This window comes from Cyprinodon tularosa, unplaced genomic scaffold (genome assembly GCF_016077235.1).
Source record: "Cyprinodon tularosa strain WSP-4 unplaced genomic scaffold, ASM1607723v1 ctg33, whole genome shotgun sequence".
Taxonomy (NCBI): Eukaryota; Metazoa; Chordata; class Actinopteri; order Cyprinodontiformes; family Cyprinodontidae; genus Cyprinodon; species Cyprinodon tularosa.
The window spans coordinates 3,587,952-3,719,080 of NW_024039041.1; the positions used below are offsets into that span (position 1 = coordinate 3,587,952).

The following is a 131,129-nucleotide window of genomic DNA, read 5'->3' on the forward strand; positions in this document are numbered from 1 at the left end:
GAGATTTATTGACATTTTTTTTATTTGTAATGAGAATATTGATCCATGTAAGCTTAGGGAACAAGGTTTTTAACTTGTATGAGCAATCATTTTTAGATATGTCACTGACGGGCCGTTCATGGTGATTGGTGTTCATACAATCTAGCTTAAATTATCCTAATCGATGGGAGGATCCTTTTCATTTCTTCTATTTTGCTCAAATTTGTGACTTTATCTCAGACATTCACACTAACTCACAGAAAGCTTTCAAGTTTTCTGCTCTGCACATTTTACTCATGCTAATGATCTACTGATCCTCAGGTCCACAAGGGGGCACCCTGATGCTGTTTTTGAGCTATAGCAGTTGGGTGCATCATGGGGGGGGATTTTTTTTTTTCAATATACCAAAGATTTATTGTTTATTCTTTGTATATCAAGCTAATAACAGATATTTGACAGAACGGGTTGGCTGTTTGAGAAGAGTTTATATTTATGTGTTAAGAGGATATGAAATGTATAAGAATGTTGAGTTTTCTTTAAGGTTTATGGTTCCCCTTAATTTAAAATTGTACATTTTTTTATGAGATTCTAAAAAGAAGAATTGATGAAAAAAAATCTTTTTTTCAATGGTAGAATTTATATGATTTGTTGAATGTAATCTGCAACATTTAAATCCTTATTAATTCAGGTTGCCATATACTTTTGATAATCAGCCAAATGTAAGTATTGTTTCCCATTAATAATATTGTTATTATTGTTGTTTGATTAATGTGGTGTCACATGAAGGAAACTGAGTCAAATGACAATTTATACAATCAACATTTGCCAGTCTAAGAAGTGTTTAAATATATGTAACATGATGTAAGCATTTATGATCTTATGTCTGGAATTTTATTGGTGAGGTGGCTGAGAATATTTGTTGATTTTAAAGAAATCTTAAAACTAAATATTGTGGGGGGTTTTTCTCCTTTTGTGTGTTTTTTTTTTTTTTTCAAGAGAAGTTAGCTTTTCGTATAAATTTAAAATATTTGTTGATACCATTAGTGTCTACAACAGAGAATACCGTGTGCCAAAAATTGGCATCATGAAGGTTTCAGCTCTCTAATAATATTAATTCAATAATATTCAAAAGTGGCGAATCTCCCGAGAGAAAAGTTTCACTTTCAAGATATTTTAAAAATTAAATCATAAGAAATATGCTTCTTTTTTTGCATGGATGGGGGGAATCTGAGCACCTGGAGAAAACCCACTGCAGCAGCACATGGAGATCTCTCGAATACACGTGACTTTCTGTCAGGTTATAATAATATAAGCGCCTCTCAACCATGCTGCTCTTTTTTAAAAATTGGAATATTTTGAGTTCAAAGAAAGCCATTTTTCTGCCTCAATCCATGACAAGTAAAATCCACTCATATTCATACGCAGTGACTCATCCTGGCCTTTTTTTCTGGAAAAGTGGAAAAAAATATCCAGAACATTATATCTGAAGCCCAAGTTTAACAGGGAGTCGTATGATTTTTAAATTTGGTTTTGTGTACTTGGGTGCTTGAGGCTGATATGATCAGATTAAATATACTATCAGTAACAGAACCACGTTACTATTATCTAATCAAATTCAGAATACACCAAACAGTTTGCCTTTAATAGTCTATTTTGAGGGGCTTCGATTGAGAAGGTGGCATTCTTATAAGAACAATGTGTTGGTGACAATGGCGTTGGATGTTTGAGTTTGCCCTGAAATCGAAGGATTGACAGTTCAAGCCCAGACTCCGACTCGTTGTGTCCTTGGGCAAGACACTTCACCTGCATTGTCTACTGATGGTGGTCAGAGGGCCCTATTTTTATTTTTATAGTGCTATTTTTATAGCACCTCTTCACAACACGTCATCTCAAGGAACTTTATAATTCACCAGATCATACAATCAAATTGATTCAAAGTTGTCTATGTAAGGAAAACCAGCTGATTACATCCACTCATTGACTCAAAGGCAATCCCTAACACTAAGCAAGCTTGTAGCGACAGTGGAAAAGAAAAACTCCCTTTTAAAACGAAGAAACCTCCAGCAGAACCAGGCTCAGTGTGAGCGGCCATCTGCCGAGGCCGACTGGGTTCAAGGAGACGGAAGAAGAGATACAAAAAGCAGCTGTAAAAGGCGGCCCCATCCAGAAAACACACATCCAGGCAGATGGACTCTGAGCCAGCTCCCATGTCAGAGAATGAAGAGAGCACATCCAGCCAACAAACGGTACTACACTAGTGCTGTATAAGTAGAAGGTCCTCTGCTGATTTTTATGAATGAGCCTCTCCCTCAAGGTAGAGCATCTGTATAGTTTGCAACTCTTTCAGGCTAAGATTCTCCCTTTCCTACTTTGTGCTGATTTCCTTGTGAGAAACTTTGGCTTTAGAATTTTCTTGCAGGCAGGTGATTTTCTAAGCCATTACCTAATGGAGAGTTTAATTCTCTGCTTTCTGGTTAATGACCTGAAGGTTGGTCACAGATGTTTAGGAATGAGCTTCTCTTTCCTTACTCAAGTCAGCTTTGACTTTTTCAGCTCTCTTTGCAAAATGGTCTCTGTGTCTTTACATTTGTCTTGCAGACCTGTGATTGTCTGGAAGAAGCTTCACTTTCCTTACCCAGCTCTTGTTTCAGTGTTTTTGCCTGTTCTCTTAGCATAACATTGCCCTTTTCAACAGATGACTTCCCATTGCGTAGCCCTAATCCAATCTAGCTCCATCTGCAAACGAGCTTCTGTGTCTTCAGCTGTTTGCTCAAGCGATTCTTGGTTCGACATCTATGGTTCGAAACAAATTCATTCAGGATCTTCATTTCATAGGTCATTTTTTTAAAATTGCGTTTGATGTTTGCATTTAGCTTCTGTTTCGAACCTCAATTTTCCACATACCGCAACCTCATACTTTCTTGTAACTTCTTTGTTTAAAAGTATTTCTTCTTGCAGCTCTCTCTGGAAACGTGTCTCTGTCTCCTCAGTGGATTGTTCAAGGCTTGTAACTTTTTTATGAGCCATTTCTTGGAGTTTTGTTCTTGTCTTTAGTTCTTTAAACATCTGAATGCCGTTCATTGACGTCTTTGAATGACGTTCCATGTCCTTAATCAGTTTTTGTCTTGTCCTTCAGAGTAGGTGTACCTCTTTCAAACTTATCAACCATTTTCCATCTTACTTGTTGCCTCAATGTAAGAGTATTTAGGTGGTTTAGAGATGGTTTCTTGACTACAGATCTTAAATTGCTCCAGTTAATTTTGCAGAGCAGTACATTTCTACTGTTTCAGTTGACGCAAAGTTTCATTCTCAGCTCTAAATGAGCTAAGAAGATTTTGCATATCAACAGTTTTCTTTTTGTTGGATTCTTTGTTGTGGTGAGATTTTTGCTTTTCCAGCTGGAACTTTGTTAATTGCATTTCTTTTGTCAAATCTTTCATTCGCTCTTCTTTCATTTTGTTTCTCTCCACACCTAAAAGACATTGGAGCCTGTTTATCTCACTTTACTTACACTGCCCTCTCTGGTGGGATCTTCTTGTCTAGTTTTGACATTTTCTCACTATCAATATGAAAAACCACTGAAAATAATCAAACTATAATTACTCCTTTTTAAAATATGTTATGTTTGAATTCTTTTTATTCTTCCAGTTCATATTATATATATAAATTTTTTTAAACAAAAAAACCCCGCAAAGCGTATAGCTGCATGAAAGGTGTGACATCATTGTTTGCAAAGCTCATTATCTATTAAGGCCTTCTCATAATGATATAAGCGAAATAGCTTAAAGGTATTGTGGAGGATTTTTTTAAAAGACCCGCCCTCTCCACTTTAAACATAAAATGGTCATGCAAGAGCATGCATGAGCCGATTTCTCCTCTTGCATGCCCTGTTTAAAATGAGCTGTTGTCATATAGCTCATAAGCTTACTGTGTCCACATACAGCAGGGATTATATAAAGGACTTTATAGCAAACAGTTAACTGACTGTTCAGACAGGTGATCACTGCTTTTTGCATCGTTGGTCTCCTAACTCCTCGTCCATGTCTGTGCCATCTTTGCTATTCGTCACCGCTACGGGCCGCAGTGACAGCAAATCCCATAGTGCTTTGCGAGGAGAGCTCTCCACTCTCACTTCATAGACACTTTTTCTCTTACAACCCTTGGCCATTTTCAAAGACCCACGGTGCGAAACGTGAGCTTTAATGACTGTTTACAACCATAGCCCACCACATATATGCAGCTGAAATTGAGCATGTGCAGAAAAAGAAAGCTAATGGGGTGAGCACGAAGGACGGCCTTACGTAAACTGAGTTTAACTGAGTCAGTTCATTTAGCCTAGACATATTTGTTGCCCAAATAACCGATGCTCCAATCTGTAAGGATTAGTATGCACATGATTAGGGACTTTTAAATTTCTGATTCAATGCCAATATAGCAGCTTTGATAATTGACCGACATCGATATTGACATGATGCAATATCAGCACGAATCCCACATACTTTTATTACTCATAGTGTGGAATGTTACAAAAAGCTTAAACATGACCCATTTATGAATTATATGGGTTACATAAACTTTAAACAAAAGCAGATAGAAGAGGAGTGTTTGTGGCAGGCTTATATTGGAGAGTTTAGATGCAGTAAGATTATTTTGATGTTCTTTTTTTGGCTAATATTGGACCGATTTCAGGTTTCGTACCTGTTTTAAGTCTTTTTAATTAAAGGTTTATTTTAAGTCCAGGTTTTTATGATTTTAATGAAGTTGTCCTGTATGAAGTTGTTCTTTGAAAATCAATGGATAGTTGTTATAATTTGCAACCCTTTTACCCAACAATTTTTGAAGAAGCGCCCAGATTATTTATAAAACAAGGTGTCTGCTGTCTTAATCCATTTTCACACTTTTGCATCTCAGAAACATAAAATACTGACTTCAGCCTTGAGTATATCCCATTGGCCTTAAATGAGTCATATTCTCACAGGCTGCAACTTCACACGCGAATGGCACTTAATCTCATATAATGTATTGGTAACTTTAGAAATAAATTAAGATGGGTGGAAAAGTCAAGCCAAGACAGGAGTTAATAGCCAGCAGTTGAATGGCCCCTGTGTTATCATTCAGCACCCTCCCTCCCTCACCCATGGTGCTGCACACTTCCTCAGACACCTGTTGCTCCCTCTCTTTCAGCTCTTTGAGGAATTTGCATCTCAAATAGGCTAAATTCCCACAGCACTGTCTGATGCTCCTCACAAAGCCGTGGGCCTTTGGCCTCTGAATGGAGTCCTTCTTATTCTGCCTCGCCCACCGACAAACCTCAACTGCAGTCCAACAACAACAGCCAACATTTTAAGTAGCCCCCCCATTAGTGACATTCCAGCATAACTTGTTTTTTCTATTTAATGGTTTGCTGCTTAAAGGTCTTCTCTCTTGACATTAGCTGTAATGTTAATTGAACAAAATTAAAAATTAAATTTTCATTTTTTTAAAGTATCCAACAATCAGAAGCTATTATAAGTAACATCCACCTCTGAAACTATATTTTCGATATTTTTTTCCGGGGAAGAACTTCATGCACACGTGGTCAGATGAAGCTTGTAAGTGTGGCATCCTCGTCTGTCTCCTCTCATCTTTGCTTTAACTCTTTCTATGTGTAAACAACCCAAGCTGTTCAAATCTTTCTTGTTTTTAACCACACCCTTCATCGCAATCCAACCCTCCCAACGCACACCAGTCTGTTTCCAACTCGTCTAGCGTTCAATGTCGCTGACTAGACCCAAAACCCTGGGGGGTTTAATGGGAGACTGTCTTTGTGGCTAATCTCCACAGAGGGGGGTGGAGATGTGACCCAGACATACCCTCTCACCACATTCTGAAGGAAGATGAGCAGCAATATTTAGAACAGCACTACAGTTCTCTCCTTTCCAAGGAAAGATAAAACACTCTTCCTTCTCCAGTAAAGGTTTCAAATTTAAATATGGTGAAATTTCTTTTATTCAACAAACAACAAAATATATAGTGTACAAAAATCTAGTCTAGATGAGATCTGGAGCCAAATTTCCTGCAATAAAATCTTTTTTTTTTAATTAAAGAATTTGCCTATATCTGTGAGATAATGCCAAATAGAAATATAAGTTGATGATAGTTTATTTTAGTTTTTTCCCAAAATAAAAATACCAAAAAATAAATAACTTTTTAAAAGCACACAGGTAACTTTACAATAGGAAAGTTGATAAACCATTCCAATAAAACTAGAAATAAAGATCAAGATCCATAAATATCAAGTAAAGTTAGCTGTATAATCAAATGCTAAAATAAATGTAAGAAAAATGATTAAAATGTAAAAAATTCTAAAATTTTGATAGTAAATGGTTTAGTCATTTTCTGAATACTGACAATGAGACAAAAGATTTGCTGTTCCTTACAGGGCCTCCTCACTATTTGACAGAAAACAGGGGGATTTTTTTAAAGGCATAGAATTGTATAAAAGTTATTTTAAAAACCAATTTTAAAACAAATCCTTTTTATTTATCTCACTTTAATGCATGCTAAATGTCATGGGTATATAATAAAATGTATTCTAAAGGTTTAGGAGGTACATAAACCACTGTTTAGTCATTTACATATATTAAATTGCTTATTCTATCTACACAAGCTAAACCTAAATCTGCGGCATTGACACCAGGGTTGGCAATAATTTAATATTTAATAACAATATTATTATGAAACATTTCTGATCAATCTATATACACATACATTACAGCCTCTGATGAGAGCATTTCACTGACATTCCAGGTTTTATGTAGTTTTACCTGCTTCGTTTCTTAAAGCAAATATTTATAAAATTTAATATCACATGGATTTTATAAACCAAACTTTGTTTTCAGGGGCTCCAAACCTGAAAGTTACAGGTCTAGCGCCCCTAGTGGCAAAACGTACACAGTGTTACCTTTAATAAAAATGAATAAATATCAGTCCTGGCTCCCAAAATAACATTTCGCCTTAAAGTTTTCTGGTTAATTCACTGCAGCATCATAGTCATGATATAATTATATTACACATATAATAATTATACAATATCGTATATCTTGCTTTGCTAATAAAATACTTTCAAATTATAATAACATTTTGATCTACAGCTGTTTTCTGGTGACTGCAGATAATTATTACATCTGAAGATATTGGGTGTCAGCTCATCTTTCGTTCACTTAGATGTATAATTGGTCCCGCAGTGGAAGATAAAAATCTCTTATCTTGCAAGTTTATTGTGAGCAACTGGAGGTTTTAGGTTAAAGATGATAAATATATAGAGCTATGATTTCACTCACATTCTTCAGAAGATTAAATGTTCAGTTTGATCTTTGTCACTGTACTTTATTTTCTTCAGTGAATAAAGATTTAATTGTGCTGTGTTATAGACATCCCTCTTTTCACATCAGATCATTTCAGCAATAATGTTTAGTTTTAACAGTTTTTATCATGCCTCTCACCACTTAACTAATACGTTTCCAAACATTTACACTGCAACCTCCTACAACTTTCTATCTTGAAAAAGATGAAGAAAAAGCATCTTTTGAATAAGTTTATGTGTTTTATCTCATCAAATCTTCTGGACTATTGCTCTGACCGTAGCTATTGGGAAGTTATGAGTCAGCTGTGATTTTCTGAAGTTATTTATCTTCAAAAGACTTAAATGAAATTCCCTCTTGACTTTTCCATTTTGGGGGGTGGGGAAAAGAAACGGGTCACTTAATCACATCATGACCACTTATTCACTTAAAAAAGTTAACAATTTAAAAAAGCTACAGAGACATCAGGGTGTTTTTATAAACATTTATGAGGGATTTATTTCCACACGCGGTACTCATATAGTATTAAGGATTTTTGGTAAAAAAAATTCTAATTAAATTTCTGCAAAATATCCAACATAGAGGGAAAATATGCATTTTTATTTTCTGCATCTTTGCATCATATCTTGATTTTTATAACAATAAATAAATTACAGAATGTTAATGCTGGAGGCCAACTGACTTATAAAAAAACAGTCATCCAGAAGTTTGTTGTCAGAATTAAAACAACATATGGTAATAAATGATAAGTAAGAGTATATCTAGCATGTGAGCAGTTTGTCTACTGTAGTAGATGGGGGTGTACATCAAGGTGGATGATCTCAGGAAGCCATATGTGTAAGGCGTCTGGGAGATTACAGTATGGCATCGCTAGCAGTAAAGCTCCTCTAAAGCTTTTTGGTAACAAGGAGTGGGGGTCTGCAGCTTTATCCCCACCTGCCAACCCCAGTCATGCCCTCCGCTCTATTAGAGGGGCTAAAGGTCAGGCGTTTGAAACTAAAAACTCACAGTAAGTAAAGTTTCTTTTGAACAATAAAGGTTACATGGCTACAAAGGGGAATGAAAGCTGATGAAATTTTAGTGAAAATAGAAGTAGAGCATGAAGGTTGGATTACTGAAAGCTCAGTGCCATTAGTTGATCCTGTCTGAAGGGGGGAGACTTTTCAGATACAATTTAAGATAGAAATAATTTACACTTTACCCACAGAGATGAAAACATGTAGCATGATTTAAAGATCACTGATTTGTTCAAATATCTTAAAAAGAGTCAAGGCAGAGGGTGTTGTTCTTGCCAAAAGGTTGATCTATAAAATATACATATATATGTTTTAATACAACTTTATTTAGCCGTCCTTATCAGTTTCCCAGGCAGCAAAAACTCTTTCATACGGCTTGACAGTCCATAGTCAGCGTGAGTAAGAACTCTGACCTTGTAGGCATTCCTGTTTGTGACCTTCCACGTTGTTTGGGGCCAGAAGCTTCGGTGAAAAGTTTGATAGCATCAGCTGCACGTGTGGGACAGGAAGAGGAGTGGAGGGTGTCAGGGGTCAGACAGATGCTTTCTTTGTGGTCAGCGGACAGGAAGTTTCAGCATCCTTTCATGGCTCTTCTTGTTAACGGTAGCTACACTCCGAATGATCTCAGATCCGTCAGAACACTTGATTATAAATTGAAACAGGAAATGATAGTGAACACTGGTTTGGTTCCAGTTGGGGATCCCCCCTGTTACGCCCACCAAGGACACAACATATTTGAGGACACGAGACAAAAATGAGGGTTCAAAAAAAGATATTTTATTAATAAATTCTCTCCGTTTTAGTTGTTCTTGGTTCGGCTTCTTCAGATGTTCTGCGAAGAGAAAAATAGTTAATGGCCCTCAAATCCCGTGCCCCAAAAAAATAAAAAAAGAAACCCAAAGTAACAACAGAAAGTTGGACCTGGCAGGCCGATCAAACAGAATAAAACGGTACAGCAGGGGGCCAACCCTATACAGGGCCGTCGAAGCCCCTACTGGTACCGGACTAAAGGCAAAAAAATAACCTAAGCGAAAGAAAAATCGAAAACAGGACTACCGGTCCCGCCAGGCCAAAACCTCAAGAAAAAAGTAAGAAAAAGGTAACAAAAATACCACATGGCAGGCTGGAACGTCCGCTGCAGGCCGCAGCGACAAGACAAGTGCGCACCGCGCACGATGGAGCAAATGAAGCAGGTGGGAAGTGGCGTCCAAACGAGGTTGGAAAGGAACGCGCTAACGTGCTGAAGGCCAGCCTATTTATAGGCGGACGACAGCACCACAAATTAACATAATTAACTTGCTAAAAGAATCCCAAAATATATTAACAAAAGATCCTTCAACTAAAGTTTATAAGAAACAAAGAAAAGAAATGGACAAAAATCATAATGTGCCCGAAGCACATAACACCCCCACCCAAAGACTCTGAATGGGTTCTGAAGTAAAAAAAAAACCCCAACCCATTCAGAGAAAAAAACAAACGGGACTAGAGACGCGAGAGTGCGTCGGCCACTACGTTGTCTTTACCACAAACATGCTGTATAGAGATGTTAAAGGATTGGAGTCGCAAAGACCAGTTCATCAAGCGGCGGTTTTTATTCCGCATGCGAGCCAGAAAAACTAACGGATTATGGTCCGTAAAAACAACCACAGATCCGCTAGAACCTCCAACATACACCTCAAAATGTTCCAAAGCAAGGATCAACGCTAATGCCTCCTTCTCAATGGTGGAATACCATCTCTGATACTTATCCAGTTTCTTAGAAAAATAAGAAACCGGATGTTCCACCCCATCAGTACCATCCTGGAGCAGGACAGCTCCGGCACCAGAATCACAAGCGTCCACAGCCAACTTAAATGGTACATCAAAACGAGGAGCAGACAACACAGGAGCATTAACCAGCAAATGCTTAGTTTGCTCAAAAGCAGATTGACACCGATCAGACCAAATAAAAGCCACTTTAGGGCTAAGTAGGTCTGTCAACGGGGCAGCCACAGAGGAAAAGTTTTTACAAAACCCCCTGTAGTAGCCAACCATCGCCAGATAGCGGCGTAGCTCAGTACGAGTGGTGGGCACTGGGACAGAAAGAATAGCCTCTACTTTAGCCTCAACGGGGCGCACCTGACCTCCCCCGACCCTTTTTCCAAGATAGGTCACCGTCGCGTGGCCGAATTGGCATTTAGAAAGATTAACCGTCAAATTAGCCTCACTCAGACGCGTAAAAACAGTTTTTAAATGGTCAACGTGCTCAGTCCAGGTAGCAGAACAAATCACCACGTCATCCAAATAAGCCTCACAGAATGATAAACCCGACAAAACAACATTCATTAGCCGTTGAAACGTCGCTGGGGCGTTACGCATCCCAAAAGCCATCACGGTGTACTGAAGGAAATCATCGGGTGTGACAAAGGCGGAAATCTCCTGGGCTCTCGCCGTTAAGGGCACCTGCCAGTACCCCTTTAGCAAATCCAGCTTCGTAACGAACTGAGCAGCCCCCACATGGTCCACACAATCCTCCATACGAGGGAGTGGATAGCAATCCGGCCTAGTCACCCCATTTACCTTCCTGAAGTCCGTACAAAAACGGTCCTCCCCATTGGCTTTAACAGTCAGGAGACATGGTGAACTCCACGCACTACTGCTGGCAACAGCAAGTCCATGTTCCACCATGTACTCCACCTGCGTCTGCAAACGGCGCCGTTTGTCTGGGTTCACTCTGTACGGGTGTTGTTTAATTGGCCTGGAATCACCAACGTCAATGTCATGGCTGAGCACACGAGTCTGAGTGGGAATATCTGCAAACAGAGACCTATGAGACTGGATCAAATGAACCACATCAGCCTGCTTGGAAAAATCAAGGTGTGACAACAAGAGAGGCAAGTTCCCCAACACCGCTGAATTTGGAACCCTCCCTTCAGTAACAGCCGGGGAGAAAACGTCATCTTCAGGTTCAGCACCGGACAGCTCCTCCCGTGCATCTGCAGCTGCCCCGACATCTGCGTCATCTCGTTCACTGGAAACACAACTGATAGATTTATGCAGAGCAGATGCACGTTCGACGTACGGCTTCAGCATGTTCACATGACATAAGCGTGAAGTGCGCCTCCGATCAGGAGTAGAGATCAGATAATCACGATTACCAACCTTTCTCGTGATCGTATAAGGCCCACTATAGCGCGCTTGCAAGCTGGAACCAGGAACCGGAAGTAACGCTAACACTTTCTCCCCAGGCTGAAAAACTCTCAAAACTGCCCTTCTGTCAAACAAGGACTTCATTTTAGCCTGTGCAGTTTTAAGATTCTCTTTAGCAATCTCACACGCACGATTCAACTTCAATCGGAAATTACTAACATAGTCTAACAAATTCAGGTCAGATTTGTCACACAACCACTTCTCTTTCAACAGCCTTAAAGGGCCGCGAACAGTGTGAGCAAAAACCAAGTCCGACGGGCTAAACCCCAGAGATTCCTGAACCACCTCCCGAATAGCAAACATTTGTAAATGTACACCTTCATCCCAGTCTTTTTCAAACTCCAAACAGTAGGTGCGAAGCATTGTTTTTAAAGTTTGATGGAAACGCTCGAGTGCGCCCTGACTCTCTGGGTGATAAGCGCTGGAATGACAGTGCTTTATGTCCAATTGACGTAAAACCTGTGCAAAAACTCTAGACATGAAATTAGACCCCTGGTCAGTCTGCACAACCCGAGGTAAACCAAACAATGAAAAAAACTTTGTCAATGCTTTAACCACTACGGGCGTAGTTATTTTACGCACCGGAAAAACCTCTGGAAAACGAGTAGAGGTGCACATCACCGTTACTAAGAATTTATTCCCCGCTTTGGTTCGAGGCAACGGACCCACACAGTCAACCAATACTCTCTCAAATGGTTCATTGATGGCTGGGATGGGATACAAAGGAGCAGGAGAAATCGTCTGATTTGGCTTTCCAGACACTTGACAAAAGTGACACGAATTACAATAGCGCACGACATCGCTCTTCAATCCTGGCCAAAAGAAATGATGCAAAATGCGATCATAGGTCTTTCTGATGCCAAGGTGACCCGCTAACGGATTATCATGTGCCAACCGCAAAATTTCTGAACGATATGGAGATGGAACAACAATCTGCTTCACCACACTCCACTCTTCAACAGGAGACACATTCAAAGGGGTCCATTTACGCATCAGAAGACCATCATCCAAAAAATAGCCAGTAGAAATGGAGTCAGGCTTATCAGTTAATGCATCGCCGAACAATGACTCCAAACTCTTATCACTTTTCTGGAGCTCGATCAACTGCTTCCTAGACCATGATAGCGTATTCACATCCAACATGTCATCCTCCACAGTTCGCTTCAATGGAACATGTTCGGATTCAGCGTTGAACAAAAAACTTCCACTCAAGTCAAACTCATCTTTCCTCTCGGCTTGATGACGTTTAAGTGCTGCACGCGTAACTGCGCATGACGTGAAAACACCTGGGAATTTACGGGCGAGCGCATCTGGACAGTCGCTCAACACCGGAACAGGTGTAACCTCTGGGGTAACCAATACTCGACCCCCAGCCAAATCGTTGCCCATGATCATGGAGACGCCCGCTATTGGAAAAGTAGGACGCACCCCAACCACAGCGTCACCAGACCACAGCTCAGACTGGATCACGATTTTATGCAGAGGAACGCAGATTTCTTGCATGCCAAAACCACGCACTGGAACATCAGAGCCAATCGCAGTGTCGTTATTCAACGGCAAGATTCCCTCCATAATAAAAGATTGAGAGGCAGCAGTGTCTCGTAATATTTTTACAGGGATCTTTTCACCAGTTAGAGACAAAGAAACAAATCCATCCATAATGAAAGGCTTAAAATCAGCATACTCGCAAGGCTGTGTTGAAAGCGGATGAACATCGCCTTTCCCAGTTTTAATTAGAGCGACGGGCTTAGTGTTCTTTTTCTGCAAAACCGGGCAATTGGCTATAACGTGTCCACCCTTTTTACAATAAAAACACATCCCATTAGTTTTTAATTCCAACCTGTTATCCGATTTGCCTCCCACGCCACCGAGCGCAGCAGATACATCTGTTTCAACAAGCGAGGCAGTTTTGGCCCACTCCTTCCCATTATTTTCAGAGTGGTCAAACTTACTAAAGAGATGTGAGCATTCAAAATTACTTTTGTGCGTTAACATGTACTCATCAACGAGCACCGCAGCTTCTGACACATTTGAGACTTTATTTTCATTCAAGTAGGTGGTAACTTTCTCAGGCAAATTATTTTTAAAGTCTTCCAACAAAATAAGTTGCTTAAGCTGCGCAAAATCGGCAACCTTCTTAGAAGCGCACCAACGATCAAAGAGAATTTCCTTATCTCTAACAAAATCCACATAAGTTTGATTGTAGCGTTTTTTTAACTTACGAAATTTCTGACGATAAGCCTCTGGTACTAGTTCATATGCCCTCAAAACAGCACTTTTAACTTTTTCAAAATCAAGGCTATCAGCCACAGAAAGAGACGCATACGCCTCCTGCGCTTTGCCACTTAATGCACACTGTAACAACAAAGTCCACACATTTTTGGGCCACTTAAGTGTGAGTGCCACTCTTTCAAATAAAGTAAAGTATTTATCAACATCCCGCTCATTAAATGGAGGAACCAGGCGAACATTTCTACTCACGTCAAAATCAGTCGATTTGGGTTGTGAGGACTCAGCACCAAGCTCGAGTTCCTTCAAACGCAGTTCGGCTTGTATCTCTAATCGTCGCTGTTCAAGATGCAGCTCCTTTTCTCTCAAAGCAAGCCGACCCAATTCAACTTCCAGTTCCTTCAAACGCACCGGGTCATCTTTCAACGAAGCCTTCGATGGCGATCCAACAGGACTTTTCGGAAAAACTGTAGCAGGAAAAATTCCTATCTGCACCAGCGCTTCTAACAACTCAGCTTCAACTGTTCCCCTCTTAACGCGTTTATCTACGGTAACCTTGAAATGCTCGGCTATTAACAGCAACTGATCCTTTGTGCAGTTACGCAAAGTATCCAACGTGGGCCCTCGAACAAACTCATCCAGGTCAAACTCCATGTCTACCCCTGGAATCAAGCCACACCAAATCAGGAACACCTCTGCACAAATGAAGCTACAGCACCACCAGAACCGAATGCTCTAACTAATCAGCGCAACGCGCGTCAGCTGCGCAAAAATACACACAAATCCAGCACAACCGCCAACAAACAAGAACCAACCGTAGGACACAACCTGTCTCTAAAAGACACACTTTGTTTAAACAAGCCCCCAAAAATATGTTACGCCCACCAAGGACACAACATATTTGAAGACACGAGACAAAAATGAGGGTTCAAAAAAAGATATTTTATTAATAAATTCTCTCCGTTTTAGTTGTTCTTGGTTCGGCTTCTTCAGATGTTCTGCGAAGAGAAAAATAGTTAATGGCCCTCAAATCCCGTGCCCCAAAAAAATAAAAAAAGAAACCCAAAGTAACAACAGAAAGTTGGACCTGGCAGGCCGATCAAACAGAATAAAACGGTACAGCAGGGGGCCAACCCTATACAGGGCCGTCGAAGCCCCTACTGGTACCGGACTAAAGGCAAAAAAATAACCTAAGCGAAAGAAAAATCGAAAACAGGACTACCGGTCCCGCCAGGCCAAAACCTCAAGAAAAAAGTAAGAAAAAGGTAACAAAAATACCACATGGCAGGCTGGAACGTCCGCTGCAGGCCGCAGCGACAAGACAAGTGCGCACCGCGCACGATGGAGCAAATGAAGCAGGTGGGAAGTGGCGTCCAAACGAGGTTGGAAAGGAACGCGCTAACGTGCTGAAGGCCAGCCTATTTATAGGCGGACGAAAGCACCACAAATTAACATAATTAACTTGCTAAAAGAATCCCAAAATACACTATATTGCCAAAAGTATTTGCTCACCCATCCAAATTATTGGAATCAGGTGTTCCAATCACTTCCATGGCCACAGGTGTATAAATTCAAGCACCTAGGCATGCAGACTGTTTTTACAAACATTTGTGAAAGAATGGGTCGCTCTCAGGAGCTCAGTGAATTCCAGCGTGGAACTGTGATAGGATGCCACCTGTGCAACAAATCCAGTCGTGAAATTTCCTCGCTCCTAAATATTCCACAGTCAACTGTCAGCTGTATTATAAGAAAATGGAAGTGTTTGGGAACGACAGCAACTCAGCCACGAAGTGGTAGGCCACGTAAACTGACGGAGCGGGGTCAGCGGATGCTGACGCGCATAGTGCGAAGAGGTCGCCAACTTTCTGCAGAGTCAATCACTACAGACCTCCAAACTTCATGTGGCCTTCAGATTAGCTCAAGAACAGTGCGCAGAGAGCTTCATGGAATGGGTTTCCATGGTCGAGCAGCTGCATCCAAGCCATACATCACCAAGTGCAATGCAAAGCGTCGGATGCGGTGGTGTAAAGCACGCCGCCACTGGACTCTAGAGCAGTGGAGACGCGTTCTCTGGAGTGACGAATCGCGCTTCTCCATCTGGCAATCTGATGGACGGGTCTGGGTTTGGCGGTTGCCAGGAGAACGGTACTTGTCTGACTGCATTGTGCCAAGTGTAAAGTTTGGTGGAGGGGGGATTATGGTGTGGGGTTGTTTTTCAGGAGCTGGGCTTGGCCCCTTAGTTCCAGTGAAAGGAACTCTGAATGCTTCAGCATACCAAGACATTTTGGACAATTCCATGCTCCCAACTTTGTGGGAACAGTTTGGAGCTGGCCCCTTCCTCTTCCAACATGACTGTGCACCAGTGCACAAAGCAAGGTCCATAAAGACATGGATGACAGAGTCTGGTGTGGATGAACTTGACTGGCCTGCACAGAGTCCTGACCTCAACCCGATAGAACACCTTTGGGATGAATTAGAGCGGAGACTGAGAGCCAGGCCTTCTCGTCCAACATCAGTGTGCGACCTCACAAATGCGCTTCTGGAAGAATGGTCAAAAATTCCCATAAACACACTCCTAAACCTTGTGGACAGCCTTCCCAGAAGAGTTGAAGCTGTTCTAGCTGCAAAGGGTGGACCGACGTCATATTGAACCCTATGGATTAGGAACGGGATGTCACTTAAGCTCATATGTGAGTCAAGGCAGGTGAGCAAATACTTTTGGCAATATAGTGTATATTAACAAAAGATCCTTCAACTAAAGTTTATAAGAAACAAAGAAAAGAAATGGACAAAAATCATAATGTGCCCGAAGCACATAACACCCCCTATGATCTTTTTTTACTTCATAATCCCAGCTGGAAAGTGTGATTTATTTTAGTTATGATTCAAATCGCTTGCTCTGCGCTGTGTATTAAAAAGAAGGAGTAGAAGTTTAAAACATTATAATGTTTTGCTGGTAATCAGCAAAGCATATAACTTTGGTTATCACTATTGGCCTGAGCAAGACCCTTAACCTCTCACTGCTCACTGGGTGCCGCACTATGGCATCCCTCTGCTCTCCAAGGCGATAGGTTAAATGCAGATGTAAATTTCACAAATGTGAGAGCAATAAAGTTCAATTTCTATCATTACAAAACGGTAATAAGCTTTTGAAAAAAATGCACATAGAATTGTAAATGTGAAGCAGTTCCCCTGAGAATGCATCACATATGAACATGAACTATCAAAAAACTGTTAATATCAAAGCTCACTTTTTTTAATGGGATCAGCAATGTTTACTTAGTTTGGAAACTGGATTAACCCAGTTTAGTGACAATGTGCAGAAACTTGAAGCAGTAGTTCATCTGTATGCAGACCTTACTACGTCCAGTGTGTTGGAGACATCTTTATTAAGTCTGTTAAGTTTTTCTACATTATTTGTGTTACATATTTTTAAAAAAGTAATAGCCTTTATTCATTCAACAGAGGGGGAAACTCCTGTTACCACAGCAACCAAGCATAGTGAAAAAAAGAAACAATATCCAAAGTCAAGGGAGTAGTTTCTGAATGGACAAGGATCTAGAAATGTTAATGTAAAGGAAAAACAAAAAAACTATATATTTCAGCACCCCCAAAACATCATGATCAATGAACATTTTAAATAGCAGAGGAGAAAAAGGACCTCAAAACCTTCAGTCCTTCACTGTGATCCTCCTGGTGTTTAGCTCACACTCATGCTGGGAATAAATATATAAGAAGCCTCTGTAACTAGCATTTTTCAAAAAATGTATTATAAGTTATTTAATCATCCTGAATTCAAAAAATCTGTCCCTTCAAACATATATCATGCACCCTATGTGTGCAGCATCTTTGTCTGAAGATGAAGATGTTACCTATAGGACAGCCATCTTATTGGTTATGGGTTAGTGCTGTTTCTGATAAGTAAACGAATTAAACTTTCTCAGTTTTCACATTAATCATGTCTAGCTGTATTTTCCAACTAAAGCCTTTAAAGACATAAAACTGTGTAAGGTCCTAGATTGCATTTGTTTTTCCGTCCAAAGAAATCACTGTGAAAGCTGGAAAATCATGTGGTGCAAAGCAAAGTTGTTGCTGCCATATAGGATAAGGAAGGAATGAAGCTAAGCCAAGTGAAAGGGCTTGGTTTTGTCTGCTTGTTATTTCAAGTTTCTCCCCATATTATCAAGAGGAAACCTGCATAGATAGAGTTTTTTGTTTACATTTCACTTCTTCCGCTCTCTGCTTTAACATCCCTTTCAGTGCCTGTGTTCTGTCCTCATAGTGACATACATGAAACCTGTAACAAAGGACACGATTCAACCCTATCCCCTGTCATCTCATCATATATCAATCATATATTTAATAATATATGAATTGTTTCCATGTTTTTTATTTCATTATCAAATGCTGTTTTTTTCACTATTGATAAAGATAATTTTACCAGTTTCTGATTCTTTTTACATTTTTCACCATTGTACAACAGATTTTTAATAATTTTTTTTTTGTTAGTTTTTTTAAAGAGTGTTCCAAAAAATATGACCCCTTGATTAAAAATGAACACTTTCAGGCTCAAAAGATATTTGCTGTTGCCTACTTGGAAAAAACATTCTGGAGAGATTTCTTATCATCAGATGACAAAACAATTGAACTACGTACCTGAAAACATTGACAAATAGTCGCTGCCAAGCATTGGGATCAAAGCATCATGATCACAGCCCGTTTTACTGCAAGTGGATCATTGTGAAAATCAGATGTAAGAAAAATAAAGCTGGAAAAATTATTGTCAGTTGACCAGAGATGTTTGAAAGAATTAGGACTATGAGTTGAGACTTAAAGAAGCCACTGTTGTAGAGGTGGCAGCAGCATGCTGTGGGTCTGTTTACATACGAAGAATAGTTTATGCAATGTGTATGTGATTTAAAAAAAGGACACTTGGTTAAAACGTGGATGCTGCTGCAGGTTTATACCGGAGGGTTGTCCCAAATATATTCTAAAATAAGTTAAGACTGTGCAGAGTTGGCCGTTATTAATCCTCAGCAATTGCCTTTCCAGGATATCCAACCTCAACTGCAATATAATTTGTTTTTTAAGTGCTTCTAGTATTTTCAAAATCAGTTTTATGCACATAAACCAAAAAATATTGAATGATTCATTCATGTGACAGTTTTAGACTCAGGATGGTTTAAGCTTGACCACATTGTATTTTGTCCAAATACTCTTCAAGAGGAATCAATATTGAATTTACTTAAATGAGATGTGGAGACGCACCACAATCCAAAAATTTGATTTTAGTTTTTATTTCTATGAGTAAAAGCCTGGACGCATTTCTAACCATGATGCATTGCATACACAGGCTAAAGCGTGCCTGGCAAAGGAGGAAAACCCCACCATCTGAAACCGGTTTCTCCCTGATTGGTGGGTCGAGTTGCCAAATGTTTTTGTTATCTTAGTTCATAATGGGATACGTTTAAAAGTCCCTCGGCACTGTTTGTGATACGTGTTTACGTCTTCATCTGGGATGTTTGTGTAGTTGTTTCTGCTGCGTTGATGGTGTTTTTCATTTATCTGCATCAATCTGAGGTTACTTCCTGCCATTGTTGTGTCACATCCCCACTGTCTCCTCTCTTCCTGTCAATCTAGTCCTCTTTTTCCTCAGCAAGGAAACTCGGAGCTTGAAGAGGATACACACTGGAGAAGGAGGAGAAGAAGGGGTGGGGAGAGGTGCTGTAGAGGTTTGTGACGCAGCATGGTTGGGTGTGTTTGCATGACTGAGAGAGAAGAAGATCTGCTGGAGCCCTGATAAGGCGGTGATGGTGTACAAAAGGAACATCAGCAGGTTATGATAAGACTAAAATAAACATGAGCAAAATCTTTGCAAACTGAAATTAGATCAGACTGTTTATAGTTAAAGTTAAAAAGCTCCAACAAGGTGTGGTGCCGTTTTTTCAAACTAAGCACATGAGTCTTTACTTTTAAGTGATATATCCACCAAAACATGTTTATTCTTCTAAGAGAATAATTAGAATTAATTGTGGATTTCTCTTATTCATGCAGGTTTGAATGTATACCCAGTTCCCTGAATAAACTGAATAAATGTTGCTTCACAAACTGCACTTTTACCTCAGATCACGTTGTAGCCTTCTTGAATAATTCAGACTGGGTATTTCTTTGCCTTTCTTTCAGAAACTGTTAAAGTAAATTAAAATTGGTTCGTTTTTAAGCACAATTTTCCAAATACGGTAATAGACATGGTTAAGGTCAGGGCCATCACAAAAGTCCAATGTTGGCTCATTTTCTCTGATCCAAAACCAATTTCTGCAAGGGTTTAGTTTCATTGTCCTGTTTGTGCACCCAGGTTTAACCAGCCAAACCAAAACTGTACTCCAGTGGCTAAACAAAACCAGTTTAGATAAGCAATCTCTGAGCAATCAAGTTTCAAACTGCTGGCACACCACACTCTGATGTGAAACCGGTTTTACATCTCTATTGTCACATTTAAGCTTAACTTCTATCTATGAATGAGCAGGCAAGTGTAATCTGAATATAAATGTATGGTCTAATGAGAAAAACTGAGCTGTTTTTCAACATCTACAAGTCGTACATTTCTATGCATGCGGCAACTTTCTACCACAAGCTGTATACAATTTGGTGTCCAGGCAAAACAACGGCCCTAAAATTCTTTTTAACACTAGTTTTGGAATTGATTTACAAAAAAGCTAAGACCAGGCTTTAAAAATGGGTTATTTAAACTTCAATTACGTCATAGTTTTTTGTATAATCATACAATTCATATATAGATTGATATGGTACAAAAATAACAACAAATGCATGTCAATGGTTAGACATTAGAAACGCACATTTACTATTTTAGTAACGTTCCTTTATCTAGGCCTACTGGATTACAAAACAACCTGCATTTAAAAATTGTGAAAAAGAACCGGTTTGAAATTGTCATTGTCCATGTTTTACGTCAATGACGTAATGATGATTTTTTTTGTACTTCTCAACATCTCGTTGCTTTATATATAAATGCTACACTTCTGAAGAAGCCTGCAATTACCCGGTTCCATCCCCACAGCCACCATCTCTGAGAAAGACCCTTAAACCCATGCTGCTCCCTGGGCGCCGCACAATGGCAGCCCACTGCTCCACAAAGGGATGCCTTAAATGCATAGGTACATTTCTCCAGTGTGAGATCAATTATAAATTGAATTTAAGTTCAGTTATTATTGTTCTGTTAAAAACCCAGTCCCCAAACTCCACCATGGCCTTGAATCATGAACGATGCCTGTGTTTTGTAAAACACACCTAGGGGGAGGGAATTTACTTGTCATGCCAGTATCATTGGAAGTCACCAGGACCATCAGGTAAAAATGGTTTCACCAGAGAGAAATATTTTATAGTTTGCAGCAGAAGATGTTTTTTTTTCTTAAAACTCTTTTCCTCCAGATGACATGTAATGGTTGTAGGACTGCAGTTGGTATCAGTGTCAATCTGAATTCTGACCGAGAATTATCCCATGTCCTGGCGAAATGCTAGCTGGATTCCCCGGTTCAGGGCGGATGAGATGTTTTTTGTTCCATAATACTCAGGATCTTACTGCACCCAGCCACAGCATCAATGGCACACTGCGAGAGGTCTTGGCTATGCAGCCGAACAATCCGACCAAATTCAAGGAGAGAATGATTTTCTTGCTTTTGCCATCAGAATGTGAGTCTGGATACCTGAAAAAAAAAACTGAATCGACATTTTTTAGCACATTTGTTGCTTTCAAGCAATCCAGACATTCTTGTATATTCTTTAACCGCATTTTATCACTTCTTCAGGTTTTCTCTTTATTTTTTTAAAAGTTAACACTTCTTTTTTTTTTACATCGAAAGAAAAAGTCTAGTTTTAAATTACCTTGCTCTACTCTCTGAACTGTATGTTTTTCCCAGCAGAGAGTATGTTTCTTTTTTTTTTCTTTAAATCACATTAGCAGCTGACCTCATAGCCTTTTATAATTGAAAATAATGACAAAAGCATATGTGTGGAAGGACCTTTGGTTTGAAATTACAATAGGTTATTGTGTTGCACCTACTGCAGTCATGGCCTTTACGTTGTGCATGCTCATGAAGGATTTCTGGGCGTGTTTTTTACATGAATGTCTCTCAACCTTTAAACTATACTGACGTCTAATGTTTCAGAAAGTGTGTGAAGTTCAGAGGAACATAATGATCTACGCAAAATAGCTCAAGTTACATGTTTTTTAGGGCTTCCCTCCCTGCCATCAATTCTGTGGAAATGATCAGAGGTGCATTCAGGATACTTAAAAGATTGGGGTTCATTCCTATCAGAGCTTTTTTCCTTTTCACACTTTATTTATAAGCCTTTATTTGAATATTTTGTTATAGGGTAAGTTTGTTATCCATAAGACATTCAGTAAAAATCCGGACTCAGACAGGAAAGAATAGATAAGAACATAATAAAGGGAGATGGTGGAGAAGACCTGCATGTACTGGTTATTGGTGTGAGGTCTGTTTGAACTTTTTCCAGCCTTGTGTTTTGGTGAAAACAACATTTTTTTTCTTGTTTCTACATTCTAAACACAGATTTGATTGGTCTACATCTCACTTTTAAATTAACAAAATAGAATCTACTACAACTATATATTGTCATTCTGAACTATGGGACTTTAATCACTGTTTCCCCTGGACAATTAGGAAACTTCTTGGTAATACTATCATAACCAAAAAGTATTATTTATGGTTGTTTTTCTATCGTTTTTAAAGTTTCTTCACATGATTAGACAAATTCCTGTATAAACAAATACACCCTAAGTAAATATAAAAAAGTGGTTTCAAATAGCGATTTTATTTATTAAAGGAAACAGGTTAAACTCAACCTGGCCCTGACTGAAGCACCTTAACCTAACAAGTATTGCCACCCTTTGCAGTAAAGACAGTCAAATGTTTGCTTTACCTTTAATCACAGTAAATTTTAAAATAAATCTTTAGAGGATTTCAGCATCCCAAACACACTGGAAGGTTATCTTCTCATTATATTTTGATTTAAGTCCAGACTTTGACTAGGCCACTCTAGAACCTTTGTTTTGTAAGTCAGTTAGGCTAGTATAAAAAGTTACAGTTTTGCCTCAGCTACCCACAGAGACTTACCCCAAAGGTCTTTGGGTTAATTAGGAAGTTTTCTGAATGATGACAATTTGCTCATTGTTGGTCAGCAGTGTTTTTTGCATCTAATAGAGCCTTTAATAGATGCTGCAGCGCTTTGGCTGTTGTTAATTGAGGCTTTATTGGAGTAATTTAGGTAGGCTGAAAACTAATGGCAAAGTTCTCCAATGTTTTATGTTTTCTCCATTTATGGATAAAGGCTCATTCTGTGGTTACCTGGAACCCAAAAGTCTTAGAAATTACATTGCTACCCTTTCAATAACAGTTTCTCATATGTTCTTAAATATTTTTGCTTTTTGATATATTTTTTGTCTTATTCATTTTGTCAGCTTTAACAGGAATCTAAATAATAATTCATGATTAATTAAGGCCAGATTACTTTTGAAGTAATCAAATAATTTGAAAACTGATAGTTGGATTTATTAAGGTTTTGGTTCTGATATTGAATAGTTTGATGATCTGAAATATTTTAGAGTAAACAACAAGCAGAGAGACAAGAAATCTATAAAAGACAAACACAAATACACAGCACTGTATACTTCATATCAGACCTTATTTTAGATTTGGAAGTATTTCAAATATTTACATAGGTTGGGGATAATAACATCAAAGTAAAATATAATAGCCTGCACTTAGGATGCCAAATACAGGTGTATTTATTTTTCCATTTTCTCTTGCCAACCATTATAACAAGGAAGAATAGGTGTCCAGTGAACGTAAATTATCACAAAGTAAATCATAAAATATTAAAACATTACAACAAAAAGTAGAAAAACAAGCTGAGCTGTTTTCTTTCTCTACACTTTTATGAGTTTTCTTTTTGCTGTTATCACACAGAGTGGCACTCATCAAACAAACAAACTGACTAACTTATCATTTATCTCGTGTCAGACAGTGAGCTAACACAAACAATGATGGCACCTACTCTGAGTGCAAACAAAGCATATCTGACATTGATTTGTGTTCCTGCTCAGCTTTTTTCATCTGATAAGTGAGCCTCTCAGTTCAAACCCGTCATGGCGGGGCGCCTCTTCGTCTCTTAAGAGGCGTGATGTCAAATTCAGATATTTATGGGCAAACAGATTGGAAAGTCTTACCTATTTTTACCTTTCACAAAATCTATGTTCTCCCATTCTTTCCTCCCCTTCATTCACAGTAAATATTTTTCACTTGGCTCAGAAGACAACAATTTTGAAACAGGAAGGTTTCTATCAACAGACTCTCCCGGGTCAACTGAGCTGCAAACAGTCAACAGGGTAGGGGGTTAGTGGGTTCTTGAGGGAAGCTGCTGCTGTCTGAAGGGGTCAGAGGAGTAAAAAGACCACAACAGCATCTGGTGAACTGTTGCTAAATGCAGGACTGGTGTTCACAAAGAAGAGCTAATGTAACTATTTTCTGATAATGATGATTAATAAAAAAAAAAAAATGTATTGTTCTTCTTTGCAGAAACACTTGTTGTGTTTTGGATTCAGCTGCAACGTCTATAAGCCACTGCACTGAGACATATATAATTGAACTCATATTAAGGTGTTAAAAAGACACAAGCAACAGGCTTTAATGCAGAGCCTATTTCTTCTGTCTTCACAAAGTGGCGTGAAGCAACTTAACAGACAGGCAGGAGCTTATTGTCGTGGCCAAATGTTTACAGCAAAACACAAACACAGTGGCACCCTCCCTGGCTGAGCGGTAAAGTTCAATTTATGGTTTCCACTTCCGCTTGTGCACAAGGACTATAGAGCATAAATTTTCTATTCTGCACTAGTCTGCAGGCCCCCCAAGTGCAGTCCATATATATACTTACCTGTGTGGGCAGAAGGGTTTTGAGTCAACCTAAGATATAGAAAAATTCATAAAGAGGATTGAAGAAAAAATGTTTTAAGTTGATTTAGAGGAAAAACTATGAGAACTTTTGGCTTTAGCACGCTATGCTTTGTAGAAAATAAAATAATGTATCTTAATTAAATTTTGTAATAATAACCTGTTAGTCAAACATGTTTCTGCAAAATCATACTCTAAAAAAGATGTCTTGCTGTGTGCTGCTTTCCCAACTCATTACTTTATAGAACTACCTCTATGCTGCAGTTAAATCTTTCACAGGATGTCTCTACCAGCTCTGTACAATACAATACAATACAAATTTCTACACATTTGTGTTTTCGAGCTGCTACAAACAACGGTTATAGAAGATTGCCATCATTTATTTGTTGAATTTAACTCTTGATTTAGACTGGGCCATTCTAACATATGTGTATCTAAACCATTCCACTATTGCTCCGTCTTAGTTATTTTGCAGAATCTTGCAAGTTTTTGCCATGTTTTTCCTCCATCACTAGTCCCAGGATCCCTGTGCCTCTATATTTTTTCCTGTTACCCACATTTTCTAACAACGTACGGTCTATATTAACACAGGAGTAAAACGCCATGGCAATCTCTAAGCCTGGAGGGCTTTATTTCTGACCACTTGGTCTCATTCACCTTATCGCCTAAAGGAAAAGTAGTGAATTGGCCAATGAAGCCCAAATGGTGGAGCATGTAAGGGCTGCTGGAGGTGTTAGCTTTAATGGGATCTAGTAATTAAAGTGAGTAACAGCCTTGTTCCGACTCCAGTTGATGATCAAACTGGTCCTGATAGCTTATTGTCTGCCCAGGGGGCCGATTAGCATCAGAGCTATCAATGTTAGTTCAGATGTTTGCATAAGCTGTATCGCATCATGAATGTTAAGATAAACTCAAGTAAGAGTTCCCCAGGTCACAAGGTAAAGCACTTAGAAGAGCCAACTGTCTCTGAGCGGGACATGTGGTCTGACAGCTTAACACACACATCAAACAACTGTCAGACCCCCACAAACACCTAAACATCTAGGACACACACCTCCCACTCTACAAGTGTGACCAACATCACTAAAAAAGGCCTCAAAAACAATTAAAGATCAAAGCCCTGCAACACACACTGCCACTGCTCATTTCTGTCTTTGTGCAAAACATTTCTCTTCACTCTGTCGGAAACACAGTAGCTGAGTCACCGCTGATGGATGCCTGTCAGGGAAAAAGGGGGGAAATGCAAAAAACTAAGAATAAAAACATAAACGTGAGGGTTATCCGTGTGCATGGTGTGTGGCTCATAGTGTGAGGCCACACATGAGAGGAAAACATCAACAGCAATTAATATGACAACACACAGGTGGGTAATTAGGAGAGAAAACAAGAGCTGAATGCTGTGGGAGCAGAGTTTGCGGTATACTGCGTGACATGATGGACGCCCTCCAGAAGGCCTCCAGCTTTGTCCAACTGGAACTTGTCACTTTTAAAGGGCAAAGATGTTCCTCATTAGAAGCCTTTCAGCAACTCTAAAACACTGATGCATTTATGTGCAGTAGCTCAAAGAGTGTCAGTAGCACTAATGTTTATAGATGGATTAATCATCAAGGCCTTTGTGTTTTATTTAGACATCTATTCCCACTCCCCATCAATGAACAGAGCTAAAAACAGACCTACGTCCCACCAGAGAACAGATAGGAAGCCTGCTGTGATTCACTTTACTTTGCCTTTTTCCTGTTCTGCCAAAGCGTCCTGCAACAGAAGGTGCTTCAGGATGAACAATTTAAAAATGATCAACAGGACAGAGAACAGCGTCCTGGTGGAGCCACTCAAAAATAATTATGTCCGTTTGATTTCAGATAGGCCAAATCACAATAACTGGCAACAACAACAGCTGTCCTAGGGTAAGTGACGTTGATAAAGCAGAAGCCAAAGGATTAAATGCTTATCTTCATAACTGGAGGAAGAAGGAGGATGACTAAGGAGGGGCAAAAGGAGAAAGATGGTAGGGGGGAGGGAGTTTGAAGGAAGATTGTTGAGTGATACAGTAGTTTTGTCTAAAGGTCGATGCCCTGGCGCCACGGCTGCTGTTCTGCTGAGAGATGTGGCACGCTGAAGACTGAGATGACCCACCTGGACCAGAAGTAATGCTAAGAGGCTACTGATAAGAGAAAAAAATACTTTGTTTTTCTACATTTAGAAAAATCACAAAGTATTGTACTATTTTGTGAATTCAATGCATGCAAATACCAAAAAAAAACATCCCACATTTTATTCTTGAACATCACAGAATGGACTTAAAATTGGAGAAATTGTCTTTCAAGGTCTTTGAAACCCATTTTTACTCTAATGAGAAAGTTTTTTATCAAGTATAAAATATGTCTTTGAAGGTTATAAATTATGATATACATAAGGTTAAATCATCAAATAATAAAATGTTTTTAAAACAGGATTATGTTGATGTATAGTTAAGCCCAAAGTTATTCCTACCATAGCTGAATTTATATTCAAACTTTCTTTAAAGGAATTACTTTCATATAGGATATAAGATAAAGCAAAAAAAAAAAAAAAAGTACATCATGAACAGTGCATTATTATTTCTTTATAGACGTGGTTTCAAAAACTATTTACAAACTTCTCAATAATAAAAGAAAAAAAAAAGGTTTACTGGAACTACAAAACTCTTTAAAACTTTTATCGTAACTGCTAACCAGTTATCTTCATATTTCAACTGGTATTTTAACCACTTATCTTTGTTGAGCTAAACGTTTTTGAGTTTGAAGGGCCTACTTACCCTTTCCCTAATCTTTAACTCCCTTCACTAATTCTCTGTCATATTCCCTGGGTTAAATATTGCTATTAGCCCTGTCCTGTAGCAGTGGAGTGGACAAAGCAGATGTGATCTATTATTAGAGGTAATAAAAGTCTTGTTAATGAGGTCATCCCTCATTAACTGAAACACAGAAGATCTTGAATAACAACATTATTCAGCTTTTATTCCATATTTATTCGGTTAAATAAATAAAGAACATACTAGAGCTGGTAACAGAACTCATACAACATGTTGCGTGATCAACATAGAAAGGCCTGTATACATTATTCAAGTTTAGCTGTGGTCACATAATAAGCAGTTTTGTTGTTTTATTTTTCTGGCCAGGACATGTCACACCTAACAAGAAGTCAATTACAGAATTCAAGGGAAGCCCAAATACCGTACATTTTTTCATTAGATTAATTACATTTCAGAAAAATTACTAAATAGATATTGGACAGGACACAAGAATGTGTCAAAAGCAAGCTGCAAATACTCCCAGACCTGGACTGCAAGAACAGAACAACAGCTTTTTTTGGTACTTGCACCTCTGATGCTTCGTTAGTGCACCTTATTTTTAGTATATGACACTTTTTTTAGTACTGGGAAAGGCTACACACAGCCATGTATGAGCTTCTTTGCAGAAACACTTGTTGTGTTTTCGATTCAGCTGCAGCGTTTATAAGCTATTTCACTAAGACATATATGATTCCACTAAAAATAACCATTGATTTGAACTCATATTAAGATGTTAAAAAGACACAAGCAACAGGCTTTAATGCAGAGCCTATTTCTTCTGTCTTCACAAAGTGGCGTGAAGCAACTTAACAGACAGGCTGGAGCTCATTGTTGTGGCCAAATGTTTACAGCAAAACACAAACACAGTGGCACCCTCCCTGGCTGAGCGGTAAAGTTCAGTTTATGGTTTCCACTTCGACTTGTGCACAAGGACTGTAGAGCATACATTTTCTGTTCTGCACTAGCCTGCAGGCCCCCCAAAGTGCAGTCCATATATATATATATATATATATATATATATATATATATATATATATATATATATATATATATATATATATATATATATATATATATATATATATATTTACCTGTGTGGGCAGAAGGGTTTTGAGTCAACCTTAGATGTAAGAAATGTCAGAAAGAGGATTGCAGAAAATTTTTTTTAAGTTGATTTAGAGGAAAAAACTATAAAAAAGGTTTGGCTTTAACATGCTATACTTTAAAAAAAATATATATCCCTCTTAAATTTTGTTCCATTACAACCAAAATCTTCAATGTATCTTAGTGAAATTTTGTAATAATGAACCAGCAGCAAACAATACCTGTCATTCAGTTAATGCGATCATCCCTCATTAACTGAATGACAGAAGATCTTGAATAACAACATTATTCAGCTTTAAAACCATATTTTTCGGTTACATAACTTAGAAAACCTTTTTTTAATGTTAAATAAAGAACATACTAGAGCTGGTAACAGAATTTATACAACATGTTGCGTGATCACCAAAGAAAGGCCTGTATACATTATTCAAGTTTAGTTGTGGTCACATAATAAGAAGTTTTGTTGTTTTTCTTTTCTGGCCAGAACATGTCACAACAAGAAGTCAATTGCAGAACTCAACATTTCAGAAAAAGTACTAAATAGATATTGGACAAGGGCTGCTCAGTGGGTAGCAGTGAGTAGCACTGCTGCCATGCAGCAAGAAGGTTCTGGGTTCGATTCCTGGCCCGGGGTCTTTCTGCATGGAGTTTGCATGTTCTCTCTGAGCATGTATGAGTTCTCTCCGGGTACTCCGGCTTCCTCCCACAGTCCAAAAACATGACTTAAGTGTGAGTGTATGTGTGAATGGTTGTTTGTCTCTGTGTTGCCCTGCAATGGACTGGGTCCAGGGTGTACCCTGCCTCTTGCCCGTTGACAGCTGGAGATAGGCACCAGCACCCGTCGCGACCCCACTCTGGACAAGCGTGTCAGATAATGGATGGATGGATATTGAACAAGACACAAGAATGTGTCAAAAGCAAGCTGCAAATACTCCCATACCTGGACTGCAAGAACAGCCTTTCTTTCAGCTGATTCCTGAAATCTTATAAAACCCACACATAGAAATATTATGTTATTTACTTCTGGAATTTATGCAAATCAGCTTTTTTATGTTGGAATTATTTTCTCAATTAAATTGTGTTTGTAGCTTGGCTATATGGAGGACCAATCCTGAGATATTTAAAGATACATAAATGAAGGACTTAATAATATAACATTACTTTTAAATTCCACTTTTATTTTTACTTTTCTTCTTGCTTTTACGCTGACTTATTTTTAACCCACTTATTTTTGTTATAGATTTTTCTTAAAGTCTTTATTTCATGTTTACTGCAAGTAGGTTTTTTTGTTCCAGATTTCCACCGTAACTCTTTTTAGTTTCCTATCTATTCACACCAACATTTTTAAAAGATGCTTTTTTTTTCATACTAATTTACACCATGATATTTTTAAAGCATGTTTTTACTGCACCATAAATATTTCATATTATTTCATTTCAACATTTTTTATTTCTGAAACAATGATTTAGTTCAGCCTCTAATATTTCCCTGTGCCAGTTGTTTTACCCAAAGAATTTTCGCCTGCCCCTTTTTTCCACTTCGTCTATTTCCACTTCATCTATTTCTACTTTGTCTATTTCCACTTTGTCTATTTCCACTTCATCTATTTCTACTTTGTCTATTTCCACTTTGTCTATTTCCACTTCATCTATTTCTACTTTGTCTATTTCCACTTTGTCTATTTCCACTTCATCTATTTCTACTTTGTCATTTTTTTATTTTGTCTTTTTTCATTGGGTTAAGTGGCTTAAAAAGTGGCCTAATAAGTCAGCATTAAAGAAAGAAAAGTAAAAAAGTAGAAGTTAAAATATATATTTCTAGATGAATTATTAATCAATTGTTGAAGAAATGTCTAATTCATATCATTTTGTCACATTTAATGGCACACAATATTATTAGCTACTTTTTGAAGCAAGTTTATATTATTAAGTCCTTTATTTTTTTCTGTATGTATTTTTAATCATGGCAGGATTGGTCCTCCATAGGATAAAATAAATCCTAAGCGTTCTTGATGATTCAGAAATTAAGGGGTAATGTCTATTTGGATCCATCTAGATGCTCTTTTAGATCTAAAAACAAAACAATTACTAAAATGAATCACCTTCAAGGATTGTAACTCAACCAAGTCAAGAGAAACATTTTAGGATATTTATGGATTGTGATCAATACTTGTTAGATATTTCAATTCTGTTTCTTGCTAGTAAAGTTTATTATTCTTATTTTGTGTGTATCTGTATTTTTCTATTTTCTGAAATTCACCTGAACTTTCCACTGTGGGAAAATAAAGGGGGTTTCCATTCTAAAATTAGATTAGATACACTTTTATTTCTATGAAAATTCTTCTTTTACTGAATTCAATTAAATCATTTTTACTAAACTAAATTCTTATCAATTTAAGATAATGAATGAAGTTAAATTAATGAATTAATTAAACAACATTTCTGTCTCTATTCAGTTTTATAGATAGCAATTAATACTTGTTTTACATCTGGAAAGCAATCCATTACATATGAAATCCACTGAAGTCACATTTTCTTCCCATTTCTGTGCTTAAGCGTGTCGAAACATGTACAGGGGAAACAGGACAGGCAAAGAAATGTCAATAGATTCCCTTTTCTTCTGTTAAATGAGGGTGCTCCAGTAACAAAATACCGCCCTATTGATATTTAAATGTATCTTCATCGTGAAACCAGCCTAAGCTACTGCTATCAGCCTGCTGTCCAGACATGTCCGATGAGCCCTTGTTCAACCAAGGAAATGACAGAAATATGTCTCAAGATGAAACCAAACATTTCTGATATTGAAACTTTTATTTGACTCTTTAAATTACTGTGCAAGTATATGTGAAAAGAATGTTTTCACATGTACAGTAAAAAGGTAGCTTTAAAGTGTCTAGTTAGAAAGTTTTTAATGCTAAGTTCTCAATTGAATAACTGGTGACATGAGGGCATAGGGGTATGCAGTGCAGAGCAGGGAAGATTAGTGGGAGGAGTTGTGGTCATGGGAGGGAGCGAGCAGGATGGGGGTTTGTATATAAGGGCATGCAGATTTCACACACAGCAACAGACTTCAGTGTCTCAGCTTCAGTGGATTTATCTGCCTTAGACAATTATTTCTCTTTTTTTTCTCACATTAAGTGAAAGAAAAAAAAATGGATTTGACCACAGCTCCTTATGACTACTACGACTATGAGGAGGCAGAGAACTCCACTATGTGTGACTATTCAGAGTGGGAGCCGTCATACTCTGTCATCCCAGTGCTCTACATGCTCATCTTCATCCTGGGCCTCTCAGGAAATGGAATTGTCATCTTCACCGTGTGGAGGGCTCAAGGAAAGCGTCGAGCTGCTGACGTCTACATCGGCAACCTTGCTTTGGCTGATCTTACCTTCGTGGTCACTCTGCCTTTATGGGCTGTTTATACAGCCATGGGCTACCACTGGCCCTTCGGAGTAGCCCTGTGTAAGATCAGCAGCTACGTGGTGCTTCTCAACATGTATGCCAGCGTCTTCTGCCTCACGTGCATGAGCTTTGACCGGTATCTGGCCATCGTCCACTCCTTGTCCAGCTCCCAGCTGCGTACCCGAGGTCACATCCGAGCGTCGCTTGCAGCCATCTGGGTCCTGTCATTTCTGCTGGCCGCCCCAACTCTTCTCTTTCGCACTACAAGGTATGATCAGCAAACCAACCGCACATCTTGTGCCATGGACTTCAGCCTGGTTCTGACCAATAAGGAGGAAGAGAACCTGTGGATCGCCGGTCTCAGCATCTCCTCCTCAGCTCTCGGCTTTCTCCTTCCGTTCCTGGCGATGATGGTGTGCTACTGCTTCATCGGCTGTACTGTCACCCGCCACTTCAACACCCTGCGTAAAGAGGATCAGCGTAAAAAGAGGCTGCTAAAGATCATCACCACCTTGGTGGTAGTGTTTGCTGTGTGCTGGCTGCCCTTCCACCTTGTGAAGACAGCGGATGCCCTGTCATACGTGGATCTGGTCCCTGCCACCTGTGACTTCCTGCGCTTTTTGCTGCTGGCTCACCCCTACGCTACCTGCCTGGCCTACGTCAATAGCTGCCTCAATCCCTTCCTTTATGCCTTCTTTGACCTGCGCTTCAGATCTCAGTGCCTGTGCCTCCTTAACCTGAAGAAGTTCCTGCATGCCAGCCCAAACAGCTCTCTTTCCTCACAGAAAACAGAAGCTCAGTCTCTGGCCACAAAAGTGTGACAACAGTGGTTGAAGAGATGTGCACTGCAAAAAGGGCAGGTTGAAAGACAAAACTTTGCAGCATCGTCTGCTATCGGTTTCAGGGTGTCACCTTTGCCCGGCTGCCCCACACCCCCTCGGCCTCTGACTGCGTGGACTGAAGAGGTCTGAATGTTGTTGATGTGTGGGGGTGCTGGTCACACCGAAACTCCAGCCACTCTCTGAGTGGCAGGCCAGTGAAACTGAACAAGGAAACCATATAAAACTCTGTTGTTTGAGGATAAACATGGGCTAGATGCTCATGAAATCATCTTGGCTCTTGTGTAGACTTTGTGAACAGGACAAGCTGTGCTTTCATCTGTGATGTTCATGTTGTAATTGGTCAGAAGTTGAAGACTGATCCAGCCGGTGGTATCTTACCCCTGGCTGGCAGTGTCACGTCTCCGAGTGTGCATGTAGGAAGGGTGTGCCAATCAGCAAGGAAGGTGTTGGAGTTAGATAAGATGTTGTAAATTGTAAATTTGTGTGTGTGTGTGTGTGTGTGTGTGTGTGTGTGTGTGTGTGTGTGTGTGTGTGTGTGTGTGTGTGTGTGTGTGTGTGTGTGTGTGTGTGTGTATGTGTTTCTGAAAGGGGGGGTACAGGGGTTGGCTGCCTGCAGACAGACAAACAGATGGCAGCTGACAAATGGTTTCAAGTTGGTAAAAAGCTCAATTAAAAGGTAGCTGCTTTGAAAGTCATGTATGTGTGTATGGGTGTGTGTAAGATAAAAGTCATTTAATTTCCTCCTGACAGCAAAATGAAAGATTTTGTAAATATGTTATTTTTGATTTGTAATAAAAAAAAAAAAAAAAAAAGGTGCTCTTAAGAAAAAAGAAAATTCTCTGGTGTCCCTCTTTTCCCTCAGATGGCTTGTTAAGTCTAACTGGAATGTATTTTCTCCTGTCCGTTGAATATGCTTCTTCCTGTTGGGGCACTGCTGAGAGGACGCCTTCTCCTCTCCTATTGTGTTTGGAAGGGCTGCAATCAAAGCACATGTCTACAGGAAATACACGCTAGACGTCTGTTTCCCACTCCTCTAACAACTCACAAACAATCCAGAGAGGACAAATGTTTCTAAACTGGATCAGCCACAAAAGTATTTTCCAGTCTTCCAAACAATGTGATTATCGTAAGTGTTAATTACCTAAATGCATTCCCAAAGCAATGTCTAAAATTTTCTTTAGCCATCAGTAAGAATCTAGATCATCTGTTATCGGAAGCTGAAACTAACAGGTAGTAGGAGTCGGTCTGAAGTCTTTTACTGTATTAAAACTAGTCTGGTTTTAAAATATTATGGCGGTTTACATTAGCAGTGTTTTATTAATCTTCAAATCATGCCACATGAAATGCAGATTATTTACAAGGCAAATGAGAAAGGGATGTATGAACTTCTTGACTGAAAAACATGCAGAGAAAAAGACATCTATATTTCTGGTTATTAAAAAAGTTAGGACAGCGTAGCGAAATAAAATTGCCTTTTACACTTTTGCATTAGGCCTACTTTCCAAGAAGGATTTCCAATCTGACAATACAGTCTTTTCAAGGTAGCTATCCATCCAACGGCATCATTTTGGCAGTGTAAAGGTGCATATGTGTAAAGCACTACGATATTATTTTAGACTGGAATTGTTTCAAATGATACCAATCCTTCCTAATCTTGGTCTCTATGAAACTAGCCATGTGTTTTAGCATTAAGGACCGATTAAACTACATTTATTCTAACATAGTTAACTTCTGCTTTTACTATCTAACCAAAACCTAACATTAAGAAGTTTTACACTGAGCCCCATCAACAGTATTTCTCTTAAGCAAACCGTTTCAACAAGGTCAAAATACAGCATTGATTTAGCTTTGAAGCACATTTTTAAACTAAACAATTTCGACAGTAATAGGCTTTTTTACAGGATATAATCAGCAACAGCAGGGAGACAGAGGGATCAGATTAATCCTTAATTAGCAGTTCGAAGTGATGGGTAAGGTTTTTTGTCCTCTTGATAACTTCTGTTGACCTTAAATGAATCGTAGAATTTACTAATCTTGGTCTGTTAAGTAAATACAGCATAAGGCTGCTTTCATTTTCAACAAGCAAAAACATTTTTTGCTTTAGGTGACAAAGAAATTTAACAGCTGCCATTTAAACCTCTTCATTTAGAAAAGAGTAGAATAGAAAATCCATTAATTGTCCCACACTGGTGAAACTGTGGAGTTATAGCAGCAGCAAAAGATTATAGAAAAAGTGGTCACACAAATGTGGACCTTAATAAGGTGCCTATAAATAACAGGATAAGTGACAGATTTAAGAAAATAAACAAATAAAATACTGCACTGTACAGTTTTATTAAAATATAAAAACTATGCATCTGGAGAATAAATAATATACAGCTGAGGACATTTTAATAGTAATTGATATGTGAAAAAAAAACAACACTAGAGATGTGCAAAAATAACAGCAGCATGTTATTTAACTGACTAAGACAGAAACTTAGCAAAAATCAACATGAATGTGACAACTTATTGAGATTGCTGGGAACAGTGAGGGTTATAAAGTCTATCTCCTCAATAATCACAAAGGAAAAATTTACCTGTAAGCAATATTTGGCTGATTACAAACTTCTTGTTAATTGAGAATCAGAATCAGACATACTTTATTATTTCCACTTTTGTTACACGCTCCAGATATACAAACATTTATATATATATATATATATATATATATATATATATATATATATATATATATATATATATATATATATATATATATATATATATATATATATATATATATATATATATATATATATATATATATATATATATATATATATATATATATATAAATGTTTGTATATCTGGAGCGTGTAACAAAAGTGGAAATAATAAAGTATGTCTGATTCTGATTCTCAATTAACAAGAAGTTTGTAATCAGCCAAATATTGCTTACAGGTAAATTTTTCCTTTGTGATTATTGAGGAGATAGACTTTATAACCCTCACTGTTCCCAGCAATCTCAATAAGTTGTCACATTCATGTTGATTTTTGCTATATATATATATATAATATATATATATATACATATATATGTATAACTATAAATCCAAATAAAGTGATAGTGACGTGCAAAAACAGTGCAAGGAATGAATAAATGTCAATTACAGAGAGGGGGGGTGTCTGAATCACTTGAGGGAGGCGTTGTAGAGATTGATGACCACAGGCAGGAATGATTTCCTGTGGCGCTCTGTGGTGCATCTGGATAAAAGATATAATATAATAATATAAGCTGGACTCATTGTCATTTGCTAAAATAAAATGTGAAAACGGGTATTTGGGGCATTTTTTTTTATCTCACTTTACAAATTTCAATGATGATAAGGATCGGGGATGTATATAAAATATATAAACAAATTAGTTAATTTGTAAAGTGGAGAGAAAACTGATTTTCTTGTGAATAAAAAAAATCTTAAAACTGTGTTATGTAAACGTACCTATTTTATCAGTTATTTCCTGATAAAGTCTTATCTTACTGGCAAATTGAGAACACTTTTAAATCACTGTGTAAATCAGCTCCTCTGTCTGAGGCCCAGAGAAACAGACATGAGGCCTATAGTAACTCTGAGGAGCTGCGATGATTCACTGCTAAACCAGGAGGATCTGTTGACAGAACGGCAAAGCTGCCCATCACCCAAAGCAAACCATCCCCACCGTGAAACACTGCTGGTGGCCAGAGTTGATGGACAAAAGCTGTAATATGGAAAATATGGTTCTACGGAGCATTGGCAAAGATGTGGGGGGTAAGTAAAAATACTTATAGAGATTTTGATTAATATAAAAGTCAAATGTTATGGCAAATCATTCATTTGTGTTGGTCTCTGGTCTAACAAACAAAATACATTTAAGATAGTTGTTCCAGTGTGAGACCCACATTAACCAGAACACAAAACATTTTCTTAGCAGTCTCTGAAGAAGTAGCTCATTATGGGTTTTACTGTTCCATGCTGCAGACATTTTTTTTTAACAAGAGGACTTTTCACTTTATCCTCCACCTGCTAACATCAAAGACAGAACCCTGCTATGAAAGATAATCTGACTGGATTATTTTCATGGATTCTATAGTTTTATGGGGCCTATGTGATCATTTTACGCAGATTTCATGGCATTAGGTGCACAAACTGCAAACCTACTCAAGTGATTTATGCCCTGTTTCACCAAACATTAACTAAGAGTTTCTCTGAACTGGCAGTTTAGAAACAGTCACACATAATGTTCCCTCTGTTATTATTGAGTTTGGGAAAATTAAAAGTTAACATACAATCACGGATAAGTTTCTATGCTAAAACTGTCATCATTCGGCACTTTTTTGGTTCTGTTTAAGTTTTCTTTTTAAGTTTTTAGTTAAACTTTGATTCAAGTTCTTCTGTGTTTTCTAGATTATTGGTTTAATTTCCATTTTGTGTCATTCTATCTGTTTCCTGGTTGTATTTGAGTTCTTATGTATTTATTGTTTACCCTCTGTAGCCCCCTCATGTTAGTGTCCTTTCCCCTAGCTAGCTTCTAGTTCCTTCTGTCCACACCTGCTCCCAATCAGTTGGTTACCCCAGTCTATTGTGTGACATATATATATATATATATATATATATATATATATATATATATATATATATATATATATATATATATATATATATATATATATATATATATATATATATATATATATACTCCTCCACTTCAGTTACTGTTTGCCTTGTTGTCTCTTAGTTCCTCATGTGGGCTTCCCCTGATGTCTCCTGGTTTTTGGTTTTCTGTATTTTGTTTGTGAACTTTTGCTTCAATTGCCACCATTTCGATAAATAAATCTGTAAGAAACCACCTCAGCTTCCGTCTCTGCATTTCGGTCCTCTAAAAAACCCCAGACAACCTTGCCAAAAAAAAAAAAACATATGAATGTAAAATGATTACTTCTTTTTTATCTAAGATAGCAGAATTTCTCAAAGGCATTTGGAGAAGAAAATATGTGTTTCTGGAACGTCTGCTTGCTGGATGTCTGGATGCTATGCAAAGACAGTTCTGTACCACCTATAGCACTCTGTCTCGCTGTAAGTCATAAAGCTAATTGCATCACTAATTAACTGGGTTATGTCAAACTTTTTCATTTATGCATTTAAACCTAATTTGGTCAATCAGTCATGATGTCTCTTCTCTTCTCAACAATACTGATGCAGAATTAATGGAGAACAATTTGAAGTACCAAATATTCCTGCTTATCAACATTAGGAAAAATAGAGGCAATACAAACTAAAATATAAACTTAAATATTAGTTTATATTTGGTAGTTTGCATTTTGCTCTTATCTGATTCTGATCAGTTCAGCTTAACAGATGCCTGCATTGAAAATCTAAATTTCAAAAATGCTGATTTAAGTATTATAACTGCTAGATAGTGTTCAGTTACCTAGTTTTTCCCATGTCTGCAGTCAGATGGTTAAAAACAAGAATAACACAAATAAAGCTTGATTAAGTTTTTTATGGGAAAGAAATGAGGTAAAAAAAAACAACAACATTGTTTTAACAATGTTGTTGCTCATTGTCTAAGAACTGCCTCTAAGTGTGGCATCTTAGGGTCAACAAGCTCTCATGACAAATAACAGATGCTAGGTGAAACCAACAGGGTGTTTATTATTCTGTGTTTTTTCAAACTTACAGGAAAATTTGGTTCAATGAGGCTAAGATGGAGCATTCAGGAAGAAACCTCTGCAGTTGTATCTGGTGAGATAAAACAAAAACAAAAAAACACATAGTGCTGCTAACTATGGTAGAGGATGTGTGGTGTTTCGGCCTGTGCCTGTTGTAAATGCCAGAGAAACACAGAGTAAGTATCTGCAGCAAATCTAAAAAAAAAAAGAATAATCTTTGAGGTGGAAAATAATCTATAAATATAGACAAATGGTTCGCTGGACTCAGGCTTGTTTTATGAGCATCCCACTCTTCTAATCTACACCCAGAACCTGTCATGTCAGATTAACCAACTGAGTTTACAGAACTTAGAAGTTTTTATAATCACCTGCCATTCAATTTTTATTTAATTAAATTTTTTTTAATAGTAGTTTCATATTTGTGGAAGATAGAGTGAAAAAGTATGCAGTTTAAGAAAAAAAGAGACTAAAATAGCTTTTTGTATAATTATATGAATTATATTACTGAGAATTGTATCTGTGTATTGTAAAGGCTATGAATAGGCAGTTTAAGAGCTGGAGGTTTAGATCTCTGATATAAAGAGATTGTACTGAGATGAATGGTTAGATTTTCGAAGTTCCTGGTCTCTGTCTGCTCCATCTTGAGGACATGTAATAGTACATATATGTTTGTGTTGGGTTTTGTTGTTAATAACTGTGCTATCAGTAATTTTTTTTTTTTTTTTATTATTGTTAATCCAAATGGTAGGTCATTTTCTCCTCACAATAAATGTAATTAAATATAGGCTGGACTTTTGTTATAAAATAGATTTTTTTTTGTAACAAAAACGAATAGAGCTGCCAAAGATTGTGGATGGCTCTCTAAGGGTCTCTATAAAAAAAGAATTTTTTTTTTTTTTTTTCTGGTGGGTGGGGGGCAGATAACCTAGAAAAATGTGGGACCGGGCCCCCTCTTAGCCACACTAGAGACTTTCTAGAGACATACATTTGCAGTTTCAAAGGGGTTTCTATATCGTTAACTGTCCCATCAATGAGGGACAAAAAAAAGCTGCAGGGTTTTAGGGCAGGTTTGCAGCCAGACTTACTCTATGTCAGAAACATGTCTCTGCTCTCATAAATCAGAAGCCAATAAACCAGGTCAAGCAGAAAATAGACAAAGGAAGCATGTGCATAATTCTTCTTTGCCCTAACAATAGATGCAGAGCAGCTTAGCCAGCAGACCGGACCTGAGGCCCGGTCTACCACTGGTGGGGAAGGATGAGATGTTGACCCCTGAAGAGTCTTGGAGGACCCTCAGCTTCCTGCCACACGGCCCCTCCAGAACAACCTCCCCAGAGGATGGCTGGCCTGATGGTCTGGAAAGGATCCAGCAGGTCAAACAGGAAGAGTAGGCAGAGGGTGGTCAGAGCAGTGGTTCCTGATCTGGGTATCCTGTCTTTCAGAGCCACCGATAAGCTTTTACAACCTATAAGATGCTCACCTGACAAACCTATTTGGAATGAATGTGTGAGGATAGTTATTCTAAACATGATCCTCATGAGGGTAGATATCCAGGTGGTAACATGTTCAGTTACAAACTTCTCCACTCGAGCTTCTGTAAAGACATTTCTCCTTTCTCCTCTGTCTCCTTGTCTGCCGCTATAGATTGCAGACCTTTTCAAAGACGCTCACACAAGACAGCAATCGTTAGTGAAAACACGTAGTTTCCGATGGAGCGGAAGAGTCCAAGCTGTAGGAGTCTCCGGATCTTAGGTTAGAGCTCATCCTCTTCAATGGACACAGAGACTCCCTTCATTCCTTTTCTATCCTCTCCTTTGTGCCTCTATTCCCTCCCTCAGGTCTAAATGGAGGCCCTGTCATGTTCAAACGGGCCTGAACCAGTTTAGAGCTTCAGCTGCATGGATGTGTGACTTACAGGTAACAAGGTGCTAAAAAACTCCATCAGGGCATCATCCAGAGACACAGTATACACAGCACAGATTATTATTCAAAGGTTTAGACACAGCTGTGCTACACATGAGCAGCTTTGCTCTTACAGTGTCTTAGTATGTGATGTAAGATTAGCAGCTTTACTCCGATCCTATGAGCGCATTTATTAGAACTTGATGAGTAGATCCTGCAGGCACTCTGTTTGTCTGCTGCTGCATGACAATTTATTTGTTTAACTGATGTCACAGGGGAATAAATCTCAGAGCACAAACACTCCTCTGTTTACACAGTCACACTGAGACTCCACCTTCCTGTTAGGAACGTCAATCCTGTTTTTCTTACGTCTATCATTAAGTATGAGGTCTTGGTCAATAAAGGTAGAGTTCAGTCCATATATGCTCTTAAAGACTCTGCAATGAAAAGTTTTCGGCTTATAGTGTTTGATTCACACATTAAAAAAAAAACCCGGGTAAGAGGTCGTATGTTATTGTCCTTTTGAAACATTGCCCCACTTCAGTAAAAGTAGCTGTTTAATGCCTACCTGCATGCATTTAGGATGCTATAGCACAAACAAATAAGTAAATACATAATAAAATAATTAATTTGTTTCTCATTTTACAAAAGAAAAAAAAAACTCAACTAGATCAGATAAAATTGCTTGCAGTGATAAAACAAGTATAAATCTTTGTATTACAGTTATGTCTTAAATTCTAAAGATCTTTTAACATTTGAACATGTAAATAGAGTTATCTGTGGGATGGAACATAGCAAAATGGAATATATCTTTAATAATAGCATCCTGATTTTTTTATGCTGGCGTCCAACAGGAACAATATTTGGTTTAATTCTACTCAACATTTCCTTTACGTGTTTTGAGACAATGTGATGTCAGTGAATCCAGATATTGTCATTATCTTAATTCATGTTAAAACTGCAAAGGATAGTGCATTATAAATGTTGGTAGCTGCGGCACAAAGACCACAAATTAGATTTTCCATCTAGTATTTGTACATGCAGTTTGCATATCCTCCTGTGCATGTGTGGGTACTTAGTACCACAGTCCAAAAACATGACTGTTAGTATGGTTATCATCCTTACATTGCCCTTAGTTCTTTCTGTGCATGCATGTATGTCTCTGCCCTGTGATGGACCTGCGACCTGTGCAGGGCGTACCCCGCCTTTTGCCAATATCCTGTGGGCCTGACAGAGAGGCAAGAAGAAGAAGATCGATGGATTTTTTTACCAGCCTGTTAAGCTGCTAAATGAAAATCCATGTCCCGTTTATCAACAGGTGTATGCCAGCCAGGGTTCACTATCATTTAATGTTCATAAATGTGGACATAAATAAACTATTAACAATTCTTCAAGGCTCCTGTATCTTGTCCAAGTTTCTGGAGTACTTACTTTATATTAATAGTAAACATAGAAATGTTGATTTATAATTGTATGTTGTAAATCCAGCTCTCCATGGTTCTCAGATGGTGATATAAGTCTTTTCAATGACTTACCTACCTTATGATAGCAATATGATACAGCATTGAAACGTTTATGATCACTTTGAGATATAATCTATTCTATCTACAAATAATATATTTTTATACACAAAATTATGTCTTTTCTATTGCGTTTGTAATTTAAAGAAATATACCCTGCTAAATTGTATAGATTTCTTATGGTATAGGAATGTTTGCCCAATGTTTAGGGGCTCACATGGCCTGGAACCTCCTCAACAGTGGGACTTTGTTCATTTTAAATCAGCTGTGAACGAAACAAGAATTGAGCTGCCTGAGCAAACAGTATAATAATACTGAGAAAGAAAAAATTGGTCCGACCGTTTTTTTTTTAGACATTATTACAGCTGAGAAATTAATAGAGAAATTAGTTTTGGGGTATTGCAACTGTCTGCATTAGATAAATGTTCACATAAAAAAAGATCAGTCATTTATTTATTGTGAATACAACCAAAACATTTAGTTGTTCTGCAGCTGCATCAATTCTAATTTAAAGGGGGAATAAAATCATGAAACTTTCAGACAAAAGACAAAAATACTGAACTTTATTGTAAACATGGAGGGTTGCGCTATATTTTCTATACATGGCATCCTTGAGAGAAATGTTTAAAAAAGGTTACAGGTCATCGAACAGGAAAATAATTTAAACCATACAGCTAAAAGCAATGAAGTATTGTAAAGGGCAAAAAGGAAAAAAAGTTAGACAACTCGCAGTGAGCCCTGGTTGAGCGTAGACCAGAACCTTCTTGAAAATCTATGAACCTTAAACTTGCATTATGTAGATGCTGCCAGCCTTGGTAGAGCAAGTTTATTTATAAAGCACATTTTTTGACAAAACAATTCAAAGTGGTCTACATGAGAAAAAAAGGGGAAAATAATTACAGTGGTACACATGCAACACAAATAGTTAAAGGGAAGTAAAGTGGCACGTTTTAATAAGCAGATTACATATTAAATAGATCAAATGACTGATAAATAGAAAAAAATAAAATCATTACGAACATCGTACATAAGTTAGACTCTAACCCTGACTAGAAATGTTTATATAGCACAATCAAATGCCATTCTAAACAAATGTGAAATAAAAAAAACAAAAACAAATTTAAAGCAACTGGGGTTTGCACCATTTTTACAGTTTTCTGGGGGTTGAGAAGACCTGAGAGGTCTGGGCCTTAGATAAACTGACAGCAGGTTTGTAATGTATTTATGTACCCAGTCGTTCAGTGATTTATAGACTAAACTTTTTTTAAAGTCTATTCTATGTGAAACAGAGAGCTGGTGGAAAGACTTTAGAGCTAGGGTGATGTGCTCCACTTTGTTAGTGTTAGTGAGGACGCCAGCAGCACCAATGTAGATGAACTGCAGCTCTCTGTTAAACTTTTTAAGCAGTCCAATAAAACAAAAACACTGCAGTCATCAATTCTACTAAAGATGATAGCATGACTTACTTTCAATAGTTTCGCTATAGAGAGGAAAATGTGGGTTAATTTTGGTCAACGTTATTGCAAGTCTCAGCAGCAGTGATATTGTGCCCCCTTGTCAGTGTAACTAATAGAACCCATATTTACTTTTATATTTCTAAAAATGTTTCATACTACATAGAAGCCCATGAACGTCTCCCCTTCCAGAAATTAACTGGTCTTTAGGTAGGATAATTAAGGTAGTTCTAAGCTTTTTTCAAAGTAAAAAAAACTTTTTGGCTAAAATAATTGCACTTATATCTTCATTGTTACTTTTAAACAGCTAAGCCTGAAACAACTGATGTATTTCAGTGATACTGATTTTCAAAATCTGTTTATCAATCATGTTAAAGATGTGCAGGAATTTAAAATGTTTCTTTATGTGTCATGGAATCAACGTGTTAAAATAAAGTCCTGCTTCTTTCAGATAAAGACTCTTTGTTCGTGCTTCAAGGATACAGTAAGAAGGCAGTCAGCTGCTAAGCAGCTGTTACAGCTGTTTCTCTAAACCCGAATAAGTCATCAGGGTCATTAAATAAAACTTAAACATGGCAAAAGATCATATTACATAGGTTTATTCAGTACCCTGGTGGTCAAGTAATTTTTTTTTTTTTTTTTTTTTTTTTTTTAGGAGTTTGAACTTATACAAATGCAAAAAGTGCAGTTTTTTTTATCTCTGGACAGGTGGAGAATATTTCATATTGGTTATTCAGTGGTGATCATTTCAGAGAGCAACTCCTGGAAGTATGAGCATCATCTATAGCACCCAAACTGGATGATTTTAGAGGAGCCTTGTTTAAAATGTATAACACATAGGATTGCAAACCAACTTGCTAATGTTCAATCACTAAAGTTTCCCAAAATTGTTGTTTTGTATATTTTTACCCGAACGCTGAAAGTCATGAGACAATCTGCGTAAATAAAATAAAAGTTCAGAAGGTTTGCTTATAGTAGGATGGATTTTAACATACTCAAGATAATAACTGTAGCCATAAACTGATCAAATTAAAGTATTTTTTGTGCAAAATTGACTTTGTCCTATTATTATGTTTGTATGTAATTAGCTTAACAGCAATGTTTTCAGAGTTCATCAAGCGACAGCTGTGGCAAAAGTCTCTGCCACAATAATTATGTGGGATAGAAACTGAAAATGAAGGAGCCACAATGGCGTTGTAACATATAATCAAACTTCTGCATATCATACTTTGCTAGATATCAGTTCTAGCAGTAAAATTCCTTTCTGACCAATTTACAGATCTCTGAAACATCTGATCTCAGTTGTGTGTTTAGGATATCAACATATGTATTTAAAAAGGCAGGGTTAAAACCACATTTAAATGTTGTAGACAAAAACTTCAATATTTCAGTATTTCCCCCCCCTAAAACTAGATATAGTACATTTAAAAGATCTTTAATGATAATTTAATTTTTAATTTTTTTTCATCCAAAGCTTAGAACTGGTTGTGCTGCCAAACTCAGTTGGAGGCAACAATAAATGTTAAGCTGTGGCAAAAAAAAAAAGTTAAATGTTAGGCCAGCTATCACTTTTTGAATTGTTTAATTTTAGCCATAATGCAGTTTTATATGCATTTTTTGACAATCAGAGACCTATTTGAGGCTCTTCCGGATTATCTCATATATATAATTAGATCCAGGTCTCATATGGGTCACTCCCAGAACTTTTTGTTAAGCAGTTGAGGGGTCCGTTTTATTTGCTTTAGATCACATGTCAAACTCCTTGCTTTGCTGGCTAGTTTGCAAGTGTTAAACATGTCCATGATCTAAAATACTTGAATTACGGTAAAAAATTAAAGGTATAGTAGAGGATTTTTGTGAATTTCTGAAAACACCCACCCTCTCCACTTTAAAAAAATATTCACATGCAAAGAGCATGCACAAGCCCATTTCTCCTTGAGTACGCCTTGTTTAAAAGTTGCTGTTTTTCATTGCTCATACAAGCTTACTTTCCAAAAGAAGATTTGCAATTTTTCAACTATGTCAGACTCACCACAGTAAGTGAAAGTGGGGACCAGCATGTCAGACGGCCTTATGTAAACATATCACTAGAATGATTGACAATTAGGAGGACCATTTATGTTGATAATCCACCCAGAAAAAGAAGTCACAAAAATAGAGATGTTACAATAAATGGATCTGGACATGCTTACGGAAGATTTTTTATACCTTATGGAAAGTCTTAAACAGGCAACCTATAAAATTGTTCCTATTGTATACCCAGAGGGGGGGAAAAAAACTGGCATCATTAAAGCTTGATACTGACTATTTCTGTACATTGAAATAAATATAGAAACAATTTGTCACTTATTCTATCAAAGTACGCATACAAAGAACTTTTTGGACAGACATACAACAACTAATAAGAGAGCAAACTGGAAGATCAGTTCAATTTGTTAGAAAGTGGTTAGAACAGTGTGCTTGTGCTCTGGGAAGGTTGCAAGTACCTGGTTGATCCCCACAGCATCCACTCCAGGTCTCTGAGCAAGACCCTTAACCCCTCACTGCTCCCCGGGTGCCGCACAGTAGCAGCCCACTGCTCCCCAACAGAATGGGTTAAATGCAGAGGCAAATTTCTCAAATGTGAGATCAATAAAGTTCATTTATTAATACTATGATTATAGCGACAGTGCGTGTTGACGGTGCACAATGCATATGCCAAGTTTCATCAAGCTCCTTTTTTTTATTAGATAGTCTTGGCTCTACAAATTTCTTTATTTCTCTCCAGCATTTTTAATTGTCATTCCACTGTTACAAGTACAGAGCAACGAAATGAACTCTCTGCATTTAACCCATCCCCTTGGGGAGCAGTGGGCTGCTATTGTGCGGCACCTGGAGAGCACCGTGGTGTTAAGGGTCTTTTGCTCAGGGAGCCAGAGTGGCCGTCTGTGGGAGTGGGGCTCAAACTCAGAACCTCAGGACTCCAAGCCCTACGCCCTAACCACTAGGCCGCCACTCCCCACCCCTATTTTAAACACCTCACAGTTTTATGGGAGACCTAGATCATTGTCCTACTTTCAGTTTCGGTGTAAGTTATGTTTAGAGTTTATATATCACAATTTAGGCAACATATAAATGAAAAAAACAGAGAGGACATGACCTCGGTGTCCTCATTATTATTTAGAGCCCTGGGTCTGCATCTAAGAGACAAACTGGACCAGATTGTTGTCATCTACTGTTTGGTTTATCTGCTTTCAGAAGCTAAGTAACCCAGACAGCTGTTGTTGCAGACATCTGAAATTGTGCTCTAAACATAAGTAATCTTTTATTAATATTTAGTAATCCTGATCGATAGAAATATTCCTCTAATTTCTTAATGTTGATTTATAATAACTTTACGTTATTTTACATTTCTCTAGCAACATAGCTAATTGTAATAATTAGTGAGAGTGAATGGTTTGTTTATGAGGACCAAAAAAAAGTTATCGAGATGATCCAGAATCCTGAGAAAAAAATTGCCATGGCATTAGCACAAAGGCAGCCCACTGCTCCCCAGGGGGATGGGCTAAATGCAGAGGTAAATTTCTCCATTATGAGATCAATAACGTTCTATTATTATTGTTATTATTAAAGACATTATACAATGCCTTGATGATAAGACCTTGGATAAGGCCTTCATCACATTCACTTTTTCCAACTTTTACATCCAAAAGAAGAAATTGTCAAACTACAAGGCAAACATCACTCACTTAAGCAATGTACTTTTTCTATACGGTATATATATACATATTTATATACGGTATATATATATATATATATATATATATATATATATATATATATATATATATATATATATATATATATATATATACACCGCTACAATTAAAGCACTTGAAAACCCCAAGAAAAGAAAATATATTTGTGTTCTTCACAAGCTTAATGTAAACTTTACTATGTATGATGCTATACTTATTTTCTATTTATTTATTTATTCATTCTGTACTTATTTATCATTTTATTAACTAATCCCATTGATCAACAAGTTTGTTGTAATTGTCGATGGAACATGTTCAAAAGTTTTTAAAAAATAAAAGAAAAAATGCTAGCAAAACAGCAAGATGGCAACCGATGTTTTAAATGTGCCCTTTCTAATGTGAGATTAATCTTATTTTGAAACCTAAACAACTGACATCTTTTGTGTCGTTTCTTTTTAAAAAGGACATATTTGTTATTCAAGGCTTAACAAAGTTACAAAAACAGAGTCTGTCACATCCATAGATATCTGGTTAGTCCCACCTTTGAAATCGAGCTCTGCCAGCTCTTTAGCAGACTGATACGCCGTGTACATGTCGGGCCAGTGGCTGGCCAGGTTACTTATGTGACAGTCTATATTTTGTTCAGGTTTCTTCTTTGACCTCCTTTGATGCATCATTAAAGTGATCTTGCATTATCTCACCACTACTCCAGATTTTCTTCATTGGTTGAAAATAGTTCCAACTCAGATTTTCTAGCTTCCCAAAGTCTAAGAAATTACCTTTGAACCCTTTTCGGGGTTGATAGATATCTATTACATTTTCATCTGTTTTTCATTTATTTAAATCAGTCAGCGCCTGTCATATTAATGATCAAAAGTCAATGGGTAGCACTGGTGCCTTGCAGCAAGAAGGCTCTGGGTTCGATTCCCGGCCCAGGGTCTTTCTGCATGTAGTTTGCATGTTCTCCCTGAGCACGCATGGGTTCTCTCCGGGTACTCTGGCTTTCTCCCACAGTCCAAAAACATGACCCTTAGGATAATTGACTTCTCTAAATTCTCCTTAGGTGTGAGTGTGTGCGTGAATGGTTGTTTGTCCTGTTTGTCTCTGTGTTGCCCTTTGTTGGACTGGCGACCTGTCCAGGGTGTACCCTCTTGCCCATTGACTGCTGGAGATAGACACCAGCAAATTGCTGGTTTTCATTGTTGAAAATGCATTTATAGTATACTAAAAAATTATATAGGGACAATTATTTCTAACAAAATGAGTCAGTCATAAATGATAATTGTTTTTTTAAATAATAATTGAACTTTATTGATCTCACACTGGAGAAATGTACCTCTGCATTAAACACATCTCGCTTGGGGAGCAGTGGGCTGCCATCATGGCGTCTGTGGGAGTGGGGCTCGAACTCAGAACCTCAGGATTCCAAGCTCTATTGCCAGATGCGTAGCCAGACAATTTTTATAAGGGTGGCCAGGCAATAACCAATGTACAGGTGCTGGTCATAAAATTAGAATATCATGAAAAAGTAGATTGATTTCAGTAATTCCATTTAAAAAGTGAAACTTGTATATTATATTCATACATTACATACAAACTCATATATTTCAGATGTTTATTTTGTTTAATTTTGATGATTACAAATGACAACAAATGAAAATCTCAAATTCATCATATCAGAAAATTAGAATATTGTGAAAAGGTTCAAAATTGATGGCCCCTGGTGCCACACTCTAATCAGCTAATTAACTCAAACCACCTGCAAAAGCCTTTAAATGGTCTTTCAGTCTAGTTCTATAGGCTACACAATCATGGGGAAGACTGCTGACTTGACAGTTGTCCAAAAGACGACCATCGACACCTTGCACAAGGAGGGCAAGACACAAAAGGTCATCGCTAAAGAGGCTGGCTGTTCACAGAGCTCAGTGTCCAAGCACATTAATAGAGAGGCGAAGGGAAAGAAAAGATGTGGTCGAAAAAAGTGTACAAGCAAGAGAGATAACCGCACCCTGGAGAGGATTGTGAAACAAAACCCATTCAAAAATGTGGGGGAGATTCACAAAGAGTGGACTGCAGCTGGAGTGAGTGCTTCAAGAACCACCACACACAGACGTATGAAAGACATGGGTTTCTGCTGTCGCATTCCTTGTGTCAAGCCACTCTTGAACCACAGACAGCGTCAGAAGCGTCTTGCCTGGGCTAAAGAGAAACAGGACTGGACTGCTGGTGAGTGGTCCAAAGTCATGTTCTCTGATGAAAGTAAATTTTGCATTTCCTTTGGAAATCAAGGTCCCAGAGTCTGGAGGAAAAGAAGAGAGGCACTTCATCCACGTTGCTTGAAGTCCAGTGTAAAGTTTCCACAGTCAGTGATGGTTTGGGGTGCCATGTCATCTGCTGGTGTTGGTCCATTGTGTTTTCTGAGGTCCAGGGTCAACGCAGCCACATACCAGGAAGTTTTAGAGCACTTCATGCTTCCTGCAGCTGACCAACTTTTTGGAGATGCAGATTTCATTTTCCAACAGGACTTGGCACCTGCACACAGTGCCAAAGCTACCAGTACCTGGTTGAAGGACCATGGTATCCCTGTTCTTAATTGGCCAGCAAACTCTCCTGACCTTAACCCCATAGAAAATCTATGGGGTATTGTGAAGAAGAAGATGCAATACACCAGACCCAACAATTCAGAAGAGCTAAAAGCCACTATTAGAGCAACCTGGGCTATCATAACACCTGAGCAGTGCCACAGACTGATCGACTCCATGCCACGCCGCATTGCTGCAGTAATACAGGCCAAAGGAGGCCCAACTAAATACTGAGTGCTGTACATGCTCATACTTTTCATGTTCATACTTTTCAGTTGGCCAACATTTCTATAAATCCTTTGTTTTTATTGGTCTTCAGTAATATTCTAATTTTCTGATATGATGAATTTGAGATTTTCATTTGTTGTCATTTGTAATCATCAAAATTAAACAAAATAAACATCTGAAATATATGAGTTTGTATGTAATGTATGAATATAATATACAAGTTTCACTTTTTAAATGGAATTACTGAAATCAATCTACTTTTTCATGATATTCTAATTTTATGACCAGCACCTGTATACTGAGGGGTGGCCAAAAGTGAATAGGCACCAGAACCTCAGGGTCAATCTACACTGTTCCAACAGGAACAAGCACTACTTCCATATTTCTAAATAAAGACAAACTATAGTTCCCTACAGCCTTTTCTAACAAATAGATGCATATATTTAAACATCCATCTAGATAAAGGCTATATTGGATAAAACTCTTTCAGGTTTGAGTTCTGGAGCGAACATCTTTTCCATCGTCATTACTTACCTACTTTTATCAGTATCATTCTGCATTAAATTGATATTTACAAGTACTAATATCTACATAAATTGATCATTTAATAGGTTTTTATTAAAATCGTCATTTACAGTATCTATGATTTCAATCAAGACTCTTAGATGACTTGCAGAGACACATCATTTTCTCTTTACGGCATATAACACAAAATCTAGTTCTGAAAGAGCATAAATTCTGTACTAATCATCTCTAATGTTGGTATATTGATGTGCATAATTAACCAGAATGTTTTTGTTGTCAAGTAATTGTTAATTTATATAAAATTTAGTTGTTTTGAATATTCTACTTGAAGAAAAAAAAGGTAGGGGCTAAGGGTGGCCATGGCCACCCCTGGCCCCCCCATCTAGCTCCGCCCCCCCTTCAGCCCTAACCATTAAGCTGCCACTCTCTGCATAGGATCACTGGACTTCTCAGATAAAAGTGTTACTAGTGTCACCTGGATCGTAAGAAACTTAGAGGTAAGATTATCTGCACCTTTCAGATATGACCATGACTTTGCAGGGTAATATAATCTGCTCTGAACATGTTTTTTTTTTCCTACAGCTGAAGAATAGTGTCTTAGCGGGGATGAACATATGAACAGAAGTCTATGGTTGGTGAGACGTTTAGTTAGACCGTAAAAAAAAGATGCACCTGTTTAATAGAGCCTGTCTGTTATACAGGTGCTGGTCATAAAATTAGAATATCATGAAAAAGTAGATTGATTTCAGTAATTCCATTTAAAAAGTGAAACTTGTATATTATATTCATACATTACATACAAACTCATATATTTCAGATGTTTATTTTGTTTAATTTTGATGATTACAAATGACAACAAATGAAAATCTCAAATTCATCATATCAGAAAATTAGAATATTGTGAAAAGGTTCAAAATTGATGGCCCCTGGTGCCACACTCTAATCAGCTAATTAACTCAAACCACCTGCAAAAGCCTTTAAATGGTCTTTCAGTCTAGTTCTATAGGCTACACAATCATGGGGAAGACTGCTGACTTGACAGTTGTCCAAAAGACGACCATCGACACCTTGCACAAGGAGGGCAAGACACAAAAGGTCATCGCTAAAGAGGCTGGCTGTTCACAGAGCTCAGTGTCCAAGCACATTAATAGAGAGGCGAAGGGAAGGAAAAGATGTGGTCGAAAAAAGTGTACAAGCAAGAGAGATAACCGCACCCTGGAGAGGATTGTGAAACAAAACCCATTCAAAAATGTGGGGGAGATTCACAAAGAGTGGACTGCAGCTGGAGTGAGTGCTTCAAGAACCACCACACACAGACGTATGAAAGACATGGGTTTCTGCTGTCGCATTCCTTGTGTCAAGCCACTCTTGAACCACAGACAGCGTCAGAAGCGTCTTGCCTGGGCTAAAGAGAAACAGGACTGGACTGCTGGTGAGTGGTCCAAAGTCATGTTCTCTGATGAAAGTAAATTTTGCATTTCCTTTGGAAATCAAGGTCCCAGAGTCTGGAGGAAAAGAAGAGAGGCACTTCATCCACGTTGCTTGAAGTCCAGTGTAAAGTTTCCACAGTCAGTGATGGTTTGGGGTGCCATGTCATCTGCTGGTGTTGGTCCATTGTGTTTTCTGAGGTCCAGGGTCAACGCAGCCACATACCAGGAAGTTTTAGAGCACTTCATGCTTCCTGCAGCTGACCAACTTTTTGGAGATGCAGATTTCATTTTCCAACAGGACTTGGCACCTGCACACAGTGCCAAAGCTACCAGTACCTGGTTGAAGGACCATGGTATCCCTGTTCTTAATTGGCCAGCAAACTCTCCTGACCTTAACCCCATAGAAAATCTATGGGGTATTGTGAAGAAGAAGATGCAATACACCAGACCCAACAATTCAGAAGAGCTAAAAGCCACTATTAGAGCAACCTGGGCTATCATAACACCTGAGCAGTGCCACAGACTGATCGACTCCATGCCACGCCGCATTGCTGCAGTAATACAGGCCAAAGGAGGCCCAACTAAATACTGAGTGCTGTACATGCTCATACTTTTCATGTTCATACTTTTCAGTTGGCCAACATTTCTATAAATCCTTTGTTTTTATTGGTCTTCAGTAATATTCTAATTTTCTGATATGATGAATTTGAGATTTTCATTTTTTATCATTTGTAATCATCAAAATTAAACAAAATAAACATCTGAAATATATGAGTTTGTATGTAATGTATGAATATAATATACAAGTTTCACTTTTTAAATGGAATTACTGAAATCAATCTACTTTTTCATGATATTCTAATTTTATGACCAGCACCTGTAAAACAAGATAGTATGGTTTGGGTTTATCACGTAATGAGATCAACAGTGACACCTAGTGGTGACGTGGATAAAATAGATTATCTGCGGAACTTTGATGTAAGGGATGCTAAAAACGTCGGACTCATTTAGCGGACGGAACAGGAAACAGAGGCTTAACTTGTATCACTCTCATAATATTGTCGAAATATACTTGTAGATGTAAGCATTTTCGTGTGTTTGTGGGTAGAATGGTGTCCCACAGACAGGAACGGGTGTGGAGGTATGTGGAGGAAGGCAATCTTCTAAAGCTAAAGTCGTTTCTCCGAAAGCACCGGGATTTGGACGTCAACTTCTCCAAGGGGAAGAGGCTGAGGAGCCCACTGCAGCTGGCCTGCTCGCTGGAAGACGACGCTGTGCTGCGGCTGCTGCTCAAACACGGGGCCGATATTCTTCAGAGAGACCGAAAAGGAGACACAGCCCTTCACATCGCTGCCAATAGGGCGCTAAAACACGGGAAAAGGGGTAAGGGACTGGAGGCCTTACCCGGATAGGCTATTTCTCGCTGCTGGTTTATGTTTGCTTTCAGTTCAACTTGTATTTGTGCTGTTCTTTCATAGTATATGATGATGTCGTTGTGCCTCTTAAGAAAAAATGTCCAGAAGCTTTAAATGCACCAAATAGAGCTGGAGTAACACCACAAGATCTGCTGAACTGGATGAAAAATCCACAGGTAAACAACATTACACACCAAACACCCATCTAATATAAACCTTATCCTTAATTACTAACGTTTGCTAAAGAATTTCAACAGCAACAGTCTACAACCAGCTTTCTGAATCAAAACATGTCTTTTGGACTCTTTATGCAGGGAGTCTGTCCTGGTGTTATGATGGGGCTGCTTAGAACCAAGAGTTCTACTCTGTTTGTTGCTTTATATCCCTACTGAGTCTGTGTCTGATTTTTATTTTGTTTATTTTTACTAAATATAACAGATTAAGACCCTTGATCAAACAGAAACAAACCTCTAACCAAAAAACTTTTCAGATACATGATTAAATATCTTTACAGCTGTGTACTGGTAAGTTATAGAAAATTAATTTAAGTCTATTGGATTTAAATCAGGTATAAAATACTCCCCAGGTGGATATGAATTGCTGCTTGACTAAAGCTTGATACAAAAATTCTACATAGCCAAGGGGATAAAAGAAGTTCTGATGTCATTGGTCCTATGCAAAAATATGCATGCTCTTTTTATGCTTGACGTGAGCATCAGGGCGCATATCGTTTAAAGAGAAAAGCAGCATTTTTCACTTAATTTATACAAATTTTATAAGCACTACACACTAGATGCTGTTTATTAATTACTGAAGCATGACTGGCTCTGATGAATGAGGAATTAGGACTTCTTTTTTTCGAATTTGAAAAGGTTTGCCAGCGAATGAAGCAGTATGTAAATACTTGCCTATTTAGCCAAATATAGTCTAAAAATGTCTGTTATACGTGGATTTATCCCATATTTTCTTTTGAAGATATAGAATTGTGCTAAGGTGAACAGAGAGGTAACACCCGTTTTTATCTTTTATATGCTCTCCCATGTACATGTAAATACAATAAATTATTTGCCGTCCCATGAAGCAAAATTATACATTCAGGGGACGGCAAATTTTTTGTATTTACATGTGCACGGGAACTAGAAGAGGAACTGACACTGAGCATTTAAAATATTCATTTCACTATAAAAATCGTACATCCGGGCTGTTGTTACTCTGTTTAGCCCATTTCAGCCTGAAACAGTCAGATTATTCGCAATCAATTGATTATTAAAATATTTGTCAACAAATTTAGTAATCGATTAAACATTAACTGAAGTATAGAGACTAAAACATGCTTTTAGCTGACAGAGCAACCCATTTAGGGCAGGAATTAGATCAAAATTGTAAAAAAAAATATATATATATATATATATATATATATATATATATATATATATATATATATATATATATATATATATATATTAAGATTTTGCATTTAAAATAAAAAAGATGTTTTCATCTGTCGATATTCTTCAGAATATCTCTCTTTCATCTGGTTTAATTTCATTGGAGAAAGAGTAGAGTTACGTATGCGGATAATTTAAAAGCACAGCATAGACCGTGCAGGTCAGACGGAGCGGCAGCAGCAGCAGCTGCCAGGCAACAAAGCTGCAAGAGGAAAAGAAGTGACTGTTGCAACAATGCTGTATTGTAAATTATAAACATGTTATTCACATCGAATTATTGGTAGGGACAAATAGGTCAGTGCACAATTTTGATAGAGACACGTCCCTATGGTCCCTATGCAAACCTACACCCATGCTGTTTTCTCTGCAGTGAGTACAAAAGCGATTTGTGCACCAAGATGGAGGCCAACTATTTGCATTATATGAAAATGCAACAAAATGCAGTTACAAAAGTGGTATATACTCCCACTTCTCGTTTTTATATTAATTGATGACTACAAAATTTTAGATAACCAATTACTTAGATAGCTTTTGTTGTCATTCTGTATACACAGAGTGTATACCAAACGAAGTTTTGCTTTGTACTGCTTTCAGACCATTTCTATTTCATAAGGTGCAGCAGTGATCAAATGTAGAGTGTGGGAGAAAAGACATAGTGCAAAAAATTTATTTTTATTATTTAATGTGGTTTCTTTTTCTTTTTCCCAGAAAACCAACTGAGAAATTCTTTTGCTACTAATCATTTGTTAAATGGACCAGTGGAATACAAATTAACCTGCTTTGGTTTCTATAAAGGGATGATTGTGTGCATTTATATACCGTATTAGTTTTATACAGCACCAGAGTGTTAAAGGGTGTAATTAAGGGAGCAGTTGACTTGCAAAACAAAACAAAGCATTATTGGGTCGAAAAGAAAAGAAAATATTGATTGACTTCCGTTTTTTGGGTTGGGTGAAAGATTAGAGTTTCTTTTTATGAGTCTGTCACACATCCCCTGAAAAAGAACTATAAGTTTTTGGGAAATTACATTTTATTAAGCTGTGGTGCTTTATTATGATGCTGCTGATTGGGACATGACTTCATGAACTTTAAACATCATGTTTCAGTCCTATGAGCTGGTTTTACTGCTTGCTTTACAACATTTACATCTATTTTCCTTTTGTTTTTTCAGGCTGCGGAAAACATGAGTCGTCCACCCAAAGCAGACCCAGAGAAGGAGTGGCTGGAGAAGCTGTTTGGTGAATGCGAGGATGAATTCTTTGAAACCTTTGGAGCATATGATGGTAAGTCTAAATTTCTAAATTCAAGTCGGGATCTTTCCTGGTTTTTTAAATCCTGCTGCTTTTTCTTGGCAGCTGATGATTATCTACCTGTTGACGAAGAAGAGGAAGACTTTGGGGATTGGGTAGATCGCATCAGAAGAGAATATTTTCATAAGAAACACGTTGAAGCTCAAAGACTGGCAGCGTCATCTAGGAAAAAAGAAAAATGTAGACAAAAAGAGGAAAGCAATAAAGAGCTGTTTGAAAGGTTGCAGAGAGAACACGAGGAGTACCTGGCTCGAGCGGCGCGCAAAGAGGAAGAGACTCGCCGGGGAAAGAAACGGCATTACGATGAGCGATGTGCTGACATGTTCAGCTCGGCTGCCTCCACATCGGGCAGCTCAAAGCTCAGCTATGGTGACATCCCCTGGCCAGCTCCGAGGGGCACGGTCCAGGAGATGTTGGATGTAATGCTGCACGGTGTGGACCGGAAGGATGAGGCGGCATTTCGTAAAGCCCTCCGGAAGCAGCAGGCACTGTGGCATCCTGATAAGTTTGCTCAGCGCTGTGAAGCTCGGCTGGAAGAGAAGGACAAGCAGCGGATTCTGGACACAGTGACGGCTCTGTCACAGGAACTCAACAGCCTGGCTCAGACTCTCAAGGCTTAGAGATGAACACTAATCACATGTTTTAACAAACTCAGCACTAGTATCCTATTGAATTGGCAACAAAGTCCTTGCACTGTAAAGTCCAAACTCCTAAAGACATCATTGGTGCAAACTATTAGCCTGACGTAGTCCTACTCAATTCTAGTCAGAATATGAGTCTGATACTGCTCCATAGAGCTGTGATTATGGGGCGTGTTTCGAACGAACCAGGAAAAAAAATGCCTCTGCACTCAATTGGATAGACCTACAACCAATAAGAGCAACGGAGTGCGTGACGTATGTTAAGCGAGGCATAGTTGTTGTCAACAAAAATCAAAGCGTGCAGTTGCACGCCTAGAATAAGAAGATGAGACTTGATCGCGTTTCTCTGTTCCTCTTTTAAAATTAAGTTGCTGTCGATATCTTCTAGAACAGACCTAATAGCAGAATCTACTCACCCAAACTCTCTAGCGGCAGCCATTATTGTTGTCACCCTAGCGCGCTTTGGTCACGTGGTTGATTACGTTACTCTTGATCATCTGTCCATCATCGTGTAAAGTCCGCCCTGACAATTTGATTGGATCGCCTGACAGTGGGCGATAATACTCGCGCTACTATGGAGCAGAGCCAGACCGAACTTCCCCGAACTCAAACCTTGTGGGCGGGGCTAAGTTCTGACTGGCACCCAGGCTAGCAAACTATGGGAGTTCTTGAACAAAATAATAAAATACTTATACAGAAGTTACAAGTGAATAATTTTTTTTTTTTTCAGCCTTAAATTGTGCTTCTGAAAAGTTTTTATTTTTGGGTGCAATTATAATGCACCATAGAACTTGAATTTTAAGAACAAGAATTTGGTGCATCAGTTTGCATTTAAGACATTTTGTTGTCTTTAATCCACACAGGTTCAAAATCCAAACTTCAACATCTACAACCCTTTTTATAAGCTGTTGATGTACTAGGAATATTCAAAGGTGACATGAACAAGCTTCTCAAATAGTTCTGGAATGAAATCTGACTACCCTCTAAAAAACCTCTACTACTTGTAGAGGTTTTTTAGAGATACAAATTTCTTGATATTGATCCAACTTGTTAATGTAGTGCAAACATTTTAACAAAGTTAAAATCAGGACTTATGGAATATAATTCACAAAGCCCCAATCTTTAGGGTGTTTTTTTTATTTTTGCTAATTTTGTATAGAAAACATTTTATTTTTGCACTTTTCCTAAAAAAAAGAATTTTGTCTAGACACTATTTGTATCAGACTTAATTTGAAATTACAATAAAGATAAGTCTGAAGAAGACCCACTTAAGCAGATTTCTATCAACATGTACATGGTTAACCTCATCTTGGCAAAGAGGACATTTGAAGGAATGCAGCTCAGGCCATCACAAAAAGCTGCACCAGCTGTCAACTTTGGTGGTAGAATCATGCTAAGGGGCTGTTTGGCTGCCAGTGGAACTGGTGCCTTGCACAAAGCTGTAATGAGGACATAACCTACAAATTCTGAGTAGGTAATTGAAACTTTTATTTATTTTTTATGGCACTAGTGGCATGTTTTTCTGACAGTAGGCTGACACGAAAAGTGGTAGGAGAGGGGTGGAGGATCATGCGTCAAAGAACCACAGCCCGGATTCAAATCCGGGTCGAGGACTAAGGCCTACGTACATGTGTCATGCGCACTAACCACTGCTCCACCTGCACGCCCCAGGTAATTGAAACTTGCACATAGTTTGCTTTTTCATAAGAACTGTGACCTCAGACATGCATCCAAAATGATTTTTGAATAGATCAAATGGTTAATACTGGGTTTCATGATTGACCCAATTGGTTGTAATATCCCATCATAGCAAAAAGTTATTATAATTAACACCCCAGAATAGAGAAAATATCAATATTAATGATCTCTGTTTTAATTGTGTTTTAATAATAAAGCTTATCAAGCCACTTGTCCATCATCATCATGATTTGGTTTTTTTTCAACGTATTGGAAACTTTTCAAACAGGTACCCACATACATGCATTATCTTTAAGTTAAATAATCACATTTGTATTAATCTGAAATATTAAAACAGATTTTCCTGAATTAGAGTGAGTTTTTAGGGATGTTTTGTTCAACATTTCTTGCACACGTGAAAAAAAGCTCTTCAATTTTTTATTGAGTCATGCCAAAAATGCAGCTTAATATTATATGGTATTATATAGTTTATAAACCATCTAGTAAGGTTGATAAATTTAGTCTTTTTGTAGCTTTTATCAAGGAGCGATAGTCTGCCCCAGTTTACAGCGATGCAACTGCATAAGAAAATGCGTAGGTTGCCAGGTTTGTAAGTTAAATCCCCATTTAATGACAACTGCCTTGAATCCAACAAATGACAAAAATCGATTTCTCTAGAAAATAAAACAATGAAAGTGTAAACGAAAATGATAGAACCAATGTTTTGAATATGCAAAAGCACTAGTTTGGTTGCCCTTTTGTTTGAGATTTGGATTTAAAGTAGTTTTGATGTAAATTCAATTTACAAACGGAGTCGCTAAATTACAATTTAAAGCAGTTATTGGGTTTAGAGAAGTTGTGATCAAATAATTTATTTCGGCAGTGACCTAATTAGTTAAATAATAGGATCTAGCTAGCACCGCGGTGCTCTAAATCACAGGAAAGCTTTCTCTCTTTCTTTGAGAGGCAACGAACAGGACCTGGCAACCCAGAGACGCAATCTATGTCAATTGGAGCGAATAAAGGCCGCAGCCCATTTCTGACCGGAGCTTCTTTATTGTTTAAAATGCAAGGCTGAATTTAGCTTGTCTACGAAGAGCGTTAATGATTGAATAGTATATTTATTTATTTTTTAGCAGTTTTTGTGCTGATGTTTCTTCGTAGGCGTTGCTTGGTTACCGTTTTTCCTCGCTGTAGCTGCAGGTGTATGAGGTGAAGAGGGTTCAGGATGACGCCTTTCTCTTTCATCACTCAACTCGAAAATAAGACGCTTTAGAAAGGTTTGCCGCTTTGTCTGTCGGACGCTATTTTTAAGATACTAATTTTAGAGAGGTGTAAACAAACCGGAGCCCGCCGCAATGACGATAGGTCCGTTTCCACAGCAGTCGCCATTATTAATAGACAATAATTAATTAGTGAGAGTTAATTGTTTGCAGGGGAAAGGTTTGGTTGGTCTGTAATGTGCTGCTTTAGGTTGTAGCAGACAGCTCCGTGTTCAGAATCAGTCGGTCACTGGGAGATTAGCGGCGGTGGGGACCAGGCTGGCTGTCTGTCTGTGGCAGATTTAATAAAGATGGTGTTTCGGAGCGAGGAGATGTGCTTGGCGCAACTGTTTCTGCAGTCCGGCTCTGAATATGACTGCATCAGTGAGCTGGGAGAGATGGGGCTGGTCGAGTTCAGAGATGTAAGTAAATACAACTGCCACGAGATGCCCACACATCCATCCATCCATCCACCTATCCATCCATCCACCCATCCATCCACCCACCCATTCATCCACCTATCCATCCATCCATCCATCCACCTATCCATCTACCCAACCATCCGTCCGTCCATCCATAAAAAGTATATAATTTAGTTTAATGTTTTCAAGTTTTGGAAAGTATGAAAAAAAAAATTAGAAAAAAGTATGTATTTTCAGACTTTCTGCTATGTCTGAAAGTTGTGTCCATCTATTTATACACCCTGTCAAATCATGTATTTTATTCATTTGTGGAAACCATCTTTTCCTACCAACTATTCATCCATTTATCCATTGTTTAGCTGTCTGTGCATCCACCCTCCTTCATTCCATCTGGTTCTATTTTATCTATCTTTATACATTCTTAAACATCCACATTGTTATTGTTTCTTCTGTTATATATCCATTCTGATTTTTTCTTGGCTCTGATAAACTAGCTTTTTAACCCTAATCTTTATATTCTCTTATCAGACACTAATCCTTAAACCCCTGTGGCGCCACATAATTGTATTTCCACATGTATGCTGTACTGACACCTCGCCTGAATAATGATGCTCCTCTGATTTTTAGCTCAACCCCAGTGTCAGCTCATTCCAGCGGCGCTTTGTCAGCGAAATCAAGAGATGCGAGGAGATGGAGAGAATCCTTGGTAAGCCTGTGTGCCACCAGGGATGCAGAAACAGCCTGAGCATTACATCCTTAACAAATAATCATCTGTTTAGTAAGCAGTGAATCGCTGGCTGATTGTGTTGTTCTGTGTGATAGTCTCTGACTGGATGTGATGCCTTATTCCTTCCTAAATGCTATTTTGATGAACCATGCAGGCTTCCTTTTGAGGGAGATCCAGAAAGCTAAAATCGCTGTTCCACAAGAGGACGAGAGCCCGCTTGCTCCTCCGCCCAGACAGGTCTTGGAGATCATGGCAAGTCTGCAGAAGTGCTTGTTTTTATCTTGACACTTTTTTATATCAGATGTTAATTTGACTGCTGGGATTCAGATTTCTGTGGCATCAGCCTCAGATTAAAATGAAACCATTCAGTCTTGCCTGACACTTCACCTAAATATAGCAAGGGCATTCTTATTTTCAGTAACAGGAAGTGTTTTTTTTGTACTCAATGGCAGCTGAGGATATTTTTCTGCATTTTTTTTCCTTTTAAAAATGACATTAGTTTTCAGGAGTAAAATTTAGCTACTCCTAAAGCATTTGTTTTTGATGATTTATGTGGAAATCTTAAAATTATACTGCACTTTTAATGCAGCAACATAGGTGAGAAAACAAAGGCACATGTTAAGAAATAATGAGTTATTTACCAATACCTTTAGCACCTTTACAGTCATCCGGCATAACCTGCTTCTGTCAACACATCAATAGATGGTCATTGTGAAAGAACTGTCTGCAGAAATCTCCATCGTTTGGTCGTAGCTTTTTTTTTTTTTATTGATATCAGATATATCATTTTAACCTGACTAAAGATGTGGGGATTTAAAGTTTACACACTGCTTTAAGGTCCTGGAGGTTTTTGCTCTTTAATTAACGTAGTCCTTGTCCCGTTTGATACGATCATGTTATTCTGTTGCTGAATGTTTTGTTGAGCTTGGCCCTCTCTCTCTCACTGACGTCCAGGAGCAGCTTCAGAGGCTTGAAATGGAGCTCAGCGAGGTGGCAAAGAACAAAGAGAAGCTTCAGAGGAACCTCCTGGAGCTCACAGAATACACACATATGCTGAAGATCACCCGGACCTTCATACACAGCCGCTCCAGAGTGAGTGTTTTTCCAGTTGGAGCACTTGTTTCTCCTTTCCTGACTTAAGATGACTCTGACATTAACTGGGATTGGTGCTGGCTTTACTTAACTATTGCTATTTTTCTTTATAGTGCGTCTTTCACAGATAAAAATCACTAAGTCCTTTACATGAATAAAAGGGATAATGTCTAAATAGTATGTCTCGAGTTGGTGGACTGCAAAGTGGGTGAAAGGGATTTTCAGAGTCGCAGCCTGAAAAGCTCGATCTCTACGGGTCTTAAAATAGGTCCGGGGAACCACCAGCAGCATCTGGTTAGATGATCTAAGAGGCCGGGAAGAAGACAAGGGCGCCAAAAAGTCTGCAAAATGTTTTCAGGGCCCTGTCCATGGAGTGCCCTAAATGTCAAAACAAAAAAATCTTAAACTAAGATGAACAAGTAAGCAGCACAATCAGAAAATACCTGAGCTTATGTGGTCTCTGTTTTTAGCTGCAGTTTAAAACATCGCCACCACATTCCACACAGTCTGAAAATGATCCAGGCATACATTGTTTAAACAAATAAAATGTCTGTTGCAGTCCAAGCATTGTAAATTAGAAGCACGTATAATCATTTCTCGTCCTGTTTGATACGAAACATCTTAAATCTTTATTAGACATTTATAACAAGAGACGGAGGACTGTCAAAGAAAACCCCCAAATTTGTTGACATCTTCTTTTACAGAAGCTGATAAAATGGTCACATGCTGACTGATGACTGCACTGCGAGCAATGATCAGGGTTTCCATCAGACTTTTAGCTAGGAATATTTCATAGGCTGTACACCTTGGTGTTTCACATCTTTAGGCTTTGCGAGGCGTAGGACGCTGTGGGGTATCCTCACCCTGAAAACGTTGACATTTTGAGGTGGAATGCAGCTAACTTTATGTCTTTGTTACAAAACTACTTTTGTCCTAATTATGGGAAGGAAGTATGTGTGCTTGAATAAGGGTTTAAATTTCATAAGGAAGACATGAGATAATTTTATGTACAATATTATGTTTCAAAGATTAATTCTAATGATCTGAAAGTGTAATGCTACGTTCAAACTGTGATTTTAGCAGCAGAAAAGCTTCTGCTGCTTCGTTTTTAATGCTGGTACACATTAAGCTCATACGCGCCCAAGAGCATCTTTTTTGCTCCTGAATCACGTCCAGTAAAGTGTGTACAGATACATCTGATTCTTCTGCTGCTCGTGCTCATTGGCAGAGAGCAGCTTTGCTATATTCGCTGTGGTAATAATATATTGATAATAATATATTCTTGCTTAAATGTATTTTTAAGCGAGAAATTCCACCCCAAAGCATCGCCTGTGCAGTCAGTTCATTAAGATTATGAACCTGCCTTAAAATATTAGTTTGCTGTCGGAGCCTCACAGACCTCCACATAACGACGTTGCTGCTGTTTGTGGCAGCTGGAAGTAGATGTTAGCTTTTCAGGTATGTGATACAAACTACAAGCACCAGAATGATAAAAGCAAACATATTTTGCTGACAGGTTTCGACATTTTAAGTTAATTTAAGTGTTTATAAACAGTTTCAGTGGAGTGGTCATATCGCTCTGCATGAGCAGCGCTGTCTGTATCCCTGTCAGAAATCCGTTTCTCTGATTGGTTGATGTGGCGCGTTGAGTAGCAGAAGTTACATTTTTCCAACTCCAGCATCTGCTGCTTACAAAATGTTGAACATGTCAGCGAAGTTTCCAGGGATAATAAAGTTTTTTTTTATTTTCTTTTTTAGTAAAGGCCGTACAATGTACAGCTGTAAACATTACTAGCTAAAAGCCTGAGTGGGAGCAATGATCAGGGTTTGCATCTTCTTGTTGATATGCAGATTTTTCTCATTGAGCTACAGTTGGATTTCCGATAATAATTGGCTCAATTCATGCAGCAACTATATGTAAATGAGGCATTTCATAGAAGCAGAACAACTTAATGTCATCAGCATACATGTAGCCAGACACATTTTTAAGTATTAAGTTTTCAGCCAAAGGATAAAGATAAAAACAGAATTTATTAGTTAAACTCTAATCATTGTGAAAGGCAGTGAATATTTAGAAACGGGAGAAAAATGCACCAACTTTCTAATGTCAGCATCTGCTTTCTTTAACTCTAGCATGAGGCCCTTGGTCCCCAGTATGAAGAGTTCCCCACTATGGAGACAGATGCAGTCGCTGGAGGCACTGGCATGCAGAGACTTGGAGCCAAGCTTGGGTGAGCTGTAGCATCAATTGTTAACTTCAGAGCAAATGACAGGATGGTAGGTAGCTCTAACTGTAAATAGACTCCTTCGTAAAATACCAGTTTCACATCTATGTGATAAACAACATTTTTTTTTACAATATACAAAACGTAATATTTGTTTATTATTCATTTTCACAATATTTCTGTTCTGTTTTTATTGCTGATAAATTACTTAAGCTGTCGCCTTAGGAAGGCAGACTCAGCAGTTAACGTCCAATGACTATTTTCAGGCTAATTTTGACTTCTTGCCTGTCATTGTGAAGCAACAAGTAGGGGAGGGGCAATGTTTCGATAGTAGTTGTTTAATTAAGTGGGAGAAAACTCGTCTCTGTGTTTCTCTGGAAACTCAATAAAGCTCAGTAATGTAACTGACCCATGACTAGCCACAGCAGCAGAGGCCATAGCAGTCCTGATCTGATCTCTCTTGGGTTCAGGTTTATTTCAGGACTCATCCAGCGGGTGAAGGTGGAGGCCTTTGAGCGTATGCTGTGGAGAGTTTGCAAAGGCTACACGATTTTAAGTTACGCAGAACTGGACGAGAGCCTCGCTGATCTGGAAACCGTGAGATATTTTTTTAGAAAAGCTCCTTACTGCACAGTATGTCTGCTTTGCTGGTCATTGCTTTGAGTGAATTGTGTGATTTCAGGGGGGAATAAGCAAAAATGTTGTGTTTCTCATCTCCTTTTGGGGAGATCAGATTGGACACAAAGTTAAAAAAATCTGTGACTGGTAGGTAAGCTTTTCTTGTCTTATTTCTTACCTTTTAACTGCCCACGCAGGTTCTTGCGATCAGCATCTGTCCTTTTTGCTCCTAGTTACCACTGCCACTTATATCCACATCCTGAGAATGACGAGGAACGTGCAGATGTGTTGGACAGCTTAAGAACACGGATCCAGGATCTCAACAACGTAGGAGTTGTCTCTAGAGTGCGCAGTAACAATTTGCAAACTCTTTGGCTGCGATTGCTGTTGTCACCTGCAGGTGCTTCATCGCACTGATGACTATTTGAGGCAAGTCCTGCAGAAGGCAGCAGAGTCAGCTTACACCTGGGTTATGCAGGTGAAGAAGATGAAAGCCATCTATCACATCCTCAACCTGTGCAGCTTTGATGTCACCAACAAGTGTCTGATCGCAGAGGTATGGTGTCCCGTCAGTGACCTGGCAAACCTGAGAGGGGCGCTAGAAAAGGGTTCGGTAAGTCGCTTTAGGAAATCTAATAATCTGGTTCTATCAATGGCTTGTTTTAAAACAGATTGAAGATGTTGATGTGTTTCCTAGATATAAATGTGCTGTGGGTTTCATGAATAAAAGCATTTTTTTTTTTGTTGGAAGCGACACACACTCCATGGCTGGAACAATTCATCAGATTAATCATGTGTAATCTGTTATTTAAATAACTATCAGCTGATTTGATTATCATATGATCATTTGAGTGAACAGACTCTACATGTAATTTGCAAAAAATCCACTCAGTGATGCAGTTAGGCCAAAACTATATAAATCATGTGTACCATTTACGTTTAAGATGAAAGAACATATTATTTTCTGTTAGTATGCTCTCAAGTTACGTGTTCTTTAATTCGTTTTATCATTTTACAATGGATTTCAAATGTGCAATAAATGTTCAAACACATTTTTACTAAGACATGTCCATTTACTAAAAGCTTCTCTGTTTAGATACATTTATTTAAAAAAATTCAAGATTAATCTTATTAAAATAATGGACAGCTGCAGCCCTAATGTGTAATAAAGTAAAATACACCTAAAATTGTAAAATAAAGTGATCTTGCCATCTAATTATGTCCAAAGCTGTTAGTTGATTTCGTGTTGTGATGCATGCAGTGTCAAAAAATGTTGTCAGCACAGCATGTGTTTACACATGTGTTTACTCCTTTGAACAGGAAGAATCACCAAATGGTGTTACTGGTACCAAAATAACTTAAAGGACTTGCTTGTTTTTTACTTTTGCTTCATTTTAGCAATATATAATTTATCTTCTGTCAGAACTAGAGGTTCTTTGAATGTTTAAAAGAGGTTCGATAGTAAGACATTAAATATGCATTTATGTAAATGCATGTTTTCACAATGGAAACGGTTTGAACAGTTTGTAGCTTTTCTTCAGTAGCTTTATTTTATTGCTTTATCTAACTTGGCGACACATTGGAGAGCTTTTTACTGGAGATAAAACTAGAAGAAAAGAGAAGACATGAGTGTCTTTAAAAGTTAACCTACCATGAACAACTAAGTCGTTGAATCCTGTTTTTGTTTAAGCTGCGCAGTGTTTTCTGCTGTTAATGAATGCCACATCTGTTTGGTGAAGGTTATTATTTGACCCTCACAGGAACTGTATGTCTTCTTTCACATGGAAGAAGCTGGAAGCAGAGATGCTTTATTCCGGTTTTCTTTGACCTTTGGACCTGTTTTTTCTAATTTTATGTGATTATAAAAGTGTTGATTTCTAAGAACTAGAAACAGGCAACAAGAATGTTCTACAGGTTCTTTGATAGAGGTAGCCTTTTGAAATCAACAGAAAATTGGTTAATTAGAGAGCTATCTCCATTCATTGTGACTCATCGTTTATTGCAAGCCTTTTTCAAGTTTGTATTATACTAAAAAAAAGTACATGAAACTACATTCTGTCCCTTGAAGCATTTATGGACCAAAAATTATGGAATTTTTGTGGCTTAGAAGTATTTAATGGTCTTTGGCTGACTCAGGTGCACTTAGTTAAAGATTGATCATCTACAGTGTTTTTAGTATTAAGTATATAACTCTTTAGAGTCATCTTGACTTGTTGCTGCCAAAATATTGCTTTTATTTTTTAAATATTGGTGCCTTTGGTTCTTTGATATCTTAGTGGTAGTCATCTCTTAGTAACCAAGTTCCTAAAATCTATTTTAGGTTAAAAAAAAATAAATTGGAGGTGGGGTGATGGGGGGCATTTCTGCCTAATTAGAGCAGCCATATCCATTTAGATAAAATGTTCCATCATAAACACAACAGGAACTTCTAAATCAGATCAACTCTGCAGGTGTGGAGTTTCTCAGACAGCCTGCCAGATGGGGTTTCCTTGGTTTCTATTATTTACCAGCAGGGCTGCATGTCTTCACCAACTCCCTCACTGTTTCCCATTCATCTATTTTTCTGATCAGAGAAAAGGCGATGCCACTGTACCTTCATTTGTAAACCGCATCCCGAGCAGCGATACCCCACCAACACTTTTAAGATCCAACAAGTTCACTGCTGGGTTTCAGAGCATTGTGGAGGCTTATGGGGTGGGGGACTATCGCGAGGTAAGCCCAGGTAAGCCATTGTTTTACTGAGGAATAGTGACGTTTACCATGGTCCCTCCTGCCCCTTCCATTAAAAAACTCAAAACAACCTCACTTTGTCTTTTGGTTGCTTTTGGCAGCTCCTTACACCATCGTCACATTTCCGTTCCTGTTTGCCGTGATGTTCGGAGACTTTGGCCACGGGTTGATAATGAGCCTCTTCGCCCTGTGGATGGTGCTGACAGAGAAAAATCAAAAGAAGAAGCGTTCTAGTAATGAGGTGAACATGAATCCTCATTTTGATCCAGAGTGAAGTTTAATTATTGCCATTTTCTTCATTTAAAACCTCCCTTTTGATCCCAGATATGGATGATGTTCTTCCATGGGCGATACATCATCCTCATGATGGGGCTCTTCTCCATCTACACCGGACTCATTTACAATGACTGTTTCTCCAAGTCTGTAAATATATTTGGGTCCGGATGGAGCGTTAAGGCCATGTTCACCGATCAGCAGTGGACGTAAGTGTGACATTGAACTTTTTCACAAAAGACAATGAACAGTTGATTTAGTATTTAACCAGAACCATCACATTTTCCCTTTTTTGTCATTTTAGAAACAAAACAATCCAAACAAACGCTTTGCTCACATTAGACCCTAATGTCAGCGGTGTATTCAGTGGACCGTACCCATTTGGCATTGATCCTGTGAGTAAATACACTCTAAAGGCTGTAGTCAGCACAGAAAGCAGCTTGTCTTGTTAACTTAGGTGCTTTATTATTGTTCAATCAGATATGGAACCTGGCAGTGAATCGACTGTCCTTCCTCAACTCCTACAAGATGAAGATGTCAGTCATCATCGGCGTCATTCACATGAGCTTTGGCGTGGTGCTGAGTGTCTTCAACCACTTGTAAGAGTCTTTAAATCTCAATTTTACACACAGAAAGAGAACAATTTGTTCGTGAATCCTTAGCCATTCAAGGCGTTAATGTCGGTTATTCTGGGTTACGGTCTCTATGGTTAGTGGGAAACAAGATAAGATGTTGTGCAAAAAACATTGAACAGAATAAAAACAATCATTGAGCTGAACTTTCACCAAGTTAATCAAGGCTTGTTGGTACGACACAACGCTCACCTGCATGCATGAATTCGCCATACATGCTTTTGTGGCATGTTATCATTACCACTGCTGTCGTGGAGTTATTATTCTGAAACCTTACTGTTTACATTTTTTTTCATAGAGATTTGGTTTCATAATAAAACCAAGATAAGACTATCACTGTTGGGAAGCCATGTTTAACTCAAGGTTTAGCTCAATGTGATGTGGCAATAGAGTCTTGGCCAGAGTGTGGCCTATTAAGAAGTCTGCAGAAAAAAATGTTTTAAAATGACCTCATTCTGATTTTAAAGTGTTTTTAGCTCAGACTAGACTTGAACAAAACATGGAGATTAAACAATGTATGTTTAATCTCCATGTTTTTGACAAATAAATGCAAAAGGTGTCTTGGTGTCTATTTTACTCTGGCACCCCTATATAAAATGCAGACAATTAATCGGCATAAGTCAGTAAATTTGTATACGGAGAGCAACTGTCTCATTTTCATTCATTAGTGCAAATGCAGCTGTTCTTCAAAAGCCCTAGAGGTTTGTTAGTTATAATTGGTAAGCAAACACCTTCATGAGAAGCAAGGAACACACCGGAACATATCATAACACCTTGTTGTGTGGTAGCATAAACCCCAGAGAGATTATTATACAGGAGAATATTTGCATCTCTCTGCTACAATTCAGTACAACATATGGTCTGCAAAATATGGATACTTTGACCCCCCCTACTTCTTATTTATTGTTCTGGAACATGTCTTTAAATTGATTTTTGTAGCCCTTTGTCATTCCAATCAATACTCCAATAATTAAACACGTTTTATTTATTTCAGTATCTTCTCCGTTGCTTTTCAGGCATTTCCGACAAAAGTTCAGCGTTTATTTGCTGTTTCTTCCTGAGCTGCTCTTTCTGCTCTGTCTCTTTGGCTACCTGGTCTTCATGATTCTTTACAAGTGGTTGGCCTTCAGTGCACGGAACTCCAGCCAGGCTCCCAGCATCCTCATTCACTTCATCAACATGTTCGTCATGCAGGGGAAGGATATAACTCCTCTGTACCTGGGACAGGTATGTGCCGAAATCATTTCCTCATCAAGTGATCCTTCAGTAAAACTTAACCTTGATCTTTTTGGTCTTGTTTCACAGACCGGGCTTCAAATATTCCTCCTTCTGATTGCTGTGATGTCCGTTCCAGTATTGCTCCTGGGAAAACCTCTTTACTTGTACTGGCAGCACCGTGGAGGCAAAGGCCTGCGAAGACGCAGAGTAAGTCGTATCACAGCCTCTGGACTCTTCTAATTCCCCGCACAGGGCTCAATTGTACCTTTTTGGCTCACCACAGGGTTATGAGAGGGTGAGGCGTGTAAGTGAGGATGATGGTTCTATAACATCCATTCATGAGGAGGATGAAGAGGAAGGATTTGACGAACTAACCAACAGAGAAGCGCCTCCTAAGCAGGTCAGAGAACAGTGACCCTTTTCTTTGTGTCTGTTTTTTTTCACCCACTCTTAACAATTTGATGCTGTTTGCACATTAGGAGGGAGAAAGAGCAGCTGCAGAACAAGAAGCAGTTGATTGAAATTTGATATCATGTGAACTTTGAATTGGATGTAAAACACTGAGAACACAAGACTTGGATAACCCTAATCAGATTTCTATTATAAGAATTGGGTTAATATCTAATGTGCTGTTTTGTAGTTTGACTTTGCAGATGTGCTGCTGCATCAGGCCATCCACACCATAGAGTACTGCCTGGGCTGCATTTCAAACACTGCGTCTTATCTCCGTCTCTGGGCGCTCAGCTTGGCTCACGCCCGTAAGTGAAACCAAGGAAATAAAGTCACCTGTTTTCTTCTGCCGACTCTTTCTTTGTCTCCATTTTAAATGATTTTTTTCCCACAGAGCTGTCAGAGGTGCTGTGGTCCATGGTGATGCGCCTAGGCTTCAGGATCACCACTAAAGTCGGGGTGGTGTTTCTGGTGCCTGTGTTTGGCCTTTTCGCCACGCTCACTGTTTCCATCCTGCTGGTCATGGAGGGTTTATCAGCGTTCCTCCATGCATTACGTCTTCACTGGTGAGTCTGGACAGCTTAATCACAAAGTAGCATTTATAGAATACTGCTGTAAAACGTGCAAGACGCATAAAGCTGAATAAGAATGCACCAAGAAATCGACAGGCAAGCAGAATCAGCTCGTATTTGGTTGAAAGGTCAAAAATTAAATCTGTCGCTGAATGCATCCCATTTAAACATTAAAAGGTCTACTACACGACTCTGTGGCATTGTATTTGAATATTTTTTTTATAAATCAAATTTGGGATTCTAGAATGCCCTGGAAATTACCAGTAGCGAATTAAACTGTGCTCTTCAATTAATTTTGGTTTATTTATACAACGCCATTTTACAACACATGTCATCTGAAGGCACTTTCAGTCAATTTAATCAGATCATACAGTCAGATTGGTTTAAAGTTTTCTATCTAAGAAAACAAGCTGATTGCATCAAGTTATTGGCTTGACCACAGTCCCTCATAGACAGTGGAGAGAAAAACACCCTTTTAACAGGAAGAAACGTCTAGCAGAACAAGGCTCAGTGTGAGAGTGCAAGCAGTCTGCAGAGGCGGACTGGATGAGCGTGAAAAAAGTGTTAATATGTTTTTTGAATTATAGAATTCAGTCCCTATTTTCTATCCAACCATCTATTTACCTGCCATCCATTTATCTGTCCCCATCCTTCTGTTTGTAAGGTTTTTATAGTTTTCATACTTAAAGCTGTCTTTAAGAGACTGTCATTTAATGTCTCAAAAAACATAAGAGAGAAATGTTGTAATTGTACATCAGTGCTTTAAGGCAATGATTCCCAACTGGGGGTACACGTACCCCTAGTGGTCCATGAGTGCATTGCAAGGGTAACATGAAAACATTTTATTTCTTAGGTAGTAAAATAAAATAGGGCTGAATCAGTTTTCCTTTGAAGGGCCCGATTGAAAAATTAAACGTTTATCAATCAAAAAGTATGCTTTTCTTATGTTTGAGAAAAACAAAACCAAGCAGAAGAACAGACTAGATGTAGAGAGCAGCATGGTATCAACTGTTTCAAACTGAGCTATTGGAGCTCATCAAATTAGTTCAGGTGTCTTTATGAAAACAAAGTAAAACTTATTAAGTCAGTCTGTCTATAACTTTTGTTCTGTATTTTGTTTCCAATTATTCAATTTTAAATGTGATTATAAGGGAGTTAACCAGAGGAGCAACTGTTTTATAAATACAGGTTTATAATATGATTTTATTTTGTATTTTTTGCGATTCCATACCAACCTCCAGGCTACATACTTATGTAGTTTTTTTTTTTTTCTTATTTGAGATGGAAAGAACACAATGACTTAGAATTAAATGCTCATGTTAGAAGATTTAGTAAAGTAGTTGTTTTTTTTATAATCAGTTATTGTAAGTTCCACTTTAGGACGATTATCAATTGACTATGAGGGGTACACATGGTAAGATAAAATGCCCAAAGGGGTACACGGCTCAAAAAAGGTTGGGAAACACTGCTTTAAAGGACAATCTAGGGAAAAGATTATGTTTTTCTCTTTTGTGTTCAGTAACTTTCTTATGAACTTTTATTCAGCCCTCATTAAAGTATTATTGGTTGCTTTTCTGTTTGATCCCAGGGTTGAGTTTCAGAACAAGTTCTACCACGGCACCGGCGTAAAATTCCTGCCCTTCGACTTTGCCCAGCTGCCGTCAGTTTTTGAGCAGGATGGTTTGCTTTAACCCCCCTAAAGCGGTGGATGTGAGATTAAGCAGACTCTACAACTGTGAAGGTTTTGTGCGCGCTGGAACGATTAAACCTGTGACGACAACAACAAACCCTCAAGACTCTGAACTGAAACTAATTCCTGTAGCAAAGTTTCTCAACTTGATGGGTTTTTAAAAGCTATCGGCTTGTGCTGACTGCCTTACTACTGTACCCAGCACACCTCTGAAGAGACAGAGGTACAAACATTGTTGCTTTTGTTTATCATGTCACTTATTGGATGAGTTACTTCTCAGCACATTCTGTCACCAGCTGAGGGATTTTTAAAATGTAATTTATTTGCATTGTATGGTGTAAGATGGGTTTGTATGCTTGCTCAAGTCAAAACCACAAGCAGTGCCATAGAGATTTAGTAAAGGGATGCCATTTTATCTTCTCCGTGTAATCAAGCTAAAGCTGCAGGCATCCAAAAATCAAAGACACAATAAAACATTTCAACCCTTTACTGATATTTCTTTACCATAAAGCACTTTGCAGAAATGATTGTACAATGTAAAGTTCTCACTACTGACTGTGATGATGCCAAATGAAAATAGTCACCTGTTGCTTTCTGCGTATTTACTTATTAACTAATTTATTTAATCTTATGCTCCCTTTGGTATTAATAAAACAAAGCATTAACATGATCCAAAAAAGCTACAAAAAAAAGTTAGGTATTTCTTTAATTATACAGCTGATTGCATTTGTTAATGATAATTCATGATATTTATCTATCTTACTGTCTGTACAAGAGTAATATTTTAACATTTTAATGTGTCAAATAAAAGTTTTGACGGACGCAAATGAAAAACATATTTTGATGTTATTGATCATAAATATAGCCCGGTCCTTATCTCTTTAATACCAGATGGTCACCTGGCCAGGTACACCTTAAGCAGGATGGCTGGCCATCGCAGTCTAGCAACAGCACTACCCCAGAGAGTCGCCTATTCACAGGCCATTTGGAATCAGTGAAGGTCCATGAATTCAGTTCTCTCCCATCATGCTTCAGAGTCCCCATAAGATGCTTTTCAATATATCAAAACCTTTATTTTTGCACCTAACTCAGCTGGAGTTTTTGTACATTAAATGTTCTAGATGAACAGGATGTAATTTACTTTTCAGAAGTTGAACATGTGCAAAGGAAGCAGTTTTTGATAGACTTCAGTACTAGATTTAAGCTTGACAGTTTGCCAATCCATGCCTTATATGTCTACAGCTGGCAACAGAAGTAAAGGACCAAGATGAAACACTTCTAGGCTAATAACCCTCTACATTTTATTGCTTACTCTTCCTTCGTTTAGAGTGAAAATTTCATCTTCCTTGTTTTAAAGTAATTATTAGTTCTGTGAATTGATTATAAAACAGAATAGTTGACTTTAAAAATCAGTAAGTTTGTGGTAAACAGAGTTTAAAGGTTATTTCTGTTGACATTTGGCTTGATTTAAAATGGGAAAACAGTGACCTCTAGTGGTTATATTGCTGCAGTTCAATTCAAAGTCAGATTAATCATTAGATTAATTTATGGATTTCAATTTAGTTATCATAAATTTTACTTAATAATCAAATAACATGGATGCTGGGTCATTCATAAGATAATATGCAATCTAAAAAAACCTAGAATATGTATATTACCAATCATACAGGCCTTAGCTTATAGTTCTATTGTCTTTCCATTCCTTTCATTGGAAAGTGGTGATTTTTTAAAAATCAGTCCATGTAGCACATGAACTGATTGTCCTTTAAAGGACTGAGTTCAGTCCTTTGTACAGTCAATGTACCTGGACCATTTCAGGGGAATATTTGTGTAAAAATACACATAATGTTGAATAAAAACCATTAATTGTGATTTGAAACATGGCATATATAAATTAAGGCAAGTTTATTTATAAAGCATAAAATGCTGTACTTGGGCTGTGGGAGGGCGGGGGAATAGATTGCTATGGTATAGAGTATGATGAATTATTAAAGAGAATGAAAATCACATCAAATTAAAAATAATATTTAAACCATGTAAAAAAAAATATACATAAATACAGTGTGTCCATTGATTTAATATTTAGAGTTTAGATTTCCTATTAAATAATGTGAAATAACAACCAAGAAAAGTATGACTGGCAGCAACTTCTTCTTTACCCCTTCTTTAATTTAAATGCATATAGCTTCATCCATCTGCTAAACCATTCTAATTAGATTTCCTGTTTCTGCTCAAAAGATCATTAGACAGCACTGTCAAAAATTCACCATCAGTCTTGTCTGACCTGTAGTTACCATTTTCAGATTATCTGCTGTTTCCCAGACATGCCTTGCATCAAGCTGTAAATGAAGCTTCTGATTTTTCTCCATAAATGTCTGTCAGCCTCTGAAGCTCATCCAGATTGTTCAGTTTGGGTGTTTAGGTAGGCTGGTAAAAAAATGTGTAGCCTTTGAATTAGTCACAGATTTAGATGAATGTGAGGCTAGATCAGGGGGTGCCAACCTGCAATCCCAGAGTGGCTCTTTGGAATAACCTATCAAAAAGTGAACTATTGCCCTGTTTGGTGTGTTTTATATTATTTATTAGTATTATATCACCTTGGTAAATTGGATTTAGAAGCACCTCTGTTCCTGTTTGTTTATTTTGGATTTAATATGGTTTTCCTGATGGTAGAAGGTAGTGTTGCACCGATACCAGTATCGGAAACCAGTATACTGCACTAAAATGGAGGTATTGGTATCTGCTAGTATCGACAAAAGGACACAAATACCTTTTTGAGAGTCAAAAGTTTATTCACCTATTGTCACCCGGTAGTAGTAGTAGTAGTAGTAGTAGTAGTAGGGGTTTTAAATAATAATCGTTTTGTATCGATGCATCGATCCAACAGCTGACAATGCATTGACACATCCGCAAGAGTATCGATTCATGTTTTTTTTCTTTCTGGTCTATTGTTATCCATTTGCTCCTGGATGTAATTCTGACTCCTGTGCTGCAGTGGCGCTAACCCTATTTTGCCTTCCTACCTCTCTTCCTTTAGCCACTAACCTCTTTCTGCATGCACACACACACCTAGACACAGAGGGAATATTATTGTTCAGTGAATGAGGTTTTTATAGGCCTAGGTGGAGTACAGCTGTGCTACTTCTGATATTTTTTGTTGTTTCTAAAATAAAATGCATGACAATATTACCGGTTTCATTGATTTATTTCAAATTTGAAACATTGTCTGGCCTGTAAGGTAAAAAAAAATGTATTGAATCGAATCGTATTGTGGTGTATTCTTGAGTATTGAAAATAATTAAATAGTTGGGTCAGGAAATTGATACTGAATCAAATCGCCCTGATGGGTGTGGTTTTCACCCCTATTGGGTGGAATCTGTACAAATGCATCCAGCCCTTTTGATCAATCAAGTCCAGATCTGGTTGACTACATCTCACAATCCCCTTGTTAGTTTTTAGTTAATTTTGTTTGATTCTTAAATCTGTGAAATTAGTAAAATTTTCAGAGCAATTGGAGCTGAACACAAACACCTGCTACAGTTCTATTTTTTATTAAATAAAAATAAAATTAAAAAAACATAAAATTTCCTTCTTCTCCTGCACTGGTTTCTACAGAATAACATAGTTGTTGGTGTTTTAATGTGCTGAAATGTAAAAAGATGTGCTGCTGTGCAACTATTTTGTAGATCAAAGCAGAAATCGCAGGAAATGCCATATGTCAAACACTCGCGCGTGCGCGCGCGCACATGAGGAGGAGGAGGGGGTGCATCCATAAGCTACAATCCTGTAATAAGGACGTCATTCTGTTCTGTTTTTCTCTTTTTTTCTACAAGCTTCATCAGCATTGCATTACAGTGCAGTGTTTGCAGTTTTGAATTCCTTTCTTCTAAAAACATTAGCGTCACATATATATAAAAATATATATATTATATATATATATAGAGAGAGAGAGAGGTTTTTATTTTTAAGTGGGTCCGCCTCACTTCACAGAGACACAGAAACAACTGCAGGCTACCATCCTTCTGTGTGCTGCTAGCTAACGGTCCAGCTGTTTCCAACTCCTACTCCTACTAACTGCACCGTCTCTTCGTCCGTCGAGCTGGAGGGACGCAAACAGCTGATAGGGAGCAGATGAACGAGCTGGTGAAAAGCTTACCCTCCCCGACCCTCCCCGGGCTCCAGCTGCCGTGTCTGGACACCCACAGAGGCTGGCTCTTCAAATGGACCAACTACCTGAAGGGCTACCAGCGGCGGTGGTTCGTCCTCAGCAATGGCCTGCTGTCCTACTACAGGTAACAACACGGTGTTTACTCACTTGGATTGAAGCTATTATTAGCATCGTTTTTATGAAAGATTGTGTGATTTATTTTACTATCATTATTATTCGTTTTAAGGAATGTAAAATGAAACTTTTGTCGTTTCTGGTTGAATTTACAGTGCCGGTTAAAGTGGGGCCAGCAGGGGCCAGTGCACCTGTAAAACTGATCCTGGCCCCTGTGCTGTGCTGAAGATATAATATTAAGTATATATTAGGGCGGAAACAATCGAATAAATTGTGATTAATTGATTATTGAAAGAATCGTCAACCAATTTAGTAACTGATTAACCAGTATAGAGACTCTAAAACAGAGGTCTTCAACAGGGGGTCAACGACCCCTAGGGGGTCCACGGAGGTACTGCATGGTTGATTAGACTTTTTTTTTTTTTTAAATATTCCCCCTGCATTTTTTTCCACAAATTGAAATGTCTTTAAATACACCATCCATCCATCTTCTAACACGCTTTATCCCTGCTGGGGTCGCGAGGGGTGCTGGCGCCCATCTCCAACAGGCGAGAGGCGGGGTAAACCCTGGACAGATCACCAGTCCATCGCAGGGCAACACAGAGACAAACAGGGCATACAACCATTCACACACACACTCACACTTAAGGGGAATTTAGAGAAGCCAAATAACCTAACAGTCATGTTTTTGGACTGTGGGAGGAAGCCGGAGTACCTGGAGAGAACCCACGCATGCTCAGGGACAACATGCAAACTCCATGCAGAAAGACACCGGGCCGGGAATTGAACCCAGAACCTTCTTGCTGCAAGGCAGCAGTACTACCCACTGCATTAACATGAATTCAACAAACTGTATTAAACAGATAAATGGAGGCAGAAGATGTATTTCTGTCTTCAATGCACACATTCAGCGACACACAGGAGGTCTTTCAAGTTGGGCACCACTTCATTCACAACACCTGTCCCATCAACCAGGAATCAGAATCAAATACTTTAATAATCAAAAAGGGGGGAAATTACTTTCATTACATGATTCCATCTGTAATAGAAAGACTATAGGACCTGTTCTATATAACACAATTTCACACAATATATATTATTAGTGTCATGATTTAACTTAAGATCAGACCCAGATGCAGAAGACCAGGGAAAAGTTTAACAGGTTTTATTTAGAGCAAGTAGAGAGGAGTACAGTGCTGCTCTGAACATTGTTGAACCGGGACTGAAAAGAGAAGGGGAAGATTCTGCGGTTAGTTCAAGCTCAGTGGGAAATTTGTGTTTTCTTGATTGAAGAAGGGAATTAAGGTTGCAGACACAGGTTTCCAGAAAAAGGCATCTCTTATTGAATCCAGTTGGTGTGGGTTGTTCCAGTGAATGACTTGTTCGTTGGAGGGCGGACAGGGTTTACCCAGATTGCGGTTGTTCCTTGGTGAACGGGGAAGCTGATTGCCACTTAGTTTTCCTGCTGTAATTGAACGGGTTATAATGGTGATGAATCCCCTGCTCAGTGAGAATCCCCAAACAATCCTCGAGGGGCAAAGTTGACCCAAACCACAAACTTGAATCCTCAGCTCAGTTTGGTGCTCAGAGAATCCTTCCAGGGGAGAGAAGGTCCGAAACATCCAATTTGCAGGATGACTTCCTGCCGAGAGGCAAAGACAAAAACAGCTAGGTTAAAACTCAGATAGACAAAAAGTCAGTTTGACTCAGCAAAACTCTGCTTAGCTAGAGTTCCCAAAACTGGCAAACACTCTGGCGTTGAGGTAGTGGCAGTCAGCAGCTTAAGAGTCCTCAGGTAATGAGGCAACGAGCTGCAGGTGTGCAGGGAGGCCCAGTGAGGACGGGGCACCACCTGGTGGAGGAGAAAAGGAAACACAAAAACAGACCACAAAAACTGGATTCCTGACAATTAGGGGGTGCCCGAACCATCTCGCCATCAGTTTGGGGGCCCTTGGCCTGGAAAACCTTGAAGATCCCTGCTCTAAATCATGCCTTTTGCTGACAGAGCAACCCATTTAGAGGAGTAATTATACCAAAGTTGTAAAAAAAAAAAAAATATATATATATATATATATATATAACGTATATAAATGTTTTGTATTCGAGATTAAAAAATATATATATATCTTCTGTCAATATGCTCTATCTAGAATTCCTCGAGTGGAAAAGCTTTAGTTTCACCTGGTTTAATTTCATAAAGAAAAGTCTTCTTTAAGGAACCTTTGGCTATCTGATAATTAATTGATTAATAAAGAGTAAAATGCAATCAAAAGATTAATCGATTTGGGAAATTAGTTAGTTGCAGCCCTATTATGTTTCATATTAAATTCACTGACATAGAAACCAAAACTGAACACTTGGATCTATTTCATTTTGTTTACCTTTACAACAGTGTCAGTGCTAGATCAAATTTACAGAAGGTTAGGGGATAGGATGAAAGATTAAAAAAAAAAAAAAAAACAGGCAGGAGGACATCATTCTGTAGATCAAGTGAGCCACAGACCCAATGTTTCAGGACCCGATCAACCATCCATCCATTTTCCATCACTCTTATCCCAAGTGGGGTCACTAGGGGTGCTGGTGCCTATCTCCAGCTGTCAATGAGTGAGAGGCTGGGTACACCCTGGACAGGTGGCCAGTCCATCACAAAGCAACACAGAGATAAACAGGACAAACAACCATTCAAGCACACTCTCACACCTAAGCACAATTTAGAGAAGTCAATTATCCTAACAGTCATATTTTTGGGCTGTGGGAGGAAGCCAGATTACCTGAAGAGAACTGAGAGAACAGTGTGTGGATCAATAAAAACTCATCTTAACTGCACAAGATAATGCTTTAGAATATAAACAAAAAGTTTAAAGCATTTACATCCATGTTTACAATCTGTTTTACATCTAAATATCAGCTGAGAGGACATCTCCCTAAAATTAAGAATTTGTGACTAGCACCCCCTGCTTTTTATCAGCTATATCTGGGGTCAATTGGCTTTTTGACTCTATGGCTCACTGAATATATCAAAATGGAACTATTACCTTGTTTTTTGTTCTGAGTGCATATGAAGAAACACTGGCCCTGTATGCCTTGGTAAATTTGTTCTATAACCACCATTTGTCCCAATTCAGGTCTCTGTTTGATTCTCAGTGTGATGCTTTAAAAAAAAAAACATATAAACTCCTCTTGTCCTGCCTGTTATCAGTAGCTTATATAGAATTATAGCAATAAAAAATAAAAAATGAGACAACGCTAATGTCTTACTCCTTGGTTTTGTTCCAAATATAGAGTTTGATTAATGTGAACAATATATCCAGGGGCTGAATGATTAAACAAAATTCATTATTTCCACCCCAAAAAAAAAATTTTTTAAATTAAAAAGTCATCTTTTATGGAATTTGGCTGTTTTGATATCAATATAATTTATCAATATAATTTAACTAGTTTCTGTAGCACCTTTCCTTCCCTTTAAACTTTTTAAACAACATTAAAAACAATTGTCACCAGATATATTGTGCATTAAAAGTCTCAGAACGTTTTGCTTAAATATTTGTAATTAATTTTTATCAAAGCATATGTTTAGCATATGCTTTAGCATATGTTAAGCATATCATTTTGTTTGCTAATTGTTTAATATGTCAATAATTTTTTTGATTTATTGTTTTCTAATTTTATAGCAACATTTTTTTACAGAATTTAAAGCAGGTGAAAGTAAAACTTTTCCACATCAAGGAGTTTTTGATAGAACATATTGACGGAATGCAAAATGTTTATATATATTTTTTTACATTTTGGTATAATCACTCCTCTCAATGATCTCCTCTGTCAGCTAAAGGGATGTTTTAGGGTCTCTATACTCCAGTTAACGATTAATCGATTACTAATTTAGTTGATGACTTTTTCAATAATCAGTTGATCACGATTAATACATAACAGTACATATATAATGCTAATGAATAACATGTTATTATATATATGTGCTGTGAAACACACAGGGACAACTTTGTGTGTGTGATGATGTCAGTGACAGATAACCCATAGCATAGGGGTTACATCACTATGCCATCCATTTTGCATCTAATAGCCAAACAGCATCATTATAATGGTTGAGTTCCCAGAATATTTCATATATTCATATTTCACAAGACCTTCCAACAAGACCTGTTACTTTGATTTATATTATTTTGACATATTCAGATTAAATTATTTAAATATAAAAAATGTGATCATATTTAAAACACAAAGCTGTGAAAGTCAGTTGCTTGCATAGTAAGTTGGTAACAGATCATCCATCTAAGGACGCATGCGGTGTTAGTGGTATCTGATGGTTCCCTTTATTTATATTTCATTGTCTATTTCACAGATTACATTTTTACAAACTATAATAATAATTTAACTATTGATCTCACACTGGAGATCTTTACCTCTGAACTTAACCCATCCCCTTGGGGAGCAGTGGGCTGCCATTGTGCAGCTCCCGGGGAGCAGTGCGGGGTTAAGGGTCTTGCTCAGAGATCCAGAGTGCAGGCTGTGGGGATCGAATCGGGTACTTGCAACCTTCTCAGAGCACAAGCGCACTGCTATAACCCACTAGGCCATCACTCAAGAAGGAAATGCAAAGCCAATATTTTAAGATTGTCAACAGGTTTCTCTTGAGTGCCCCTATAATAAGACATTAGGTGTTGAACATAAAAAGTAAACAAAACGAACAGAAAAAATTAATTTAAGTAAAATTGTAGCTTTGAACCGGGGTGTGGTATGAGTAACTCTTAATGACATTGCTTTCATTCTTGTTCCCCCTACATTAAATAAACATCAAGCCTTCACAACAAGCCCCTAAACAAAATCCGTTTCATGTTGCTTTATATACTTAATTCATCCTCTGATGGCTCCCTTTAACATAAGGAAACCTCCAAAAGAAACTGTCTACTTCTACTGTTACTGACTAAAAACAATCCTAGGGTTCATTGATTGGGAGGGAATGCAGTACACAGAGCTATTAGCCACAAAGGCTTAATTTGTGGTTCCCTTGAAGAGAGAAACACAGCTAAAAAGAGGCACTCAGCTAGCAGGCTTAGTAAATACATGTTAAAAATGCCCATATTGACTTAAACTGACTTAATCTGTTTTCAGCACATGTTGTTACTTTTCTCTCTCAAAAATTCTACTAAAATCTTAATCTATATTTTTGTCTTTCTTGCAGGACTCAGGCAGAGATGGCACACACTTGCCGGGGCACTATTCCCCTGGCAAAAGCTCACATCGAGGTGGGTGAAACCTGTCACTTTGTGTTAACCAGCGGAGGCCGAAGCTACCACCTGAAGGCCACATCGGAGGGGGAGTGTCAGAGATGGGTGTCGGCCCTGCAACAAGCAAAGGCCAATGGTACCCTCCTTATTCATCATTCAGGTAAGATGAACAATTTCTCCTATTTCTGATTCATCAAAGCTCCCCTATTCACTGAGATATCAATAGTGACTGCATACAGGTATTACTAATAATAAAACAATTTTCATGCATTATTTTCAGTATTAAAACAGACGGTTTAACCTATAAAACTCTTTTTTTTTAAGTGGAAATATGATTCTTCTACCAACTACACCCAATTTTCCAAAAGCATATCTATTGAAGTGTTATTTAATCAACAGGCCACCAGAGGGCAGTGCTACCAAGCTGCCTGCTGGGACATGGTTAACTATATATAAAAAAAATATTTTTCTATCAAATTAAACATTTATTTTGTTACAAACAGTAATATATGTTATACAATAGGATAATGGATGGTATATGACATACATTTGTAAATTTTGAATATATTAACCCCTTTTCCTTGACTTGAAATATAAATGAACTAAAAAAAGCACACAGACATGCTCCCTCCCTGTCTGCATCATTTCTCCATCGTGTCTCCTTCAGTGTGATAGCAGTGAGGGCGCTGAATGAAATGACCTTCCTCTCCTGACTCCTCCTCCTCCCTTTCTGGTGGCAGGAGGGGTTAATAAAAAAAAGACAAAAAGAGAGAGGGAGTGGCATAGCAGCTGTGTGTTAAAGGCTTTCATTGAAAATATTTTCCCCTCATGGACAATAGGCAGGAACTATTGCAGCCTTTTCAATGACTGCCGCCTTGTAAGTAAAAGCATATTTTTTATTATGTATCGCAGATTTGGATTTCAGGTCGATCATTTATCTCTGCATGTTTTTTGAATGAATTTGAGTTCATGGTGTTTGCATTTATTGTCCCATGAGGTTCTTATTCTGGAGTTTATTTAGTTTTTCTGCACATGAAAAAGCCACCTTCAAAGATGTCAGATTACTAGGCTGGTAACTGCAGCAGTTATAAAAATCAATGTCTTTAAAAGTGCTTGTTAGAAATTTTCAGTGCAGAAGGAATCGGTTGAACCTGCAAGATGCAAATTAGCGTTTTATCAGCAGGTTTTGTTTTTATGTGAGGGAATGGAGCCAAACTCATGAGGAAAATTTAAAGATCAGCCACAGCTCTGCAGTTTAAAATACCTGAGGTCATAGACAGTTCAGAAATCATCATATGCTTTTTTTACCACAAAAAAAGGGAATAAAATGGGTGATTTTTTTTTATTCATTGTCCAGTGCAGAGATGCAAATTCTGGTGTGTTTTGGTGAAGTGATTACAGATTACTCATCCATGAGCAGCTACATGGCTCAGTCCCAGAACAGATTAATTGGCTAAACGGATCAGAGCGGCAATAATTAAGTGGCTTTGGCCAAGCTTTGAAGCACCTATAGATTGATATCTGTAGAACGAGTAGCACAGATAAGCTTAACATTCGCAGATATGTATAAATAGGTGTTATTTGTTCTGAAAATGCACAGACTGACTCTCTTCCCACTCCCTGCCCGTTATGACGCTCTCTTTATCACCTGTGGGTGTCTTCTTGTGATTTAACTGTGAGTCACTGTTTGCTCTCCCATTCTCCTGTGTCTCTCCAGTGTTGATTAAAGAACATTACTGCTCTCAGCAGCTCTGTGTCTCGTACCCCTACACATCCATCACGGTTCATGGATGAGCTTAATGGCTTTGCATCTCCATATGAACATGTTGGATGGCAGATGGCCTCAGAGAACTCAAATTCTTACCACCTTGAGCCGCAGAAATCTGCCATATGTGGGTCATGGAACCATTAGAGCCTCATACATCAGCCTCTCGTTTTTATCTGTTTTTCTCCTGAGACCACACTAATCCAGTTTCCTCTTGATTGTTTTATTATTATTATTATGATTTCCCCCTCTTTAATAGAGTCTGGTCATTTCCATGCTTTGAACTCATAGACGATAATACACTGACCTAGATTCGAACTATATGCTTATGACTTTTGGGATTTATCTTTCATCCTGTCGTTTAGCAGTAAAAGTTTTGACCTAGAAACGTTTCATTATGTCGTATAGCAGCCGATGCTCCGGTTTTAAAGCTGGGTTATTTAAAAAGCAGGACTTTTACAGCCACAAACTTAAGTTTCAACATTCAGGTTATATTTCAAGGCCAAGTAAATCCTGGAATAAAAAAAAAAAACGTAAAAAGAAAGGTAAATAACTGCAACGACACATTCCAGTGTTTTAAGTAACAGGAGTTACTAAGTAGGATTATACTAGCTGAAATCTGTTGTCGCAGTACTAAAATCTCAAACTTTATCATTACCTAGAAAAATGTTTGATTTTGAAGAATTTTATTAAAAACAACAATAATTAGTATTTCTCATCATGAAAAGCTTTCTAGACAGAATCACAGATGCTAGCTAGAATGTGTACATACTGTAAATACAAAATAACTAACCAACATATAAAACCATTTAACAATATTTTACGTTTTTTTTTCTTATTTTAACATATAAATAATCCAGAAATGTAAAAGTAAAACAATATATATATATATATATATATATATATATATATATATATATATATATATATATATATATATATATATATATATATATATATATATATATATATATATATATATATATATATATATATATATATATATATATATATATATATATATATATATATATATATATATATATATATATATATATATATATATGCAGCGGCTTGGAGGGACAAGCCGCTGCACGGCGTGTACCACAGACAAATAGAAGAAGTGGCTGATATCAAAAAATCCTACCAGTGGCTGGAAAAGGCTGGACTGAAGGACAGCACAGAGGCACTAATCATGGCAGCACAAGAACAGGCACTCAGTACAAGATCAATAGAGGCCAGGGTCTACCACACCAGGCAGGACCCCCGATGCAGACTGTGCAAAGATGCCTCTGAAACAATACAGCACATAACAGCAGGGTGTAAAATGCAGGCAGGAAGTGCATACATGGAATGCCACAACCAGGTAGCTGTCATAGTGTACAGGAACATCTGCCATGAGTATGGGCTGGAAGTCCCAAGGTCAAAATGGAAGACACCTCCTAAGGTAGTTGAGAATGGCCGAGCTAAGATCCTATGGGACTTCAAGATCCAGACTGACAAACAGGTGATGGCTAACCAACCAGACATCGTGTTGATCGACAAACAGCAGAAGAAGGCAGTAGTGATAGATGTGGCAATCCCAAGCGACAGCAACATCAAGAAGAAAGAACACGAGAAGCTTGAGAAATACCAAGGACTGAAGGAGGAGCTAGAAAAGATGTGGAAAGTGAGAGCAGCAGTGGTGTCAGTGGTAATTGGAGCACTGGGGGCTGTGTGGCTACAGCAGATTCCAGGTAAAACATCAGAGGTCTCTGTCCAGAAGAGCGCAGTCCTAGGAACAGCTAAGATACTGCGCAGAACCCTCAAACTCCCAGGCCTCTGGTAGAGGACCCGAGCTTGAGGATGACACATACCACCCCACAAGGGGTGAGAAAACAGTTGTTGTTTTTTATATATATATATATATATATATATATATATATATATATATATATATATATATATATATATATATATATATATATAATCAAACAACGCTTTTTTTCAGTATCAATACCTTGTTGAATTAGAATTATATCTTAATACAGTATTGATCTTTTTGACAACTCTGGTTATTGGTTGCAGAAATAAAAGCAGGAGGTAGAGAGATACAGCCGCCAGCTGATATTTATGAGGTATTTTTCTATCAGCTTTGGTTTGTCCACATTAGAGCAGGACCACTTCCTTCATTTGCTGTCGATTTTTAATGATTTGGTTTGATTTCTTAATCAATGTTTCTTTTTTTGTCGTATAAATATTTTGAAACTTGTGTAACATTTTGTATTGTGTAAATGACTTTAAGAATCTGCTCATATTTGGAATAGTTGGACTGATACTAACGTCAATATAGTTGGCATATGCATGGGCTTTAAATAACCGATATCGATCTATAGTGAGAATCACAACCTTCAGTCTATTTCACTAGGATTTAATGTGACAAACTAATTTCGGTTTCAAATAAAAAACGAAACATAGTTGTAGTAAATTGATTAAGATTGTATAGAGAGGTTCTGGAAACATCAATTATTTTCTTGTAGATACTCATTTGGGTTTTGATCTAGACCTTGACTGGACCATTGTAATGATCAAAACCATTACATTATAGGTCTGGCTGTATGTTTTCTTTTATTCCAGTTTGCTCAGATCTAACCGCAGCCCCTTCTAAAACATCTACATGACCTGAACCATGGCTCTCTACTTGCTACGTCTATAAAGGCTGGATTTGTCGACCGATCCTTCCACCTGAGCGGATCTCTGCATGTCCCCCAGAGCTACAGTTGCTTTTAGAGTGCTGTTTGTTTATTATTGTTCACCAGCAAACCTCTTAATAATAAAAGTAATGAAAACCATAATTTTCCTTCCACATTAGAATAATGTTATTTAGCATAAATCTGTCAGATAAAAGTGACTTGATAACATGCTGAAAAGCTCCAATAGAGTGAAGACATGTGCACATTCTTGTCTATTTTAAATATGCTTTGTAATGCTTAGTAATCAATCCATTCTCCTTGAAACGATCTGAAAGGGCTGAAAGCTCAGAGCTCAGCTCATGCCAGCTAGAAGAGGAGAGATGGGAAGAGAGGAGGAAAAGGGGGTAATGCGTCATCCTTTTTTCTCCCTCTTCATCTAAAAATAGCCTTGCCTCCCAATTGCATAGGCCCACGTTTGCTAGGCAACCATGTTCATTCACAGCTTTCCGACGTTGTGGAAGATGGGTTGTTTAGAGATAGGGGTGTGAAGTGTTATTATCCTTCGCCATCCGTTTCCCATTAACTCCTCTCACTCTAAACTTTAAGGATTTAGAGGAATTTTCTCAGTCTGTCTGCAAAGCAGACGGTGCTGTCTATCTGTCATCAGCATTATACACAACGTGTTCAGACATGTTCTTTTTTTTTACTTGGTCGGTTTGTTTTAAACTGCTATGCTGGTGTCTCTGTGTGAAGATGACTCAGGAGATGAAACCCCTGTGCCTCAGGAGGACCGTGCCCTCACCCAAGGAGCGCTGAAGTCTCTGGCCACCAAGTTGGAGGATCTGAGCACATGTAATGAGCTGATCGGAAAGCACGGCGCCGCTCTCCAGCGCTCCCTTAGCGAACTCGAGGACTTGCGTGGGTCCAACGAAGGCACAGACAAAGTGAAAGCCGTTAATGAGCGAGCCACTCTCTTCCGCATCACCTCCAATGCTATGATCAATGTGAGTTCCCACAGCAAGTGGAAAACCAGCACAGTGGCTCATGTGATTAGCTGCCTTGTTACTGGCTCGTACTTTGATGTTTGTTGTCTTCACACCTCAGGCTTGTCGAGACTTTTTGGATGTGGCAGAATCTCACAGCCGACGGTGGCAGAAGGCTCTGCACTATGAGAGAGAACAGCGCCACCATCTGGAGGAGACCATCGAACAGTTAGCCAAACAGCACAACAGCCTGGAGAGAGCCTGGAGGGAGAATCCCACCTCTTACACAGGTGGGGGATCACAGTCAGCCTGTTACACAGACAGTTATCATTTCTATGATGTGAAAAGCATAGTATTGACAAGACCAAACTTAAACTACATTCAAGTAGTTTAATTTTAATGTGTCTTTTAAAATGTATAAGAAAATATATCTATTCTATTCTGTACTCAAAGATGAATGGAGGACATTTCTGTGAATTTCTCAGGAATAACAATCTGTTAAAACGATGCAAAGATTAAAGATAGTGTTTCTATTATTCAGGCATGTCCAAAGTTTGTCCTTAAAAGCCGCTGCTCTGTGGGTTTTAGAGGTTTTCCTGCTTCAGCACAGCTGAATTCCACTGATGGCTGATTAACAGGGATCTGCTGAACTGCTATCACCTGAATCAGCTGTCAGAAAGCATTGAAAACCTGTAGGACAGCGGCCCTCAAGGAACGATTCCGACATAGCCGCTATTATTGACCTTAGTTCAGCAATTGACACTGTTGATCAATATGTTTTATAAGAGTGCCTGGAAAACTGGGTCAACATTACTGCTGCAGCACTGAACTGATTTAAAATCTGTTTATATGGTGTTTCGTATTTTTATGCTTAATGGCATCTTGCTTTAACTCTTTGTGCTCTATATAAGCTACCGGAACCAAAATGTAACTATTATTATCTCCCTCTGGATTTGAAAATTATTTAAAATCCTACAAAGTTTTTTTTAAACAACCATAAAGAGGCCTTCTTTGAAAATCCTTGAGTGTCTTTGGGGGTTTTGAAATTTCACACAGATGATGACCGCTATCAAAATGCTTTTTTTTTTGCTTGTTCGTCACATCATTTTTTCCCCTTATTTAGTCAGCATAACTAACGTATGGGTAACAGCATATGCGTGAGTGCGTCAATCCTCTCTTGATTGAAATGGCAGATTTCCAGTCACATTGAGCCTAAGTCATTTAGCGGGTGCGTTATGTAATGCAGGGAAAATGCAAATCTCAGGATGCATGGCTTCCAATGCAAGCTATGCTGAGTGGTTGTGAAAAGACCTAAAAAAGGACCCTTCTGTTATGTTTAGAACCTGCTGCATTGTCCAGAAATTCAAAGCAGAAAGGTAGTGTTTTTTTTTTTTGCAGTACCGAACTTTTGTGTTAGACTTGCTAACATGACCAAGTTGTTGGTATGCATTGCTGCTTATATTGTCTCAGAAGTAATTAGCATACAAAGATAAAAGGAACCTTGCATATTTTTTTCTATTACTGCATTTTATTGCAAAATGCAACATTTGGATGTAGAAATATTGCTGTTATACAAAAATCCAGTATACATTTTCTGCAATTTTTTTTCTCAGCAAAGGTGTCAGATTCTGTACTAAATCTACTTGAAAGTAAATTTCTGATAACAATAGATGATATTAACAATTCTCTCTTGGCTCACTGTGGTGTTTGGCTTGGAACAAGCTAAATCTCTATTTTTATTAATAGCCTCTGTCCCAGGCAGTGTTTTCAGTGTCAATCTGACATTACTAGGCTTTATTCAGAAATTTACATTGTGTCTTAGAGATTCTAACCTACTTCAGTTAGCCCTAATTTAGCTCTAATAAATCTGAGAATTTGTGAAAGCAAAGACATAAATATTTGGGTCTAAAACCAGCTTTATGAAAACAAACTAAATCAATCTTTACGTGCATTATCTTCCCCTAAGATTGCACAAAACTGTAATCTACAGTACGTCCTTTATGTACGTAGCACCGTCACACATAGGGGCGTGTGCTACAGGCTTTATTCACGTACCTAGTACTCCAAAATGGGTTCTTATTTTTGTAAGATGTTGTCTGAAAATATGACTGACTTTTATTAGAGATTTTATTTGAGACTTTCTTTGAGAGTTTTCTTTTTCCAGTGAACTCCAAATTTTGCATCTCTCTAACAATAAAGATGTCAACAGTGTTAAGATTTTACCTGTTCAGGACCGCTTTGTTCAGATTGCTCCCTAAAAGGTGTTGATCAAAATAAGATTAAATTATGAAAGCCTTTTTGGCTATTAAATCTTTTTCTATCTCAATAATTTTCACTGAGAATACCTCACAAAGACAATGTCCTATTAACATTTTGTTATGTGTTTAGATCATTCTTTTCAAGTCGGTCCTTTTATATGTTAGACCTGACAGATGCTTTGCTAATATTTATTTTTCACCACTATGTGGCCTTCCTGAGCATTTGAAGCTTATATGAGGCCTCAAAAACGGATCATTTTGCAACACATTTAAAAGCTGTGAAGCTTCAACAAAGCCACACCTTAATCTCAATAAACATACTCAGGATTTATGGATATGAATGTAGGATGTGAATATTATCAGGATAAACTTTGGCGGTACATTCAATCCAATTTATTTTATTCAATCTGATTCAACATTCAGTTTTTTATCAACTTGAGTTGTATTTAAAATAATTTATTATTAACATATTCAGTGGTAGCAGTAGATAAATATTACCACATCTAGTTCTAAGGTTTGAAAGAATTTGTCCAAATAACCAAAGTGAGTGAAGAACTTTGCAGCCTTTGCAGCTTTAGCTCCCACTTCACAAACTCCATTGTTTATGAAGTGGAAGCCGCGTCTTATCAGCATCTAATATTATGTTGCATCAAATATTTTTTAGTAGTATTTCACACTTGATCTTGGACTTTTCACATCTTCACTGAGGGTTTCCTGTTTCCATTACTTTTTATTTACGGATTGAAAAGTCTTTGTAGGTAACCAGAGCGAGCTGCTTGTGTAGAAACTCGTAAAGTCAGTCTGAGACTCAGCACCTTGGAAATCTCTGCCTCTTTTAAAATTGAATTTGATCAGTTCATTACTTTTGAACAGTTTCCGTTTAGAAAATAACAGAATGCCATGTGATGTTCTGTAGTTTTTTAATTTTCTAGATTAACGGAGTAAATAATAAACATAATGTTGACCTTAATAAAAGCTCTAGCTAAACATGCTGAGTGCTTCTTTACCGTATTACACTAATTCAGTTTCCTTTTTATTACGTTAACCTAGGAAAGCACACAAGGATGCTTTGTCACTGTAGAATGAAAAAGAAGTGTTTACTTTGACTTTAACTTTAGTATACCGTACTTTATTTGCCCAATATTCAGCAAATCCAGATATAAACTGTGGTCTTACATGGATCAGAGCAGATGATTGATCCTAAGAAAGTATTTGTTGAGTGATGTTGAATTTGCATCAATAATTGTCTCAAGAATCTTTGTCCTAGGTAAGGATAGCTGTAAAACTTTAGCAAAAACTCATCACTTCAGTTTAAATATGTACAAACCAGATAAACTTACCACATTTTTACTTTTGAATGATTGGCTATTGGCTGATTGATACATCTTAGCTAAGTTAAACTTACAAGAAAGCCCAGTTTACTTTGTATTTTATGTTTTTTCTGCTGATATTCTTCTGACCACTTATAGCCTTTTACTCTTGGACATTTACCCAATCAAACGCAAGTATGTTTGGGTTAAGTGCCTTGGCATGGGGGACATTGCCAAATGAGAATAGAAAGCTGAAATAAAAATTTTATTAATCTACCCATTTAGCTCGCCCTGTTAAAATAAACATCAGTACAAGGATATGGGTATCTCTGATTTTTAGTACTTCATAAAACTTATGAAATGTAGATTATATATAAATTCTTCACGGTCTCACAGAATCTAATTTTTTGAATATTATCTCATAGACCTATCTCAGAGCTCCAAGTAATAAACAGAATACAGTATAATAATATAAATTCCTCAGGTTACCCTTCATCTTTAATTGCCTAGTAGTGGATGCTATAAAAGTCTATACTAGAACACAAAAAGAAACTAGATTTAATAGTACATCAGCAAAGCCAGACTTGACTGTCTAAAAAATTAATAAATGTGTGTGTTTAAAAATATAACAGCTTAACATCCACCTTATTTTGGGTTCTCATCGCCTATTTTGCATACCGAAAGAAAAAGCAAATAACTTAGGAACTGTATGCCCAAATTACATGTGCAATACATTATTTGAAAGCAAACACCCTCTGGTTTCTGAATATATAAATTAAAATTGGGTGAGTAGAACACAGACCAACTTGCATCAGTTCAAACATGACTTAAAGTTGTTTTTTTATTCTCAAAATTATATGTCTTTTTTGAACAGCAGTAATAAAGACATTCTTCAGAAAAAGCAGGTTTCATTGTATTATATATGTTCTACATCTTGTCAACCACAAATGCATAAAATTTCAGACCTCTAGCTATAACAGTTCCAGAGCTGTGGGCTTTGGAACTTTTGGTGTCAGCTTGGAGCTGGGCGCAATCGCTCCACCTGCTAGTAAAAATTTTACCGGTGGAATTTTATGCATTCTGAATTATTACCCCCACTTAAGGTCCACCAGGTCCCCGGCAACCAGTTTGGTTTTAAGAGGTTAATTAATGTATTTAAACCAATCAAAACACTTATTGCAAATATATATGTATCATTGTGGCTGGATGCAAAAAGGAATGAAAATGGATAAAAATTACCCACCTTCAGATGTAGCCATGGATTTGGCAATCACAACAGGTAAAATCATCATTTCAAAACTGCTATTTGTAAGTGACAAAAGTTTTTTTTTCAAGTCAAAGGACTTTTCATTATGATAAAATATGTTTAGATGTTAACATTCACCTGGTTAATTGGTTTACGACCTACCAATTCTAATTACTTATAACAAAACACAAATAAAGGTCTGTCTTATTTATTATCCACTGGATTGCTTATGTTTTAACATTTCAATGGCAGTTGGAGAAAAACTAAAGTTGCTTTATTTTACAATTACGCAAGAAATTATTTTCCTTAGCAATATTAAAAAATATATAGTTGTTTAACACAAATTAACTGAAGCGTCAGCTAACCTGTCCCATGTCTACTCCTGCAGGTGTGGATCGCTCTCAAGAAGGGGACACGAGTGATGAAAATGAAGAGGCGGAGTTCTTTGATGCAATGGAGGACGCGCCTTCATTCATAACCGTGACTGCTACTGGAAATATCCAACACAAGTAGGAAGCATCGCCATCTTTAAATGTGCAGCAATCTCTCATACCTGTTCTAGCTACAGTTACCGTTGCTATCTTTCAAACCCATTTCCTTTATTTCAGGCGCTCAGGCAGTAACCAGAGTATTATGAGTGGAGGAGTGCCCAATGACTGGACTCACAATGAGAGTGTAAGTCCAAACAATATTTACTCTAAATGTCAATTATGTGTCTGTCTTCATTTATTGTGTAGAGTGTCTTTTAAAAGTATTCATACCCCCTTTGTTTGGTCATATCTTGTCACATTAACCATCTTTTTGGTCTTAAAATATAATCTAGAGCATGATGCTGCCACCACCAGGCATCAGGGTGAGGATGGTGTATTTAGGGTGATTTGCTGCATTAGTTTTCAGCACACAAAGCTTTTTTCAGCTATAAAAAGATCAATCTTGATCTCAGCTGACCAGAGAGCCTTCTTCAGCAAGTTGGTTGTCCCCTTAATGACCTCTCACTGTCTATAAATGTGATTTCCTATGACGCTCTTTTGACAATGGTTTTCTTTTTTACATCTGTTGACAGATGCTACCTGGACTTACCTTTGTAGCTCTGTGCTCTTCTGAATTAAAAATTTCAGAAGAGGGGTGGGGGGCGCAAGTATTAATATAACTTCAGCGTGTTTGCCCATCCAATCACAGACCTGATTCAGTGGCGCGTCAGAGGTTTGTAAAGTGAGCTTCTCATGAGTGACAGCGGTGACAGCCAATCACACAAGAAAAGACGGAGGGCCAATCAGGAGCTTATGGGCGGTCTAAACTCAGGGAACAGTGCTTCAACTTAAGCTGCTGTTTTCCGCTTGGTCCTAGTGCTCGACGATTATCTGTGTACTGTAGCGTAACATTGTTTTTGGGGCAGTAAGAATTCCTGGGACCAAAATGGACGTTTGAAAAAGTGCAGAGGACATGTCCCCCCAAAAAATTACGTCCATGTCTGTGCTGCACTTTATTTAGGGGTATTACAGTGAAGGGGGCTAAATATAGATTGAGAAAGTCAAAAGTGGATTTTTATTTGCAAAAGAAAAAGAGTTCTTGCTACTTTGTGTTGCATTGTCACATTTGGTAAAAACCACCATAGAAGTTGGTGGGTGTGACAAAATAGGAAAATATTCGGGAGCTGTTGAAAATAGTTGTCATTTAAAAACTCTATATTTTTATTTAAAGGACAACTCTGGCACAAACCAGATGCAGCTACGAAGAACAAGGCGCAGCCGAATCCCTGATAAACCAAACTACTCCCTCAACTTGTGGAGCATCATGAAGAACTGTATCGGAAAGGACCTATCCAGGATTCCCATGCCTGTAAAACAAAAAATATTTTGCAGATAGAAGAATTGGGTAATAGGCTGTTTTTTTTATGTTGATATGCTTTTTGTACAGGTGAACTTCAATGAGCCACTGTCCATGCTACAGCGTCTGACGGAGGATCTGGAATACAGCGAGCTGCTGGACCGGGCGGCTCACTGTGACTCCTCCCTGGAGCAGATGTGCCTCGTCGCCGCCTTTTCTGTCTCATCCTATTCAACTACAGTCCATCGAACCTCTAAGCCCTTCAACCCTCTCCTGGGGGAGACTTATGAGCTGGACCGACTGGAGGAGTATGGCTATCGCTCCATCTCTGAGCAGGTGGGATACCAGATTTTTGTTATTTTTTTCTTCACAGTAAATTTTAAATAGAAACACACCAGTTCAGCCATTAAAGCAAATGATGCGATGGGTCGGCATTTAATATCTGTGCCTAACTCTAGCTGATACTGATTGATCCCAGGTCAGCCATCATCCACCAGCTGCAGCCCACCATGTGGCATCAGAACGAGGCTGGACTTTGTGGCAGCACATTACCATCGATAGCAAGTTTCGTGGGAAGTATATTTCTGTCGTGCCATTAGGTAAGACGCTATCAGCAGCTATTAAAACACAAATTCCTCTACAATATTTGCACACCTGGTCAATGCCTTGGCAAAATCCTAAAATAACATCCTCATTTTGCAGCAGCAGCATCATAACACACAGACATTTTAATAAGATGCAACCTTTGTGTTGTTTCAATCTCTTTACAAAAAAACAACTTTCTTTAATAGTTGACATTGATTAGATGGTCTATAAACTCTTGAGTAGTGTTCCAAAAAAGTAAAAAAAAAAAAAAATCCACTGGACTTCGTTTCCAAGTTTGAAGAAGTTTCCATCCCCGTCCAGGAAGCTTTTTCAATTCAAAATGTCAGAAATAGCGTTGAGTTCGAAGCTTTATACAGTAGCCCAACAAAGCCTTGCTTTTGTTTAGAAAACATGCAAATTAAAATGGACGAACAGGACCACCTCTTTGGAATGGCGGTCCTTTGGCTCCTTTTGTAAGCCTGCAATGCCCCATACCTGTCTATGGCATTGAGAGAATCTTCACCAGCATCTTGATTAGTAATCAATTTAGTTTCTTTTAGTTTCCTTTCTTGAAAATACAGGACATTTTTAAGCCACAAGGACAAGATTGCATATCATTGGAGTAAAACTCTGCTAACCTGTATGAATCAAGAAAGGGTTTCAAGTAAATAGCGTCTCCTGTGAAACACTCATCCTCTAAAGTCCATCAATACTAACCTAACATGAAGCCATGGGCCTATTTGCCTTTTTATTTTGTGTACATATTTAGTATAAAATGTCCTTAAGGACTCCTCTCTACCAGAAAATTGAAAATGGAATAACCTCAACAAACTATCTGAGACTAAACTCTCTTCATGGCCATTTTACTCCCCGGACCTGTGGACTGACCTAAAGGGATGAAAACTTACAGTGAGTAAAATAAGTATTTGAGCACCCTGCGATTTTGCAAGTTCTCCCACTCAGTCAGACATTTTCATCTTAGGTGCATGTCCACTGTGAAAGACAGCTTCCAATAAAGACATGCGGAAATCATAATGTAAAATTTATTTGCATGTTGCAGCTGCTAATAATTATTTCAACAGCTGTGAAAATCAATGGTTATATTTGGTACAATAGCATTTGTTTCCAATTACAGAGGTAAATCATTTCCTTTAGTTTTTCACCAGGTTTGCACACACTAAAGGAGGGATTTTGGTCCACTCTTCCACACAGATCTTCTCTAGATCAGACAGGTTTCTGGGCTATCGCTGACAAATACAGAGTTTGAGCTCCATCCAAAGGTTATCTACAGGTGCTGGTCATAAAATTAGAATATCATGAAAAAGTAGATTGATTTCAGTAATTCCATTTAAAAAGTGAAACTTGTATATTATATTCATACATTACATACAAACTCATATATTTCAGATGTTTATTTTGTTTAATTTTGATGATTACAAATGACAACAAATGAAAATCTCAAATTCATCATATCAGAAAATTAGAATATTGTGAAAAGGTTCAAAATTGATGGCCCCTGGTGCCACACTCTAATCAGCTAATTAACTCAAACCACCTGCAAAAGCCTTTAAATGGTCTTTCAGTCTAGTTCTATAGGCTACACAATCATGGGGAAGACTGCTGACTTGACAGTTGTCCAAAAGACGACCATCGACACCTTGCACAAGGAGGGCAAGACACAAAAGGTCATCGCTAAAGAGGCTGGCTGTTCACAGAGCTCAGTGTCCAAGCACATTAATAGAGAGGCGAAGGGAAGGAAAAGATGTGGTCGAAAAAAGTGTACAAGCAAGAGAGATAACCGCACCCTGGAGAGGATTGTGAAACAAAACCCATTCAAAAATGTGGGGGAGATTCACAAAGAGTGGACTGCAGCTGGAGTGAGTGCTTCAAGAACCACCACACACAGACGTATGAAAGACATGGGTTTCTGCTGTCGCATTCCTTGTGTCAAGCCACTCTTGAACCACAGACAGCGTCAGAAGCGTCTTGCCTGGGCTAAAGAGAAACAGGACTGGACTGCTGGTGAGTGGTCCAAAGTCATGTTCTCTGATGAAAGTAAATTTTGCATTTCCTTTGGAAATCAAGGTCCCAGAGTCTGGAGGAAAAGAAGAGAGGCACTTCATCCACGTTGCTTGAAGTCCAGTGTAAAGTTTCCACAGTCAGTGATGGTTTGGGGTGCCATGTCATCTGCTGGTGTTGGTCCATTGTGTTTTCTGAGGTCCAGGGTCAACGCAGCCACATACCAGGAAGTTTTAGAGCACTTCATGCTTCCTGCAGCTGACCAACTTTTTGGAGATGCAGATTTCATTTTCCAACAGGACTTGGCACCTGCACACAGTGCCAAAGCTACCAGTACCTGGTTGAAGGACCATGGTATCCCTGTTCTTAATTGGCCAGCAAAATCTCCTGACCTTAACCCCATAGAAAATCTATGGGGTATTGTGAAGAAGAAGATGCAATACACCAGACCCAACAATTCAGAAGAGCTAAAAGCCACTATTAGACCAACCTGGGCTATCATAACACCTGAGCAGTGCCACAGACTGATCGACTCCATGCCACGCCGCATTGCTGCAGTAATACAGGCCAAAGGAGGCCCAACTAAATACTGAGTGCTGTACATGCTCATACTTTTCATGTTCATACTTTTCAGTTGGCCAACATTTCTATAAATCCTTTGTTTTTATTGGTCTTCAGTAATATTCTAATTTTCTGATATGATGAATTTGAGATTTTCATTTGTTGTCATTTGTAATCATCAAAATTAAACAAAATAAACATCTGAAATATATGAGTTTGTATGTAATGTATGAATATAATATACAAGTTTCACTTTTTAAATGGAATTACTGAAATCAATCTACTTTTTCATGATATTCTAATTTTATGACCAGCACCTGTAATGGGTTTAAGTTTGGAGACTGGCTAGGCCACACCAGAACCTTGATATGTTTCTTCCAGATCCTCTCCTTGGTTATCCTGGCTGTGTGCTTCGGGTCATTGTCATTGTGGAAGACCCAGCCTTCACCCATCTTCAATGCTCTAACTGAGGGAAGGAGGTTGTTCTGCAAAATCTCACAATATATGGCCCCGGTCATCCTCTCCCTAATGTAGTGCAGTCACCCTGTCGCATGTGCAGAAAAACACCCCTAAGCATGATACTACCACCCCATGCTTCACAGTAGGGACAGTGTTTTGGGAATAGTGCTCTGCACTCTTCTTCATCCATACCCAGAGTGTGGAATAAAGACTAAAATGTTCTATTTTGGTCTCACATAACTTTCTCCTTTGACTCCTCTGGATCATCAGTCATGTTTAGCTTCTAAACCTTTCTAATAATTTCTCTAACACGGATGCTGCATAATTTGTAAGACTGAGAACTTGCAACACCATATGGTGATCAAATGCCTCAATTCCTCACTGTAAGAGCAGACACTGGGCTGAGATCTATCTAAAGATGTGTGAAAAGAAATGGTTAGAAATCCTTCTCTCTGTAGACTCTGACCTTGGTAAGATGAAGCACTATCATTAAAAGCAAAGGCCTGTCCCAGTGTTACTCAACAAACCAAAATTTGTTTTTCTTTATAGTTCATTTATTCCATTAAATAACTTAAAGAATAAGTTTACAGGTTTTTCAATTACTCATTTTAATGATTATGAGATAAATTCATTTAGAGTTTTTTAATGCATCATTTTCTAAAGGTACCAATGACTGGAGGATTCTGTGTTAAGAAAAAATGTAGCTAGACCGATGTTGTTTATATTTTCAGGCAACATTCACCTGCAGTTTCATTCTAGTGGAAACCATTATGTGTGGAGCAAGGTCACATCAACTGTCCACAACATCATTGTAGGGAAACTTTGGATTGATCAGGTGGGTTTAGACTCCTAAGTGATAGAAATTACATTTCATGAGGCATTTTAGAAACCCTTTACTAATATCTGTCCTTCTTTATGTCCTTCTGTCTGACACCGCTGACAGTCTGGAGACATTGACCTTGTGAACACCACCACAAAGGACACCTGCCGTCTCAAATTCTCCCCATACAGCTACTTCTCCAGAGACGTTCCACGGAAAGTAAGCATCACTGCTCCGCTAAGCTACAGACAAGTGTTTGTTAAACTTGTGCTAGAGAGTATGGAGCAGAGATTTTTTTTTATTGCTGTGGATAGAAAAGGAATTTTTTTCCATTGACCTAAAAAAAATGCATCAAATTATTTCCAATTTTGAAGAACCTTGTTTAACTAAACTCATCTCCTTTTGTTTCTTTCCCATATTCCGTAGGTAACGGGTGTAGTGGAGGACGCACAGGGCACAGCCCATTACATCCTATCAGGAACCTGGGATGACAAAATGGAAAGTGCAAAAATTGTGGAGAGCAGCCGGGGGTCTGGGGGCTCGGAGGGAAAACAAAAAACTGTTTATCAGACTCTGCAACCCAAACTATTGTGGAAAAAATATCCACTTCCGTATGTTTCAGAAACCAAAAAAATCCAATAAAATCCAAATGACTTGTAAGCAAACGTCTGACACTTCTTTATTTCTTCTCAGAGACAATGCAGAGAACATGCACTATTTCTCTGCCCTGGCACTGACCTTGAATGAGCCCGAGGATGGTGTCGCACCAACAGACAGCCGTCTGCGACCGGACCAGCGTCTGATGGAGGCGGGCTTGTGGGATGAGGCAAATATTGAGAAGCAGCGGCTTGAGGACCATCAGAGACTGGAGAGGAAAAGAAGGGAGGCGCAAGCTAACCAGGCCCTGGAGGAAGGTGAGCACTTGGTCCCAAAACCATAAGATTGTTGAGCTTTTCATCAGAAAAAGCTGGAAAAGAGCTGAAAACAATCTAGATTCCTGTGAAAAAAATATTGTAGCAGAGGTCATGTTGCTTTCTGCCTGAAGTGACAGACCGGGAAACTAGGAGGCTGATCAGAGAACCAGCTAAGAGATCAAGGGTAAACCTGAAGGAGCTGCAAAGAGTCTTCAAAGACAAGAAATCCAAGCATACAGACAGAACTACAAAGTAATGGCTAGACTGAAAGAATATAGTTTGTTGGAATGGCCCAGTCAAAGTTCAGATCAGAGACTAATAAAGACTCAAGGCTCTCTGTACGGCCATGTTCAGCTGATGTTTACAGAGGCTCTCTGTCCAATCAGAGCAGAGCTGTTTGAAAAAAAAAGAATGGACAAAAAATATCCAGTCTCTGTTTAAAGCAGGTGGTGACATGCGTCAAACAAGCAGCAGTAACCGCAGTAAAAGATAGTTTCACAAATGATTTACTTTGAGGCTAATGACCAGTTATAGATATTTATTACATATTGATAGTGATAAAAAACATATTACGTATTGATAGTGATAAAGAAAAAAAAAATTATGCATAATGTTCCATCCACTTCATGATTGGCTATATTTTAAACAATTAAAACATGCTAATAATGGAAGAAAAAAAAATTATGGGAAGAAAAACAAATATTTTTTTTTTTTAATGAAAGTTTTTTTTCTTAATTCTGGTTACGCCTGTTTACAGGGCAAGACATCGAAGGTTACCAGCCAGTGTGGTTCGAGAAGAGAACCAATGAAAACACAGGAGAAACATCCTACATGTACAGAGGCGGCTACTGGGAAGCAAAAGAAAGACAAGACTGGAATCATTGTCCTGAGATCTTTTAGGTATCATAGTAAAGATAGGGGAGAGGGCTAGGTGAGCAGGTGGCAGAAATGGAGATAGCTATTTACACTTTTAAAGCACAAAACCTCCAGCCTCCACTTCCTGTACAGGTGCTGGTCATAAAATTAGAATATCATGAAAAAGTAGATTGATTTCAGTAATTCCATTTAAAAAGTGAAACTTGTATATTATATTCATACATTACATACAAACTCATATATTTCAGATGTTTATTTTGTTTAATTTTGATGATTACAAATGACAACAAATGAAAATCTCAAATTCATCATATCAGAAAATTAGAATATTGTGAAAAGGTTCAAAATTGATGGCCCCTGGTGCCACACTCTAATCAGCTAATTAACTCAAACCACCTGCAAAAGCCTTTAAATGGTCTTTCAGTCTAGTTCTATAGGCTACACAATCATGGGGAAGACTGCTGACTTGACAGTTGTCCAAAAGACGACCATCGACACCTTGCACAAGGAGGGCAAGACACAAAAGGTCATCGCTAAAGAGGCTGGCTGTTCACAGAGCTCAGTGTCCAAGCACATTAATAGAGAGGCGAAGGGAAGGAAAAGATGTGGTCGAAAAAAGTGTACAAGCAAGAGAGATAACCGCACCCTGGAGAGGATTGTGAAACAAAACCCATTCAAAAATGTGGGGGAGATTCACAAAGAGTGGACTGCAGCTGGAGTGAGTGCTTCAAGAACCACCACACACAGACGTATGAAAGACATGGGTTTCTGCTGTCGCATTCCTTGTGTCAAGCCACTCTTGAACCACAGACAGCGTCAGAAGCGTCTTGCCTGGGCTAAAGAGAAACAGGACTGGACTGCTGGTGAGTGGTCCAAAGTCATGTTCTCTGATGAAAGTAAATTTTGCATTTCCTTTGGAAATCAAGGTCCCAGAGTCTGGAGGAAAAGAAGAGAGGCACTTCATCCACGTTGCTTGAAGTCCAGTGTAAAGTTTCCACAGTCAGTGATGGTTTGGGGTGCCATGTCATCTGCTGGTGTTGGTCCATTGTGTTTTCTGAGGTCCAGGGTCAACGCAGCCACATACCAGGAAGTTTTAGAGCACTTCATGCTTCCTGCAGCTGACCAACTTTTTGGAGATGCAGATTTCATTTTCCAACAGGACTTGGCACCTGCACACAGTGCCAAAGCTACCAGTACCTGGTTGAAGGACCATGGTATCCCTGTTCTTAATTGGCCAGCAAACTCTCCTGACCTTAACCCCATAGAAAATCTATGGGGTATTGTGAAGAAGAAGATGCAATACACCAGACCCAACAATTCAGAAGAGCTAAAAGCCCCTATTAGAGCAACCTGGGCTATCATAACACCTGAGCAGTGCCACAGACTGATCGACTCCATGCCACGCCGCATTGCTGCAGTAATACAGGCCAAAGGAGGCCCAACTAAATACTGAGTGCTGTACATGCTCATACTTTTCATGTTCATACTTTTCAGTTGGCCAACATTTCTATAAATCCTTTGTTTTTATTGGTCTTCAGTAATATTCTAATTTTCTGATATGATGAATTTGAGATTTTCATTTGTTGTCATTTGTAATCATCAAAATTAAACAAAATAAACATCTGAAATATATGAGTTTGTATGTAATGTATGAATATAATATACAAGTTTCACTTTTTAAATGGAATTACTGAAATCAATCTACTTTTTCATGATATTCTAATTTTATGACCAGCACCTGTATGTGTTTGATCTCTGTTCCAGCTGTGCTACCAGGATGCATGGCTTCAGTGCTCTGCAGAACCTATTTATGTAAGCAGTTTGGGTTCTGTTTGCCTGTCTGCGAGATGATTCAGATTAAGTTTACAAGGAACAATATGAGCACTAAAACACACCTAACCAAGATTGCATGATCATACCTGGGGATACGGAGTTCTCTCTGCTATGAGCACTGAATGTCATTCTAATCAAAGATGGGTACCAGGGGCATCAGTCTTTGAAAAAGTGAGGCAAAGCCTTCCTCTGTGCTGTAAAAGTGAGCATGATTTTGTAATCACTCCTGTTTATTTTTCTCAAAATTGCACAAATAAGTGGCCTCTATAAACAAGAACCTCATTGGATTATTTTTTTTTTCAAATTTGAATTCCCTGGAAAGTTTAACTGTTTTATATTTCTGAACTGTTTACAGATAATTAAGGGTACTATATTTTAATGCTAAGATTTACTATAATTTAATGAACTTTTTTTGTTATGTAAACATTAATCATTCCAATTAAAAACCAGACCGCAAGAGTAGATAAGGAATTTATATGGTTTGTAAACTACTAGAATTTCTGAGAAAATGTTTATTTTTCCTCATCGCTCTGCACTTTATCCTCCAGAATTACATATCAAAAAACAAATTTCTGACGTTTTTCAAAATAAAAAAGTTAAAAAAAAAATTATATAAAAGCAATTTCAATTATAATGTAATTTAAAAAAAAAACTTTCCATCAGACAGAGGGGAAACAGTTTTTTTTAGAGAAAAACACAAGTGAACCTATTCTGCTGCATTTCAAGTCCTAAAAGAACAATTTGCTTAAAGCTTTCCTAATGTGACTGTGCCGTTTTAACAGAAAAATCAAGAACTGCTTAAAAACAAATAAGCCAGTGATCTATAAATGCATTGTTGTGTGGAGATATATTTATCCAGATGAAATGCTATTAATGCTTCACTCCACAGTTTAGTTGATAGAGCAATAAAAATAAAAGGATTTATGATAAAATATCTATGAAAGAAGAGCCTTGTCTCAGATGATAGGAGCAGTATAATCTGATCTAACACAAGCGTGTGAAGAGACACTATTACGAAATGTGTGTGGAGGATAACAAATTCTATTTCATTATTTCACTTTTTTTTTTTTTGTTCTGCGCTCAAGTAGGAGGGTTATGACATCATCATGTGGGAAGAAAGGTGATAATTCATGTTAATCTATGGAGAGAGAAAATAGATACAGAAATGTGTTGTTTTTTTACCAATAGACCCTCATATACAGGATTGATTGCATTTTCAAAATTGTGGTTGACCTTTTAAAATTTAAAACTATTATAAGGTTAAGTCATGACTTATTTCAGGCTTTGTTTAGCTATTGTAAAAGGTTCTGAAAAAAGCATGAAACAAACTGAAATTTCAATGAAATTGAATTGTGGCTTAACATTTGTCCGATTCTCCCTATATAAACTTAAAACTGTTTGGAAAAAGAGGCAAAAGCAGGCTTTGATTAGAAGCTCTTTAAATCTTACAAACTCTTATGTGCTCACTTCACACTCCTCCAGTTTAAAGTCTTCTATTGGAGATTTCTAATACTTGATTATATCATAGCAAAGAACTCAGCAAGGAAAACACGTTGCTCTTCATAATGAACGGTGTGTTAGCAAATATAAAAAGCAGCTTTCAAATTATGGTTTCACTTTTAAAGGAAATGTTTTCCAACTCGACATGGGCTTATGGGGAAAAAGCAAATGCCATCCTTGGCAGCAACAGTTGCAATCAAACATTTAGACCATTTCCATCAATGCATGGGAAGACATTTTAGCCCACTACTCCTTCACTTTAGCCACAACAGAGTTTATTTTTTACCATCCTGTTTAAGTCATACAGCAGCATCAAGTCTGGACTTTGATTTGAACATTCCAATATCCTTATTTTGTTTTTTTTCCTAAATAATAAATACATTAGTATTTTCAATACTTTGGTGCTGAAATCTCACTGTTATTATTTAAATGCATGCAATGACCTCATGTTTGATTTATTTAGTATGTTTCTCAACCTGCAGTAAATAATGATAAATCCAATAAAGCAACAAATTGAGTAAAATATATATATAAAAATTTCCTTAATTTAAAAATAACCAAAAATATATGTTATTTTCTGATCTGCAGCTAAAGTTATAAAACCTATTTTTTGGAGAAAAGCATGCAGAACATTGAGGAAAACTCTTGAACTTCCTATAAAATGACTTTAGAAAGTTAGACATCAATACTTTAAGAACCATCCAGATTTGTCCTACTAAAGTCCTAAAAAGATGCTAGGATTCATATCAAGATGTTCTCTAATGCATAAATCAGCAAACAATAAGAACTTCTATTGGTGCTCAAAAGTGATTCTAGCCTTAATTTGAGTATTTAACAAAACACTAATCTATAGTAAGTATGCCCTAGAAATAAAAGTTTTTATACAGATGCTAGATGGTTTTAATGTCTTCAGACTCATAAGGATTTTTTTTCCGGTGATTGTTTATGGTTATAAAACTTAGGATATTAATATGTTAAGCAATTATTTTAAATATATAAAGGTAAAGATATAAAGATATTCATGACAGATATGTGAATTATTGTTTATATGTAAATATAAAGATTTTTCTTTTTGTTCTTTATGTTGCTTTACTAAGATACTATATGTCAGCAATAATAATAATATATAAACAGCTATTTAAGCACAAAAAGCACTATTATGTCAAGCTAGTTTAGATTTCCATTAGATGAGTGGTGGTTTAGTCGCTTACATGGATATGACTAGTAAATATCCTCCTTAGGCAACAATTACCTATGTATTTATAACTTACTGTGTATAACAATAGGGCATGGTTCATGGCTGCCAGGTCAGCGTTGGCCTGCATTTAAAAACAATACTGTAGAACTAGAAGCTCATGTGTAATTTCACGCTATTGAACATGTTTGACATTACTTGAATATTAATACTTATCACTTTTTCTCGCCGGGTGGAGTGGTAGAAAATGAACACAGCCACTGAGATGTTGCAAAGGTGAAATTGTGAATGTATGTAATACGACCTATGAAATCCTATTCAAATTAGGCACCAGGTGTTGTTAATCAGGTGAAACACAGTGCAGAATCTGAAGGTTTCCATGGCAGTATAAACAGTAGCTATGCATGGTTTCAGAGTGCGACTGCACTTTAGTAGTGAGCAGCCTTCTTACCTTGCAGTATTTGTGGAATTCTTGTGCACATATAATGTTAATTCACCTTTTGTGCCCATTTACCTCAGAAAATTACATTTTTTTCGAAATCCAATAAAAATACTACAGAAGAACCTCTGTGATATGGTTCAGTCAAAAGCTTGTTTCTGTTGTTTTTTTTCCTAATAGTTGAAAAGAAAGGCATCAAAAGTTCGACAGTGAACTAACACAACATTTTTATCCTTGTTTTATGTGAAGTTTAAGTTTTCACAGGTCTTGTATATTATGCCATCCTTTGTTTTGAACTATGTTCTAGGAAGTGGATGATATTGATAAACACATCCTTAATTTTTTTTAATTTATTTTATTTATTTATTTTTTAGTAAATATTTTTTAGTAAAATTAACAGGCAATGTTCACACGATGCCAGCAGCAACTCATCACTCTACACATGCAAAGAAATCAAACCCCAGCAAGTCTACAAACAATGATAGATGTATCCAATGATGGAGAGAAAAGAAAGGTGCAAATAGAGAAAAATCCCAGCTGAAATCTATATGTTTTCAGAATGAAATACAGAAAACAGGATTTAAGTCATAAGTGGAAAAAACCTCATCACACCGTAAACTGGACTTGACCTGGTGGCTTCTGCAAGATTTCACTATAACATTATCTGAGGACTTGTCCCAGCTAAGGAGCAATTGTCGAAATCTTCTAAAAGACCTGAAATTAGCAGATAAAACCTTTTATTTTTCAGGGGAAAAAAATAACTAAGGCCCTCAGCTGACATGGCATGCTCACAACATGACTCCACTGTTGAAAACAACATGTTAAAATCTAGCGGGGAAAAAAAACATTTAAACAAAATACTAGAATATAATCTGCTGACAGCAACTTAAGAAACTGTTAGAACACGGCATGTTTGGGAGTAAAATTTGCACACCACATCTCCACTAAAATGCCATAACATCAGTGAACTCTGGAGGTGCTGGAAACATGATGGTGAAGGGCCCTTATTGCTTCATATAAGACTAGCAGGATTCATATACAGGTGCTGGTCATAAAATTAGAATATCATGAAAAAGTAGATTGATTTCAGTAATTCCATTTAAAAAGTGAAACTTGTATATTATATTCATACATTACATACAAACTCATATATTTCAGATGTTTATTTTGTTTAATTTTGATGATTACAAATGACAACAAATGAAAATCTCAAATTCATCATATCAGAAAATTAGAATATTGTGAAAAGGTTCAAAATTGATGGCCCCTGGTGCCACACTCTAATCAGCTAATTAACTCAAACCACCTGCAAAAGCCTTTAAATGGTCTTTCAGTCTAGTTCTATAGGCTACACAATCATGGGGAAGACTGCTGACTTGACAGTTGTCCAAAAGACGACCATCGACACCTTGCACAAGGAGGGCAAGACACAAAAGGTCATCGCTAAAGAGGCTGGCTGTTCACAGAGCTCAGTGTCCAAGCACATTAATAGAGAGGCGAAGGGAAGGAAAAGATGTGGTCGAAAAAAGTGTACAAGCAAGAGAGATAACCGCACCCTGGAGAGGATTGTGAAACAAAACCCATTCAAAAATGTGGGGGAGATTCACAAAGAGTGGACTGCAGCTGGAGTGAGTGCTTCAAGAACCACCACACACAGACGTATGAAAGACATGGGTTTCTGCTGTCGCATTCCTTGTGTCAAGCCACTCTTGAACCACAGACAGCGTCAGAAGCGTCTTGCCTGGGCTAAAGAGAAACAGGACTGGACTGCTGGTGAGTGGTCCAAAGTCATGTTCTCTGATGAAAGTAAATTTTGCATTTCCTTTGGAAATCAAAGTCCCAGAGTCTGGAGGAAAAGAAGAGAGGCACTTCATCCACGTTGCTTGAAGTCCAGTGTAAAGTTTCCACAGTCAGTGATGGTTTGGGGTGCCATGTCATCTGCTGGTGTTGGTCCATTGTGTTTTCTGAGGTCCAGGGTCAACGCAGCCACATACCAGGAAGTTTTAGAGCACTTCATGCTTCCTGCAGCTGACCAACTTTTTGGAGATGCAGATTTCATTTTCCAACAGGACTTGGCACCTGCACACAGTGCCAAAGCTACCAGTACCTGGTTGAAGGACCATGGTATCCCTGTTCTTAATTGGCCAGCAAACTCTCCTGACCTTAACCCCATAGAAAATCTATGGGGTATTGTGAAGAAGAAGATGCAATACACCAGACCCAACAATTCAGAAGAGCTAAAAGCCACTATTAGAGCAACCTGGGCTATCATAACACCTGAGCAGTGCCACAGACTGATCGACTCCATGCCACGCCGCATTGCTGCAGTAATACAGGCCAAAGGAGGCCCAACTAAATACTGAGTGCTGTACATGCTCATACTTTTCATGTTCATACTTTTCAGTTGGCCAACATTTCTATAAATCCTTTGTTTTTATTGGTCTTCAGTAATATTCTAATTTTCTGATATGATGAATTTGAGATTTTCATTTGTTGTCATTTGTAATCATCAAAATTAAACAAAATAAACATCTGAAATATATGAGTTTGTATGTAATGTATGAATATAATATACACGTTTCACTTTTTAAATGGAATTACTGAAATCAATCTACTTTTTCATGATATTCTAATTTTATGACCAGCACCTGTAATTGAACAAATGGAAAATTATACTGATATTGTCTTGATGATAATATGCTGCCATCTACCAGGATGATGAGGATGAAACAAGGATAGAGGACAGAACACAAAGAACGAAAGTCTCTTTTGGTTTTGTAGAGAAAAAAATAAAGATGTAGGAATTGTCATCTGGCCTATCTATGGATGAAACAAAAGATCAGGGTTAATTGAAGGAACCCAAGGAATTATAGGATTAGCAGACTGAAATAAGGCCTAGGAAAAGCATGCAAGAGGCGCATTGAAGCTGTCATCACTAATAAAGGCTTTTATTCACAGTAATTATGATTATAAAACATCAGTAAACATCTTATCACACATAATTTATGACATCCATGGTTTGATTTCTTTGCATGACAGGCCATGGCGACAATGACAAAGGCCCAACAGTGTCTCCAATTTAACGATCCTCACCCTGAGGACACATCTAGCCTTGTGTGGCAGATACAGAGTGCTGAGGTGCAACAGTAGTGCCATAATTGATGTGAAATACTCCCAAATTAACATTTCTGATTGATGATCAAAACTGTATTTATTGTTTGCATAGTTTTTGCTGGAGTTTATGCACCTAATATGGATCACTAGATTTATTTTATTGCACTGGTATATTGTAAGCTGGCACAGAACAATATATATTTATTTTTATGGGTGAAGTGAATGATACCAGCACTTGGTGGGAATTTAATTCCAGTTGCGTCTTTATAAAAAATAAATTGGTTTTCTGTTCAGAAGTTCACCCTCCTGTATGTGGAAATCAAATTCAATACAAGGTTTTACCATTTTTCTTGCATTTCAATGTAGTTGTAAATTTTACACCCTGTAATTAAGCCTTAAAAAACATTGTGAAAAAAAGGGGGTATTAATAGTTTGTGGATTCTGAGGTTCTGTTGACTTAAGCGTTTTAATACGAACCATTTCCATATGAATGATATGGAAATGGTTCCAATGAAAATTTAAAAAAAAGATAAACGATTAACTAATCATTAGGCTGTGATCACGGAGAAGTTGTACGTTGATTTCAGACCTTGATAAAAAAAATAAAATAAAAATAAGCTGTGCTCATACTGCTTTGATACTTTCTCGCAGAATACCGACACCTGCTGGAATTTTAAAGACACTGCAGGCAGCTTATTAGACAGACTAAACTTAATTGATTTGATGACCTATTAGTACAGTGATATCATTTAAGTTATTATTGGTTATATTGTATTATTTTATATCTATGTTTAAATGGAAAATATCTTTGATATTTTTAGATGCAGCAAATAAATAATGAAAACATAACGTGAAAATTTAGGGGAAAATGTGAATGAGGATGCTTGTGGACTAGGATTTTAAATCATATAAACAGTAAATACACTAAGAGTCAATTTGAAATTAACTTTAAATCAGATATGTTGAGTGATAACTGAGAAGAAAAGTAAAATTAAAACGGAACAGCTAATACGTTCCAAAATTATTCATAATTTTAATGATAAACCGCAAAGACTAGACATTTTTACCAGATGCATCATGTCGACAGATCAGAGGCGTAGCCAGAAAATCCTAATAGGGGTGGTGGCCAGTCAATAACCAATGTAAACTGAAAGGTTGCCGAAAGGCACCAGAACCTCAGGGTCAATCTTCTCTATTTCAATAGCAACAAGCAAAACATCCATATTTTCTAAATAAAGACAAACTCTACTTTCCTGCAGCCTTTGCTAACAAATAGATGCATATATTTAAACATCTATGCTGTGTAAATAAAAGGTATAGTGGACACAATTTTTTCAGGTTTGAGTTCTGGGGTGAACATATTTTACATTCTCATTACCTTTTATCAATAATCATACTGCAAAAAAAAATGATATTTAAATCTACTAATATCCACATTTAATGAATTTTTAAGTTATCATTAAAGTAGTTATTTATCTATGATTTCACCGAAGACTCCTAGATGACTTACAGAGACCGATAATTTTATCTTTACCCCAAATAATTCAAAATTTAGTTTTGAAAAGAACAGGAATTCTGTATCATCTTTAATGTTTGTACATTGATATGCATAATTAACCAGTGTTTCTGTTATCATTATTTGTTAATATATGAAAAAATGTTTAATAAGCTTGAACATTCCCCTTCAGAGTATTGCTGCTGAGGGGAAAAAAATGGTAGGGGTGGCCATGGACACCTCTGGCCCCCCATCCAACTCCGCCCCTGCGACAGATACGTTTTTAAACAGTTTAGGGTGTCAGTCAGTTAAAAACAACTCCTGTATCGATCACATTACTTTCTTTAAACCACAGCGCACCGATACAGCAGTTTTTGCTCTATGGGCTCGACGCAAGCACGGACTCATCACTAGAATAAACTATTTAAAAAAGAAAAAAGAAGTGGCATAGCCCTTTAAATAATAATGAAACACACCTCCCACTCTTCTGGTCGATAGCATAGATATCCATAATAAAGGCTAGATGTCTCGTCCGCGCTGCTGGCCAATGGGGGTCGACGTCCGCACGTGGCGGCCATCTTACCACAGGCAGCTCGCTCATTCGTAGCATTGTGTTTCAATGGCGCATGTACTGAAATAACCATAACTTCCTCAATTGTCTAACTATTCTCAAACTGTTTGGTTTGTTAAAAAAAAAAAGTCAGACATGTAGTTGTGATACTGCGCACTTAGGAATAATTATAACCATGGAATTTCATATGAAAAGAACACTGAATAGAATACACACATGCACAAAGTATTTATGTTAAATCAATATCTGCTATTAAAACTCAGTGTACAGAATGGCAACCATATATATATGGTCCCAGAAAAAAAAATAAATAAATAAATAAAAAAAAAATATATATATATATATTTTATATATAATGTATATATACAATATATATATAATATATATATATATATATATAATATATATTGTATATATATATATATATACACTATATATATATATACAATATATATATACACTATATATATATATATATATATATATATATATATTATATATATATTGTATATATACATTATATATAAAATATATATATATATTATATATATAATGTATATATACATTATATATATATATTTTATATATAATGTATATATACAATATATATATATAATATATATATATATATTGTGTATATATATATATATATATAATATATATATATATAATATATATAATATATATATATATTGTATATATATATATATATATATATATATATATATATTGTGTATATATATATTGTATATATATATATATATATATTGTGTATATATATATTGTATATATATATATATATATATATATATATTGTATATATAATATATACATATATATATATATATAATATATATATATATTTTATATATAATGTATATATACAATATATATATATATATATATATATATATACACTATATTGCCAAAAGTATTTGCTCACCTGCCTTGACTCACATATGAGCTTAAGTGACATCCCGTTCCTAATCCATAGGGTTCAATATGACGTCGGTCCACCCTTTGCAGCTAGAACAGCTTCAACTCTTCTGGGAAGGCTGTCCACAAGGTTTAGGAGTGTGTTTATGGGAATTTTTGACCATTCTTCCAGAAGCGCATTTGTGAGGTTGCACACTGATGTTGGACGAGAAGGCCTGGCTCTCAGTCTCCGCTCTAATTCATCCCAAAGGTGTTCTATCGGGTTGAGGTCAGGACTCTGTGCAGGCCAGTCAAGTTCATCCACACCAGACTCTGTCATCCATGTCTTTATGGACCTTGCTTTGTGCACTGGTGCACAGTCATGTTGGAAGAGGAAGGGGCCAGCTCCAAACTGTTCCCACAAAGTTGGGAGCATGGAATTGTCCAAAATGTCTTGGTATGCTGAAGCATTCAGAGTTCCTTTCACTGGAACTAAGGGGCCAAGCCCAGCTCCTGAAAAACAACCCCACACCATAATCCCCCCTCCAACAAACTTTACACTTGGCACAATGCAGTCAGACAAGTACCGTTCTCCTGGCAACCGCCAAACCCAGACCCGTCCATCAGATTGCCAGATGGAGAAGCGCGATTCGTCACTCCAGAGAACGCGTCTCCACTGCTCTAGAGTCCAGTGGCGGCGTGCTTTACACCACCGCATCCGACGCTTTGCATTGCACTTGGTGATGTATGGCTTGGATGCAGCTGCTCGACCATGGAAACCCATTCCATGAAGCTCTCTGCGCACTGTTCTTGAGCTAATCTGAAGGCCACATGAAGTTTGGAGGTCTGTAGTGATTGACTCTGCAGAAAGTTGGCGACCTCTTCGCACTATGCGCGTCAGCATCCGCTGACCCCGCTCCGTCAGTTTACGTGGCCTACCACTTCGTGGCTGAGTTGCTGTCGTTCCCAAACACTTCCATTTTCTTATAATACAGCTGACAGTTGACTGTGGAATATTTAGGAGCGAGGAAATTTCACGACTGGATTTGTTGCACAGGTGGCATCCTATCACAGTTCCACGCTGGAATTCACTGAGCTCCTGAGAGCGACCCATTCTTTCACAAATGTTTGTAAAAACAGTCTGCATGCCTAGGTGCTTGAATTTATACACCTGTGGCCATGGAAGTGATTGGAACACCTGATTCCAATAATTTGGATGGGTGAGCAAATACTTTTGGCAATATAGTGTATATATATATATTGTATATATAATATATACATATATATATATATAATATATATATATATTTTATATATAATGTATATATACAATATATATATATATATATATATATATATATATATTGTATATATACATTATATATAAAATATATATATACAATATATATATATATATGTATATATTATATATATATATATATATATATATATATATATATATATATATATATATATATATATATATATATATATATATATATATATATATATTGTATATATAATATATACATATATATATATAATATATATATATATTTTATATATAATGTATATATACAATATATATATATATATATATATATATATATATATATATATATATATATATATATATATATATATATATATATATATATATAATATATATAAGAATTCAATGAGATAAGAGTATTTGTGTTCGTGCTGATCACTCACCTTACATTAAGTACCACAGAGCACACAGAAAGCCTGCCTGTGGTAAGATGGCTGCCCGGTGATGCCGTTTGAGACTCCGCCGTAAGACATCTAGCCTTTATTATGGATATCTATGGTCGATAGCGCTTCGTTATTATGGCGATTTGAGGATGCTGAGGGAACCCGTGGAACAAGGTAGGAACGCAGATCCCCTCATCCCGATTAAATACGTTGATGAAATACTTTAAAATCACGCGAGACCAGCGGGCGCTATTATCGCGAGAAGTAAAGCAGGAGAAACGGCCAATGTTTTGAAGCGAACAACCTGCCGTTAGCTAACACAGCAGTCGCAGGAAGGGTGCTAGCTAACATCAGCGCATTTATAGTTGTCAAGTTACAGCTGTGCAGAGATAGACAGCATAACTCGGTTACTTAGGCTGTCAGCAATACTGTTTTATTTTTTGTGGCCTAGTAGCCACGTTTATTTCACTGAAACGGTTGTGAAAATCAGTCGCCGCATTGATGCGCAAATGAAACCAAAGCTTTAGCTGTAATGACAGCACTAAGAGAACTCACAGGATATCGCCTTTCTAAGTGAAAGAGAAACTGTCAATAAGGTAAGCTGCTGTTTTGAATGAAATGCGAACTAACTCTTATTGTGTGTCAAATTCACGGTTACAAGGAAAATTGCTGCTATTAAAACAGCTCCGCCAAATGTGTCGTAATGTTTACAGCACTACTATTTATAGTGGATGCATCATACTCTGTGTGGTCCCTGTCGCTCCATAACTGCATGATGACAATAACCAATCCGTCAAGTCTCCCTCTTGGAGAAGAGGATGGTATGGCAGATTGTTATAAGATATAATCAAAGCGTTGCGTCAACGCGTAAACCTCTTTATTACTCATGTTTGAGATTAAAGATGGTTGAAAGAATACGGTACCAGTAAACCTACAATTTTTGATGCTTTAATTAAAACAGCATTGATGTGGTAGTTTTAGCTGAGATTTTATGAAATGGTATTATATTTCCTTTATTGGTAGTCATCAATTCAGAAGCAAGTTGAAATGCAGCTTTCTAACCATGGTATCCTACTTTAAAGGACATTTTTACCTCCACCATGGAGGTTATGTTTTTAGTTGAGTTTTTTTTATGCTCAAAGTCTCGATCTGCTAATCAAACAAGAAAGTGGAGTGAATGAAGAAGGTGAGAGCAGGACAAACACCAGAGGCTGCAGAAACATGCTGCGTTAAAGGGGCACCTCATGTCAAGGAAAAATTCAATAAAATCTGCTAATGATCCAGATCGCGTACGAGTTTTAGTTAAGTCACAATATGGGGCAAAATTTGCTGCTTGGTGGAGGTTAGCATTCTAAGAGTGATTTTCTAGTTAAATTGTGAATAGGTTGTAATCAAAGAGTGAATCCTAAACCTAAAGTAATTAATTTTCCCCCGTGGAATTAATTAATCTATTTAAGTGTAATCTGAAAATAATTTCTGTAGTTCTTCATCTACAGTAAATATAACTAAATAAAAATAAAATAACGCGCATCTCGCTCATATTAAACAAACCAATGTGTCAAATGGAACTAGTGAATTTTATATATATATATATATATATATATATATATATATATATATATATATATATATTATCATGCACAAAACTATGACAAAAATCTGACTAAATCAGGAAATAAAACAACATGATTGGCTGTAAGGAGAGCAGAGACATAGGACACTCCAACTTTACTGAAGAAAACCTGCTACCGACCAGGTTAGCTCTTTGAAGAATGTTACCACGGTGACTAAATCGGAGGTTAAGGAAACTGTCTTTGTTAACATGTAAATTCAGAGTTTCCCTGTTTTCCGGCTTAGACATCTTAGAGTTTTTGGTAAACCTGCTTTTTGAAACGGACCCCTGCACCTTCATGGTGTAGGCCCCCTGGTGGCTATAGAAAACGCTGCACTGTCACCAATGTAAATAATATCCTTGTGTGTTTTGCAATCTGATACCAGAAAACTTGAATAGAACTCATGAAGTCACTTTGAAAGACAAGGCCACATTCACACATCTACATTATATCCTACATTCTCAGTCATCCAGATTATATTCATTCCAAAAAAGTAAAAAAAAAAAAAAAAAAAAACCACTGGACTTTGTTTTCCAACTTTGAAGACATTTCGCTTCCCATCCAGGAAGCTTTTTCAATTCATAATGTCTGGATTAGCGTTGAGTCCCAAGCTTTATAGAGTTGCCCAACAAAGCCTTGTTATGGCTTAGAAAACATGCTAATTGAACCAAAAGAACAGGTCCACCCCTTAGTAATGGGGAGTCATTGAGGCCGCTGGCTTGCAATAACAGATACTGGCCTCTGAAAAGGGAGTCGTTAGGGTCATTGTTGGCCTGGTGGACCTGGCGAGATGCAGTATAGATAGCTTTTGTGTTTAAGGGAAGAAAAGCATCCTGTTTGTTCTATCAAAACAGCCTTTTGTCCTATGTTAAACTTATCTGAATGAACATTACCCTATTTTAGAGAAGAGTTTATTCACTTAACCACCTGAATTGGACCTCTACTCTCCCACAGAACAGTTCAGAATATGCCCTAACTGTTCTCCCCCAACACTTTTCAAAGGCCTGCACATTTTTTCCAGGAGTATAATGTGAGATGAGGATCCCCCTGTGTTGCTGCATTGTTTTATTATATGAATTTGGTTATTTGAATGTGAAAAGCTAGTCCAGCTTTTAAGATCCTGAATCTGTTGCCTCGTTAAAATAAAGAGTGTTATCAATATGAGCTACTTCTCTTTCATTAGGGTTATGTACTTAGTTTTCACTTGTTTTAAGATGCATATCTCACATTGTGTGCATTAATGTTTTGCCATGGTTTCACAGTTAACTCCTTGAATGAATGCACTGTCTGCTTATATGTGCAGCAACATTGAGTAATCTTCAAACCTGTCAACTATTAAGCAAGCAAGATGTCCTTTTAATTAAACTCTATAGTGGGGACTTTTATGGGGAGTTAAAAATATGCCTCTGATTTAAAAAAAACTAATGCTAATGGTAATGTAAATTTTGTTCTGAACTCATATTGGTTATCATAAAAGTCCATGATGTGGTATGACCTTGAGCAAGCCATTCACGTTTTAAAGTCTACCAGTGTGCCAAAATGAGAGCCACTCTGCAAATAAGAGAAGGTTTAAATTCTTCCACATGCTTAAGAGCAGCGCCACATACACTTTTTAAATTTAAAGTCCAGTTATCTTTTCATTTTGTGAATTAAATCATTTTAGAGCTTTATGCAGTTTTTATTCAGAGCATCTTGTTTTACTTTACTATCTACTAACTACTGAATCAACAGCAACTTGTTGTTTTGTTGCAGTTTGTGAAAGTGACAGATTTATCAATCTAAAAACAAAACAAAAATGGATTCGGAAAAAAAACATTTGTTTAAATTACCGTCTTGAATTAGAGGGGAATTATGTTGTTAAACTATGACTGGTTCACTCTTTATTTGGCAATATGACTTGCCGTAGATTTACTCTGTTTTTCCAGCCCTCCCCAAACAGTCCAGTCTCCTCCTCCTTCCCCTTCACTGTTTTCCAACTAAATCATATGTCATCCTACATACACAGGGTGAGTTACACAACCTGGCTGTCAAGCAAACTAAGGACACGTGTTCTTAGGGGATGCATGAAAACACATCTCTTACAGACAACAAAGACTAGTTGACCTCTTTGGGGAAAACAGCTGCGTCTTCTTTTTTTTTTAAAGAATTTCCAGATTGAAAACTTCCTCTTTTTGGAGATGAGAAGAACCAGCTTAACATGTGCTTGCCTTACAGAGAGCACCATGCAACGAACATGATCAGCGCCGATGGCCTCACAAAATGCGAGGCGACCCTGCGAGACAGAAGCCGGAGGCGGCCCCCTGGAGAGATGCTCCATCTACTCTCAGCCGTCATCGTTTGGCTGGTGACCGGCACCACCATCTCCAGCCTCAACAAATGGATTTTTGCAGTTTACAACTTCCGGTACCCTCTGCTGCTGTCAGCGCTGCACATGCTGACAGCCATAGTGGTGGACTACGGGCTGATCAAACTACGGTTGATCCGACATAGAGGGACAGCAGAGCAGGAGCTAACCCCAAGCGCGAAGTGTAAAGTGTTTCTGTTGAGTCTGACTTTCTGTGCCAGTATCGCCTTTGGAAACATTGGACTAAACTATGTACAGCTCTCATTTGCACAAATGATCTACACCACCACCCCACTCTTTACTCTGGCCATCTCTTCTCTGATCCTGGGTAAGCAGCATCACATGATCAAATACACGGCAATGATGCCCATCTGCCTGGGAGCGTCCTTCAGCATTATGGGAGAGGTCCAGTTCGATCAGACCGGCTGCTTCTTTGTGTTTGCAGCAACCATGTTGAGGGGCGTCAAGTCCATTCAGCAGAGTGAGTACCATGTTTAAAGTTTAACATTTTCACCCCATCAAAGTTGAATGGCATTTAGATGTAATTAAGTGATTCCACTAAGTCAGAGTCATTTTTTTATGTATTTGACCGGCTAGCAACTTCAGGGAGCTTTTTTAGAGTTTCCTTCCAGACGCCAGATCACTCTGTGGTTGTGGGACGTTTTACAAGTTGATGATTCACTCCTCATTCCAGACGCACCCTCACATTAATGTGGAATGGTACAGCAGCGTGCTTCCTGGTTTCTCAGGGAACATAATAAAAACATTGCTGCATGGCTGCGAGTCAGCAGAGTCTGCTTACAGCCTGATCTCATGTTTCCAGCAGTTTATAATTATTCTTGATCCAGAAACAGTCAACGTCTTGTATAATTTGACCTTTTAGGATCTGAGTCACCAGATGAATTCTTTGGGTTTTTTTTGTGTTTTCTGGTTTAGTTTAATGAAATTCTCGAAAAACTGAGGAAACTCTTGAGGCACCAATTGAGCAGCCATTATTTAAACAGAAATTATGTGTTTCTAGAGAAGATTTAAGATTTTATCAAGTGGTTAGGGGGGGGGGGGGGGGACTGAACATTTTATTAGAAAATGTACTGATTACATGTAGAACAACTTGTTTTGTTATCTCATGTTCAGAGCGCTTACTGAATCATTTGTTGCATCAGCTAAGTTGAAGCTGCTGGCTTCTGGGCCCTCATTGCATCACAGCTGAGTTCTTCTTGTCCTTTAGTTCTGACATGAGTTTAATTCGTAAATGAAGGCAAAACAAAAACAGATCTTGAAGTTTTGATCTTTTATAATATTTTGTTTTGTGTTTTTTTATGATTTATTATATGCAATGTGTCATAATTCAGATGTGTGCGTTTTGAGGAAGCTACCAGAAGCAGGAAAGGGCAGGAACTAATCTCCCATTTCCTTCCTGCTTTCCTCAAACCAGTAGAAGGATCCTTTTCCAGAAGCTATTGTATATTTAATGTTTTAATATTTTAAATTGATTTTACACATTCTGATGAAAGCCAGTTTTTAGTTGGTAAACTGAAATAAAATAAGTTCCTTAAACCTGTGGAACCCTCTCTTATCGTAATCCTAAGGGTCAACATACCTCTACTTGTTCTTTGGTGAAACACGGCACATGATGTACCCTTCCTCTTAAGTAAGGGTTCTGGAGGGAACATTAAGTACGGCTGTTTCATTTGGACCAGAATATATAAACAAGCAAATCATACATGATGTAGCCTCAGGTTTCAAGTGACTATTTTGGTCCTCCCCCTGGCAGAAATTCATTCCCCCCTGTGTTTTCTATTTCCGTTTCCATCTCAGGTCAAGTACAGCTTTTTATTAAACCCTCAAATGAATGTTTGATGACATGTGAGCAGCTTGTGAGCTATAGGTAGGCTTCCAGTAAAGTCACTCCAGCAAAGCCAGCAACACACCTGCAAAAATTGAAATAGTTTTGTAGAAAAAAGAACCTTTCTAAAACATAAATGGAAAACAAACCCTCAATATTGCAGTAGCACATTTGTCTATGTTGGCACTAAAGAGGTATGAAATATGCCTTCTAAAGATGAGCTTTGCATGCTGTCCTGCTATATTCCCACAATCAACTGCCTGTACGTATGTTTGAAGATCACTTATCCGTCTGATTTGACTATAAAAACAGGAACAGGACATGATGCTGCTGGATAGAGTTTACTTTTCTGTTCAGAGAAGAGATAAAACCAGGAAGTCACGGTTTTTAGTTGTGGATCCTAAAAACAAACTGTCTTAGACACAAAATTCATTAGATCAACACATTCATAGGTCTGTTTAGGGTTAGCTTACATCCTGTATGATCATGATAGTAGAGATGATGCAAGAACTGTCGCCTTTCATGGACTAATGTGTTTTCCTTAAGAATACAGGTGCTGGTCATAAAATTAGAATATCATGAAAAAGTAGATTGATTTCAGTAATTCCATTTAAAAAGTGAAACTTGTATATTATATTCATACATTACATACAAACTCATATATTTCAGATGTTTATTTTGTTTAATTTTGATGATTACAAATGACAACAAATGAAAATCTCAAATTCATCATATCAGAAAATTAGAATATTGTGAAAAGGTTCAAAATTGATGGCCCCTGGTGCCACACTCTAATCAGCTAATTAACTCAAACCACCTGCAAAAGCCTTTAAATGGTCTTTCAGTCTAGTTCTATAGGCTACACAATCATGGGGAAGACTGCTGACTTGACAGTTGTCCAAAAGACGACCATCGACACCTTGCACAAGGAGGGCAAGACACAAAAGGTCATCGCTAAAGAGGCTGGCTGTTCACAGAGCTCAGTGTCCAAGCACATTAATAGAGAGGCGAAGGGAAGGAAAAGATGTGGTCGAAAAAAGTGTAAAAGCAAGAGAGATAACCGCACCCTGGAGAGGATTGTGAAACAAAACCCATTCAAAAATGTGGGGGAGATTCACAAAGAGTGGACTGCAGCTGGAGTGAGTGCTTCAAGAACCACCACACACAGACGTATGAAAGACATGGGTTTCTGCTGTCGCATTCCTTGTGTCAAGCCACTCTTGAACCACAGACAGCGTCAGAAGCGTCTTGCCTGGGCTAAAGAGAAACAGGACTGGACTGCTGGTGAGTGGTCCAAAGTCATGTTCTCTGATGAAAGTAAATTTTGCATTTCCTTTGGAAATCAAGGTCCCAGAGTCTGGAGGAAAAGAAGAGAGGCACTTCATCCACGTTGCTTGAAGTCCAGTGTAAAGTTTCCACAGTCAGTGATGGTTTGGGGTGCCATGTCATCTGCTGGTGTTGGTCCATTGTGTTTTCTGAGGTCCAGGGTCAACGCAGCCACATACCAGGAAGTTTTAGAGCACTTCATGCTTCCTGCAGCTGACCAACTTTTTGGAGATGCAGATTTCATTTTCCAACAGGACTTGGCACCTGCACACAGTGCCAAAGCTACCAGTACCTGGTTGAAGGACCATGGTATCCCTGTTCTTAATTGGCCAGCAAACTCTCCTGACCTTAACCCCATAGAAAATCTATGGGGTATTGTGAAGAAGAAGATGCAATACACCAGACCCAACAATTCAGAAGAGCTAAAAGCCACTATTAGAGCAACCTGGGCTATCATAACACCTGAGCAGTGCCACAGACTGATCGACTCCATGCCACGCCGCATTGCTGCAGTAATACAGGCCAAAGGAGGCCCAACTAAATACTGAGTGCTGTACATGCTCATACTTTTCATGTTCATACTTTTCAGTTGGCCAACATTTCTATAAATCCTTTGTTTTAATTGGTCTTCAGTAATATTCTAATTTTCTGATATGATGAATTTGAGATTTTCATTTGTTGTCATTTGTAATCATCAAAATTAAACAAAATAAACATCTGAAATATATGAGTTTGTATGTAATGTATGAATATAATATACAAGTTTCACTTTTTAAATGGAATTACTGAAATCAATCTACTTTTTCATGATATTCTAATTTTATGACCAGCACCTGTATGCTGGTTTTGAAAATGCGAAGATGGCTGCTGTGTGGAAAACTGTGAGAAACATCCTGAAATAAGAACAGTTTGACCCATAAAGTGTTATTATTTTGCAGAACTTTAACGCTCCAGGCTGTTTGGTTACATGTCTTTAAAGGTACACTATGCAACCGGTGTTGATTTTCCAGCGAGACTCCCCCCAGAGGGCGAAAGTAAAAGTGTACTGTCGTAAATATGCACAGCTGTTCTCCTGGTTTCTCCGTCAAGCCAGGCGCGGTTGTTTTGAGCTTAGCAGACAGGCGAACGCAACGAATGACTAATGCTGCGTTCACACCGCAGCTGGCGCGACAGAAGCAGCGAGTTTACATGCAAAGTCAATGGTTGACGCGCGTCAAGGCGCAGCAAAGGAGCAGCAGGCCCAGCGCGTCTGAGCAGCTGAAGCAGGGAGAGAGACACAGCGCTGATGATCAGAGGCTATGATCTCTCCTCTTAAACAGTTTATTGACGCCTAAATTCACTTAAAATGCAGAAATCTGCCGGCAGAATATGCAGTTTGGATTATTTAGATGAAAAACACCTACCAGCTGCCGCGGTGAACCGCGAGGACGTGACCTGGCCAGAGGCTGCTGATGAAGGGGTTCCTTCTGTCGGCGCACCGCTGGTATGTGGGGGTCTGAGCGGCTCCGACAGAAAAAATATTGAAGGCAGGATAATAATCTGAATGAACTGACGGCACTGATTACGTTTTCAGGTGTATTTTCTCATTTAAACACATATTAAAACTACTTTATTCCAAATGATCACAGCAAATATAGCTGCAAGGCAGAGAAAGGATAGTGAAGCTCCGCCCAACGCGCGTCAGACACACTTTTGCACCGCACAGTCAGAGCGTCAGAACTAACTGGTTCAAGCAGCAAAAATGAAGCAGCAGACACGATTTTGCTGCTTTTGCTGCGTGAACGTAGCATAACTGCACAAGGATCGCCACTGTGCTAGCAACGAGAATGCTTTTAACTGGGGGGTGTAGCGGTTCTCGGCCGTAAAGCAAGACTGACTCTCGCGAGACTTCTGAGCCTGTGGGTGCGGGTCGGTGCTCCTGCAATTGCAAGTGCAGTATTTCCCCTACAGACCACCAGGGCGGCCGAGAATACCTTTGTTCAACCTGAAATGACTCATTTAATCATCCAAAACGTTATGGAACACATTAATTAACTGAAAAATGTTGCATAGTGTGCCTTTAAAGTGTACAGACAAGTTTAAAGCCTTGCTGTCATTGCAGGCCTGGTTTCTGTTTCTTCCTTGATAGTTGTTTTCTACTCAGCTCCTTTAATCATCACATCATAACACGCTTGCAGATGAGGAGACATCTCTTCAGTTGTCACTGCCTTTATACCTAAATTCAACTGTGGGTCAATGAAAACCAGATGTTTTGTTCTAAGATAAGATAAAGCTACACACGCAGCTTCCTGATATCAAAAGCAGAAAAAGTTTTTTTTCTGACTGGTCAGATCCAACGGTTCTAAATCAAAAATAAAATAGACTAGTAGATATTGTCAACAACTGCCTTCAGCATCTCAATAGTGATTGTACTATTTGAAGTTGAAGGCTTATAATTTCCTGGAGAATCTAAATATTTCTCTTATCTCTTAAGATATTGGATAAAAAGATATTAACATTTACATGTTACTTCCAACATGTTATTGGACAGGATGAGGTTGGAAACTGAAAAGCATAAACCATACCTTTGCTGTACTCTGATAAACCTTACTTCAGTCAGCTGAAAGTCTTCTTCTCTCTCACTGACTCAATGGGGCACAGATTTGTCTCGACATGCAGAAGAAAATAGATTAATAGCGTCTTTTACCGTACATCTTAAAGCTTCCTTTGACTGGATTTTTCAAACACTTTCCTGAAACTTAAAATAGAATCCTAAGTCTCTTTTTTCCCCACTACTCCAAACAGCATTGTCATTCCTAACCTGGAAAATCTGGAAATATGAACAAAATAATCTGCTTTTACTAATCAACCAGTTTTCTGCTTCATCTGTATTAGTCAGACATTAGCAAGCCTTATACAGCAGAGCCCATTATCTACTGACAGTGAAGGCATCAGACTCTTCTCTTTGATAGTACCCTGTCAGTCTGGTGTAATGTAATGTAATATGTAACATAAACATCTAATTTTATCTGTGAGATGTCAGGAGGGTGTACTTCAAGGAGTAGGCTCGTAAAATAGCACAGATTTAAAAACATTTATTCTTGCTTTGCCAACAGTGCACAAAGAATTTGCAATTCTAACTAAAATGATAGAAATAGGTGGGTGGATTCTGAGGCTCTTATTGCTCCGAAATTAACAGCTTTCTGCAGAGTCAGTAGCTGCAGACCTACACATTTTATTTGACAGAAGGTTTTCACTGCAGAGCAGCTTGAAAAAAAAATGTCTGATGCTGTGTTGCTTTTTCCCCCCTCTCTAGTGAGAAAATAGACCAGTGTGGTACTCAGTGTGTTGAGTATGACATTTGGAGTAGAGGGGATTTTGATGTAGAGCTGTCTCCGTAAGAGTTTGGAAATTGACTTTTTCTTTTACAATAAGATTCCAAATAATGCACACAAAGAAACGTATGTTAAGACGTTAATGAGAGGGTTTGGTTGAGCCGCCTGACCTTATCTTGATGAAATAAGAAGACACTGTTAGCTGGGTCTTCTCATCAAACATTGGTGTCTGACCTTCTAGATACACTTTTGGAGTAATGATCTGAAAATGTAAAAAGGTCTCACATGGCGAGCCTTTCAATAATAAGAGCTGAAGCTATTATAGCTGTAAAGCATAGGTCAATATTATACGAAACTCTTTTGGAGTGAGAAGGGGATGTCTTTGTGTGAAGTTGAATAGCAATATAGTGCATATCTGGCCTTTAAATACAATGTGTTTTATTTCTTCTTTTTTATCTCAGGTATTTTGCTCCAGGAGGAGAAGATCAACTCTGTGTTCCTGCTCTACTTGATGTCCATTCCAAGCTTCTGCATCCTGGCCGTTGCCGCTCTGGCCTTAGAAAACTGGGCCATGCTGGAGTCGCCGCTGCACTACGACCGTCACCTGTGGGTCTTCATCCTGCTCAGCTGTCTGGGATCGGTCATGTACAACCTGTCCAGCTGCTGCGTCATCACGCTCACCTCGGCAGTCACCCTGCACATCCTGGGTAACCTGAACATCGTGGGCAACCTTCTCCTGTCTCAGCTGCTGTTTGGCAGCGAGCTGTCCGCGCTCAGCTGCGCCGGAGCGGTGCTGACGCTGTCCGGCATGCTCATTTATCAGAACTCTGAGTTCATCGTCAGCTACATGGACGCTCGCAGCGCTAAGCCCACAGAGGCAGAGGATGGAGTTGAGAAAGCAAACCACACACAGAGAATGGATGGAAAAGAAGAAGACAAAACAGACTGAACTGAAAGCATTAAGAGTATAAAGTGAAAAAAAGTACAGGATCTGCTGTATTTTGTTCTATTTTAGTGGTTCCAGTCTCAGATGGAGTAGCAGCTCATTTTCACCCCCTTGTGCCAACTCCTGCGTATTTTGTGGCAAAAATCTGAGTCTGCACAAAAAAACAAATATTATCATTCTTCATGGAAAAGGTTCAAATGTATTCCCTATCTGTAAAAAGCACTCCTAACTTGCCTGTTACACTAAATGCATGCATGAGCACACTGAACTGTTTGATACCTCTGAAGTTACTGACTGTCCCTCGCACTACTCCACTGTGGAAAAAAAACAAAAAACGTTCCAGCTCCAGAAGGCTGTAATCAGCGTCTCTCGGTGGCGGTTGTCCTTCTGCAGTGATGTTCAGGTTACCAGGGACTTTTAAAATAATGCTCCAAACCTGATTAAGCTCAGCTTGTATTAGGAAGCTATATTTATGGTACTATTACGCGACTCCTACCTTGTTGCACTGTGGACAGGGACTGAGATTTTAATGGCAGCTTTTTTTTTCTTATGTGAAACAAGAAACGGATGTTGTTGAGCTTAAAAATGTCTCTTCTCTACTGAAGCACATATTTAATAAGAGGCCTGATCTGTGTTTTTGTTCTCCACTATGAACCTTTCTGTGACTCCGCAATTGAAAGGCCTACTTTCTGTTCTGAAGTAGTCTCTGTAGAGTTTATTCAATTACTTCTATCTTTTCCAGGAGCACGTTGTCTTCCTCGCAGCATACTTTGATAATTAGTGTCACAGGTTCTCTAAGGAGCGGCGCTCATCTTTAGCTCTCTTTTCCCCCTGTGGAAAAGATAGAGAAAAAAAGTTTACCATTTCTTTTGAACCCTGTTCTTTTTATTTTTAGAGTTTTAAATAATTTAGGTATCTATACCCAAAAAAATATGGATTTCTTTATTGTGAGAATGTTGGCAAAAATTGTCTGTAAATGCTCTCGGCTTTGTTCAAGTCAGACATTTCTCTTTCAGCTTTCCTTTTGGAACAAAATATTCAGACTGCATGAAGCTGTTCCTTTTACTATCCCAAATAACCCACCCTCAATTCAGCATGTTTTTTATGACAAATATTTACTTTTTGTAGTTTGCACCTAATGTTTGTTGCACAGAGTTTGAGATCTTACAGATAATTCCTGTATGAACATTTTCCATTATAGTTTTTTTCATGTTTTGCCTGGAAAAAATGCAAATTTAGCATATTGCCAGGGTGCCATTTACAGACAAAATATTGAACACATAGCGGGTTTTAAATGTTAAAAGAAATCCAACAGTTTGCTTGCTTTTCTGTGGTTTTCTGTATTTATCGGAGATAAACAGAACAAGTAACACACATTTCAACTGGTCTCACATGAAATACCTCACCTGTTTAACTCGATGTTCATTCAGTAATATCCAAAACTTAATAATGTTGCATATCACTGCTATTGATTTTTATAATTTCTCCGTTATAATCTAGCCTGTTTACATAAGTAAAAAAAATATCTGTTCTCATTAATATTACATGGGAAACAATGCTCCTGCTGCACAGAGGGCTATAGAGTTGTTGCCTTCAAAGTTGTTCATTTGTAAATTTTTGTTTCTGAATAGAAAGCTCGATGGATGTAAATAATTATTTTTATTTATGTATTTTTTAGTCCCTTTCGGCTGGTTTAAACTCAGATGCTTCAATAATGACTCATTTGCCTCATTGCCTTATTTGGACATCCTGCTAAAGAGAAGGAGTTAAATTATCTGGACTGGAACAACAAATAAAGAAACTCAAGCCCCTCATCAATAATTTGGTGGTTTTCTTTGCAAAGCTGACTAACATAAATAAATTCTTACATTTGTGGCCAAGGTTTTGTTTTTAGACTATGATGCTAATCTTTTTAGCATCAGTAGGGGGGAAAAAAATAACAAATGAACTGTTATGTTAAGCCTTATATAAGAACCTTTCAGGCTATAGACCCCTCACATCAGGCCTGTTAGGGTTAAAAATCATGTCACCCAACAGACTCCGAGTCTTAATGCTTAAATCTGATCAACACCTTCTGAAAAGGAAAGTGTGCTTCAGCTACAAACCTATTAAGACGTGTCTATCCAGCTCAAATGATGGGAGTAGAAAGCAGAACCAGACAAGCAGCCAAGCAATGCATGGTTAGACATTCATAGCCCAGGTTGGAGAATCTGTGGAGGTAGAAAAAGATTCTTATGCTCCAAAGATTGAACCTTTATGGAACAGTGGCAGGAAGAAAACTACTGTTGAAAGGAGAAGTCCCTTTGCAGTTTGCCACCGAAGGCCCAGTCAAGCTGAAGCAGGAGGTTCTCCAGTCAAAAACCTATGTTAAAAATAAGGCGACGCGAAACAAACATCCCAATACAATGGATGGGTTTATGGAACAAATATTTAGGAGTGATGATAAAACAGGTAAGTTAAGTGAAGCTAGAAAAGGTAACTCTAAAAGAAAACCTGTTAAGTGAGGCAAACATTTTTAAACTAGAGAAAAACTTACCTTATGGAGCAAGATAGTGTCTAAATATAGAAATAGGTAGGATCATAATATATTCATGCTTAACAATAACCCTTAAAATTCCACACTTGAAAATAGAGTAAAGAATTTCTAAAAACTGCTGTTGAAGAGGGAAAAGAAGCAGAAGGTTGAATCTTCAAACATCGACAGTCATAAGAGCTGAATGTACACATTACTTTCTTAGATTTGTTTTTCTTTCTTTAGATTAGCAAACTTCTGATGTGTCTAATAAAATTCCAGTAAAAAACATTTAGATTTAGTGGCTTTAACATGAAAAAATGGGGAGAATGTTTTCAAAACATCAGTAACGCAAAATGAAATATATAGAAATGCATACATCAAATGAGTTTGCCTTTAACTGCTTTAACACATCACCTTATGGTTTCAGTATATATATTTTTATTTGACACTGAAATTAATGAATGCGACTGCTTCATTATTAGGAATGTGATGTTAAGTTTAGGAGAAACATTGTTTCTGATCCCAGTGGTTTAGAGGAAAGCTAGATGAGGTTCTATGAAATCAGTCATGCTTTGCTTTACTGATCTTTGCAGTTCCAGGAGTTCAACACTAGATGGAGCAGTTTATCTTTTGTCATATTCATTATCCTGATTTTTAAACTTTTAAAACTTAATGATCCCTAATGATGTTTGATATTTTACTTATGTTTTTCCTGCAGATGCCAGTGTCTGAATTAATTTCCAAATATGTGCTCTCTCTGTCCTTTAAAAGATTTCTCCACTTCTGTAAACAGTTGGTGTTCAGCCTTTTGCCTGAATAAGGCAGTACTCCTCACTGATTGCCCCTTTTAACCCCTTGTTTCCCTTTTGGCAGCTGTACCCTGAAGGTAAATTATATAGATTTTCTTTTAATAGTCTTTCTGCTCAGAAAATAAAACAATAATCCGAAGAGATTCCTGATGCCTTTGGAATCACATCATCCTTGATCCTGTGACAAGAGGAGCAGAGACTCTGAGGTGGAGGTGACAAAGATGGATGGATTCAGTGTGTTTCCTCCTCCTACTCCTTCATCCTATTATGGGAGGTTCGTATAAGCAATCCAAACTCTCTGCCTGAACAAGCATCCTTATGAAGCACTGAGATCTAAGCTGCAATCTCCTGGACTTCTCCTCATAGAGTCGTTTAGCAAAGAAAGATAACGGGACGGGAGTGTTTGCTCTAGAACTCTGGGCTGGCTTTCATCCTGATAACAGGTGAGCTGGACCAGACATCTACCCACTGAATTGAAAATTTTTAATGTTATTCTTCTTGTTTTGTGACATCAGGAGTAAGATATTTTCCCCGTGTCTCAGCGGATTGTTTAGTTCTGCCATCAGATTGTTTTAGAAACCAGCTTCATGACATTACTATATTTGTACATGTTTAGGACTCTTCTTTAGTCCAGTTGCTCTGATGCAATATGAGGCCCTTTAGTTGGGCTAATAATTTGTCACACAGCTGCTCAGTTTTGAAGCAGCTGTATATGTTTGAGTAAGAAATATCTGTGCCTCGTTGTTCCGTTGTATTTCTTACAAAAAAAAAAAAAACGATTTGTGGGAATTTTTGTTCTGCTTTTACATGTCGGGAAGACTAATTTAGCTTTCCTTCATTCAATCTCATCTCTCAAATATTCTTTAAAATTAGATCGTCTTGGATTCTGGTTATTTCAGTCAGCCAGGTTTTGCTGTGAGACATGGAGTCAAAAAGTGAAGGGTCAACATCACTTAGTGAAAAACTGGCTTCTATTGAGGATGAAGAAGTTCTCAACAAAATGGTAAGTGATGCTAAAATCCTGTAAATAGCTTCTGGCATCGGAGGAAGACTATTCCCACATTTATTCTCCTTACCTTACGACTAACAACGTAATTTATTTGTTTTCGTTTTAATAAATTACGCTTAAATCTCTCCTCAGCTGGACAATGCAGCTGATTTTGAAGAGAGGAGGATGATCCGTGCTGCTTTGAGGGATCTGCTCAAGAAAAAGAGAGGTAAAATAATTTCAACCATCCATATAAAACTGAAAGGTGTGGTGCTTTGCACTTAACAGCTGCAGTTGTTTTCTGGAGTCTCTCTCTTCAATCTTTGCAAACCTAGATAATGGGTCTTATTCTTATTTATAGCTTAGAGATGATGGAGAGCGGCTGTGAACAGGTATCCAAACAGGTTCTGGCCCTGGTGTATAAAGAGATTAATATAGAGTGAGACTATAGCAATACTCAAATTGCCGGGAAACCACCTGTATTTACAGCTTCAGCGAACAGTGGAGGTTAGAAGCCAAAATGTATTGTTTCCTCGAGCTTGGTCAATGTGTGTGAATGACACTTTTAAAATCTTGCCACTGACTTTAAATTAAATCTAGGTGTGGACTTTAAACGGATCGTTCTAATACCCCACTAGGGAGTGGCGGCCTAGTGGTTAGGGCATAGGGCTTTGAATCCTGAGATTTTGAGTTTAATCCTCCCAGTCCCCTTAACCTCACAATGCTCCCCAGGCGCCTCACAATGGCAGCCCACTGCTCCCCAAGGGGATGGGTTAAAGGAATAGTACACCCAAAACATGATTAGGCTTCATTTTCTACTCACCCCCATGCTGAACAACACTCTGGAGTACTTTTTTGATATCTCAAATGCATCTGGAGATCTGGGAGGCTTCTTGCTGTCTGCTGACATTCAAATAATGGAGGTCTACGGTGCCCGAGACAGAAAGGTCCATAAAAGTCCACAAAAAACGTGTCAATATTCCTCCATACTGCTCGTCCAAGGTATTCCAAGTGTCCTGAGTGGGTAGCATCCAGAATTTACTCGAAACGAAGTCATTTAGAATGTTTTTAGAGCATAAACAGTAGTGTATAGTATTTCCTGAAAGCGCGCGCCAGCGCGTTCACGAGCCTACGGAAGCCGGCAGACCAAACCAGCGCATTCAGCTCGGCAAAGAACTCATGCTCTTCCTCAACACTGAAGTCCTCAGACATTTTTCTTTCGTTGTTTCTTTCTTTGCACAGGTAAACAGCACATTTCTTCTTCTACGCTTGCATTATCGGCAGAGCAGACGCTGAATGCGCACTTTCATCTGGTTTGGTCTGCCGGCTTCCGTAGGCTCGCGAACGCGCTGGCGCGCGCTTTCAGGAAATACTATACACTACTGTTTATGCTTTAAAAACATTCTAAATGACTTCGTTTCGAGTAAATTCTGGATGCTACCCACTCAGGACACTTGGAATACATTGGACGAGCAGTATGGAGGAATATTGACACGTTTTTGTGGACTTTTATGGACCTTTCTGTCTCGGTCACCATAGACCTCCATTATTTGAATGTCAGCAGACAGCAAGAAGCCTCCCAGATCTCCAGATGCATTTGAGATATCAAAAAGTACTCCAGAGTGTTGTTCAGCATGGGGGTGAGTAGAAAATGAAGGCTAATCATGTTTTGGGTGTACTATTCCTTTAAATGCAGACAAGAAATTTCCCTCTGGGATTATTAGAGTATATTAAAAAACAAAAGAAATAAAAAAAATCACACTGGCTGAAAAACCAATTTAAACACAGGAAAAATTGGCTTTTAGTGGGAGTGGGGACAGCTCCATGACCCCCCGTCTAACCTGGTCAAACGACTCAGCAAGCGACCCTTGTTAAAATCACCTCGGCACTGATCGGCACACAGTGGGAGCACCAGGCAGGGGTCGACCCACTAATCCATGTGATATCATTGAGCCCAATGTACAGACATCCTTCTTCTTCTTCTTATTGAGTTTTATTGGCGGTTGGCAAAAAACGTTAGGTGAGCATTACCGCCACCAACTGGTATGGAGTGTGGACTACATGGCAAAAAAAAATAAATAAATAAATAAAAAAAAAAAAATAAAAAAAATAATAAAAAAAAAAAAAAAAAACTATACCCTATTATACAACCTAATCTGTTTCAAAAATTCAAATATAACCTGATATCCTCTGCTTCCTGATTCCTTCTGCAATAAATCGACAATGTCAAGTTTCATTTTCATGTCACTAAGTTTCCTTATTAACCTGTTTCTCTGTATCGAATATTTACTACAATTTAAAATGACATGTTCCACAGTCTCATCTTCCCCACAGTCACATTTCCCTGTCTGATGTTTCCCTATCAAAAATAACGATCTATTCAATCCAGTGTGTCCTATTCTAAGTCGAGAAATAATAATCTCTTCTCTCCTGTTCCTTT

General features: G+C 38.0%; 5 protein-coding genes and 1 long non-coding RNA gene across 8 annotated transcripts; all 6 read left to right on the forward strand.

Moving 5' to 3' along the window:
* The first annotated feature begins 31,731 nt into the window (after positions 1-31,731).
* Positions 31,732-33,425, forward strand: aplnrb (apelin receptor b). Its single transcript, XM_038293795.1, has one exon. The coding sequence runs from the start codon at positions 31,830-31,832 to the stop codon at positions 32,898-32,900; it is 1,071 nt and encodes a 356-aa protein (XP_038149723.1). The 5' UTR covers positions 31,732-31,829; the 3' UTR covers positions 32,901-33,425.
* Positions 33,426-53,007: 19,582 nt separating this feature from the next.
* On the forward strand, positions 53,008-58,709 carry nfkbil1 (nuclear factor of kappa light polypeptide gene enhancer in B-cells inhibitor-like 1). The gene is made up of 5 exons (XM_038293584.1): positions 53,008-53,371; positions 53,467-53,579; positions 56,023-56,134; positions 56,207-56,888; positions 57,454-58,709. The coding sequence occupies exons 1-4, from the start codon at positions 53,098-53,100 to the stop codon at positions 56,779-56,781; spliced, it is 1,074 nt and encodes a 357-aa protein (XP_038149512.1). The 5' UTR covers positions 53,008-53,097; the 3' UTR covers positions 56,782-56,888; positions 57,454-58,709.
* Positions 58,710-59,465: 756 nt separating this feature from the next.
* Positions 59,466-73,224, forward strand: atp6v0a2a (ATPase H+ transporting V0 subunit a2a). The gene is made up of 20 exons (XM_038293759.1): positions 59,466-60,163; positions 60,791-60,869; positions 61,045-61,142; positions 61,845-61,982; positions 64,116-64,213; positions 64,678-64,804; positions 64,890-64,972; positions 65,059-65,152; positions 65,226-65,438; positions 67,397-67,547; positions 67,657-67,796; positions 67,880-68,037; positions 68,133-68,223; positions 68,309-68,427; positions 69,477-69,687; positions 69,766-69,885; positions 69,962-70,078; positions 70,319-70,436; positions 70,523-70,694; positions 72,289-73,224. The coding sequence occupies exons 1-20, from the start codon at positions 60,053-60,055 to the stop codon at positions 72,389-72,391; spliced, it is 2,541 nt and encodes an 846-aa protein (XP_038149687.1). The 5' UTR covers positions 59,466-60,052; the 3' UTR covers positions 72,392-73,224.
* Positions 73,225-76,235: 3,011 nt separating this feature from the next.
* Positions 76,236-105,323, forward strand: osbp2 (oxysterol binding protein 2). The gene is made up of 15 exons (XM_038293767.1): positions 76,236-76,682; positions 81,870-82,075; positions 87,106-87,356; positions 87,457-87,625; positions 92,538-92,658; positions 92,758-92,824; positions 93,851-93,988; positions 94,067-94,312; positions 94,455-94,575; positions 98,332-98,435; positions 98,544-98,639; positions 98,847-99,031; positions 99,114-99,334; positions 100,092-100,339; positions 101,950-105,323. Exons 1-14 carry the CDS (start codon positions 76,522-76,524, stop codon positions 100,232-100,234), a joined length of 2,229 nt encoding a protein of 742 aa, XP_038149695.1. The 5' UTR covers positions 76,236-76,521; the 3' UTR covers positions 100,235-100,339; positions 101,950-105,323.
* Positions 105,324-113,103: 7,780 nt separating this feature from the next.
* Positions 113,104-125,605, forward strand: slc35e4 (solute carrier family 35 member E4). Of its 3 annotated transcripts, none has more exons than XM_038293770.1 (3): positions 113,104-113,162; positions 116,816-117,426; positions 123,893-125,605. In XM_038293770.1, exons 2-3 carry the CDS (start codon positions 116,835-116,837, stop codon positions 124,378-124,380), a joined length of 1,080 nt encoding a protein of 359 aa, XP_038149698.1. In that variant the 5' UTR covers positions 113,104-113,162; positions 116,816-116,834; the 3' UTR covers positions 124,381-125,605. The 3 variants fall into 3 exon arrangements, with proteins under 3 accessions (XP_038149698.1, XP_038149697.1, XP_038149696.1); XM_038293769.1 differs by lacking the exon at positions 113,104-113,162 and adding an exon at positions 113,244-113,584; XM_038293768.1 differs by lacking the exon at positions 113,104-113,162 and having other exon boundaries at positions 116,521-117,426.
* A 2,380-nt stretch (positions 125,606-127,985) lies between these two features.
* Positions 127,986-128,981, forward strand: LOC119788897. The gene is made up of 3 exons (XR_005281516.1): positions 127,986-128,144; positions 128,575-128,704; positions 128,843-128,981. It is a non-coding gene; the product is annotated as an uncharacterized LOC119788897 (long non-coding RNA).
* The last annotated feature ends 2,148 nt before the right edge of the window (positions 128,982-131,129 follow it).

Coding starts and splice junctions, on each gene's coding strand:
- aplnrb (XM_038293795.1), top strand. CDS start 31,830: ATGGATTTGACCACAGCTCCTTATGACTACTACGACTATGAGGAGGCA.
- nfkbil1 (XM_038293584.1), top strand. CDS start 53,098: ATGGTGTCCCACAGACAGGAACGGGTGTGGAGGTATGTGGAGGAAGGC. Junction 53,372..53,466: donor GCTAAAACACGGGAAAAGGG/GTAAGGGACTGG, acceptor GTTCTTTCATAG/TATATGATGATGTCGTTGTG. Junction 53,580..56,022: donor ACTGGATGAAAAATCCACAG/GTAAACAACATT, acceptor TTGTTTTTTCAG/GCTGCGGAAAACATGAGTCG.
- atp6v0a2a (XM_038293759.1), top strand. CDS start 60,053: ATGGTGTTTCGGAGCGAGGAGATGTGCTTGGCGCAACTGTTTCTGCAG. Junction 67,548..67,656: donor CTATCGCGAGGTAAGCCCAG/GTAAGCCATTGT, acceptor TGCTTTTGGCAG/CTCCTTACACCATCGTCACA. Junction 68,224..68,308: donor ACCCATTTGGCATTGATCCT/GTGAGTAAATAC, acceptor TTGTTCAATCAG/ATATGGAACCTGGCAGTGAA.
- osbp2 (XM_038293767.1), top strand. CDS start 76,522: ATGAACGAGCTGGTGAAAAGCTTACCCTCCCCGACCCTCCCCGGGCTC. Junction 93,989..94,066: donor TATCCAGGATTCCCATGCCT/GTAAAACAAAAA, acceptor CTTTTTGTACAG/GTGAACTTCAATGAGCCACT. Junction 99,335..100,091: donor TAACCAGGCCCTGGAGGAAG/GTGAGCACTTGG, acceptor GCCTGTTTACAG/GGCAAGACATCGAAGGTTAC.
- slc35e4 (XM_038293768.1), top strand. CDS start 116,799: ATGTGCTTGCCTTACAGAGAGCACCATGCAACGAACATGATCAGCGCC. Junction 117,427..123,892: donor CGTCAAGTCCATTCAGCAGA/GTGAGTACCATG, acceptor TTTTTATCTCAG/GTATTTTGCTCCAGGAGGAG.